At 39.8% G+C, this 144,179-nt stretch overlaps 3 protein-coding genes across 6 annotated transcripts; 2 read left to right on the top strand and 1 right to left on the bottom strand.

Moving 5' to 3' along the window:
- The first annotated feature begins 43,085 nt into the window (after positions 1–43,085).
- LOC307132665 (uncharacterized protein) lies at positions 43,086–51,689 on the top strand. Of its 4 annotated transcripts, XM_079827128.1 has the most exons (25): positions 43,086–43,166; positions 43,509–43,671; positions 43,833–43,976; positions 44,055–44,180; positions 44,264–44,302; positions 44,389–45,312; positions 45,430–45,569; positions 45,641–45,842; positions 45,951–46,067; positions 46,150–46,352; positions 46,430–46,577; positions 46,869–47,573; positions 47,838–47,944; positions 48,093–48,212; positions 48,305–48,352; positions 48,462–48,545; positions 48,750–48,815; positions 49,761–49,812; positions 49,902–49,952; positions 50,236–50,280; positions 50,363–50,427; positions 50,506–50,599; positions 50,827–50,980; positions 51,141–51,248; positions 51,394–51,689. In XM_079827128.1, exons 2-18 carry the CDS (start codon positions 43,665–43,667, stop codon positions 49,803–49,805), a joined length of 3,225 nt encoding a protein of 1,074 aa, XP_079683254.1. In that variant the 5' UTR covers positions 43,086–43,166; positions 43,509–43,664; the 3' UTR covers positions 49,806–49,812; positions 49,902–49,952; positions 50,236–50,280; positions 50,363–50,427; positions 50,506–50,599; positions 50,827–50,980; positions 51,141–51,248; positions 51,394–51,689. The 4 variants fall into 4 exon arrangements, with proteins under 4 accessions (XP_079683254.1, XP_079683255.1, XP_079683256.1 ...); XM_079827129.1 differs by lacking the exon at positions 43,086–43,166 and having other exon boundaries at positions 43,588–43,671; positions 50,827–50,984; positions 51,394–51,670; XM_079827131.1 differs by lacking the exons at positions 43,086–43,166; positions 43,509–43,671 and having other exon boundaries at positions 43,807–43,976; positions 51,394–51,671.
- A 7,393-nt stretch (positions 51,690–59,082) lies between these two features.
- Positions 59,083–128,298, bottom strand: LOC307132841 (outer dynein arm-docking complex subunit 2-like; the record flags this gene model as incomplete). Its single annotated transcript, XM_079827418.1, has 15 exons — positions 59,083–59,415; positions 67,996–68,217; positions 68,505–68,693; positions 72,993–73,107; positions 76,089–76,331; positions 97,291–97,445; positions 97,603–97,713; positions 99,004–99,237; positions 100,152–100,361; positions 102,880–103,026; positions 110,197–110,341; positions 124,709–124,827; positions 125,648–125,752; positions 128,017–128,021; positions 128,286–128,298. 15 exons carry the CDS (start codon positions 128,296–128,298, stop codon positions 59,083–59,085), a joined length of 2,346 nt encoding a protein of 781 aa, XP_079683544.1.
- A 548-nt stretch (positions 128,299–128,846) lies between these two features.
- Positions 128,847–138,498, top strand: LOC307132840 (uncharacterized protein; the record flags this gene model as incomplete). Its single annotated transcript, XM_079827417.1, has 4 exons — positions 128,847–128,951; positions 131,096–131,360; positions 137,542–137,727; positions 138,185–138,498. The coding sequence occupies 4 exons, from the start codon at positions 128,847–128,849 to the stop codon at positions 138,496–138,498; spliced, it is 870 nt and encodes a 289-aa protein (XP_079683543.1).
- Positions 138,499–144,179: the final 5,681 nt, after the last annotated feature.

The following is a 144,179-nucleotide window of genomic DNA, read 5'->3' as shown; positions in this document are numbered from 1 at the left end:
AATGAATGACCTTATTTCTTCAAAAACAAGCTTTGTGGACTTTTACTACACCATTGTGGTTGCTCACATCCATAAACGTATTAATCTTACAGACAAAGGCTGTGTGAGCTTGGGTGCCGAAGAGAAGGGGAACAAAAAGCACTTCATTTGTGTCCAGCCTTAATTAAGAAGGGGACTGCAGTCTATAACAGTCTTGTAAAAGCAATGAAAGTCAGATGTGCTAAATATACAAAAAGGCCAATACTCAAATCTCTGTGAATGTGTGAATTACATGGCAGTTTTGTGCTTTGCATATGTTTAAGACAATGATGCTTGTTTGTTAACCATATGTCACCTCTAGGGCTGAGTGTTGATACAGATTTCCTTATGTGATTCCCAATCACAAGCTCTCAATTTATTTTCCAATTCGATCGATTTGATTCAATTCTGGTTTAATTTAATTCAGATTCCCCTGGGTGCATTTCATTTATATGTCCATTTTGCTTATATATGAAAGAAATTCTCTCTCTATTAATTATACCAGGAAGTGTTTCAGACTGGTTCAAACCAGTGATAAGAGTATTTCTTTTTCAGGAAAGAGACTATACATACTGTATGTTTTTGATTCACAAAAAAGTTGGTTCATAACACTCATTTGTTAGCCAATTGGACTACATTGGTTGTATTTGTTTTTGTTGTATGCAGCCTGAGAGAGAAGCTCAATATAAAGATGTTTTTTGCTAATATTTCACAGTACACAGTCTTTTTATTGCATGACACTCAATACAGTGCAGTCAAGTGCACAGAGTGAAAGTTAAAAAAGACATTCAGTATACTCATCTGTGCTTATGCTCTCCTGCCTGTTTCTGTTTAGCAAGTCCAAATGGCCGTTGTCAGAAGTGCTTTCAGCTTATACAAACTGACCGCATTGAAACAATAAAAGGCCTCCACCCCGGCCACAGCTATGAGTCTCACAGCAGGTAGAGTAAACACAGATCTTCAGGCTCTGTAATTACGGCACCAGGGCTAAGGGCTCTCGCCCTGCATGTGTGGAGCGTGGAGCCCGTTCAAACTGCACAACCCTGGGCCTGTTGGATCCGCTGCAGAAGCGGTGAACATGGAATCTTTTACAGAGAACAAGAACAATGCCTTGTCATTCTAAACCAAGCCAACGGCAACAGTGAGAGGGATTACAGGGCCAGTGTTGGACACTGTGAGGATTGTCATCTGTTGGATTGCTTTAGGACAACTGTTTTGGATCCAGGTTCATTAGGTAATACAAAAATCAGTGAAAACAGTCTGATATGGGCACAGGGGAAATCTGTTATAGTTATACAGTACAGAGCGTTATTACTTGACTTGCAAAGGACATATTTTAGAGTGTTGTAAAGTTAAAATCAATCAATCTAAGGTAAGACTTACGCCATGTTCTCAGGGTCAGTGGCACAGGCTCCCACGGCCCTTGTGACGTTGACCAGAAGAGCCTGGTTTGTACCAGTGAGTAGGTTGACCAAAGGCTTGATACCACCACTCTTGCGGATGATGGCAAGATTCTCAGATATTTGGGCACATTCTCCCAAAGCCCCCACTACGTTAACGAGTACCTCTTCAGGTTGATCTGTGAGCAGACGTACCAGAATCTCCAGTGCCTTATACTCCTGAAACCTGGGGGGAAAAAAAAAAGATTACTCAAATGCAAGCAATAGTATCCAGCTGCAGCCCCGCAGCACACCAGTTTCAGAACACCATCCACAGAACCGGAAGTGAGGGGCGGGGCTTAAACAGTCATAGTTGCGCTATCCATACATGTAATTTTCTTTTGATAAATATAAGCTGTTTTCACATGGATTTTGATCGGATCGATGTCTACAATATTTAACAACAATACTTTTAAATAAAGTCACTTTTCTGTTCATATATTATACATGTTATGATGTTTAATGATCAACATTTTAAAACATAGCCTATTGATCATGCTTTATACTTCATGAAAACAGGCTAAAACTATACACAGTTTTTATTTAAAAAATATTAATAAATGTATAACATGTTGTAAAGTGTTTCTCATTTGACTATAGATATATTAGTATTATTTTGTAGTAACCATTTAATACTAGGCCTAAAAGTGAAACGTGTTTCTCTGAAAGAAAACAAATAGGACATATATAAAATATTTCTAAAATAATATTTAAAACGAATTTAAACGGCACATAATAAAAAATAAAAACATGCAAAAAAACTTAAAACACAAAAACTTGTGACTCTAAAGCCCATATCATGGCATTTCTGCAGAAATACTTGAAAAGATGAAAGTGTTTTCATCCCTGAAAACTAAATGTATACGTTTAATTAATGAATAATTATTTAATATTAAGACAAATAATATCTTTTGACAAATGCAAAAAAGTTTTAATGATAAAACGTGAAAGACGTGAAAAGATGAAAGTCTTTTCATCCCTGAAAACAAAATTAATATGTTTTATTAATTAATAATTATTTAATATTAAGACAAATAATATCTTTTGACAAATGCAAAAAAAGCTTTAATGATAAAACGTGAAAGACGTGAACAGATTCCATATTCGTTCACCACCACATGTATCATGACAGAAATATCACACACAACTCAATACAATCTCCTTCATGCTTCTGTTCACATCTCACTGGCTTAAATGCATGTTTCTCTTGCATGAAAAGTAACTTTAAAATCCATATGAAAACGACGTGTATGGGTAGCGCCGCTCACTTCCGGTTCTGTGGATGGTGTTCTGAAACTGGTGTTCTGAAACTGGTGTGCTGCGGGGCTGCAGCTGGATATGTCTCAATGCAAGCCCGGGAAAATGGTGCATATATAATTTCCAGAGTGCTTCCGATCAAAAACAAATATCAATTAGTTATCTGCTAGAAGAATAGCATTTTCTGTTGGTTCCACAAAATAAGCATTTCTGGTGCACACTTGCATGTAAACTAAAATTTTAAAATTGCAGCTGTTGAATACAGTTTTGTAATGAATAGTGAGTTTTACCCCTTTGTGTTTAAATGATTGAGTTTAAAATGTAGCATCTGATAATGGGATAATGGTAAATCCAAGTTGTGTCAATATTGCTCTCAAGGACCTTTCTTCATTGGACATGAAATGGTTTGTTTATAATTAGATGAAGCATTTTTTCCATCATGCAATGGATTGTAAAAACATGAAGACTCAGAACCCTAAATAGCAACAGGAAGTATTCGTAAGGGTTGTGGATATCTGGGAGGAGAATAAATCCGGTGATGTTATATTGCCGCAACATTTCCCACGCTGCTCGCAATATGCATTTATGCTCAATGACCACATTTTCTGGTTTGGAGCGAGACAACAAGAGCTTTTGGTGCGATTCTGGCCTTGTTTGCCAAGTAGTGGTAAACTACAGTAAACATTTAAAAGGCATATAATGTGGTCACAGGGAGCCTCAACTAATCTCTGACGTACGGTTAAGCTATATGGCTTTTTTTATTCACAGTTATGGTTTCTGGCACTGCATGAAAAGTGGGATTTTCGTCAGTATGTGGCACTGTAGATTGCCGTGGAACTTCAGGTTTACGACTGTGCACGGCAATTTGCAGGCAACACCGAAAACTGCCGTAAATTGTCGGAAATTGACTCGGCAGTTGTCCCCCCATGACCCCCCCTCCCCTTAATTCTAGGGGAGGCTTTATCATGTAAATGAACATGCTGTGAGCTACACAAATGCAAATCAGAGTAGCAGCAGGGGGAGTTTTATCTAGGTTCTGAATTTTTTTTAACTAAAACAAGTTTAAAGTTTAAGTTAAAATGTTAACTTAAATTTAAGTTAAATGTACTCGTTTTAGTTCACATTACTAAATTTTTAGGGCAACCAGTTTGCTCCAAATTAAGTAGATTCAACTTGTCCGGGCTCACAGTGTAGATTAATTACTCTGTATGTCATTAGCAATAACCAATGTTATGTAAAAAAAAAAAAAAAAATACAGGACAGCAGTTCATGTCTTCAACCTTTAGAGAGGTTATGTGATGCAACAAGACAATGAACCAAAGCACACAAATAAATCAAGTAAAGCATACAGTTTACATACCAAAATTAATTTTTCCACCCTGCACTGTGAATGATTTTTTAAATGGCTATTAATCATAAATGTGAAAAGTACAAGTTTGTGTGTTTATAGTTAAGTCAGATTGTGTTTTTCTGTAATTGTCATTTAAATTGAGCTCACACCACATTTTATGAATTATCAATGCAGATTTTCAAGAGGTGGTTTCCTGGTTTAAATTATGCCAAGAGTAGGCCTAATCTAGTAAATCGCGAGTTAAAAAATTGTTGCCTGGAACAAAGATTAAGCACAGATTACTAACACCTGGACTATGAGTCCTGAACTAAAATAAACTGGATTCATTTACAGATTTATCTAATTGCTTACACACAATTTCTGAATACACGGCTCCATTTCTTGTAACTCTACACACAAAACACACAAAACATCAGACATCGCTTGCAAAAGCAACACTTTGTGCAAAACTATTTTAACTCTTCCAAAAATGTTGTTTTTGCATATATCTAACTACACACAAATATGCACAACTGAGGAATTTACAGTTGAACTGAAATCAGCTGAACTGAATCAACACTGAAGTCACTTGAGCTGAATATTGACACTATATTGGCTTGTTAGAGCCGGTTTACAGCAGAATTTGTTTTGAACTTGTTACTGAAGCTGCTATGAAACAATATATTTAGTTGTATGCATATTCTTTCTTTCTCAAACCTGAGTTTTGATTTCTAAGTGATCAATTTATGTATAAGTGTTTTCACACATGATCACTGGCTGTATGGGTCCTCAGTAAATTAATGTGGCATTTAAATGGCAAAAGTTAATCTTGTCTCTATAACTTATGGCTTCCTAAAGACACGTTTATGGGTAAATAAAATATTAATAATATAAATAAAATGTATATCAAAACATATTTTAAATATAATGAAGTCATTTTATTATAGCACTCATCAGATGTTCTTGGAAACAAAACAAAGACAGAACAGTATAAACAAACTATACAACAAACTAAACACCAAATTACAAAAACATTATTATGTGAAAGTGAATAAAGTTGTGTGTGTTTGTGTGTGTGTTTTCAGTTATAAATATGTGCTGTGTAAATTAGCCTATATACTTTTAGAAATTATATATAGCCTAACTTTAAAAAACAAACAATAACCCATACAGATAAATTATAATAATTGTATAATATTAAGCATTTACTTAATATACATTGTAACATTAGGCTACTTTACTCTAGCACAGTAGTCAGTTAAGCAATTAATTAATATCTTATATTAATATGTATGTAGCCTAGGCTACATCTAAAGGTAAGTCTGCTTTAAAAAAATATATATATTACACTTCAACATGTACAGAATGTGCGCGTTAAGAAACACGTTCAAATGTGTCTTCTTAACATGTTAAAACTGTGCGTCGACTGTGCGTGTATGCCTGTTACACGACCAGAATGTGCGTGTCTACACATTGTGGCACCATGAGAGGTTCAGGATCTTTTGCTTGCGTAGTTGCCCAGAAAAACACCACTTCAACAGTCTCTTCAGTATGCAGGTGTGTATTTTTTAATCATTAAACAAAAATAGTATCAACTTAAATATCTTCAGCTCACAACAAACAACTTAGTCTTTCCTTGGCACACGATCACCTCCTCTCACAGCCACACACCTCCAGTTATATCCTGTTCCTGGGCTGATTAGCTGCAGCTGCTCTCTCAGGCAGCCTGGGTTTTGTAATCCTTAACAGGCAGCCATCTTGCCTCCTAGTGTCCACGTGGGGTAACCTGGGAAGGGTAGTTCTTACAAGATGCCCTCTTGCTCCAGCCATCTTAGAGCAATGTATCTGCCTTCTAAAACACGCCCTCTTATGATGCCACATACCCCCCTCCTTTGCTCTGAGGCACTTGGTTGGCAGGCCGCTGTGAAGAGGACATCCTTGCGAGAGAGGGCATCAGCATTTCCATGGTATCGTCCTGGCCTGTGGACAACAGAGAAGTTGAATGCTTGCAGACTTAAAAACCATCTAGTTATTCTGCCATTGCTCTCCTTATTCCGGGCCATCCATTGCAGTGGTGCATGGTCTGTTATTAATACAAATCTCCTCCCCAGTAAGTAGTACTTGAGTGTCTCTAGGGCCCATTTAACAGCCAGACACTCCTTCTCAATTGTGGCATAATTTTTCTCGTGCTTTGCCAATTTCCTACTGATGTAAAGTACAGGATGTTCCTCACCTTCATGTGTTTGAGAAAGGACTGCTCCTAGACCCACCTCAGAGGCATCAGTCTGCACTATGAATTCTTTTGTGAAGTCTGGGGATTTCAAGATCGGTCTGGAACACAACATCATCTTTAACTTGGAGAAGGCCTCCTCTGCCTCTTTGCTCCATTTTACCATTCTGGAGTGTCTGTTAGAGGTTAGTTCTGTAATGGGTGCAACCAGACTGGAAAAGTTTGGCACAAACCTCCTATAGTAATTGGCCAGGCCCAGGAAAGATTTTACTTGTTTCTTGGTTTGTGGTCTAGGCCAGTTTTTAATTGCCCCAACTTTGGCTTCTTGAGGTTGTACCGAACCCCTGCCTATTGTGTAGCCCAGATACTCAGTTTCGCAGTAGGCAATTTTACATTTTTTGGGGTTTGCAGTCAAGCCCGCCTCTCTGAGGGAATCCAGTACCTTCTGTACCAATTCAAGATGGCTTTCCCAGTCTGAGCTGTGGATAACCACATCATCTAAATAAGCAGCCGCATACCGTTGATGGGGTTGAAGAAGACGGTTCATGAGCCTTTGAAAAGTGGCCGGTGCCCCGTGCAGGCCAAAGGGTAAATGAGTAAAATGGTATAGCCCCTCTGGTGTTGCAAAAGCAGTCTTCTCCTTGGAATCTGGAGATAAGAGAACTTGCCAGTAGCCTTTTGTTAGGTCTAATGTTGTAATGAAGCGGGCTTTACCTAGCCTGTCAATCAATTCATCAATGTGGGGCATAGGGTATGCATCAAACTTTGATATCTCATTTAATTTCCTAAAGTCGTTGCAGAACCTTACTGTACCGTCTGGCTTGGGGACCATCACAATAGGGCTTGACCATGCACTCTGAGACTCCTCTATGACCCCTAACTCTAACATTTTCTTCACCTCTTCCTTGATGGCTTCTCGTCTGGCCTCTGGGATTCTGTAAGGACGCTGCTGTACAGTTTTCCCCGGGACAGTATGGATCTCATGCTGGATTATTCTAGTATGGCCTGGAACTGGGGAAAACACATTTTTGTTACGATCCACTAGCTCCATCACCTCCTGTCTTTGTTGTGGGTTCAGATCTGGGCTCACCCTGACTTCTTCTCGTGCTGGGTCACTGGGTTTCCTTGGGGAAAGAGAGCACATCATCACGTCTCTAGGGTGCCAGCGTTTCAAGAGGTTGACATGATATATTTGGTCAGGCTTTCTCTTGCCTGGTTGCCTAACCCTGTAATTTACCTCCCCTACCCTTTCCATGACCTCAAAGGGTCCCTTCCAAGTGGCTAGAAATTTGCACTCTACTGTGGGCACCAGCACTAACACTCGGTCTCCAGGCTGAAATTCTCTTGGCTGAGCTGGGCGGTTATATATAGCTTGCTGCTCCCGTTGTGCTTTCTCCATGTGTTCTCTAACAATAGGGTAAATGGCTGCCATTCTGTCTCTCATTTCCCCTACTTGCTCGACAAAAGACCTATGAGGGCAAGGCTGTTCCTCCCACGCTTCCTTTGCTATATCCAGCAGACCTCTTGGCTTGTATGGGTACAAAAGTTCAAAAGGGGAGAACCCTGTGGAGGCTTGCGGCACTTCTCTAATTGAGAACAAAAGATAGGGTAAGAGTTGATCCCAGTTTCTGCCATCCTTGTCAATGGTCTTACGAAGCATTTGCTTGAGGGTCTTATTAAAACGTTCTACAAGGCCATCTGTCTGTGGGTGGTACACTGATGTTCTTATCTGCTTTATCTTTAAGAGGGTGCAGAGCTCTTTCATTACTCGAGACATGAATGGGGTCCCCTGGTCTGTAAGAATTTCTTTTGGGATACCCACTCTACTACTTATCAGGAATAGTTCCTTGGCAATTTGTTTTGTTGTGGCTTTCCTTAATGGCACCGCTTCAGGGTAGCGGGTGGCATAGTCTACCACCACCAAAATATATTGGTGACCCCTGCCGCTCTTTGGGAGTGGCCCCACAATGTCCATCCCAATCCTCTCAAAGAGGGTTTTCGATGATGGGTAGAGGAATCAAGGGATTACGAAAATTAGGCTTTGGAGCTGAATGCTGACACTCCGGACAACTACGGCAGTAATTCTCTACTTCCTTATGCACACCAGGCCAAAAGAACCGTTTTAACACTCTTTCTTTGTTTTTTTCCACCCCTAAATGTGCCCCAAGCAGATGAGTGTGGGCTAATTGTAGTACTGTGGCCCTATGGGTTTGAGGCACAAGCAACTGCTCTATCGTCTCCTCTCCTTCTTTCTTTATTTGGTAGAGCAACCCTTTCTTGATTGCAAAATATGGGTAGGCTATTGGGAGACCACTATTAGCTACCCCATCCACTACTCTCACATTTTTTAACCCTTTAAGACCTAAGGGTATTTTTACAATTAATTTTCCGCCTGGTGTTATTTACTAAAAAAGCTTGTAAAACATCAACCCTGTTGTGCACAGACAATTGACACACCTCTTTTTTTTAAGACAAGTTGCACTGTCAGTATATTTGTGTTGCATTGATGTCACCTGAATGTAAAATAAGTTATGGGACCATAAAGACAAATGAAAACATAAAACGGAAATTGAATCACTCAAATATTTATTGAAAACACACACAAATAAATAAAAGCTAAGCATATTTCCTCTGGAAAACAGTTTGTTCAAGTCTTTAGAGTCCTGGAACTCAGGAATAAACATGATAACTTATACAGAACCAAAACTATTTACATTTTTCCAAAAAAAGTCCAGGCGCTTTTGGCCTCTTTGGATTTTGGATATTTACTGGTGCCAAGCCTCAAAACAGTTCCTATCAGGAACTTCTCCTCAAACTTTCTCCTCAAACTTTTTCCTCAAACTTTCTCCACAAAACTACTAAAAACTGCAGCGCGTCTCTCTCTCTCTATCCTCAACACTAGCCGTGCGTCTCTCTCTCTTCACAATAAAAGAGCTGTGGTTCATGCGTAATGACGCACACCAACGTGGATGACGGATCAGCCTGTCATTGGTCAAACCCTCATCCAAAATGGCAGCTAGCATCGCTCTAGCGGCAAAAATGACGGAAAATTTATAAATTATGGACATCAAGTGGATATATCTTGGATGTAAGCGTTTTGATTTATTGCTGAACAACTCCAAAAAGATGCACATGTTCCAGGCTGGATAGAAAACCTTCTGTAAAGGCTACAAAGACACCAATGAGATAAAAGTTTCATGAAATAATATAGATATTTATCGGAGGTGCCGTGTGACGTCGTGGGCGATGCCGTCGGGCTCTGAGGGTTAAAGCATTAATGAACGTTGGGTCATTTAGTTGGGCTGTTCCATACTGGCCTGTTAACATCTGACGCCCTGGCACTTCTGGACCGCTCTCACTTCCTTGGGTTGACCCCGGCTCCTCAGACTGTATCTGTACCCTCCTCTGGGTGATGGGCTGTTGTGGTGGCTCATCTGCTTGTTCTGAAGCAGACTCTGTCTCTTCCGGGTTGTCTCCCCCATCCGTCCATGTTTGCACTGGAAGGCAATGGTGTATTAGACTTTGAACATTTTGATTTACATGATTTATTATCTTTTGTCTACTTTTACCCCGGAGCCGCTGTGGTTCTCTTGTTCTCCTTGTTTGTACATCTTGCCACAACATGTGAAACACAGGGCAATCTCGACCAATCAGTACCTGTACCGGCAGGGAATCCACCACCCCAGCTCGAATTTCATACTTCCCTTTAGTTGTGACTAGTGTTACTGCAGATGTGGGGTATGTGCAGGTATCTCCATGTACACACGAAACTGGAACTGGGTTTTCTGGTGAGACTTGCTTTGGGTTGACCAATGATTTGTGTACCAGGGTAATCATGCTTCCAGAGTCTAATAATGCCTCTACATCTTGGCTATTGACTGAAACAGGGCACGTCATGGCTTGGAACGCAGAGGTCCCCAATAAGGCAGCAAAGAGGTTATTTTTCAAGCCACTTGAACTCTCTGCTGTTGGCATAGGCTCATCTGCCTGATTACACTGCCACGAAATGTGTCCTACTTCCCCACACTTGTAACACGTTCTCAGTTTATACGATGTGCTTTCAACTGGGGATTCTTGCTGGCTGGGCCTTCTCCCCTGTGGACTAGCCCACCTAGGGGTAGGGGCTCTAGGGGACAACTTTTGTTGGGGCTGTGCACTGATTGGGAACCGTGTGTTCAGCATGTCTGCACTGGCTTGGAATCTTTCGACAGCTTCTATCATTTCTTGGGGTGAACTTTGGTTATTCTGACAGACAAATCGTTTGGCTTCAAGGGGTAGGGCTCTCACAAACCTGTCCAACACCAAGGAATCAATAACCTCTGATGCGGAGCGCCTATCGGGCTCTAACCACTTCTTAGCAAGGCGCATTAACTCATGCATCTGTGTACGCGGTGGCTGTTCCTTCTTGAAGCACCATGTATGGAACCTTTGTGCCCTCCCAAACTCTGTAAGGCCACTACGACTTAATATTTCTTTCTTTAAGGAGTCATAACTGTTGGCCAGTGTAGGGTCTAGATCTAGGAATGCCTTCTGTGACTCCCCAGATAAAAATGGTGCCAATATTTTGGCCCATTGATCTTTTGGCCATTTTTCTCTAACAGCAGTGCTTTCAAAGGCATGCAGGTAAGCTTCAACATCATCATTCTCTCCTATTTTAGGAATAAAGTCACTAGCCCGTATCCTGCCTAACATCTTGGACTCGTTTCAGTTCCAATTCTTGAACTTTAAGGTTATTAGCCCTCTTTTGTTCCTCCAGTAAACCCGCTTGGATTTGGTGCTGGATTTTATTACTTTCTATCATTGTCTTCAGTAAGTCTTCCATTTTACCATCAATTGACTATGTACTTAGCTTAGAAAACAGGCCGGTGAGGTCCTCCACTTCACTCTGGAACATCAGCAGTCATCCACAGGTGCCCGCATTCTCCACCATATGTGGCACCATGAGAGGTTCAGGATCTTTTGCTTGCGTAGTTGCCCAGAAAAACACCACTTCAACAGTCTCTTCAGTATGCAGGTGTGTATTTTTTAATCATTAAACAAAAATAGTATCAACTTAAATATCTTCAGCTCACAACAAACAACTTAGTCTTTCCTTGGCACACGATCACCTCCTCTCACAGCCACACACCTCCAGTTATATCCTGTTCCTGGGCTGATTAGCTGCAGCTGCTCTCTCAGGCAGCCTGGGTTTTGTAGTCCTTAACAGGCAGCCATCTTGCCTCCTAGTGTCCACGTGGGGTAACCTGGGAAGGGTAGTTCTTACAAGATGCCCTCTTGCTCCAGCCATCTTAGAGCAATGTATCTGCCTTCTAAAACACGCCCTCTTATGATGCCACAACATACAGAAGAAACACGTAAAAAATTGCTGCGTTGACGCGGAAAACAGGGCGTGTTGAAACCATAGACCGTAAAAAACAGTCATAAGTCACGCGTTTCGTATAAAGAGATTTGGCCCCGGGCGCGTTCCATAGTAGAACCCTAGTCCAATGACGTGCGAGGTCGAGGTCATGGCCATGACGCGTAGAAGACGAGCTTTAAACTTTTTTTTTTTTTTACATTTCCTATGTTTTTTGCTGCTTTCCTTTTTCGCGATCAACTATGACAGGACGCCGTCTTCAACTCCTGGACGCGACCAACTTTTTCGACTAATTTTCAGGAGGCTGTCTTCGTCTTCACAACTCTGAGGCAAACTGCAGGCGCTATGAACCAGAGCATGGGTAATGTAACGTTACGTTTCAAAGAATATGCTTTTATTCAGCTGTATAAGGAAATGGGTGCGTTAATAGATCCGAGCTTAAAACTGCACATTTTGTTTACATAGACTATCCTCGCCTCATAACGAAACCGTGAGCTCTTATCTGCTTGGAGCGATTTCCGCGAGTCCAGATTTAACCGCTGATCACGACGAAATTGTGTGTAAGTAACTTCTAATGTGTTTCTCTAATGTGTTTCTCATTCCTTGTTTAATTTTACCGTGACTGTTTTAATTAATACCAGTCTCATGTAATTGTTTTCCAGCTGCCTGTAAGACGTATTATGAATCGACACGCCGGAGCTTCAGATACAAACAACCTGAACTTACATAGCAGGCGGAAACTGCGAAGTTTAGCTCGGAGTCGATCAAGAAGGAAAAGGGTAAGATTTATTATATTAGATCCGTTTTTTGTCAATGTGAGTATTTTTCAGGTTGCTTATTGTCTTTATGGATTGTATTACAGTTGCTGGAAGCGAGAGTGTGCTGTATGAGGTGGACATTTGGAAGTCCGCGACCATTGAACTCATGTTTGACGAGGAAGACGGCTTTGTTGACGGGGTGTCTGGATGGATTGTGCGGCCACCGCCCTCTAGCAGCCTGGAGCACGCCGAACTTTACATTACATTACGAGACATTACTGCTGCACTGTACATAGTTGTGTGTTTAACAATAAAGCTCTTTCTTTGAATAAACCGCTGTGTTTTATAAATGAAGCCCTTTCTTTGAATGAACAGCTGTATGCTTATAAATGAAGCTCTTTCTTTGAATAAACGGCACAGTCCGTATAATTTTCCCATATATTCCTTGATGGTATGAATACTTCATAGCACAATAACATTAATATAAAACAAATTATTACAACATAAATTATATATTTATTATTATTATTGGGGTTTACATTTATAATGAGCCAGGGGGACCAATAATGATTGGTTTGCAGTGATCTGCCAACCAATCGACGTATGACGTAGCTCTCCACCTACGTCATGGTTCGTTTACGACAATTTGTGGCCAGACGAACGCGACGTTCGCTGCCTCTAAATTGTCGAAAACTGCCGAAAATTAGGGAGATTTTCGGGAGTACACAGGCGTTTACGGGGTCGAAAATCCCACTTTTCATGCAGTGTGGCTAAGCAACCCTGATGGCCATTGGAAAGAGTGTCCAAGATCACTCGGCTCAGGTCAAAGTCAACCAACATTTTCCTGTGAGTGAAATTTAAAGAATAGCTTCCAAAATTAGCTCAGCTTTATAATAAATAAATAAATAAATTCATAAATAAGGCCAGGGCTTAAACATAGCATGTAAAACAGAGATGCCATCAGAGAAATGTTATCAGTATGCTACATTAAAGTTGTGGAGTAATTACATGTTACCTCTGATAAATGGACTGTGGGTGTTGTCTATTTTTGTAAAGCCAACACCAACCTGCCAAATTACCATGCCAAGAGAAACAACATGAAACAGCACCGGTCAGTCGCTACCACAAAATAAAGGTTCAAGAGTGAGCATGCACTGTTTTAGAGCTCCTAAAGGCATCTCAAATGCTCCCATTGACTATTTGATTAACAGTATAAAACTTTGCGAAGCACATTGTTATTGTTGCAAGAAAAAAAAATTCACAGACAAAGGATATTTCATGTGGGTGGCTGAGGAAAGACTGGACAGAAGAATTTTTAGAATTGTAAGTGAACAGTAAAACCCAAAACAACTGACCCTTTGCTAAGCCCCGCCTTAAAAAACATTCCTATATTAGCAACTGTTGCCATCTCCCATTTTCTCAGACAAGCATTTATTATTTACTAATGTACATTTATGGAGATAAACTGTTTAGATATATTTTAATGGCAATTTTTATCAGTTCTTAACCCTCTCAAATGAGGCTTTTCTCTTTTCAGTTTACTTTGAGTGTTTGTCACCCTTTTTTTCCAGTGTCTACAGTTTTTAAATAACATTACTGCATGATTTAAAAAAAAAAAGAAAAACATCAGATAAAAATGCTTTGCAATGTCACTTAACTCTAGCCCATGTAAGAATAATTTCCTTTGTTTTTTTGTTTTTTTTCACATTATGAGCGCATTTTACATAAAATTGCATGGTTCATTGAAATCTCCAGTTCATGCCTATGAGATGTGTCTGAGTTAGCATCAGCAACCAAGGGGGGTAGAGCTATGCGAAGGGTCCATCATCTAAAAATGAAGCTACTGAAGAACACCTCGATGTGGGAAGATACGGGAAATTAGTGGTGATGCACCAAACTGAATTTTTTAATAAAACATCAAAACTATTTGAACTTGCTATGCTATTCAGGGTGTCATATCCTCAGGTGATAAATTCAGCAATTTGTTTCAGCCAAACAAATTGTATTCTTTGCTCTCTACTAGTATCGTTTTTAGTAACAGTTAAGTTTGTGCACACTTGTGACATGTTTATCTATGTTGTGTGTATGACTGACATTCTGACATGGTCAATGCACGCCATGGGATAGCACCGATTAAATGTCAGTGTTTTGGTCAATGATTTCGGCCCTCTTTTTTTGCCATTTTGATGAATATTCATCACTAGAAATTACTGCATAATTAAGCCTTTAGTGAATTCTTAGCTGAAAGATAATAGATTACAGTGATCTTTCAATAAAATCTCTATGAATAAAAACTCAGAACAGTGAATATCAGCATTTTGGTATAATTATATTAAGGTTATGATTATAATCATAATAATATTTTTCTTGTTATACTGTAATATAACCATTTAAATTGTATGCATCATTAATCAGCTAAATGGTTAACATATGCCTTTCCCAGCATGTTTGTGGAGGTCTCACATTCTCTTTAGGCACAGCCACCTTCTAAAAGCCCCTTCAACCTAGCCCTGAAGCCCTCTTTCTGCTGGACTCGCATGGCCAGCCCTCTCATCAGCCACACAAAGACATGCTGTCTGCTGCTGGCAGCACCGGGACTCTCAGCTTGTGTGCTCTCAATGGAGAAAAATAAGGCACTTCAAAATTATGACCACTGTAAAATACATTCTAAAATGATTTTTGCATTAAAACGCCAGGCTGGGATTGTTTCTGAAATGGCACACTGCGCTTACACCAAGACCAGATGGATCGAGAAACCTTTCTCTGGTAAATGCTCACTGACATAGTGCTCCTCTACTTCGACAGATTTAATTTGTATAAATGGTTGGTTGTTTTATTCCAAATGCTGTTTGACCTTGATGCTTTATATGTTGTACAAAAAAAAAAACATTGTAATAAAACCAGATCTTTCTTCAAGTCCAAGTATTCATTAAATATTCTGCCAGAAACACAACGGTTTTCTATACAGCTGTCAGCTGACATCTAAAACGTTCAAACAGCCACCTGTGCAAGTGAACACAGCACAATACAGACTATAATACATAGGCGTAATTCACAGGTGGGACAAGTCCCTACCACTTTACGCCAAATTTGATTTCCTCACTACAGGAAGGTTTACAAAGCAAAGAAAAAGCACCTACAATCCATTGTTCTTTATAACTGAATTCAAACACGTAAAACACATATATTTGTGTCAACCTGACAGACCTGATACACTATATTGCCAAAAGTTTTGGGATGCCTGCCTTTACATGCATATGAACTTTAATGACATCCCATTCTTAATCTGAAGGGTGTAATATGGAGTTGGCCCACCCTTTGCAGCTATAACAGCTTCAACTCTTCTGGGAAGGCTTTCCACAAGATTTAGGAGTGTGTTTATGGAAATTTTTGACCATTCTTCTAGAAGTGCATTTGTGAGGTCAGGCACTGATGTTGGACGAGAAGGCCTGGCTCGCAGTCTCTGCTCTAATTCATTCCAAAGGTGTTCTATTGGGTTGAGGTCAGGACTCAAGTTCCAGTCAAGTTCCTCCACACCAAACTCGCTCATCCATGTCTTTATGGACCTTGCTTTGTGCACTGGTGTGCAGTCATGTTTGAACAGGAAGAGGCCATCCCCAAACTGTTCCCACAAAGTTGGGAGCATGAAATTGTCCAAAATGTCTTGGTACGCTGAAGCATTAAGAGTTCCTTTCCTTTGGATCTAAGGGGCCAAGCCCAACCCCTGAAAAACAACCCCACAACATATTCCTCCCTCCACCAAACATTACACTTGGTACAATGCAGTCAGGTAAGTACCATTCTCCTGGCAAACCCAGACTCGTCCATCGGATTGCCAGACAGAGAAGCGTGATTGGTCACTCAAGAGAATACATCTGCTCCAGTGGTGGTGTGTTTCACACCACTGCATCCAAAACTTTGCATTGCACTTGGTGATGTAAGGCTTGGATGCAGCTGCCAGGATGAGACCAGGTTGACAACACTGAGCCAAGGCACAGACAAGCAAGACATTCTCAGAATTCCCTGCTAAAAGTTCAATAGTGAAGAATAAACATGCGGAAAGACTATTCGGTCTGTGAGCTCCACCAGATTCCTGAACTGAACTGACATGCGCAAAAAAAACCTGGGAAAACAACAGCTTTGATAGCGTCTCTCCTCCGGTAGTCTTTATTTGTTAAAACCGCTTCCAAGTTCTTCACATAATTTAAGCAGTCTGAATGTATCAGTTATCATGTTCAGCTGGATTTGCTGTTTTTAAAATAGGTCCTGAAACACCTCGAAGAGGCGAACGGATGCAAGCACGAGGCCGCAGCAACATGCCAGCACGTTCAGACAAGCTGCTTTTGTGAGCAGTCAGAGGATGCCCGCGACAGGGTCAGCCACCGTTTGCCAGAACTCATAGAGTGTTATTCAGTCGTGGCCAGACAGGGGCTCCTAGGGCCTGGAGCGGAGCCTCAGATAAGCACTGCTCTCTGTCTACCCCTGCCCCTCTCTGCTCTCCCAGCTGGTTTCTGAACAGACTATAATAGCTCACTTGTTAAATACTCCCAAACCTCAGTAACATGATAACTTGCCTCATGTTTGAAAAATGAATGAGAGCCTCTAAGACTTTCTTCTGTCTTATATGCCGCAAGAACGGGAGGATCCTGACCTCCAGGAAGGTTGAGGAAAAACATGTTTTCCCAGGCTTCTCTTTCAGCAAAAGCACACACGGGCGTAATTTCCTATGGGGACATGTCCCCCCCACTTTTCAAAATCCCTTTCGTGTCCCCCCCCACTTTCAAATTAGTTTGTTAATATTTTTTTTAACCGCGCGCCGTCATCGTCACGGAGGAGCAGGACCGAGCAGAACAGACATCCTGCCTGTCTGTGTCGATGCGCGCGTCCGCGTACAGGCAGGGATGTCTCGTGCACACTAAATAGTGTAAGCGCACTGAAAGTTCTACTGTAAGAAAAGGAAAGGGATTCAAAAGTGTAATGGGTATCCAGTTTTAAGTATGGAGGGAGAAGTAGCTGTGGAGGATGGAGATAAAGTGGAAATGTTTTTAAAGGCATTTATAAAAGTAAATAGTTCAGAGAATTTGACTGAACAGAGTAGGGAAATGAGGGAGAGTGTGATGAAGGAATATCCTGATATAAAGAAGAAAAAAGAGGCTGAAGATAATTTGTTAGATGTACCATTTTCTATGAGTGAGTTAAAGAATGCAGTAAGAAGAATGAAACAATCTACTCCAGGAGTGGATGGGATTAGTTACTGTATGATGAAGCATTTTAGTGAAACATCAATGGAAGTGATTTTAACATTTTATAATAGAATATGGATAGAAGGTATAATTCCTCAAAGTTGGAAGGAAGCATTAATTATACCTATTAAAAAGCCTGGGAAAGATCCAAGTGATCCTATAAATTATCGTCCAATAGCTTTAACTTCTCATTTATGTAAGGTAATGGAGAGAATGATAGCTGATAGATTGAATTATCATTTGGAAAAAATGAAATGGTTTTTTTCTTATCAAAGTGGGTTTAGGTGTGGTAGAGGGACTATGGATCCAATAGTATCTTTAGAAGACGAAATAAGAAAGGCATTTATAAATAAGGAGAGTGTCTTTGCTGTTTTCTTTGATATAGAAAAGGCTTATGATATGTTGTGGAAAGAGGGGTTATTAATAAAGTTACAGAAAATGAGGATAAAAGGAAAAATGTATAATTGGATAAAAGAGTTTTTAATTGGAAGAAGTATTCGAGTAAAGGTGGGTGGAGCTATATCTTTAAGTGGAGCAATTGATAATGGTACACCTCAGGGCAGTGTAATAAGTCCACTTTTATTTATTATTGTGATTAATGATGTTTTCTCAAGGATTGATAGAAGTATGGGGAAATCATTGTTTGCTGATGATGGGGCTATCTGGTTTAGAGGAAAGAATATAGATTATAACATAAAGAAATTGCAAAGTGTGCTAAATGAAGTTGAAAAGTGGTCAGGGGAAAATGGTTTTAAGTTTTCAGTGGAAAAAACTAAAATAATACTTTTTACTAAAATGAGGAGGAATGTGGATGTTAAGTTAAAATTATACAAAAAAGAATTAGAGCGTGTAAGTATAGTAAGATTTCTAGGAGTTTGGTTTGATAGTAGATTAACTTGGAGAGAGCATGTTGAAAAAATGGTGGGAAGATGTAAGCGTGTAGTGAATGTAATGAGATGTATTTCAGGTCAGGAATGGGGAGCAGATAGATTGGCTTTAAAAACTAAATATATATCTATGATAAGATCTATAATTGATTATGGTTGTATTGTATATGGTTCTGCAAATAAATCTCATTTAATTAAATTAGAGAGAATTCAGTCTCAAGCATTAAGAATTTGCTGCGGAGCATATCCAACTTCTCCAGTTTCGGCTCTTCAGGTAGAGATGGGTGAAATGCCTTTGCATATAAGAAGACAGCAATTAATGGCATCTTATTGGGCAAATTTAAAAGGTCAGAGTGAGGAACACCCAACAAGGAAAGTAATGAGTCCTAGTTGGGAATATGATAAGAGAGAGTGTAATAGTTTTGGATGGAGTGTAAGGAAATTGGTTAGAGATATGAGTTTGGAGGAGGTTGGATATGCTCCAATAATTCCTTTATCTCGAGTACCATTATGGATCATGCCCCAACCAGAAGTAGATTTAAGTTTATTAGAAAAAAGGCAAAAGGAAGGTTCATATGAAACAGAAGTAGGCTATATAATGTAAGGGAGTATATTGGGTCAAGATATGGAGAATATATGCACATTTTTACAGATGCTTCAAAAGATTCAAAAACTGGTCATGTGGGTTCTGCATTCATTATTCCAAAGGTTAAAGTGTATAAGAATAAAAGGATATCAGATTGTTTATCGGTGTATACTGGAGAGATGTTTGCAATAATTATGGCAATAAGGTGGATTAGGGAAGTTAAAATATCCAAGGCAGTAATATGTTCAGATTGTAGTTCAGCTCTAATAAGTTTGAAGGAGATGAAGTCAGAAACAAGACAGGATATGGTAATAGAGATAGTTCAAGAATTATATTCAATTAAACAAGCTAATTTAGAGGTTTTTGTGGGTTCCAGCTCACATTGGGTTGAGAGGTAATGAGGAGGCGGATGCATTAGCAAAAAAGGCAATAGAACGAGAAATAGTAGATATACAGATTTTATTTAGTAGGTCAGAAATTAGATCAATTATTAAAAAGAATATTCTGAAATTATGGCAGCAGTATTGGGACAATGAACTAAAAGGTAGACATATGCATCAAATACAGTCAACAGTGGGTAAGGGAAGAATATCAGGTAGGAGTAGGAATGAAGAGAATATGATTACAAGACTAAGATTGGGGCATACAAGATTGAATAGTACATTGCACCTAATAAGTAAGCATCCAACAGGTTTATGTGAGTTATGTGAAGTTCTGTCAGGTCCATTAAGTCAAGAACACACATGACAAAAATAATTTAGACATTTTTATTGAATTGCAATCAGTTGATGAATTCTGAATTAAATTTGTTTTTGGCGGTATGGCTCTGTTCAGGGAGTCCTCTGACCTTTCATGAGCACCATGAAATAGCAGAGAGTCAGAGGACAGCAGCAGCATCAGGGAACGCTTACCAGTTTAGGACTGGGAGAGCTTAACTATTCCCCCTATGAACAGAGTAGCAACGATGACATAAACAAATGCCACGTTATACACAACAGGAGGAGGTGGGGAGGTGGCGGGTTGCAAAGCAGCGAGCAGCTAGTAGTAAGAGCGAACTTGATCTGCTTTAAATAGGCGCCCTGCTTTTAGCGTAGCCATTAGTAACGAGGGGAGTTGAAACAGCTGATGCAAATCAGCTGATGAGACAGTGTTGTTACCAATAGCGTTAGCAGCGTCTTGACTACTTGGCCTGCCAGAACTGACGCTGACGCTCAATTTCTGTCAGGTCCATTAAGTCAAGAACACACATGACAAAAATAATTTAGACATTTTTATTGAATTGCAATCAGTTGATGAATTCTGAATTAAATTTGTTTTTGGCGGTATGGCTCTGTTCAGGGAGTCCTCTGACCTTTCATGAGCACCATGAAATAGCAGAGAGTCAGAGGACAGCAGCAGCATCAGGGAACGCTTACCAGTTTAGGACTGGGAGAGCTTAACTATTCCCCCCAAACAAACCATACCTGGCAATCCTCTTGAGAATGACACAAGAGGATGGTGCAGAAAAATGCTTATGAATTTTATGAATGAATTACTAATTGGTGCAATATGGTTCTGTTCGAATGAGTCTCCTGACCATTCATGAGACCATGAATTAGCAGTGAGTCAGGGGACAGCAGCAGCATTAGATGAGTCTCCTGACCTTTCATGAGCACCATGAAATAGCAGAGAGTCAGGGGACAGAAGCAGCATTAGATGAGTCTCCTGACCTTTCATGAGCACCATGAAATAGCAGAGAGTCAGGGGACAGAAGCAGCATTAGTGGACGCTCAGGTGAATTAGGACTAGGGGAGCTTAACTATTCCCCCCAAACAAACCACACCTGGCAATCCTCTTGAGAATAAAACAAGAGGATGGAATTAGACAATTAAAATTCTTAGACGTCTTATGACTAAATTACGAATTAGTGCAATATGGTTTTGTTCAGATGAGTCTCCTGACCTTTCATGAGCACCATGAAATAGCATTGAGTCAGGGGACAGCAGCAGCGTTAGTGGACGCTCATATGAATTAGGACTAGGGGAGCTGAACTACCCCCCCCCCCCCAAACCATACCAGGCAATCCCCCCTGGCTCTTTCAGCTAATTGAAGAGACAGCAAAGGATAAAAAGCAATTTAATCTAGCACGAGGATGTAGCTACAGTTATTGATACGAGTAAATAAATAGTAAATAGGTGATATGGCTCTATTCTAAATTCCCCTTCATTATCATGGGGAGCTCCACGAAATCCAAAACAGGGAACAGCAGCAGCTTCTAGGGGCAATCATCCTATTTTATAGACTGGAGAGTAGCATAAATCCCCCCAATAGACCATAACCAGGCAATCCTCCCAGGATCTTCGCCATCGTAGCACTTCTGCTACAATGGCGAATAACTCGGATGTGTGTCTAATGTTACCTTTGAGTGCAGGCGAGGACACGTTCGAGCTGCATTCGGTGCAGTTGGAGTTGCAGTCGTTGGAGAGGCAGATTCGCGGCCTTCTAGACAGACAAGCTGTGCTGAGAGAGCGGCGAACGGCGCTTGAAACATCACGCGCCGATGCGCACAAGTCAGTGGATACTAACATTTTGACTCCGACCTCGTCTACTCCGCGTGTTTCTCTGCACAGGACCCAAGCACCCAGGACGCGATCATCATCCCTGGTTTCGTTCACTCCGGCACCGACACAGCGCCATGGACCCTGGGTGTTTCCACAGCGGAAGACGCGAGCCAGGACCAGAGCGAGGACCTCTCCGCCCCTCCCGGTCTTCGAGATCTCCACCCGGAACCGCTTCTCCCCTCTTCGTGAGACGGAACGCGACGCTGTGGTCATCGGTACTTCGATCGTCCGGCATGTCCACGCTATCTCAGGTAAAGGCAAGGTTATCACTCACTGCTTTCCTGGTGCTCGAGTTCTCGATGTCGCTGCGCAGGTTCCCGAGATCCTGAACGGTGACGAGCGCATCGGAGCTGTCGTGCTGCACGCGGGAACGAACGACACCAGGCTGCGGCAGACGGAGGTTCTGAAGAGGGACTACAGGAGCCTGATCGAGACGGTGCGCAGAACATCGCCTGAAGCATCGATCATCGTGTCTGGACCGCTTCCCACGTACCGACTAGGACATGAAAAGTTCAGTAGATTATTTGCTCTAAATGAATGGTTAATGTCATGGTGTAATGAACAGAAGCTGCTCTTTGTAAATAATTGGAATCTGTTTTGGGAGCGACCTAGGCTCTTCCGTCCTGATGGCCTTCACCCCAGCAGAATCGGAGCGGCTCTTCTGTCGGACAACATCTCGAGAGCGCTGCACACCATCATATGACTAGTAAGTCAAAGTCCAAATCACAGTATTTGCTGTCCTAACTTAATTGACATAAGTACCAATGTAGAACATTATATAGAAACTGTGTCTATTCCTCGTTTAGTGAGGTCAAACATTAAATCTACTGTAGGATCTAGGAAAAATCTAATTGTGATTAAACCAGAAAATCGCAATATTAGTGAACAAAAACAATTTCTAAAACTAGGTCTTCTAAACATTAGATCGCTCACACCTAAGGCGGTTATTGTAAATGAAATGGTCACAGATAATAGTTTCGATGTACTTTGCCTTACTGAAACCTGGCTTAAGCCAAATGATTATTTCGGTCTTAATGAGTCTACTCCGCCAGGATACTGTTATAAGCATGAGCCCCGTCTGATTGGTCGTGGCGGCGGTGTTGCAACAATCTATAGAGATATTCTAAATGTTACCCAGAAAACAGGTCACAGGTTTAATTCATTTGAAGTACTAGTGCTAAATGTTACGCTATTAGATGTAAAAAAAAAATCTGTATTATCTCTAGCCCTGGCTACTGTATATAGACCTCCAGGGCCCTATGCTGATTTCCTAAAAGAGTTTGCAGACTTTCTCTCAGATCTATTGGTCAACGTCGATAAAGCATTAATTGTTGGAGATTTTAACATACACGTAGATAACACAAATGACGCGTTAGGGGCAGCGTTTACAGATCTATTAAATTCCTTTGGGGTCAAGCAAAACGTCACTGGTCCCACTCATCGTCTTAATCACACACTAGACTTAATTATATCACATGGAACCAACCCAACCGATATAGATATTATACCACAAAGTGATGATGTCACTGACCATTACATGGTAACTTGCATACTGCGTACTGCTGAAATCTGTCATGTTGCGCCACGTTATCGACCAGGCAGAACAATCCTTCCAACCACTATAGATAGATTCTCAAATAGCTTACCGGATCTGTCTCAGCTGCTAAGTGAACCCAAACAAACAGATGAACTAGAGGAAATGACTAGCAGTATGAGCACCATTTTCTCAAGTACATTAGAAATTGTAGCACCAATTAGATTAAAAAAGGTTAAAGAGAAAACTAAAGCACCATGGTTCAACAGTGCTACACATGTTATCAAGAGAGAAACTCGTAACTTAGAGCGTAAATGGAAACAAACTAATTTAGAGGTCTTTAGAATCGCATGGAAAGAAAGTATGTCACGTTATAAAAAGGCCCTAAAAGCAGCCAGAGCTGAGCATCTCCGCAAACTAATAGAAAATAACCAAAATAATCCAAGGTTTTTATTTAACCTGATAAGCTTCATGAGCGCGTGCACGGGTTGAAGCGCTATTTTTAGCACGAGTGTAATGTTTGTTAATAGATTTAACGTAAAAAAACATCATTAATCTTGACAAACTATATATCATTCTAAAGGTCTAAACCTCAAGCATCGAGGACAGACCACTGTTTTTCAATGAAAAGCTTATAACGGCTGTATTTTTGCATGAATGTAAGCAATACACATCAAAACAATTGATAAGAAAAAAAGAGCACATACCGTAGTTTCCTAATTACGAGCCACACACGCATCCAGTGCTAAAAGTTTCCAGAATGAATGGAAAGGTGAGGGTCCACTGAATAACATCCCATAGAGCATTTTAATCCAACGAAACAATAACGGTGTAATATTGATGGTTAATCCTTTGTTTACATCGCATTTCCGCGGAGCGGAGTATCATACTAGACTGTTATGCAATAAAATAATGCACCAAAAACCGTCTCCCGGTAGCATAAAGTGGCATGGGTTTAAAGCTTAGAATGTTACGAACATTCTACAACTAACCCCACTCAAAAACATGCAAAGATAGCCGCGATATAGTCAAAAATATCCAACTATTGCACTCGTTTTATCTGATGTCATGACGTGCTCATCCAATGATAATGTCTGTTTATCTGGAGCCAATAAAAGCATTGAATCGTCATGACTGACAGAAAATGTAGCCAATGAACACACGATTCCAACGAGACCTCTCATGTGTGTATTTGTCACATGGGCGTGAATATTTATTCATTTGAATGTGGCGCGCTCTCCCACGAGAGGCTGAGACAAGTCTGTGTGACTGTGACACACACACACACCCCCCCCCCCCTCCCCGGCATCTGACAGCTAAAGCTAACGGGCTAGTAAACAGGCGGTCTCTTTGTAGTAACTGTTTGCTAATCTTACTAACTGGACGGAATTTATTATCCAATGGATCGTCAAAAGAAGTTTGTATTGTGCTGAAGATGCTTTATTTGAGCTCACTCGAAGCAGCGATGTGGAAAACCAATGAGGAGAGTCAAGACAGCGATGACGGTGCTTGTTGACAGAGAAGTTGATCCAATAACACACCGGTGAGTTGCTATGTGTAGTTGTTTATGTATATTGAGAATGTGTGTGAGAATGTATTTATTTTATTGTTTCTGTGTGCTAGAAAAAATGCAATATACCAGTATGCATTATACATATGCTGATATTTTGCATTTTTCCTAGCACACATGGGGAAAAAGTATAAATAATTTTTCCCCATGTGTGTGTAAATAAAACATATATATATATAACACATGTAATTGTTTTTATATATATATATATATATATATATATATATATATATATATATATATATATATATATATATATATATATATATATATATATATTGAGACTGTATTTATTTTATGTTTTTCCTGTGTGCTAGAAAAATTACAATATACCAGTATAGATTATATATATACTGATATTTAGCATTTTTTCTAGCACACACAGAAAAAAAAAATATATATATATATAATATATAAAATGCATTTTTTCCCCTATGCTACAAAAAACGAATTTACGAAAAAAGAAAAGTTCTGGACGGCCGACCATCTGTGTGATTGTTGAATGCTCACTGTATCACCGGCCATTATATTGATTGTAGGACTGTGTGAGAATGTATGGGCCGCCGTCAATATGAATGCTCACTGTATAGCCGGTCGTTAGATTGATGCTTGGGCTGTGTGAGAATGTATAGGTGACCATCAATATGAATGCTCACTGTATAGCCGGTCGTTAGATTGATGCTTGGGCTGTGTGAGAATGTATAGGTGGCCGTCAATATGAATGCTGTCTAACCGACTGCCCATCAGTTTCATTGTTCATGGGATGGCCTGTAATTAGAGTGAATGATGACAGTGTGATTGTTGATTGAATGGGCAAACTATACAGAAATAGGACATGCAGTGCTAATTCTCATTCCTTTCCTTGCCATTCTACAGGCATCAGGTTGAGTCTTCAGATGAGCTATGGCATCCAAGCACCAGCCAACCAGCAGAAAAGAGAAGAACGCTTTCAGATTCTTCAAGATCTGCACTTGCTGTTGTAGACCTGAATCCGCCAGTAAAAGGCCAGTAAATGTTTTTTTTTTTACATTTGCAAATTGTGTGTGTTTTTATAGCTATATATTTATATTATATTGTTATTTATATTACTAGTTATATTTATAGTTATTATACTTATATTACTTTTTGTATTTTCAGTTGCAAAGAAGTTTAGCTCTTTTTTATTAATATTTCATTTTTATTATATTTTTATAAGTTCTGTTGTACAAATAAATCACTAATACAAAGTCTTATGGTTCTGCCTATTATTTTATAGTTGAAAAAGCATTCAAGCATCATATATGATGGCTAAAACAGCTTGCAGTACACTTCATAACATTAGGTTATCAAGTCTCCTGTAGGTTTCTTGGCACCTGGACATATTCTTAGAAAAAAGCATGCAGGAACCCCATTTTTCATGATATCTTCGTCAAATTTTAAATATAAACTGATGAGACTTTTGCCTTTCAATTCATTAACTAACTGGATTCCTCCAGGCTTATTTTCATATATTTTTACATCAAATAATAAAGTGTTCATTGTAGCACAAATCATCTTCAAGACACTTCAACTTCTATAACTGTTTGTCTTTCTAAGTTTTTTTCTACTTTAATGTTTGGGTAATAAACTGTAAAGTGTCTTCTTTTTAAAGATGTCTAAATTGTGCATGTAGTGCAAATTGTTTAGCAACTGCAATTGTTTTAGTTGGGAGATGTCATTTCTGGGGATGTGCCTCAAGCAGGCGGAGGGAGAAATGGAACAGACATAGTCTTGGAAAAAAGCTTGCAGGAACCACATTTTTCATTATATCTTCCTCAAACTTGAAATATAAACTGATAAGTCGTGTGGCTTTCAATCCATAACTGAACTGGATTCCTCCAGGTCTATTTTCATATATTTTTACATGAAATAATACAACATTCTGTGTAGTGCAAATAATTTTTGAGGCATTTCAACTATTATAATTTTTTATCTGTTTGAGAATTATCAACTCTGATTGCTTTTTAGTAGAGTCCCAAGTGTCTTCTTTCCAAAGATACCTTAATTGTGCCTGTAGCACACTGTTCTCAGGAGCTATAATTGTTTTAATTCAGGTAGGTCGTTTTCAGCTGTGAGCCCCAAAGTGGGGTTGCAGTTTAACAGGTTAACACTGTGGCTACACTAACAAATAAACAAACTTCGCCTGAGCAAAATATTCCGTCACAGTTTAGTAGTAATGATTTTATGAACTTCTTCGCTGACAAAATAGAAAGCATCAGAAACAAAATTGTAAATGTACAATCTTTAATGATGTCTTATGATTCAACCGCAATTATCGCCCCTCAAGAACTACTACACCGCTTTACAACTATAGGACAGGAAGAGCTAAATAAACTTATCATTGCATCTAAACCAACAACATGTTTATTAGATCCAATACCCACTAAACTACTGAAAGAGTTGTTACCTGTAGTGGAAGAGCCTCTTCTCAATATTATTAACTCGTCTCTATCTTTAGGTCATGTTCCAAGAATATTCAAGTTGGCAGTCATAAAACCTCTCATTAAGAAGCCACAATTAGATCATAATAACCTAGCAAATTACAGACCAATATCAAATCTTCCATTCATGTCTAAAATACTAGAAAAAGTTGTGTCCGCTCAATTGTGCTCTTTCTTGCAAGAAAATGATATCTATGAAAAATTTCAATCAGGATTCAGGCCGCATCACAGCACAGAAACCGCACTCGTTAAAATCACAAATGATTTACTTCTAGCTTCTGACCAAGGCTGTATCTCAATACTAGTTCTACTCGATCTTAGTGCTGCGTTCGATACTATAGATCATAAAATACTATTAGATCGACTTCAAAATTACACTGGTGTTCAGGGACAGGCATTAAACTGGTTTAGATCGTATTTATCAGACCGCTACCATTTTGTCTGTCTAAATGGGGAAAAAATCAAAGATAACATCAGTAGACTATGGGGTGCCGCAAGGATCCGTGCTAGGCCCTCTGCTATTCTCAATATATATGCTGCCACTTGGTAATATTATAAGAAAACATGGAATTAATTTCCACTGTTATGCTGATGACACTCAATTATATATTTCATCACGACCAGATGAAAACGCTAAATTATCTAAACTGACAGCGTGTGTTGATGATATTAAACACTGGATGACATGTAATTTTTTGCTATTAAATTCAGATAAAACGGAGGTATTACTTATTGGTCCAAAAAACTGCCCACAAAACCTCTCACAATACAACTTTAACTTGGAAGGATGTCCTGTCGCTTTATCCACTACAGTAAGAGACCTGGGTGTTATATTAGACCGCAACTTGTCTTTCGAAAGTCATATTTCATATGTTACAAGAACGGCATTTTTCCACCTTAGAAACATTGCCAAGCTACGTAACATGCTATCTATTTCTGATGCAGAAAAGTTAGTTCATGCATTCATGACCTCGAGACTAGATTACTGTAATGCTTTATTAGCTGGTTGTCCTGCATCATCAATAAACAAGCTACAGTTAGTCCAAAACGCAGCTGCTAGAGTTCTTACTAGGTCAAGAAAATATGATCATATAACACCTATTTTATCATCTCTACACTGGTTACCTATTAAGTTCCGTATCAATTACAAAGTATTGCTCCTGACCTATAAAGCCCTAAATGGTTTAGCTCCAGTGTATTTAACTGATCTTTTATCGCCCTACAATCCATCGCGCTCTTTAAGATCACTAAACTCGAGGCTTCTGGTCATTCCTAGGATATCTAAGTCCACTAAAGGAGGGAGGGCATTTTCACATTTAGCTCCTAAACTCTGGAATAGTCTTCCGGATATTGTTCGAGGTTCAGACTCGCTGTCCCAGTTTAAAACTAGATTAAAGACGCATCTCTTTAGCCAAGCATTCACATTATAAATAAGTTTTATACTACAGTTAAATCGCACCAACAGCATTAATATTCTGAACAGCAGCTATGCTAATTATTTCCCATCTGCTTTTCTGTTATCTCGGGACACTAGTCCCGAGGTAACTAGTTCGTCAGCTCCAGTTTGTATCCAGCCTCTCATGGAGACTTCAGATGCCCCGACACCTGTGATGAGACGACTCGACGCCTGTGAAGAGACGACTCAACGCCAGCGTTGTTATGGCCTAAAATAATACATGATTGATTAACTTATCCTAACATTTTTCTTTAACATTCTCTTTCTAACATTTTTCAATGTACATTTATGAAATGCACTTTCTGTGAAGCTGCTTTGAAACAATGTGTATTGTGAAAAGCGCTATAAAAAAAAATTTGAATTGAATTGAATCTTCCTTCTAAATCAAAGAGCCACGGAGGATCCAAAAGAGTGTTTCGAGAGAAGGCAATCAAACTGAATTTAATTGTAAACATCCAATCGATCTACGTGAAGCTAGCATGATGAATGTAACCAGCTAATTGATAGAAGTAATTTATATACGTCGACAGCTACTGAAGCTATAATATTAAATTTCCCATGCAACGATCAGAGAGCAGCACTCATAGCTTTTCTAATGGATGGCTCGAGCATCGGGCCAGATAAAACATTCATAAGCAGATGAAGACAATCGCATGAATGGCCTTCAAATGTAGAGACAAGAGTGGAGGAAGCTGCAGTTGTAGCAGCCATAATGCACAGAGAATGAGCTGTATAACGCCCTGAGGGAAGCTTGCGGTATGCATAGCGGCGGAGACAGGAGGCAAGCCAGGCTCTGGACACGAGCTTTCCGCACTCCAAGGCAAATAATGGATCCTGCTGACCAGCTTGTGGATGACTCCTCAGGTAGGCTAACATAGATGACATAAAAGCAGAGTCAGATTCAGAGATAAAACGCCATTCATCCCCTTTCCTATCAGTTTAGTGTGCTTAGAATTATGCTGGAAGTGCTAGGAACAAATTGATACATAAGAAATGTGAGGTCATGTGACCGCAAGTAAAACGTATCTTAGCAATATATCAGGATAAGGCCCAAAACACCTCTAACAGCTTTAATAATATCAAATTCCCATAGTGCCTATAGCTTTAAGAAAACGCATATTTCCAAATTTCCAATAGCGACTTTAGCTTGAAGAAAGATTTCCTGAAAGAATCTTTAAACAATTCTGAAAAGTAACTTCTAACTCTAAAGTTCGTTATAACTTAAGAACAAGTGTGTTTCTAATAGCACCTACAGCTTTTAAAATAAGCATGTTTCCAAACTCTACTATAACTTACGATATCACTTTAAGACAAGCACGTTTCCAACATCTATAGCTTAAGAAAAAGTAGTTTTCCAGTAGCTATATCGCTTTAAGCCAAGCATGCATCAGACACTATAGCTTAAACAACAAGCGATTTCCAATATTTATTATAGCTTTAAACAAGCATGTTCCCGATATCAACTATTAATTAAACGACAAGCACTTCCAATATTAATTATAGCTTTAAAAACGAGCACTTCCAATATTAGTTATAGCTTTAATATTGATTATAGTTTTAAGAACACGCGATTTTCAATATTACTATAGCTTTAAGAACAAGCCTTTCACTTTTAATTAGAACTTAAGAACTAGCACTTCCAATAGTAGCTATAGCTTTAAGAACCAGCGCTTCCAATATTAATTATAGCTTTAATAACAAGCACTTTCGATATTAGCTATAGCTTTAAGAACAAGCATTTCCAATATTAGCTTTAGTTTTAAGAACAAGCATTTCCGATATGAATTATAGTTTTAAGAACGAGCATTTCCGATATTAGCTATAGCTTCAAGAACCAGTGCGTCCAATATTAATTATAGCTTTAATAACAAGCACTTTCGATATTAGCTATAGCTTTAAGAACAAGCATTTCCAATATTAGCTTTAGTTTTAAGAACAAGCATTTCCGATATTAATTATAGTTTTAGAACGAGCATTTCCGATATTAGCTATAGCTTTAAGAACAAGCATTTCAATATTAGCTAAAGCTTTAAGAACAAGCATTTCAATATTAGCTAAAGCTTTGAGAACAAGCATTTCAATATTAGCTAAAGCTTTGATAACAAGCATTTCAATATTAGCTAAAGCTTTGAGAACAAGCATTTCAATATTAGTTAAAGCTTTGAGAACAAGCATTTCAATATTAGCTAAAGCTTTGAGAACAAACATTTCAATATTAGCTAAAGCTTGAGAACAAGCATTTCAATATTAGTTAAAGCTTTGATAACAAGCATTTCAATATTAGCTAAAGCTTTGAGAACAAGCATTTCAATATTAGCTAAAGCTTTGATAACAAGCATTTCAATATTAGCTAAAGCTTTAAGAACAAGCATTTCAATATTAGCTAAAGCTTTGAGAACAAGCATTTCAATATTAGCTATAGCTTTAAGAACAAGCATTTCAATATAAAGCTAAAGCTTTAAGAACAAGCATTTCAATATTAGCTAAAGCTTTAAGAACAAGCATTTCAATATTAGCTAAAGCTTTAAGAACAAGCATTTCAATATTAGCTAAAGCTTTAAGAACAAGCATTTCAATTTTAGCTACAGCTTTGAGAACACGCATTTCAATATTAGCTAAAGCTTTGATAACAAGCATTTCAATATTAGCTAAAGCTTTGAGAACAAACATTTCAATATTAGCTAAAGCTTTGAGAACAAGCATTTCAATATTAGCTAAAGCTTTGAGAACAAACATTTCAATATTAGCTAAAGCTTTGAGAACAAGCATTTCAATATTAGCTAAAGCTTGAGAACAAGCATTTCAATATTAGCTAAAGCTTTGATAACAAGCATTTCAATATTAGCTAAAGCTTTGAGAACAAACATTTCAATATTAGCTAAAGCTTTGATAACAAGCATTTCAATATTAGCTAAAGCTTTAAGAACAAGCATTTCAATATTAGCTAAAGCTTTGAGAACAAGCATTTCAATATTAGCTAAAGCTTTGAGAACAAGCATTTCAATATAAGCTAAAGCTTTGAGAACAAACATTTCAATATTAGCTATAGCTTTAAGAACAAGCATTTCAATATAAAGCTAAAGCTTTAAGAACAAGCATTTCAATATTAGCTAAAGCTTTAAGAACAAGCATTTCAATATTAGCTAAAGCTTTAAGAACAAGCATTTCAATATTAGCTAAAGCTTTGAGAACAAGCATTTCAATATTAGCTAAAGCTTTGATAACAAGCATTTCAATATTAGCTAAAGCTTTGATAACAAGCATTTCAATATTAGCTAAAGCTTTGAGAACAAGCATTTCAATATTAGCTAAAGCTTTGAGAACAAGCATTTCAATATTAGCTAAAGCTTTGAGAACAAGCATTTCAATATTAGCTAAAGCTTTAAGAACAAGCATTTCAGTATTAGCTATAGCTTTAAGAACAAGCATTTCCAATATTAGCTTTTTAATACAACACTTCCAATATTAATTATAGCTTTAATAACGAGCACTTCAGATCTCATCTATAGCTTAAGACAATATCCAATAGCAACTTTAGCTTAAAACAAGTTACACATTTACAAATACCACTATAGAGATAAAAACAATATCCATAAGCCTAGCATTTACTGAAAACGACTAGCTTAAGCAATGCAGATACCATTGTCAATTACGTTGCCAATTACCTGATAATTTTTAACAGGGTTTTAAAACAAAGTTAGCTTCATGAAGACACAGAGATGAATGAGAGTGAAAATTGCCAGCTGAGACATATGCTTGATATACTTACCTTGTGGAGTGCAGATTTCTCTGAAATTGTTCTTGAGTCAGTCACATTAAGTTTTAAGTATAACTTCAGAGAGTCCATGAAAATAATGCAGCGATGCAAACTCCAAATTAGACAGTTTATGAACCATGCGACAAAAATTGCAAGTTCAAGTTTACAACCTGAATGAATGTGAGGTGAACCGTGTGGGGGTGAATTGCTCGCTATATTTCGCACTGCACAAATCCTTGTGATATGATTCTGTTTTGCCTGCCGAATTCAACATTTAATTAGCTACTGACAAATCTTGTATTAAAGCAAAACATGCATTTAGGCAGTGAGTGATTTTAACTAATAATACCTCGCTGACGGCCACCTCTCAGGATCACGTCCGTGATGATTGGCCGCCGCCCATCGCTGCTAAACACACTGCAAATGGAACACGTATCCCAGAGCCGAGACACAGAACCCAGTGAAACGTTTGCCAAATTATATAATTACAGGCTCATCAAGCGGGGTTGCTTTCGTTGAGAAAATAGCTTGTAATGTTAGAACTTGAACCGGCACACTCGGATAAGCTGGAGAAAAAGAAAAAAAAAATAATTCTTCCGAGACAGCATTTAGTCTAGAAATAAGCTGACGAAAGCTGCTCCCATAGTTATAGTACATGTCCTGATATAATTCTGCTGAAAATGCAGCTGCTGGCGTTTGTATGTAATATTGAATACATTATTTGCAAAAATAATGCTCACATTGCATGATTGAATCATTAGCCAACACATACTTATCTCACTCAATAGAACACAGAGTGAAGGCAATGCACTTTAAAAGAGCCTTGTGTATGTTCGATGATTTGTTAAAGCAGACCGCACAAAATGCATAGTGATAAGCAAAGGAAAACCAATAAATTCTTATCCTGGTTGCAGAGCAGCGAGCAGCTAGTAGTAAGAGCGAACTTGATCTGCTTTAAATAGGCGCCCTGCTTTTAGCGTAGCCATTAGTAACGAGGGGAGTTGAAACAATTGATGCAAATCAGCTGATGAGACAGTGTTGTTACCAATAGCGTTAGCAGCGTCTTGACTACTTGGCCTGCCAGAACTGACGCTGACGCTCAATTTAGTGAAACAGTTGAACATGTAATAATGCACTGTAGGAGATATATGGTTGAAAGGAAAGAGTTGAAGGAGGAATTAAATAATATAGGAGTTAAGTTGAATATTCAAAATGTATCAAAATCAGATAGGATTATAATAAATTTATTGGTAGATTATTTGGGAAGTACTGGGTTAAATAAGCGTATTGGAGGTCCTAAAATGGCGGTGTGAGAGGTCGTGTTCTCAGCAGGCTCTGAATCAAAACTTCAAATTAGCCAATTTTTTAATCCAGTTTGTTTGTAATAGCCGTAATTTTATCTACTAACAATGATGTCGGACCATGTTTACAACCTGAGTGCTCTTCATGAAGCGTGTGACGAAGACATGATTGTGGAGATTGAAGTAGACCAGGCTAAGGCTAACGATAACGATGACAAGGTCATGTCTAAAGATAACAAGGTTAACTGGGACCACACACCGATAAAAAATAAAAAGAAAACTAAAAGAAGCAAGACACAAGACGACCTTGCTAAAGATGACATTCATAACGATCATGCCAAAGAAGACACGGCAAACGCGATTCTCCAGGCGGTACACGAGCTAACTCAAAAAATGGATGACCAAACTCAGTGTTTCATACGCTTTGAGAAGCTGATTGCGGTCAATTCTTTAGCCATCGACAAGAATAAGAAGGACATATCAGATCTGCAATCCCAAGTAGTGCATCTTAAAAAAGAGAATGCATTGCTGAAGAGCGCGTGTGAAGAACACGCTCGTTATAAGAGAAGGTGGAATTTAAGGTTGATCGGCTTGCCTGAAAAAGAGGATGAGAATGTTCGGGAGACGGTCATCGGGATTTTGACACGGATTATCCCGATATCGGTGGAGAAACTACGTGACACCGTGGATACCGTGCACAGGCTGGGCAAGAGAGAGAGTGCCGCCACCTCAAACAACGTCTCCAGAGTTGTCATCATTCAGTTTGGAATGCGCACAGTGCGGGATGAAGTTTGGAGAAAATCCAAGGATGCTAGAGTCTGTAAAGATCTACACATCAGCTTCAAGGAAGACTTCTCTAAGGAGGACAGACTAGCCCGTGCTAAACTGTGGCCCGTGGTTCAAGAAGCCCGTCGGAGGGGGAAGCGGGCGTACCTGAAGGAAGGCTATGCGCTAATCGACAACAAGAGAGTGGACCCAGAATGACTTTTTTGTTTACATTAATGGCATTGTTGTAAGGTATGTTTTTACCTGTTATAAGGCCTGTACAATTTACCGCGGCTTTTTTGTGGCTAGTAAGATCTCATTCCTGCGCTTACTCTTTGTTAATTTTCTATTGGTCTGTGCTTCTAGATTTTATTTTATTTTTTTATGCTATCCTTGTTATCGTTAAATGTAAGGGGACTGAAAAATAACGTCAAACGTAAGGCAATTTTTCTTTATTGTAAGGAGCAGAAGGTTAACTGTTTTTTTTTTTACAAGAAACTCATTCTGAATGTGAGGACACACGTTTTTGGAAACTTCAGTGGGGGGACTCTGCCTATTTCAGCCATGGTACATCTCATTCAGCTGGAGTTATGATTTTGTTTTTTAGGTTCCAAGGTATAATTATTGACCATAAAAGTGATACGAATGGGCACTGGTTAATGGTGACTGTGGAGATTGATGGTGTTAAATTCATTTTGTTTTGTGTGTATGGTTATAACTGTAAAGCCCTTAACAAAGTATTTTATGATGACCTATGTGTTAAGATTAAACAATGGAAGATGTCGTATTTAACGGATGAAGTGATTATTGGGGGTGATTTTAATTTGGTCCCCAATAACTCAGTTGACCGTCTTCCCTCTAGAGGACTCCATCACACCTTTGATGATGTCTTCAATAATCTGGTTTCAAATGTAAATTTGATTGATTGTTGGAGATGTAAGAATCCTGGGGCTAGAAAATACACTTGGTTCAACGCTTCTAATAATGGTCAGTGCTCCAGGTTGGACTATTGGCTTATTCCATTTAATTGGATTGACAATATATCTAAATGTGATATCTCGTCAGCTCCCCTGACTGATCATTGTGCAGTGACTTTAATCCTTTTTCTTTCTTTCTTTCTTTCTTTCTTTCTTTCTTTCTTTCTTTCTTTCTTTCTTTCTTTCTTTCTTTCTTTCTTTCTTTTATTTTATTTCGAACAACAACCAAAAAATAATAAAAATAAAGTAAAACATACAACATTTGTGTTACCAAATAGACGCAATATCAAAAATAAAATTACATGTGTTCGAAAAGGAGCGGGATGAAGCAAAAGCTTGTTATTTTCCCACCCCTTATATAACCATACAAAATTTCATCAAAATTGAAATCTCACCACATACATCATATACTTATTGCACAACAACCATTTCACAAATACGTTAAATAATAAAAAAAATAAGAAAAAATATCTTTTAACCCACCCTCATTATTCTTGTTCCACCTCATAACCTTTTATTAACTTGATTTTATACAGCTTTTTAAACTGTTTAAAGTTTGTACAGTATTTTAACACCTGTTCCAACTTATTCCACAAACTCACCCCACATATAGTGATGCACATACTTTTCAGAGTAGTTCTTATATTGAGCTTTTTAAAGTTTAATTCATCTCTCAAATTATACCCACCCTGCCTCTCCATAAACATTTTTTGTATATTCTCCGGAAGTAAATTATTTCTTGCTTTAAACATGACTTGTGCCGTCTTAAATTTAACCAAATCCAAAAACTTTAATATATATGATTTCAAGAATAATGAATTTGTGTGTTCAAGATATCCGACATTATTTATAATTCTGATTGCTCTCTTTTAATGTGCATAACGACTGTAGGTTGGTTTTGTAGGTATTTCCCCAGATTTCCACACAATAACTTAAGTAAGGCACTATGAGTGTATTATACAGCATATAGAGTGATTTATTGTTCAAAATATATCTTGTTTTATTTAGTATTGCTATAGTCTTTACCAGTTTTGCTTCAATGTGTTTTATATGTGGTTTCCAGCTAATATTGTGGTCTAAAATAACACCAAGAAATTTATTTTCGTAGACTCTTTCTATACTAATATTATTAATTTTCAATTCTATTTCAGGTTTAATATAATTTCCAAATAACATAATCTTTGTTTTAGCTATATTTAGTGATAATTTATTTGCATCAAACCAGCGTTTTAATTTAATCATTTCATTTGCTAATGCATTCAGAAGCTGCTGTAAGTTTTCCCCTGAACAAAAGATATTTGTATCATCAGCAAACAAGATAAATTTTAATAAATTAGATACTCTACAAATATCATTAATATACAATATGAAGAGTTTTGGGCCAAGGACCGATCCCTGTGGTACTCCACAAGTCATATCCATACACACAGATTTTTGATCACCAATTTCCACAAATTGTTTCCTGCTTCTCAAATAGCTCCTTACCCAGTTCAATCCAATTCCTCTGATTCCATACCTCTCCAATTTATGTATTAAAATATCATGATTTATGGTGTCAAATGCTTTCTTTAAATCTATAAATATTCCTAACACATATTTTTTAGTATCTATACAATTAGTAATTTCCTCAATTAATTCCATTAAAGCTAAAGATGTTGATCTGTTTGTCCGGAATCCATATGGACTCTCCTCAAGCAAATTGTGTATTTCCATAAAATTATCTAATCTTTCTGTAAACAGTTTTTCCAGGATTTTGGAGAACTGTGGAAGTATAGAAACGGGCCTGTAATTTGTGAAAAGGTGTTTATCTCCTGTTTTATATAATGGTATTACTTTTGCTACTTTCATTTTTTCTGGAAATGTACCAAGTTGAAAAGACAAATTAGCAATATGAGTTAATGGTTCTGAAATTTCTTCAATCACTTTTTTTACTATACTCATATCAATATTATTCCAGTCCACAGAATATTTATTTTTGCAATTTCTTACTAGGTCTACTATCTCGTTCCTTTCCACTGCTCTTAGAAAAATAGAGCTTGGGTTTCTATCCAAAAGATCCTCCACCACTCCTGCTGATGTTTCTGAATCATTTATTATTTTTGCTAAATTTGGTCCCACATTTACAAAAAATTTATTGAAACCATTAACCACATCTTCTTTGTTTTTTAGTATCTTATTATTATCTACAAAATAATCCGGATAAATTATATTTGTATTTTTTGTTTCATTTCTAATTATACCGTTTAGAATGTTCCATAAACCTTTCATATTATTTTTATTAATCTCTAATATTTTATTGTAATATTCTTTTTTACACCCCCTCATAATACTAATTAATTTATTCTTATACTTTTTATATTTATTTTCAGCTTCTTGGGAGCGATATTTAATAAAGTGTCTATATAGTGTGTTTTTCTTCTTACAGGCATTTAATAAACCTTTTGTGATCCATGGACTATTTGTTTGACTACTCTGCTTGTTTCTATATTGTTTTATAGGACAGTTTTTATCATACAATGATGTAAAAATATTTAGAAAATCATTATACGCTTTATCAATGTCATTCTCCTCATATACTATATTCCAATTTTGTTCCATTAATTCACTCTTGAACGCATTTATGTTTTCTACCGTTCTTGCTCTTTTGTATGATGTGATATAACTAATATCATTAGGTTTTCTATACTTACAGTGATACACAATAAAAACAGGTAAATGATCACTAATGTCATTATATAATAGTCCACTCTCTATATTGTCATCCATAATATTTGTAAATATATTATCAATTAATGTGGCACTATGACATGTGATTCTACTGGGTCTACTGATTGTTGGATACAAACCCATGCTATACATTATATTAATGAAATCTTCTGTCAATTTGTGCTTTTTTGGATTTAATAAATCTATATTAAAGTCTCCACATATGAACATAGTCTTTTTCGATATTTTTGTGAATAGTTTTTCCATCCAATCATTAAATAATGCAATGTTTGATCCAGGGGTTCTGTATATACAACTCACAACAATGTTTTTTGACTTTTCCATACATATTTCTATTGTAATGCATTCCAACAAGTCATCGACAATTGCAGTCATACCCTCCACCACCTTATACTTAAGACTATTATGCACATATACTGCCACACCTCCTCCACTTCTATTCACTCTATTTCTATAATTCAATTCATAATCCTCAATCTCAAAGTCCACCCCTTTTTCATCACTAAGCCAGGTCTCTGAAATCGCTATGATGTTGAATAGATTCTTTAATTGTCTTAAATAATCTTTAATGCTTTGAAAATTGGCATATAGACTTCTACTATTAAAATGGATTATTGAAATATCTTTCCCTAGTTGGAATGTTATATTGAATTGCTCATCTGTGTAATATCTACAACTGTTGTTAATATTAATAAGTAAGTTATTATCCGGATCAATGTTACTTTCTATATCTTGCATTTTATATTCAGTATATACAAAATTTTCTAATCCCGATGTACCTAACTTTTTATTTTCAACAGATGACATAGTTGACTTTTTATGATCTTTTCATTCTTAGGTATTTTGCATTACCTGGTCTCATTTTCCTTACTGATATTTCTTCAGATCCTCCAGATCCCTAATAACTTGCACTTTGGCTTGCTCTGGTGTTCCATTCGTCTTGATGAAGATTTTACAATTGGAAGTCCATGTAGATTGTATTTTTTTCTGTCTTCTAAGGAATCGGGCCTTACTGGCAATGTCTGCGTTTTTCTTTGTCAAATGTTCGTTCAGATACACATCCGTGCCCTTCAGCCTTCTTCCTTGTTTCAACAGTTCCATCTTATGTTTCCTGTTAGTGAACCGAATTATTATGGCTGGTGTGTCCATCTTATTTCTCCGTGGGAGAGTATGACAAGCTTCAATGTTGTCCCTGTCCAACTCAATCCTCGATGAGTGTAGGAACGCCGTCACCTGCTGTTCAACCGATGCAGCGTCTTGATCACTCGCCTCTCCTTCATTCCGTGTCGCCACCGCTCTAGCGTAAGAGCGAGGTTTGATCCAACCCAGTGAGTATAATGTCATTCATCCTGTTATATTGTTCCAAATCGGCCACTCGGTTTTCCAGTGCCATTATCTGCTTTTCTTTTTCAATGTTTTGAAGCCTGAGAGCTTTAACTTCCTCCACCAAGCTCATGATGGTTTTCTGCTGTTGTCTTACAACAGAAACCTCCTCCGTCAACATGTCGAGAGATCGCTTTATATCGTCAACCTCCTCGGCCTGCGCAGTATACTTTTTAGGCGGCATGATATCGTTTTCTCCACAGCAACAATCAAACAATTCAATAGTTCTCCTGGTTGATTAGAGCACACACTCAGCACGCAGTCTCAACCCTCTTGACTTCCTCCATTCTTCATGATCTTTTGAGAAAATTTTACAATTGAACTAGATACTTTATTCCTAGATAAAGCTCGTGGTGCGTTTATTCGGTCAAGGGCTCGATGGTTAGAGGAGGGAGAAAAAAATTCTTCCTACTTTTTTAATCTTGAGAAACAAAGGCAAACAAAAAAGAAAATTTCAGAATTAAGCATCAATGGAATGGTTACTGATGATTTTAGTTTAATCAATAAGGAAGTTAGAGATTTTTATAATAACTTGTATTGTTCCAAATACTCTGAGGTAAGCTGCAAATCCTTTTTTCATGTAATTCAAGGTTGGATTGATTTAATAAAGGATGACTTTAAAAAAACTATGGAAGATGATTTAATAAATGAGGAGTTGGATAAAGCTATTAATCAAATGGCCAAGGGCAAATCACCTGGGCTAGATGGTTTAACGGCCAATTTCTATGTTTTCTTTTGGAAGGATATCCGTCAGCTTTTATTTGAAGCCCTTAGTGAGTGTATTTTAAATCAAAATCTCTCTCCTACAATGAAACGTGGTCTCATTACATTGATCCCAAAGACCGATAAAGATCTGCTTTCTATTGATAATTGGAGACCGATAACCCTTTTAGGTACGGATTACAAATTACTAGCTCTGGTATATGCCAATCGCCTTGACAGTGGCTTGCCTACGGTTATTGATGAATGTCAATCTGCATTTATAAAGGGAAGGAATATATATTTTCATACAAGACTGATTCTTGATATGTTGGATTACAGTCATGTAATAGAGGAAGAGAGTCTAATATTATTCCTTGATTTTTATAAGGCTTTCGATTCGTTAGAGCATGGTTTTATTATTGAAACTATAAAAAGTTTGGGTTTTGGTGATAAATTTTGCAATATAATCAAAATGTTATATTCAGACATATCTAGTTCGGTATCTTTGGGATCTGAAATTACGCCTAGCTTTAAAATGTCTAGAGGAATTCGTCAAGGATGTCCCATATCTCCAAAATTATTTATTCTTACTACTCAGATGCTCACTTTGGCTATTGTTAATAATTTTAATTTGCAAGGCATTAAGATTTTTGGAAAGGAATTTAAGATCAGCCAATTTGCAGACGATACTGCAATCTTTTTAAAAGATAAAGGTATGATTGACATTGCTCTAAAATTAATCAAAACTTTTTCGGATGCCTCGGGTTTGTCTCTCAATATTAAAAAATGTGTTCTGTTGCCTATTCACTCGTGTCTTGAGAACTCTATTGCCTCAATAAATGTTCAGAATGAGGTTAAATATTTGGGTTTAACAATATCTAGGGATGTTCGCAAGATTGAGGAGGTTAACTTTGAGAAACGTATCGCTGACATGAAAAAATCGCTAAGTCACTGGCTGCTCAGAGATATAACAGTGTTTGGAAGAGTTATTTTATCTAAAGCTGAAGGGGTGTCGAGGTTAATATATCCATGTCACTCCTTGTTTATTTCGAACTGTAATATTAAGAAGGCCAACTCGGTTTTATTTCAATTTTTATGGAGGAATAAAACACACTATTTAAAAAGAGCTCAGTTAGTTAAAGATTATAAAAATGGTGGTTTAAAAGCCTTGGATTTTGAATCCTTGATAGGATCATTTAGAATTAACTGGTTAAGAACTTTTTTTGCTTGCACCAACTCTCTGTGGTTTCACATACCCAAGGCTATTTTTGGAAAGCTGGGTGGTTTAGATTTTTTGTTAAGATGTGATTTTGATATTAATAAGATTCCACTTGCGTTGTCTAAATTTCATAGTCAAATACTATTGTTTTGGAAAATGATATTCACACACAACTTTACTCCACATAGTTCGGTTCTGTGGAATAATAGAGTTATACTTGTAAACAGAAAATCAGTATTTAAAGCTGATTGGTTTGACAAAGGAATTGTCTTCATGACTGACTTGATGGATCGTAATGGTGTTTTACTGTCTCATAACGGTGTGGTGGAACGTTATAATTTAATCTGTACTCATAGAGAGTATCAAAGAATTTGTAAAGCTATTCCTTTAGCCTTGATCCTAATACAGAATACCTTGACTTACTCTAATGTCACTCCTGTATTGCCGAATTTATTAATTGGTCGTTTTAAGTTACTTGATAAAACATTTAATAATAAGGTTGCTACAGATGCTTTTAAATCTAAATTGTTCCATGATTATAATAAAAACTGTGTGTCTGTAGACCTTTCTGAACTGTTGGGAAAGGCATTTTCTAAATATGTTAAATGGCCAATTCCTCCTAAGGTCAAAGAAACACATTTTAAAATTTGTCACAAAATTTATCCAGTTTCCAATTTTCTTCATAAGCGATTTAAATTTGACAAGGCGGGGTGTGCGTTTTGTGATTTTTCTGATGAATCTCTAGAACATTTATTCTTTACCTGTTCCATTTCAAGCCGGTTCTGGAGTGATGTCAGAGACTGGCTAACTTTGAAAATGTCAAACATTCCTGTATTCAGCATCTACCATATTTTGTTTTATGTTGATGGTTTAAATAATTCAACATTAGACATTGTGAATATTGTTTTCCTACTTGCTAAATACCATATTCATTGTTGTAAGTGGAGAAATACTCATCCATCCTTTGAACATTTTATGTGTGAATTCAAATTATTTTACTCCTCATTGGGGTTACTGAAAAACTGTCGTGCTCTGAAAGTATCATCGGACATGTCAAAGTTTCTTGTGATTTAAATGTATCTTTTATTTATTTTTAATTGAATTGCTTTATTTTATTTTTTATTATTATTATTTATCTTTCTTAAATTTTATTGCAGATCCCCTGACTATTATTGTATTTGAGTTTACATTTGGTACTGTTACCTCTACGAGCTCTTGTATTCTATGTTAAAGGTTCAATAAAAAATAAAAAAAAAATAAAAAAAAATAAGCGTATTTAAAATAGGTGTTTTTTTGTGTGTTTTTTTTTCCTTTTCCTGTCATGGGGGCTGAGAGTGGACGGAGGAGCTGAACACGCAGCGCCGGATGAAATTCGAGAGGGGGTTCAGCGAAAAATCGGCAGCTGGCAGCAGGAAGTAGCTGCCACTGGCAGCAGGAAGTAGCTGCCGTTGACAGCCGGAAGTCCTGCCATAATAGGAGGGACCTGCTATTTCGTGGCAGCCAATCAGCATCGTCCAACGTAGTAACAACCAATCACATTTAACTGAATTCAAGAGACAGCAGCAATGTTGGCGCCGGAAAATATCCTGTAATGGTGTCGGTATTTGGCTCGGTAAGTTCGTAATTCGTATATTAATGATCAGATTAATAAATTGTTGTTGCTCTGTAAATTGGATTTTAACTTTTATGTTAGAGACAGTGTATCTGACTACTTGAATTGGTTAATTTAATCATTTGTAGAAACGCAGCTTGTGCCTCCTGGTTTGCCAAGGGGCGATCATTAACTTCAAATTACGTTACCATTACCATTAAATATTAGCGTTTGTTAACACGTTAACTTAATCTATTGATTAGAATAAAGCTCATGCTGATTTATTGGAATTATTGACAATGATGAAACACGTACAACACTAACCATGTCGTTTTTTTTGTGTGTGTGTATCTAATTTGTTAGGGGATTGTCTGATATCCAACCATTTATTGAATTTTTTTTTATTATTGCTATTGCATTTTTTTTTTTTTTTTTTTTTTGGACACAAAAAGTTCTTTTAAGAACTACCTTCTCACTCTGTGTACAGTTCTACACTTCTTGTGTAACTGCCTATCAATTATGGCAGGTAAGAAGCTGATTCATTTTCCAAAATTTTACTAACTGAAGTAAATTTTAGCAGAGCATGGTAAAAATGTAATGAGACTTCTAAAATGTTCTACCTTTTATATATACTATGAATTTGTGTTGCTATTTTATGTTATTTTCTTGTATACACTGCATGTGTAGGAATACCCCTTGCTTTTGGGAAAGATGACGTCTTTTCTGGGACAGGCAGCTGTCCCTACTGTACAACTGGGGTGATGTCAAGTCCTGAGCATTTTCAGGCAAAGCATTTAAAGCATGCCATATATTTTGAGGACAATGGCATCCGTAAGCATTGTACAAAGCACGCGTGTTTTACATGTTTGGTGTAAGTTAAAATGTGTTAACTTTCTTTTCTCTTTCTAGAAAAATATTGTGTTCCTTGCTTTTGTTTGAATGCGCAACAACAAAAGAGGTGCCATTGGCATTGCCCGAAGTGTCAGCACATCTTGTGTCGTGCCCCTGACTTTAAAAAGCACCTACATAATCATGGTATGTTCAATGTTATTAGTTAAATTTTAAAGTCTTTCATTCATATTATGATTAACTCGCCTCATTTTTTGTCCTTTTTGTAGATCTATCAGTTACATACAAAATTACCAACAAGCCAGACAGTATGTACCTTTGATACTGGTATTTAAGGATGTTTAATATTTATTGATCTTTGGCTACATTAACATGTTTATATATTGTCCCTCAGAAGGGCCATCTTCAGAAAAACCACAGGCCGGGCAGCAGATCAGGGAACAGCCACCTGTCTTTTGTATTGATGAACGAAATGGGATTTTTGTCACCCCAAAAGATGCCCATGGACCTAGAGTCCCTGTTCACGTAAAGAAACAAATCGTCTTGGGGTCTATTGCCTGTGAGTCCCCTCAGTGTCAAGATTTTATGAGGATTGGAGTTGAAAGTGGCAATCCAGGCATTGAATGCGATCACCTTCGAAGGACAAATAGAGCAGTGTGCTATTCTGCACCAGCAGCACTTAGGGAGGACTCTTTGCAGTCAATGGTTGACAGTGGCCTGCTGTCGAAAACCCGACAAGATGAATGTGTGCAGCTAAGAAACCAAAGTATTGCTGGTGGTGTGGATTGTGTTTTTCCCATTTTTTGGCAGGAGCAAACCTCTGTCAGGTTTGTTTATTTTTCAGTGTTTACAGGGGTAAGAGACAGCTGGTGTCAGTTCGAAAGGACCAGAGTGTCTTTTGATAGCCTTCTGGGCAAGTGGCACTGCCAGTGCCGCAATAAAATGAGAAGCTGCGTCCACAGATACCTGTGCATGTGGTGGCTGTTTCAAGAGAAACCCCATCTCCTTTCTTGTCAAACTGACACAAATGCTGACGACAGTGATGTGGATGAAAGGGTCAGAGATGTTGAAGGCACAGAAGTGGCAACACTGGCTTCTACTGACATACAGGAGTTGACAGATTATTTGTGGAGGCAAAAGAGGGTGCCAGAAAACCTGCCACAGGATTTGTCAACAAAAGAACGCCAAATCCCAGACTTCTTTGAACCTCTAGAGTCCAACTGTCCTTACTGCCCTGGTCCCACTCCACCAGCTTTGGGGGAGAGGGTACTATTTACACGGCATGGAACAGTGTATGGAATATCTTCAGTGACTCGAGGTTAATTTCAGAAATGTATAGATTTTTTTTATTTATTATTTATTTTTTTTATTTTTTTTATGCATTTCCACATTATGTTTAACATTTAATATATTATACAATTTCTGTTTTCTCCAGATGTGCCAGTATATGTGAAGAACTGCCTTGTTTGTAGACGTCCAGTGAGGTTTCAAGAATATCAGTCTGGTTTTCACAATTATGAAAACAGGACCTTTTTGACCATTCCCCTCTGTTCTCTTCTAACATCTGGACTGGCAGTGAGTGACTTAACATGACATGAATTTCATAAATAATTCTACATGTCAGTAATGTCTCTGTGTTTTTATAGAATCATATTGCCCTTGGACGTTTTTTGAAAACAATGGAGGATCATGCCAACATCACTTTTCAACACAATTTGATAAGAAAAGCATTTTATCATTTCTCTGCTCTGAGGGAGTACTCCTATAACTATTCATGTGTCAGATGTGGCCACAGCCCTCCGGTTTTGGTTGCAGATGGAAACTGGAAAATTGCATTTGATTTACCAGGTAAAACAGAGTGAAGGGAGTATTGTGTTAATTGTGAGTGCAAATAATGACATCATATAATCTTGATATATATTTGCTTCTTTGCTCATTGTCTTGGTTGTGTATTAGCACATCTGTTTAGACGGCCAAATTTGGACAACATCAGCCAAGAGGATACTCAAGTTAATGTGAGGACAAGATGGGAGACACTTGAGAAGGAAATGACTGCTTCTGGGTTCTGTGATGGTGAGTGCTATTTTGGGGGTGGAGTGGTTGTACCCATAGCTTAAATCCTGAAATGAAAGTTCTTTTCCTTTTTGAATTTTAGGCAACAAGTGTGCCAATCCTTATTCACTTCCCTTGACATACACTGCCTTTACTCCTTGGCTGGGTAACTGCTCTAGGGTAAGCGATTTTGTTCCAAAGACAGAAGTGTACAAAGGTCTGTCTCAGAAAGATCGTGCTTTCACCTCTAGCTGTGGCTTGGAGATAGATGAAGAAGCCATTTTGCAAGTGCTGGAGTCCAAAACTGTATGTAATGTACTTTATTCTGCTAATGATGTTTTCTTTTCTTTTTTTTATTTATTAACCATGACTTTTATATTTAGCCAAAGAAAGAAGCCTTGGTCAAAGCCTGCAATGCCCTTGGAGTATCACACATGGGTAGTACCACTGACTTAATAAACAGACTTGAGGAGCTGCTACTTTACAAGGACTTGTACCCCAAAATGTTTGTTAAGCTTCAGAAGGCTGGTGGTAAGACTATTATTATTATTATTATTATTATTATTATTATTATTATTATTATATGTTAAAGGGTTAAGTTCACCCATTTAGGAAATTATTGTCATTAATCACCCTCATGTCATGCCAAACCCATAACATCTTTGGAACACAAATTAAGATCTTTGAATACTTTTTGTGCGTTTTTTTTTTTATCTATTTAAAAAATTTTTTTTTTGTCATCATGCATAGAATGTTTTGAGGATGTTTACTTCTTAAATTAACACATTTTTACCAATTTTCTTTTTGTTTTGCCAAATGGAGGTGGTGTTTTGCACATGTCCTGCCCACACTCTGTGGTGTACTACCAGTCAGCACTGTGGTGGCAAGAGTCGGCACGTGATCATGGAGATGCTCTGTTGAGCTTTAAACACCCTCCCACAGTGTATGTGTCAGACATTGCTGGACGTGTTGCAAGACACGTTAATAATCGCACCAACCAACGTTTTTTCCAGCCATATGATGGACGACTTTGTGAAAACACTGCTGCACACATCCAGGCAGCAACGGAAAAACGACTTGAAGTCCGGTTCCCATGGGTGACAAGTGTTGGCTTTTCATCTAGAAAAGTCTCTGAAAATGAGGCCACCACCTGTTCTTCTGACACTTTGTCCTCACTGCATCCTGTGACAGGAACCAATGCAAGATTCTCTTTGTATGATCGGTTCCATCAAAAAAATCAAAAGAGACAAGAGGAGGTTTTGAGAAGTTTGAAATTGGCACCACAGTTAGCTGCTCTTGTTAACTCCTCCGTAGCTGAACAGCTAAACCGGGAGTTGTCTTCCAGCAGATATTCTTTGTGTCAAATGAGGGATGCACATTATATGTTCTCCCTACGATTGTACTTTCATCTTCACAACAAAAGAGTTAATGAAAAATACACAAAAACTTTGGAGAAACAGGCAGAGCATTCCATCCACATTGGCCTACATGGGAAATTGACATTCAGAAGTGAAGGTAGTTGTTTAAGTGAGTACTAATTTTCAATATTGCCTGTAATGCCCTTTAGATTGTTTAAATTAGCCATATACATGGTTTTTTGTTTGCGCTACAAGGTAGTTTCACAGAACTTCAAGAAGGTAAAGTTTACTTGAATCACTGACGTAAATGTAAATATCAAGGTTTAGGTTTTTATACAAATCATTATTTTGTTGCCAATATCCCAAATGTGCCATGTTTAATACAAAACACAAATTTAATCAACATTACTTCATCATATTCTGTTTTTTGTAGTTTCACAAAGTTTACCAGAGCCTGACACAGATTGCTGGGGACGGACAAACATACGTGCCAGGAAGGAAACCCCAGATTTCCAGTTGCAAAACCAACCAAGCCCCCTGGTATGTTTTCACATAAGAAACAATGTTCAAATGTATTATATCCTGTCTTGATCAAAGCAGGCAAAAGGCATACTGGTTTTTATTTTTATTAATACAAATTCTAGATTTTATCAAATTTGACATTTCAGTGTCTGTTTTATTCTCTTAGTTTGAACATGTTTTGGATGGGACCCAATCACCAGATGAGATCATAGGTGCAGTGGGTAAAACAGTGTTGAAAAGATCTGACTTGATGTCTTTAGGATTGAACCAGGAAGTGGAGGCAACAGTTAGTGGATATGTTATATAACTTTATTTTAATATATTTGAAGTAACTTGTGATCAAATTTTGACCTAAAATTCTGGATCCTCATGCAATAGGTGATGAACTGTTGCCTTTCTCAGCTATCCCACATTGCTGGAGAGAAGGTATTATGGGTGTCATTGACAAACCTGGTTAATATAAACTAATAACGAAATTGCATGATATTTGTGTTTTTAAAATTAATTGTATGTATTTATTTTTTTTTATTAACAGGGCAAGGATGTTCATGTTCTTGACTCATGTGTGGTGGCCACTTGGCAACCACCTCTGAATTGTGATCCATTTCTGTCCCTGCCGGTAAGTGGTTTTAGAAATGTTTGGTTTCATTTGATATCCTGCTTTAAAGGGGCAGGTCACCCAAAAATACAGATTTGAAACAACTTGAGGGCGACTAAATTTTGGGTGAACTTTCAACTTTAAGTTATCGTCATCACTAATTCTCAGATGAATAGCCACATTCAACAATATGTTCTATGTTTGTTCCTCTGTTCACTCCAACAGACTGATGCATCCTCAAAAGACTGCATCCTATTTCCGATGTGCAAATCAGGTCACTGGACCTTATGTGTAAGTTGTTGATTTCTTCAAATAACATTCGTTTAATTTTGGAAATGTCTTAATCATTGCTTTCATCCACGCTTTTGCCTGACAGCCATATTTGATATTGTTAATGTTAACTTCTATGGTAATCATAATTTGGCATATTCATTTGTTTTCCATCTTTATCTTTAATAAAGATTGTATACATAAATTCAAATAAGAAATGACAAACCAACACACAGGCAGGCTATATTGTAGGAAGTTTGCTTTGTATTCTGCAGGTATTGCTCCCGAAACTTAAAAGGATACACATCCTTGACTCCAATGACCCTAGAGGTTATGGAGATGCTGACTGTGTATCCATGTTCAGGTTTACATACTGTATAATTCCATTCCATGGAGTTCCGTGACACAAACTGTTCTGTTCCAGTTTTACGCGTTTTGTTCATTTATTTTGTATATCTATACAAATATTATGGAACTGTTCATTTTTTCCATATAACTTTCACCCCCAGTTTCACAGACAAGGCTCAAACTAGTCCCAGACTAAAATGCATGTTTAACTGAAAACAACTTACACTTGCATATCGTGAAATGTCAGTGCCATTGTTTCTTTTAAGATTCGCAACAGTAATGTTTTTTCTAAGGCATATTTATAAAAGCTACATAAATGTCCTAATTGCACTAAGGCCTAATCCTGGCATAATCTTAACCCTATCTGTGAAACCGGGCTTCAAAGTTTTACATATTAGTCCAGTGGTTCAGTTCAACACTTTGTTCTCTGGCTTTAGATAGGCATAGACAGTGGCATTTAAAATAAATAGTGGCATAAAAAATAAACCTGCTCCCTAGTTCAGGTATGCTACTGTCTATACCTGCTGCAACATGGCTAAGTGGTTCAACACGAAGTTCCTCTCTCTCTCGTGTATAAAATAACTTTTTTTTCTTTTCTTTTTTCCCCTTCTTTTTAAGCTCAATTGCAATAAAGATGGATCCGGGATCTTGGAAGCTTGTTAAAAATAAGGTATTGATTTCATGTTACAACAATTTTGATTTCTTTGCTATCTTTAGTGTATAAATAAAATGTTAGTTTTTCCCCATTTCTTTTTCCAGGGTGTTCCAGCACAGTTGGGATCTGTGGACTGCGGTGTATTCATGCTAATGGCAAGTTATTACGGTGGTTTTGTTTCCCCATAACATTTATTTTACAGATAACCGTAAAATAATCCCCAATGAATTTTGTTTTTCATGTGTCCAGTTGTATGTAGTCCTTAAAGTTCTTTCTTTAAAAAAATATAAAATAAATAACTCTCCCTTTGCTTTGAACTTTGATCATCGTAACGTATTCATATTGCAGATATTGTTTATGCTCTAACAGCAACATTACTCTAAATAAAGTTAGAAAAGTAAAATCGTAATCATAATTTAAAAATGTTATGTTTTACAGTATGCACTGTACAAGGTGTTTAACTGGGAGTTTGACTTCACCCAGGTAAGCACAATCCCTTTCTATTTCTAGGAAAGGTATTACTTACTTTTAAAACATACTTTTCCAAATATATCTTGCTTTTCAGCATGAGATGGCCCATATCAGGCGGTGGTGGGTGAATCTGCTCTTATCAAAAATGACACATGGAAGGTATAGATAAGAGCCAAAATGGTTTTTATTTACATAAGTAATGTTTGGTAATTTAAATGCATGTTTTTGTTTTTTCAGAAAGAGGAAGTGCACATCAGCCTTGCCGGAAGTAATCAGTGAAGAGACAAAACGACAGGAGGCAGGACAAGTAAAGAACATCGACCTCTTGAGGGTAGTAGTATTAAATTCAATATGACCAAAGCAAAGTTCGAAAAGATTTCAAGCCTTTATTATCTCACAAACTACTTAGAAGCTTTATGGCAAATACTTGGTTAAATTAAATGTTTTCAGGTTTTACCTGCACCCATATGCACATTCTGTTTTAAGGGAGGTTAGGTCATGATGTTTGGAAATGGCAGTAGTAATTTTTTTGTTTTGTTTGTTTGTAATACCCAATAGTTGCCGGACTCTGTCCTGTCTGAAATTCTTCTTCACGTGGTCCTTGAGGAGGGTGATTCTGGATTGTTAAATCTGTCTTTAGTTTGTTCCAAATTCAGAAGTCTGGTGGATACAGACTCATTTAGGAGGAGGGCACACTTCTGCTGGCTGGACAGTATGTGTGTATTTATATAATTTATTTATTTTTCTCTTTTGCACATTTGATTTAAATGTGGTTAAAATAGAAACTGAGAAATGTAATGGTTTAGCAACATGTCTTCAATAATTCTTTTTAATCATGCTCATTTTTATGCTCCTCAAATTTAAATATTCAGGTGTAACAAATTGGAGAGAGAAGTTGGTGACATGCCAAGAATACTACCAGATGTACACACTGCAGCCCTGCAGACACTGCAATGAAGTATACAAGAACTGTTTACCAGGTGTATAAATTATGAATGTGATCACTGCTAGCTGCTTAATGACAATGCAATAAGAATCGTCTTTCATGTGGCTGCATCCATGTGTCCTGTTCATAAGGTCATTTGGATATTAATGTCACAATTTTTTTTTTAATAAATCCTCTAGGTTATGTTGGAAGAGGAAAACGAGGTGAAATGCAAGGCTTTTTCTCGGAAAACACCCATCCAGGGTTTTGCAGTGATTGGTGCCAGCTACTGGAGAGTGAAGTTGTTCCATCAACCAGTTGTAGTCTAAAAGCCTAGTTAATCTAAGCTTTCTTTTTTTTTCTTAACTTAACCTTTCTTTCTAATTCTTTTTTCTAACTTATCTATCTTTCTAAAAGTTACAGCTGTTTGACGAATGTATTGAAACCTGAATGATTTTAAATAAAGGTCATTGAGACAATGTTCTTTTTTCCTTTTAGACAGGACTTTAATGAATGTTTGTGCATTTAATAAATATATGTGTATGTATACATTTCATTATTTAACAAACACGTACACATTCATAAATTATATTTATACACGGACATACATAATTTAAACTGTAGCTTATTTTTTTGTTTTCTGTATTATGTCTATGATTCTCGTTAATTGATTTATACTTGATAAACCTTTTTAAATCAAATACAAAATTACAAATTTGGGTATTTTATTTAAATAAATACTAAAATGGTATATAAATTGATCATTTATTACTAAAATGGTATATAAATTGATCATTTATTTGCCTTGCTAAAAGCGGCATACTCCGACTTCCGAAATACAAAATTACAAATTTGGGTATTTTATTTAAATAAATACTAAAATGGTATATAAATTGATCATTTATTACTAAAATGGTATATAAATTGATCATTTATTTGCCTTGCTAAAAGCGGCATACTCCGACTTCCGGTTATTAGCGGCAGCTGACGTCAGCTGCCAGTGGCAGCTACTTCCTGCTGCCAGCTGCCGATTTTTCGCTGAACCCCTACTGTGAAATTCGATGATGTCTCTATGCGGGTAAATAAGGGGAATTTATGCTGGGTATAGAGATATAGGAAGTGTCAATGGTCCATTTCTGCTATAGGTGGCGGTAATGCACGTATTTGTTTGCGATCCGCCGTAAAATGAGAAGAAGAAGAAGAAGAAAGTTCTACTGAGCAGCTGGTATCGCAGTCAGTCATGAAACGCCAGCAACAGATGACTTTAATGTCTTCATGGATGAGAAAAGAGAAAGGAGATGTGAGTTGGTTGATTCAGTAAATTAACTCAGGTCAGGGTAATCAAAATGTCTGTGTACTTATTTTTGTACAGTCTATGGTCTACACCTGTTGATGAGCTAACGTTAACATACACTGTTGCTAGGTAACTTCAGACCGTTAACGTTAGCTAGCTAACCTAAACATTTAATGTTGCCTAGAGCATTCTGTGTCCACTTTAAACAGCAGCGTTTTCTGTCAGCAATGTATGACAAGCAGACTCTGGCTGCTGTTATAAGCTACTCAACTCATTATACTCAGATGCAGAAATAAAATAAGTCTTAATAATAAATGTTTTTCTAAACTTGAGCTATTGTTGTTCACTTACAATATTTGTTCATTTAAAATGGAAGTTAATTTGTAAAAATTGATTTACTTGTTCAAAGAAAAGGCCTAATGTCGAGCTAGCCTGAGTTAGCCTATATTTTATATAGTGTTATGGTTATGTGGTGAGCCTGAGTATAGTTTTACACATCAGCCCAGTCTAGTCTGTAAAGTTATTGATACGCAGTCAGGTTTTTTTTTTTTTTTTACACATTAATCTGAAAATGAATGTGGCACACCCTGTTTTTAAAATGTACATCCAGAGACTCTTTTCTGGCTATGTGGACTCATTATGATCATAACTCAGTTGTTTTCATATCAGAGCACAGATGAGGTGGAGCTGCTTCAGAACAGAGAGGGTGAGACAGGGAAAAGCAGTAGCAGCACAACAGTACAGGTACGTTAGGTTATGTGCTGTATGAAAGGCCAGGTGATTTTGATTTGTTGGTGATAAAAGGGAAGAAGTGTACATGATAAATAGTGAATACAGTTTGAATATTATCAAATTAAATGTTCTTCTTGTAGGAGCCAAATTGCGTGTTGTTATTTGTTTAGAATATTTTTTTAACATGGTCACACCATCACATGGGTGTGGTTTCATATTATTTACCTGCTCACTTGTGTGGTGGGAGAGAAACAGAATCAGGCCCTGATATTTTTCTGTTGACTGTTATAATATAGTTTCAGTTGTGAAGAACTTTAGTTTATTTTTTTATGCCATGCTTTCATATCAGAGAACAGATGAGGTGAAGCAGCTTAAAGACAGGGACAGGGAGAAGTAGCTCAGAGTTGGGTAAGAGTCAGAGTCAGGTGCTGTGTAAAGGGTCAGGTAATTAATTTTAATTACGTCATGTCAGAAACAGGCTAGCACATTTTCATATTTCATAGGTGAGACAGGGAACAGGCGCAAGCGAAGAAGTGCAGGTAGGCAGGCAAGATGCTGAACCCAACCATGCTAACCAGGAAGCATGTGTTTGGTTCTTACATGTGAGGAGACAGGACAGTATAGAAGGTTGCCCATACGGAAATGTAATATATGTACATATATGAAATATACATATATTAAATATATCCACATAGAAAGTGAAAACATATATGTACATATATATCTGCCCATATATAAAACCTATTAGAAAATGGAACAATTTCATATATTGACATATAAAACTAGCCCATATATTTTATGTATGTATAATACAGTGTTTTATATATATATATATATGTCACATATATAATTATCAATATACATGACATATTTCTTTGTATATATGTTCAATATACAAACTACACATGTATGCATAGCATATTGCTTGCATACATGTTACATATATGTCCCTAATATATGTTTTTATATAGTCTTATTATATATTTTACATTTAAAATGAAATGTATAAAATATATTTTTGATAAATGTTTATGGAATATATAAATGACATTATATATATATAAACAGTGTGCACATATATTTTAAATATATGTTATGTTCTTATATGTTATGTTCTTATATTATGTATATCAATTGCTAAATATTTTGAATTAATGGTGTAAACTAAACAAATGTAAAAAAAACATGCTTTCATTAATTTCGTACATATTTTTTAAATATAGGTTATGGATGTGTACTTACACACTTGCAATGCAATACATATGACATGCCTAAGCCTTAAATGTTAAACGGTGCAGTTAGCAAAAAATAAGTAATACAGTAAAACATTTAAACTTTATTAAAACAGTTGTAACACTCTCATTTTGTAACATATATAAATGAGGGAGATCCGTTTATCCCAGAGCAGAGAAGAATATATTTAAAGGTTTAAAGAGTAAATATCCCAAACAGCAACAATATCACCAAACATACATTCAAAGAAATGGAAATTCACAATTCACATCTTGTTAGAGCATTTCAGCCCAACCACAACATGTAGAGTTCACTCAGAAATAAAGTCCATTTCTCACAACTCCCACCTAGTCAGGTAAGAAGTACCCCATCTTACCCCATCCTGACAGTTCAATGGAAGTCCACAAAAGTTCAACATACAGTGTCCCAAACTATAACCAAACAACAGTCCAAATAATCAAAGGTGTGGAAGAAAACCATATAGTCCAGATGAAGCATCCTTGCTTGACGAATGAGGCCAAAAGAAAACCCTACTGAGCTGTAGAACCAAAGAGGTTCCTCAATACAGGGTCCCATGCATCACAAAGTTGAGCAAACACTCAAAGCCATGCCAATACCTCCCCAAAACAGTCTTACTTGTCCCTCTTAAAAGGATAACCTGCCCTTCAGAAACCTCCCTAGATCCCTCTTGAGGTGGGGAGGAGCATTACATCACATGACATGAAACAGCTTCTCAAAACTGTTACACAGTTTTAATATAAAAAGAAAAATTAAGCTGCGCAAAATTAGAAAACTACTGAACACACAACTTTATTATATATAAATACAATATTACAACAAAACAAGTAACAAATAAAACAGCACAGAACATGAAAATCCACCAACAGGTATATGATACAGCCTGTAATTTTTTTTAAGTTAGAGTCTTTTTGGATGTCCTCAGCTCAGTGATCTTTTGATTTATAGCTACCCCTAGTTGGCCCCTGGTGGTTCCAGGAAATTTCTGGATCACCGATCACGGTTGTTCAGCTTAGGCTTGCGCCCTTGTCCTTTACACACTGAAATTCCTCCAGATTCCTTGAATCTTTTAATTATGTTATGCACTGTTGAATGTGAAATATCCAAATCTCTTCCTATCTTTCTTTGAGGAACATTGTTTTTAAACATTTCAATAATTTTCTCACGTATTTGTTGGCAAACTGGCAATCCTCGGCCCATCTTTGCTCCTAAAGGATAGGCCTTTATCACGGAGGAATTGAATACCGGAAGTGCGCGTCGAAGCAGTGTGCTGATTCTTCCGGTTATGCATGTTTTCAATGTGCTGTGAACACCTAGCTGAACAAACGACAATTAAAATAAGCATCTGGAGGATGATTTAAAAATCCGGACATTTTACGAGACAGGAGAAGAGATAAACTGATCATTACTGTGTACAGGATTTTCCAAACTCTGTTGAACTTGTAGTTTTTTAATCCGACATAAGCCGAGGGTCGTAAACATACGTGATTATTTCACCACACGGTGTCAGTGCACGTCTAAATAGTGTCCGCGATTAAGTGTGTGTGAGACCTGACCAATAAGATCTGAATCAACATTGATTTGTATTAATATTTAAGTCATTGTTCTGTCACTTTTCAGTGACAATCATTTCACTGTAGCCTACAGTATATGTAATTCACACATTTATGCCAACATTCAGTCACGCTGTTAACGTATTACTGTTTAAGATTAATTAAATGCATTGTTTACTTTCTTTAAGGCAGTTACCGCGCATTCATTCATCTATTTATTACATGAAAATGAACCATGGTTATTATTACAAATAAAATAAAACATGGTTATTTTAGTTTATCATGGTATTTGTAGTAAAACTAATACAAATGGTAGTCAATCCACGAAAAAAAACATGGTTACTACATTCTTACTATAATAAAACCATGGTTAACTTTCGTAAGGGTGTTTATCAGTCAAATTAATTAAAAAATGTAACAACAGGTATGAAATATGATTAGTAAGAGAAGCACTGTTAATGAGAAGACAATCACTGGACTGCGGGAGGTTAGAAATGTATTTATTATTCAAAATGCACATTTGGATGGGAACATTTCAGCAGGCTGACGATATGAGACGTAAACATCCGCAGTTTGGAAATGCATAGGCCTACAACACACAAACATACAACTTCATCCCACCATATCAGTCTCACCCATGCTCTCCTCTATTCTTTTAGTGTCAGGAAATGTTCAAATCTGAGGTAAGGATGTCATTATTTAGTATTAGAGCACCGGATCGCTGCAGCTACACCCGCGTTTTGATTGCGTCGCGATGGGACCGGAAGTAGCAGTGCACTGCTTCACTTACCGGAAACAGGAAGTGTGATAAAGGCCTATTAGACCTTTCTTGGATGCTGCTTTTGTACCAAATCATAATTACAATCACCTGTTGACATCACCTGTTTAAAATCACATTATTATTTAACCATTTTACCTCATTACTAGCCCTAAATTGCTCCTGTCACAACTTTTTTTTTAAATGTGTTGCAGGTCTGAATGACATGAAGTTGACCAGACAAAACATGAAATATTTTGTGTTCATATTGTCTGCAATGAAATACAAGTCAAAGTAAATTTAGAAATCACTTCTTTTTTTTTCATTTGCGTTTTCCATTCTGTCCCAACTTTTTCTGATTTGGGGTTGTATATATGTATATAAAAACTTTTTTAATGAAATGTGTATTGTGTAGACTTGTTAAAAGTTAAAGCTGTTCAAATAAGGAAAAGAAGGAATGAATTAATAAGGAAACCATAGGCATATAAAATGTATGTATGTTGTTTAAATAAATGGGCATATATAAATTAAACATATCGGTGAGATATATGGTCATAACATACAATATTATATAAACAATAGTCATATATATCGTATTAATATATGTCAATATACTAATTTAATATGGAAAATGTATATATGTTATAAACTTATATCAACATATATCTAGAGATATGTATATATGTTATAGCAATATATTGTCTTATATTTAGCATATATGACAGCGTCATTTGCGATATAGGGACATATATGTCATATATTACATTTCCGTATGGGTGAATAGTTAGTATATGGAGAAATGGGATTGAATTGATAGATGGAGGACAATGAAAAAATATCTTTATATTAAATTTACATGTTTGTTTTTATGTTTGTGAGATTGTTTCAATTTTGCATCTTGTGTAACAAATAATCTTGTGTACCTGCGGTTTGGTGGATGTGTCTCTGACAAATGTCAGATTTAACAGTTAGTTTGAAATAATAGTTTGTTGAACAGTGGAAATTGTTTCACATTATTTAAATTATATTCACACACAAAACGTGAACATTTTTAGTGAAAGTTTTTGACTTTATAAAATTATTCTTGGCTATTCAACAATAAATAAAGTTAGACATTTTTCTTATACATAGTAGCCCATTATTCTTTTTGGCAGAATATATCATTATAAACAACTTAATTATTTCCTGTATTTTGTATCACCATAGTCCCTAACTGTATGTAAATGGAGGAAATGAGATTCAAGTCGAAAACATTTTTCCCCATTTTGTGTCCCCCCCCACTTCTCAAACCAAAGTTACACCCTTGCAAGCACATGTACATAAGTTCTCACACATGTACGCATGCTTGCACACACATGCTATGTCACGCATGTAGTTGTTGCGGTGTTAAGTGCAGCAGTGGTATGTTGGGGACACAGTTTTAGACCCAGAGACCTCAAAACGGACAAGATGTTCCTCAAGCCAAAGTCATAATGAACCTGTTTAGAAAGCTGTTCCTCACACAGTTTGTACAGGGTATAAAATTTGCGGCTGAGGACTTGATTTTCACGAAAACCTGCGCTGGCAAGTTTCACTCTCATGATGATGGCTCGGTCAGGCACCATCATGGCCACTGTGCGGAACTGAATTTTCAAGTTCTCTGGCAGCTCCTGCCGACCAGCATAACCTGGGTTCATAGTAAGGAAGATGCCAAACTCTTTATCCATATCCACCACATCTCCATCTGTGAATATGAATTGCGTTTTTTTGTTCTTCTTGCACTGCAGGACGATGTAGATCTGTTGAGCAGCTACTGAGAGCACAGGCAGCTCAATGCGGTTGAACTCATCAAAACAGCCCCATGCGCCAGACTGGGCTAATCCTTTATAGATGCGGCCCAGTCCACGGAAGTACATTTGGTCGGAGCAATTGAACACAACCACATATTTTCCCAGGCAGCGGCCCATGTCTTTGGTGGTTTCGGTTTTTCCTGGGCCAGCAGGGGCCCCTCCCATACTCATCCCTAAAGCCTGGGCCAATGTGATATAACATCTGTCAATGAGAGGTGTAATCACCAGACGATCAGTGCAGCCCAGATACTCATTACAGTAATCAAACTCCACGTCTGTGATTTGGATTATGCATCTGTCTGTGTCCTCTATGAAGTAGAAGCGGGACTGTTTCTGCCATTCAAAGTCTAAAGGTGACCGGATGTTCATTTGTACCAGGTCATCGAAAATGTCCTTCTGGTGAACATGTATGGTGATGAGTGTCTCATATTTGGTTCTGTCCATCTTGGTCAGATCATGAGTAGTCATATCAATCAGTTCGTTCCATCAAAAAGATCCAGGAATTTCTGGTTAGTAGTCTGCATTATCTTCTTGTCAGACTTGCTATTCTGGAGAGCCTTCTCAGCATCTCTGGTCCAGAGGAACTGTATGCCGAGCAGTCCAACCTGAGCAGGGAACATCGACTGGAACTCCACCAGTTTAAAGCCCTGGTCACTAATAATCATGTGGGCTTGTCGTATAATGTTGTGAATGGTCTTCTTGACTCCATGCAGTAGCATACCCAGCCAGGCTTCAACATTACCCTGGGCATTAATTGGTTCACTCAGATCCACTGTTTCCCCTTCCTGTGACTGAAAACTAAGTATCTGGTCATAGTTTCTCGTGAAACACGACTCTGTTCACATTATCAAATAGGTTCAACAGGTGAGCCTGTATGGTGTGTGAGTCAGATGCCTGGCCCAGTATCTCCAGCAAGACAGGGTCAGAAACGAAAAAGAACCGTGGGAAGACGAGACGTTTCTTTTCCAGGTTAGACATGCCGGAATGGCGTAGTTTAATCAGGATGCTCGTCACAACATCCCATCCAGGAGGGTGAGATTGGCCTCGGACGTCGTAAAGGGCGCCTGCCTGTCGGATAGCTCCAACAAACCTGCACAGAACTTGTAAAGACGAACACACATACAAGCACTAGGGCATCACACTCTAGTTAATGTCAGGGGATTATGACCGCTTATCAAGAGAACACTCAATACCCAAACAGCGACTCAGCCATAACTATCCTTCGCGAGAGTGAGCCATGCATGGCTGGAGGACCCAGAGCATCTGGGGAGACTAGATTTAATACTACAAAATCATCCTCAAACTGCCGTTTCCTTAGGAGAAAAGCCCCCCCATTCACCCGCCTCTCCTTGTTCTTGTCCTCTACCCTCACTCTTTACTACATATTGCAGGGGTTTTCAAACTTTATGATGCCAAGGACCCCCAAATATGATGAACCTTTATGAGGGACCCCCTTCCTAAAATCCATCTTTTTTTATGTACGAAAAAACATTTAAACTGTTAGATAAATAGTAAGTGTGACATTATAAATACAACATATTGTTTCCAGAAGTACAGTACAGAAGTACTTGCTTTTAAAAGTACTTAAGTATCAAAAGTAAAAGTAAACACATTATTTTATTATTGTTGCATTGTTGTATGAATGCACTGTTCCATCATGGTGGTTTAAGCCAGTCATGCTCCATCTGACATACTAGCATATCTTGAACTCATTTAAATACTTGCTTAAAAGTTACAAAGCTCTTATCAAAGTCAAAATCATACTGGAAAAGAAAGGTTTCTACATTGTGTTTATTTGACAGGATTATGTAAAAACATATTTCTGAAAGGACTTCAGTGAACATTATTAGCCCAACTACGCTTTTGCATGCTAACTAACATCATTGTCGAACGTTACCTATGCGTTAGCGCTCTATCCATGGCAACTTGGCGGGTAAATCTATAAAAATCATTTGACCAATCATACTTCATACCAGTGTTAATTTGGACAGCAAATTTGGATTTAGTTTTAGTCTTTTGACTATAAGATTTTAGTTTTCAATAGACTAAAATTCAGTACTTGTGGTCTGTCGTCTGAGAGGCAGCTTTCTGTGTGCACTTTCATGTCGTCACACTTTTTCAGACTTATCCACGTCTGCTCTTCTGAATTTTAACTTTTAAGTATGGCCATGGTTGCGTGCACTGCGTCTGGGAACTGCCGCCTTCTATTTTGCCATCAAAATGATTGGTGTTCAAAAAATAAACATTGAACTTAATGTGATCCTACAAGAGTGATTACTGATAGGCTGTCTGCAAAAAAAACAAAAAACAATCACGTTTTAAAGAAGAAAACAAATCATCCACTGACTTTCAAAGCGGCTACGACTTTCTACTTTGAGGGCCTTGATAGAAATGTAGTGGAGTAAAAAGTATGATATTTGTCTTTCAAATGTAGTGAAGTAAAAGTAATAAGTTTCCAGAAAAAATACTACTCAAGGAAAGTACAGATACTCAAAAAGTGTACTTAAAGGGGCTATATGCGTTTTTCTGAAATTTAAACTCGCGACTGACACCTGTGGCCAAAAAACAGAACTGCTCTCATTTTCTGCTCGCTCTCGCAGCGGTGGTGACGTCACATCCGCAGACAGCGCGGGAAAAGACGACCCGCCAGAAAATAGGAAAAATAGGATACAGGCTTATAGGTGCACCCACTGTGAGCGGACAAGGTGTCAGTATGCTCATCAGGAGATGTTGGAGTCATAAATGGTAAAATAAAAAGGCTATTGTTACGTTTATTTTGGGGAAAAAGTTGCATATAGCCCCTTTAAGTACAGTACTCAAGTAAATGTACTTAGTTACTGTCCACCTCTGTACAATTCTGGAATGTATATGTAGCGATCGCCTCCATTCTTGCGCGAAGAAAAAAAGCGACACAGTAAACAACAATGGACGACATACAACAGATCTTGTTCTTGCTTCTTGGCATGTGGCTGTTTGTCACAAGAAGATGACACGCTTTCTTTGAGCCAAGGCTGCAGGGGAAAACAGCCAAAAAAAGCATGCGCAAGTGACGATTCTCTGTCAACCAATCAACATTCACCCCAACAGAAGGGTGCCAGAAAAGTGGTACAGTGCGGTTCGGAATTAGAGTACCATTCACAACTTCTGACAATGGAAACGGCAAAAATTGCGTACCGTACTGAACTGTACTGCTCGGTGGAAACGAGCCATTATACATTAGTAAAGATAGCATTTCTTCTAAGCAAAATGGACAACTGAAATATAGTAAAATGAATTGAAATCTAATAAAAATGTGACAAAATTAAACTGATTTGGGACATCTGTATCAATACCAAGCCCTACTTTATATAAGAGTACATTTACTGATGTAAATAAGCAACAGAAGATACATCTTTTCTTTCCTTTCCTTTCTTCAATTGACTCTTTTGGTTTGGATTTCCCCTCAGTCTATTCACTTACCCTTTGTATCATTCTTTTCCAGACTGCCCTTTCTTCTTTTTTTTTTATTCTTATGACTAGCTAATGAAACAAGAAAAGGGCTTTTCACATTGCTCCTAACCTCAGGTTCTCGTTGTTCTAAACCTTGCTTTTTATACCCAGGTAAAGGAATGCTTCACACTTGTAATTTAGAAGTGGGGTTAGCACTGCTTTTTACCCTGGGTTATGAAACCCAGCTACAGAGCAGGTGCTAACCCCACATTGTGTGCCAAACTTGTAGAGAGTGAAACAATACAGTATTAGAATTTTACGGCTAGATGCTTAACAACAGACAGCCTATGGCATTCCTCATATTCACATGTCTTGCACAGTCAATCAAAACCGCATGCTGTAGGGAAAAAATATCAAATGGTGACAGAAAACGTGACTATTGGAGTGAAGAAGAGATCGTTTAATTTTAACATTCAGTATAAACTTGATAGACAATGCAAATAAGAACATTAACCCTAGGTTTTAGGAGTGTAAGCGTGAAATAGTAGCTTATAAATACCCACGCTTTGGAATGACCCAGGGTTAACTATTTCAAGTGTGAAAAGCCCTAGTCTTTTGAGCCTGTTCATGTCATCTAAACACATCTCTTAAAACTTTTTCTACTCTCACACCTGAGGTACCCTGCATTCCACACCTCAGACGAAACAGAGGGTCAAGTCATGCTGTTTCAAGACATAAAACACTGCAAACTTCAGACACATGCTACAGTAGCCAGATCAGAGCGCTCAGCGCGAGAGAGAGGGAGAGAGAGAGAGAGTAAAGGGAGACTGAATAGCCTGAGTGTGTATAAGGACGTCATCTGCTTGCCATATCCACAACAGCTTTAACCTGCTACACACAGACCATGACTAAAAGGAAACGTATGGAATATTTTTACAGGTTGAGGTTGAATCATGTTCTTTTTTTTTTACATCTCTCCTTCATATTTTGCACATTTATGCTCATTTGCATGCACACTGACAAACAAAACATACAAGCTCAGGACAGTAGAAACATTAGAGGACTTTCACACATGGCAAGCACAAGTTCGCAGTCCACAAAAAATACAATCTAAGCCTCACAAAACATACCAGGATCTGGCAACTCGCACCAGTTGGAATCCTCTCTGATGAAAATGGCTGATAATTACCGTTCGTATTTGTAATTTGTCTCGCAAAGGTATTTTTGCCTATGAAAGGGGTTCTTTAATAGAAAAATCTAGCTAAAGCTGTCTACGAGGATTTATGGTTTCAACAAACAATCTGCAAAGCTGTGGCGGTGTGCTAGAGGGAAAGAGAGACCGGATGAAAAGAGTTTTCTGAGCATCAGCCACAACGAGGCACATCCGAATGAAAGCTGCGAGATACTGAGCGTACATGTCAAATCAAACGGAGCATTTAATTGACACATGCTACAGGGAGCTCATACACACAACATGTTGAACGGTGTCTTTCAGAGATCAGCAACCCTAGCCATATTACAGTAGTTCCCAAGTGGGCTGAACTTTCATACGTCTTTTTTTTTGAGGTGTAACACACTTGTAAAATCACAAAAGACTTTTGTTTCAGAACCAATTTAAAATGTTCTTTCATATTTTATGAAATATTCAAATGGAATATTAAAAGGTTTTTTTTTTTTTTTAAATAATTTGTGTAAAAATTGTAAAGGCAGAATTTGGAGAGGCTGGAGGGTGCTGAGACCATCGCTAATGTATTTTCCAGTGTGCAGTATTTTCTTCTCAATGCTTAATTTCCTCTGCTAAAGCTTAGGGGACTGAGTTCTACACCATTAAGAACGTCAAGCAGCAAAGTTACAGACAGAACATAAGTCTGAGAGGGCACAGCATGCAAAGTGAGAAAGGGAGAGAGAGCGAAGGAAATCATTACAGCTCTAAGCTGTTGGGTGTACAGAGCTTCTGACTCTGAAATACGATTGCAATAATAGCAAGAGGCAGTCTTGAGTTTTACACCCCTTCATAAATTAGACTGCAGTGCAGACATCGTTCCCCGATAAACTCTCTCTCGAAACCATTTACAATGGTAGGAAATATTGTTTTAACACGTCTTCTGTCACATTAGCCTATATATCATCTTTTAAATGTACGGTTGTGCTCAGGTGGAAGCAGAAAATATGTCAGTCAGAACAAGTGAGGGCACAATTGAACGCTGGTTGGTTTAACACATGCATTCACGCAGACGCAAACACACTGTCCTGTCCAGTTTTTGTCATTGCTTGAACCGGGCAAAAAAACATTCGCCTTAACGACTTTTGCAAATTGGACATTACTCTTTTGGAACACCCAAAGTTCAGTCCAGCCTCCAATTATGGGCTGAGCTGAACCACATTCACGGCACCAGCACATCAGACTACAGCACACCATTAAAGGAACATGGGAAAAAATATTTGGCTGCAACACGACAACCACTCTCATAATTTATATCCAGTTGTTATTGGGGGTGTGGGGGAGGCTTTTTAACTGTATGTACAAGCTCTCAAACTGTTTTCTCATGTGAAAATCTCATTGGGAAAGCAAAATGTGGTTAAATTTGAATATTGACAAAACATGTTTTTTTTTTCTTCTCCCAAACTGAATTACAGTGTACATGGCAAAAATAAAATGTCATACATCTTTTATTGAAGAATACGTAGTTCACTAGTGTTAACTGCAAGTCTATTTGTCAGATAGAGAGTATCTTGGTTCTAGGTTTTGCCCAGTCTGAGTAAATGTAGGTTATTGGTTTAGGCTATAAAAGACCTCTTAGACTTGCACTGTCAGAAAAAAGTGCAAAAATGCAGCAGCTTGTCACTGGGGCAATACCCTTAAAGAGACAACTTAGTACCTTATCTACCCCCAAACTATGCATAGTTGTACCTTAGGGTAGTAATATGTACCCTTAAGGTACTACTATAAATCTCGTACTGCACCAGTGACAAGCATTTTTACACATTTTTCTGAGTGTGGAATAGCTTGTTTAGGGGTTATGCTAATCACTAGGTTACATTATAGAGTTCTATCATCCCTCAAGTTTTTTTTAAGTATACTTAACTAATATTTTTGTTTTGTGGCAGGATGCATTATCCTGCTAAAAGAGGCCACAGCCATGACATGAATGGGTGTACGTGGTCCTCAACAATGCTTAGGTAGGTGGTACGTGTCAAAGTCACATCCACATGGATGGCAGGACTCAATGTTTCCAAGCAGAACATTTTCCAAAGCATCACACTGCCTCCACTGGCTTGCCTTCTTCCCATAGTGCATCCTGGTGCCATGTGTTCTTCAGGTTAGCAACACACATGCACCCGGCCACTGTTGGTGCTTTCGGCGGTGGACAGAGGTCAGCATGGGCGGGCACCCTGACTGGTCTGCGGCTATGAAGCCCCATATACAACAAACAAAAGAAAGACACCTTTCTATCAGAACCAGCATTAACTTCTTGAGCAATTTGAGCTACAGTAGCTCATCTGTTTGTTCGGAACACACCGGCCAGCCTTCGCTGGCTAATCAGTGTTATCCACTGATCGGGGTGTATATCAAAAGAAAAAACAGAACCTAAAAAAAGAAAACAATTGCTTCATGCATTCTTTTTATATCAACACTTGAATATATGGGTAATATGGGTAAGTTTCATAAAAAATGCAACATATTAAACAAAAAGCTAAGAAAATCAAGTTTTTGTCAAAGACTACATCCGGATCGGATTCCATTTTGTATCGCGGCGCTGTTGTGGTATAGTTAGGCTGGAGTGTTGTTGCCGTGATGCCGAGGAAACGCTGTTATATTCATCCGGATTGCAGGTCTGGGGTACTTGCTTTGTTCAGCCTTCATAGGGACAGGGGTGCGTTGCAGAGCGTTTAACATACAGCATGTTATATGCACGTGTGTATGAGACAGAAGGGAACAGGCGTGTGCGGGGCTCCCGCAGCACATCTCACGGAGGGAAACTTCCACCATCTTCGCGAGTTCAATACCGGATTTGCACAACGTCAGCTGCGTGAGACAAACGCGGCCAGTGTGTGAATGCACCGCGCGTGGGGCTCCCTCCCGCAGCACATTTCACGGAGGAAAACTTCCACAATGTTCGCGAGTTCAATACAGGATATGCACAATGGCTTTTCCTGTAATAGGTTGTACATTGTAGCAAGGAAGTAAACAAATGACAACGCTGTTCTGCAAACCAGTCTGTTAAATGCTCATTCATACTTAACGTTATCCGACGAACACCTATCGCTACAAACACTAACGTTAAAATCTCAACAGCGAACTTGGCATTAGTGTAAATGATTCTTTGATTAGAGCTTGTATGTATTATTTATCTACAGGCATGCTAAACATGGTTCTGTGTGTGATTTGGCTAACTTACTAGTAAAGCCAGTGTTTAGTGTTTTGGGTTAATAGTTCTTGCGACAGATATTTGGCTATAATCGTTCTAAAAATACAAAAGTAACAGTGCCATTCAGTAGCGATCACTATAGATCCGCAGTCTTTACTCTTGAGGACTGAACAGGTTCTGCTCGATCATCTTCACTAAAATGTTCTGGGTCTGATTCGGGCTCAGATTGGTATGGTTTTATTGACGCCATCGTTTCTAATACTGACCAAAGCACAGTCTACCGGTAAAGGTAAGGGGCGTGACGTTTCCGACAAACGTGCACTGCGGTTAGCGAATCACAACACACTGGGCCAGCTAACCAATCTGAGCCCATTGCGTATTTTTGAGGGACTGGCTTCATACAACCCGGAAAGCATCAGACCGTTTTACAAGGAGGGACAGAGCAGTGTAGAATAAAGGTCAAATATATGAAAAATAATGACTTTTTTTTAAACGAAGCATGAACACATGTTACAGTGCACCCCACAAACACAATCAAGCCTTCAAAACAATGTGTTTTACCACCCCTTTAATTGTTGTGCACTTTGATCTTTAAAACTTTGCAGACCTTTACATTCACAAACAGCTATATTACACAATACATGAAAGGTAATATCTGAAAAAGCATAATAGGGCCACTTTAACTAATGATAACAACGATTAATGCCTTAACAAATGTTTTGCTCATTGTTAGTTAATGCATTAATTGTAAAGTGTTACTGATGCATTAGGTTTAGCTGTTGTAGTCTAGACCTGTCACTCTAACAGCCACATCTTGAAATGCTTGATTTTTGGCATTAGCGGAGAGCATTTTTCCCTAAATAACCCTGTAAGTATTACAATAAAACCTACATCACACCTAACACATAAATCCGTTTAGTTACTTGTAATTTGAGCAATTATTACGGAAAGTTTTAAAGACCATGTAAGGCATTGTTGTCTAACATAGTGTGTATCGTTTGATTTGAGTGCCATATTGAGTTGATTCCAGAAACTGCCACTCAGAAAGTATCCCAGCAGTGTTCTGTCACTCCAGACCAGCCTGCCCTGGCCAAAGTCATGCCACAGTCACATTCTGCTCCTTCTTCCCAGCAGCTTGCTGAGCAACCGTTCCCCACGCAACAGCCTTTCAATGCTCAGCAGCCCTGGCATGCTAGGGCACAGGGGATAACTGGGGGGTGGCGGAGCGAAGCTCAGTATACACACTGCTGTTTGCTCTACTGAATTCCCATGACGGTTAGAAAACACTCTTATTTCCGCCACCCTTCCCCCCCACAACCCATCACCCCAGTCCCACTTTGAAAAATAAGAAAACATGCCTTGTTCTCCAGCCCTCATTGCTTGAAAATAGTTCAAAATACATCCTTTCAAAGCTTATTAGTGATGTTTTCACATGTCACAAGCTGCGGTGTGCCAACTCTGCTTGCACTATGGAGAGAGCTCTCAACTGAGAGGTTTTAGCAGCTAGCAATGCAATAAAGTTGATGCATAAGCAGGTTATTGGTATACAAACATATAAAACTAACATTAAGTATGATCATTCTGTACCTTGACCACTCCATTTTCGTGCATGGTGATGCAGTTGTTAGGGTCTTTAGAAAGCTCAAACAGAGCCCGGGCTGTCGCTTGGTGCACTGATGGATCATTTGAGCGAAGGTAGCCTACCAGTGGAGCTACAGCTCCAGCCTGCCCAAACGACACACAATTACTTCCCCACATACAGCAGCAGGCGATGGCTTCCGCTAGGTACCGCCGTAACTTATCATCCCCCTGTCCATCCACACAAAGAGAGAGCGAGAGGGACAGAGAAAACATAATTAAATAAAGCGAAAATAAGTGACAGTTATTCATTTTCAATATGGTTACAATTGTACAAATTTATTTTCAGTAATTTTTCACAAGGTATCTATACAAGTTCTCTAGTGGCTTTTGTTAAAATAACCACATAATAAGACACCTATTGTGAAATGACTATGCATGAACTTCATAGGGGTCTTATTGGACAATTCCAGAGAATTGAATTTGCCAGTGTGAAACATGGCTGGAGCAGCACTCACAGTGTTGGTGAGATTGGCCAACATGGGAACCACACCATAGTCTGTAATAACGGCCAGGTTCTCCACATCTTTGGCAATTTTGGCAATGGCTGCGCACACGCTCGCCAGCATATCTTTATTTTGTGATTTTAGCAAGTTAACAATGAGCTGCAAACCACCCACAAAGGAACGCACCATTTCCCCAGCATCCTGAAACACAGATAAAACAAGAAACTGTCATTTCATTTTGATTTCACACAAAAAAATGGCTGATTGAGAAGGCTATTGTTGTGCTGTATCATGTGAAATAATTCACTGAACTATTGAGAATAGCTACATCTCTCTTATTATATTTGGAGACACTCCAGCATGCTTTGGGATGTGACACATAACTAAAAGATTTAGCAAGTCTGTACTCATTCTGTCACAAAGGAAACCTGTACAGGTCAAACTCAATCAGTCAACACTACCTAGAGAATATACTCACCTCAGAATGGAAATATGGCTGACAAAGGGTGCATTTGTTATTTTTATAGAGGGCACATTTTCTCCCAAAGGCCTAAGGTCACATGGAGGCTCATGCCAAAGTCATGACAGGCAGCAGAGGCCAACCACAGTAGAAGAGTGGCATTAAAAATACACATGCCGCACAGAAATGGCAACTTTAGCTACTCTTTTAGTCCCAGTTCAGTCATTTAAATGGTGCCAGAGGGTATGTATCATGCCAGCATGGCACCAGGCTGTTTAGAACGATTATAAAATAGTACAGTGATATCTTTATTGATGGTACAGAGGCATATCATTATGGTTTTGAAATCAGATGGAGCCAAGCATTCAGTAAGCAAGCCATTCTTGTATTGTGGAATGATTATGGAGTATGGAGATTATGCTGCTTCTGTTCATTCATGTACAACAAGAAACAACCATAACTTGAGTTCACCTCTGGGTGAATTGAATCCTCCTAACCTAGAGAACAAAGTCTAAAGTCCCTGACCCTATTGTAAGTGCAGTCCTCTGAGGTTGTCTTGAGACCAATAAAGTCTGTCCCTCTATAACCCTGTATTCCACAACACAGCTTAACCCTGATAAACCCTTGTACACAGCACAGTAAAAAGCAGCCTTCCACCCTGCAGACCCAGAAAGAGAAGCTGAGACCCAGCACAGGTCAAGCGTGCAGAGTGCAGTGAAGACGGCAGCATCAGAGAGGAGCCTCTAAAGTCATGCCAAAGGATGAGCTCTGTGTTTAGTGTGTCTGAGCAAAGATCAGGGAGGAGAGGGGAGGAATCTGCAGCGTGTCTCACACAGGAAATGGCAGTACAGGAATACTGATGAACACTGAGAAATAGAGAGAGAGAAAAGCGGGAGCAGAAGAGGAAGTATGGCAGAGCCACCAGCTGCGGAGGGTCACTGAGGAACCCTTTCAACCCAGGGCCCACAAAAACATCCCCAACGAAGTTCCACATCAGCAAACACAGCACGAAGTCAGACATGCAGAGAGGGAGGAAGAGTGAGGGAAAAAGAGAGAGAACGGATGAAACACAAACAGTGTACAAAAACCAATGTAAGCCAAGCTGAAAAAGGGAGAGGAAAAGGCCTGAGGGAGAAAAAGGGAAGAACAAGATGCTGAGAGTGTGAATATGAGAGATAAAATAGAGGGAACTGCACTCAATAAAAATTATAGCATTAAAGGGAGTGAGTGAGAGGTATAACATTTTAAAATGTATGCATTTGGCAGATGTTTTTATCCAAAGCAACATAAAAGAAGTAGTGTAGCACAAAGCCAATTGTGTTGTCGTCTCGCATCACCTGTGACACGTAAAATACTACAGTCAATGGCCAATTCTCACGTATGTTCTGCACCTGCTTGAGAGGACATAACTCTCCATACCAGCAGGTGGCAGTAGTCTGTTTTCGTCATTCAAAGAGAGAAACTGGAAGAGCTAAGACTGCAGAATTGAAAACGGTAAACATAGCATCATTTGTTAAATTTTCACTGACAAAATGCAGTCATATCAATAGGAATCCACAGGATCTGGAATTTTGGGCTCAATGGGCTCAAGGATTTGCCGTGTTGACCAACAGAAAGATGATTGGTTTGAAAGTGATTTCTTTGTGAGCTGTGCTTTAATACCCCACTACACTATTGCCAATAAACAATAAATAAATGTTTTTCACAAAAATTGCAAATGTGACCACACTTTGATTATTTGGGCTAGTTAAGCACAGTCCTCATGAAAGCAGACAGCACTGCATGCTACATGCTGAACATCCTCTACCAGTAAAGGAACAAAGCGCAATCATACAGTAGCTCATAATCACAAGAGGATTCATAGTAAGTACCAGCTGTGAGCGCTGGTAGGGATTTTGAAGCCCCCAGATGTGGTTCCTCAAGCATGATTCTCATTAGGGATGGTTCGATACCACAATTTAGTCTTCGGTACGGTACCACAATCTAATACCGAAGTACCGATATTAAATCGATACCATACAGGGTCTGAATTTTGATGCGGGTATTGCGCATAATTTTACTCACTCTCGCAAGTTTTGGGTTTATGAAGCGGGAAATTACCGCAAATATTTATTATTAAATTAATCAACAAAGATTATCACATCAATCAGTCATTTGGAAACTTTTTTGTAAGTAATTTCAGCATTACTGCGCGTCTCCATTCTCTCAAAATGAGCAAATTGCTTCTGGTTTCAAAAGACGTCGCACCTGCACTATAAAAGCATCTGCGCGCTCCGATTCAACACTTTCACTTCCGTTGCGGGACAGCTGACGGAAATCACTGCCCACGTCTCTTTAAACCTCGCCAATTTGAACATGCGAACGATTTTATAGCATTTCGTAATACATATGGGATGAGAGTTTAGAGAGAGTTTTCTTTGTGCTCATACCAACAACAAACACACACACACACACACACACACACACACACACACACAAGCCTAAAGAGCTCGCGCATTCCAAATTAAGTTGTTTTTCCTCAGTCAAATACACACAAAATTATGTCAAAAATGTCCATCTTTAGTGAGTAGTTACATAAACACAGTTGGGTATGTCTTTCGCGGATGTAAATAGTGTAATAGTATGCGTGCAAATATTATGAGGTCTAAACGTCACTGGTTGAAACGAACGCTGGAGATTTCTTTATATTTAAACGATACGATCTTGTGTATGTGCGTTAATCAGTGTTAAAAGAAAAATGTCTAAATTAGATCGTTAGAATGATGCACTCACCTGTCGATCTCTTAATGTCTTACAAGTCAGGAATTAAGTGACGATGCTTGGCAAGGTTTGATGGTTCTTCAGCAGTTTTATAAGCAAAGTAATTCCAAATTTCACGTCTACTCCTCTCTTTATTAATGAGTTTTGTGCGTGTTGAGTGAGATTCAACTGCTGTATTCATCTTGTTCTGTTGCCACATTTGCCGGTTTTGCGTCAGTTTGGGTAGCGCGCTGCCACCTAGCGGTGAACTTCGGAACAGCAGCATATACCGAAATGAGCAAAACTATGATATCGTACCGTTTGAAATAAAAATATACCGGTATTTTTCCAGTACCGGTATACCGCGCATCCCTAATTCTCATAAATCTGGCCCTGCAGCTGCTAACTCAATCCACATGGGGCTTTATCTAAATAACTTCTGCTGTGAGGCTGATCAGGTTCCCGGCGTGGATGGGTACATCATTTCATATAGTCCTTGCCACCAACCCTTACTCTCCTCTCTCTAAATGTGCATGCCAAGGGCTGCTGAACCATTGCAATACATGAAATGAACCTGCATTGTTTGTAGCCACAGGGGGCTACATAGAGAAAGAAAAAATAAGAAATTCTTCCAGAGAGAAGCAGAAAACTGTTTGCTTTGACGAGAAAAAAAAATCTTTTATTTGTAACTGTGCTGATAATCTACAGGAACAATGATGCATTTGTGTTAATGCGTTACACAAGAGGCTCAGGAAAGCAGACTTGCTCTGTGCCAGCTATGAGATTTAATCTATATATAGATGAGACCGACTGCTTTGTTAGCATCTCTTGTTCTTCGTATTCTTTAAGTATTGATGCAACAATGGCATTAAACGTTGCACTGCTGTCTATCGATGTTGTCGCTAAGTGCTTCCAATGAGTTTTAGAGAGTGGTCTGCACAAAAAATGTATTAGAAAAAGAAGCAACTTGGGCATCGCTTATCAGGAATTTCTCGGTCATCAAATCTTTTTACCTTGTGTATGCCATAGAGATGTTTTTGTCTTTCTGTCTTCTGGTTTCCAAACTTTTCTGCCCGTACAGGTACTGATTCTCCCATTACCTCCGCTGGTATAGCACAATACTAAGTGTGTTCTGTTGTTTAATTTTCACACTTGGCATCACCAAACAACACTACACTATTAGATTATCAAAACAGCAGCAGATAATAACATGAGGATTCTCTCCTACAGTAAGGTAAGTGAAACACTGCAGATGGAGATGAACGGGGGGCTGTTATGAAACTGGGCATAAATAAATGTACCTTTGTATTTTCAATGCAGGGGCAGATGGCCCAGGCAGCACTGGCCTGAACTTCTGGATTGGAGTTCTTCAGCAAAGACCAAAGAAGAAGTAGACCATCAAGACGATCGATGATCCTGAAAGAGAAGAATAACAACTTGTCACATCTGGACACTGCGAGAGATGTCACACCAAGCATACAACAAACTGATTTCTCACCTGTAATTACATCATTTACAACGCAGTGTACAGTGTAAGCTCATACATTTATTCGCCAACATGTTTATATGGCTGTTTTTCCCAGGGTTTAGTTTGGCTCTTGCAGCAGACTATCCCTCCTGGTGTGACGATGAAAACATTATGATGATGAAACAGTAGCAGATCAGAAAGCTGCTCAGCATGGCTTTCCCATCACATCCCATCTGCACAGTTCCTCACGCTGGTACCCCCTGCTCACCTTCCCAACTTTCCAACAACTCCATTCAAACATGTTCACATCAGCCTGGCCGAAAGCTGACCCGTACAATGCTTTTAGGAGGTCAGTGCGGATATTTATAGAGAACCGTGGACGAACACACACACTCGCACAGAGCACGACGTTTAACTCTGTTGCTGTCGGCGACTCGGAGGAGGAAAAAACCCAGAGAAAGTCCGTTTTCCAAGTCAAACATTCTCAGAGACAAGTCTTTCTATATTTCACTGCTTCTGAGTGAGGTTTACTTAAGAACAGGCTGTATTTCATGCTGCGGATATGATTCTACTAAAGGATCTAGTCAGGCTCTGGGAAGCACGGGAAAATGACTCTTCAGTGCGGTCCGTTTGTCAGGTATAAATAACATGTAACCTGTTTCCCATGTGTGCATCCAGCGACAAGGCCGACATTCAATGCTGTCATAATTGCTAAACCACGCCGCAAAGGGAGGCGCCAGTAAACAGAGGTTGGGCCAAGCACTGGTCAGATCCATCTCAACACCAAGTGTACCCCCCGACCCCATCCTAATAAATCAGTTTGAGAGGCATGATAACAGGGAGAGCCCCACGCTATCCTAAGAGGCCACTAAATCCTTCAGGAGCAGGACATAATCCTGCACTTGAACAGGTAAGATGCAGTAGGATGTACTTAGAAATCAGTCCCTAGGCTGGTAACGCAGTGGAAGTACATAGTTTGGGATCTGTTCACCAAATCCATGTGTCTGACAACAATGGAAAATTCAGTTGGAATTATGGATGACATATTTCAATAAATAATTTTGAAAAAGTAATTAGCGTGTTTTCAAACTGACAAACATGTGGAGGGCAGACCATGTATTCTTTGTACTGGTCTTACTTTCAGAAACAGGCCTGAATAGCAATTAGCATAGGTTGTATTGGATAACTGTTTTTTTTTTTTTACTTTCAGAAACAGGCCTGAATAGCAATTAGCATAGGTTGTATTGGATAACTGTTTTTGTTTTTGTTTTTTTGTAGAACAGTTATCCAATACAACCTATGCTAATTGCTTTGCAGACTACTTCTGTTTAATTCTCAAAATAAAACATCAACATGGAACACAAAGGAATTAAAGAACATTCAAAAAAGGCTCTCTGTTTAAAACTACAAGGAAATGGGAACAAAAAGACAAATCCTAAATATAGATTCCATGAGAAAACATGTTCTTCATGAGCTGTTACATAGATCTTCAGCACTAAAGTTCTTGGTCACTTAAATAGTTAAATTAAATGAATGACCTTATTTCTTCAAAAACAAGCTTTGTGGACTTTTACTACACCATTGTGGTTGCTCACATCCATAAACGTATTAATCTTACAGACAAAGGCTGTGTGAGCTTGGGTGCCGAAGAGAAGGGGAACAAAAAGCACTTCATTTGTGTCCAGCCTTAATTAAGAAGGGGACTGCAGTCTATAACAGTCTTGTAAAAGCAATGAAAGTCAGATGTGCTAAATATACAAAAAGGCCAATACTCAAATCTCTGTGAATGTGTGAATTACATGGCAGTTTTGTGCTTTGCATATGTTTAAGACAATGATGCTTGTTTGTTAACCATATGTCACCTCTAGGGCTGAGTGTTGATACAGATTTCCTTATGTGATTCCCAATCACAAGCTCTCAATTTATTTTCCAATTCGATCGATTTGATTCAATTCTGGTTTAATTTAATTCAGATTCCTCTGGGTGCATTTCATTTATATGTCCATTTTGCTTATATATGAAAGAAATTCTCTCTCTACTAATTATACCAGGAAGTGTTTCAGACTGGTTCAAACCAGTGATAAGAGTATTTCTTTTTCAGGAAAGAGACTATACATACTGTATGTTTTTGATTCACAAAAAAGTTGGTTCATAACACTCATTTGTTAGCCAATTGGACTACATTGGTTGTATTTGTTTTTGTTGTATGCAGCCTGAGAGAGAAGCTCAATATAAAGATGTTTTTTGCTAATATTTCACAGTACACAGTCTTTTTATTGCATGACACTCAATACAGTGCAGTCAAGTGCACAGAGTGAAAGTTAAAAAAGACATTCAGTATACTCATCTGTGCTTATGCTCTCCTGCCTGTTTCTGTTTAGCAAGTCCAAATGGCCGTTGTCAGAAGTGCTTTCAGCTTATACAAACTGACCGCATTGAAACAATAAAAGGCCTCCACCCCGGCCACAGCTATGAGTCTCACAGCAGGTAGAGTAAACACAGATCTTCAGGCTCTGTAATTACGGCACCAGGGCTAAGGGCTCTCGCCCTGCATGTGTGGAGCGTGGAGCCCGTTCAAACTGCACAACCCTGGGCCTGTTGGATCCGCTGCAGAAGCGGTGAACATGGAATCTTTTACAGAGAACAAGAACAATGCCTTGTCATTCTAAACCAAGCCAACGGCAACAGTGAGAGGGATTACAGGGCCAGTGTTGGACACTGTGAGGATTGTCATCTGTTGGATTGTTTTAGGACAACTGTTTTGGATCCAGGTTCATTAGGTAATACAAAAATCAGTGAAAACAGTCTGATATGGGCACAGGGGAAATCTGTTATAGTTATACAGTACAGAGCGTTATTACTTGACTTGCAAAGGACATATTTTAGAGTGTTGTAAAGTTAAAATCAATCAATCTAAGGTAAGACTTACGCCATGTTCTCAGGGTCAGTGGCACAGGCTCCCACGGCCCTTGTGACGTTGACCAGAAGAGCCTGGTTTGTACCAGTGAGTAGGTTGACCAAAGGCTTGATACCACCACTCTTGCGGATGATGGCAAGATTCTCAGATATTTGGGCACATTCTCCCAAAGCCCCCACTACGTTAACGAGTACCTCTTCAGGTTGATCTGTGAGCAGACGTACCAGAATCTCCAGTGCCTTATACTCCTGAAACCTGGGAAAAAAAAAAAAGATTACTCAAATGCAAGCCCGGGAAAATGGTGCATACATAATTTCCAGAGTGCTTCCGATCAAAAACAAATATCAATTAGTTATCTGCTAGAAGAATAGCATTTTCTGTTGGTTCCACAAAATAAGCATTTCTGGTGCACACTTGCATGTAAACTAAAATTTTAAAATTGCAGCTGTTGAATACAGTTTTGTAATGAATAGTGAGTTTTACCCCTTTGTGTTTAAATGATTGAATTTAAAATGTAGCATCTGATAATGGGATAATGGTAAATCCAAGTTGTGTCAATATTGCTCTCAAGGACCTTTCTTCATTGGACATGAAATGGTTTGTTTATAATTAGATGAAGCATTTTTCCATCATGCAATGGATTGTAAAAACATGAAGACTCAGAACCCTAAATAGCAACAGGAAGTATTCGTAAGGGTTGTGGATATCTGGGAGGAGAATAAATCCGGTGATGTTATATTGCCGCAACATTTCCCACGCTGCTCGCAATATGCATTTATGCTCAATGACCACATTTTCTGGTTTGGAGCGAGACAACAAGAGCTTTTGATGCGATTCTGGCCTTGTTTGCCAAGTAGTGGTAAACTACAGTAAACATTTAAAAGGCATATAATGTGGTCACAGGGAGCCTCAACTAATCTCTGACGTACGGTTAAGCTATATGGCTTTTTTTATTCACAGTTACGGTTTCTGGCACTGCATGAAAAGTGGGATTTTCGTCAGTATGTGGCACTGTAGATTGCCGTGGAACTTCAGGTTTACGACTGTGCACGGCAATTTGCAGGCAACACCGAAAACTGCCGTAAATTGTCGGAAATTGACTCGGCAGTTGTCCCCCCATGACCCCCCCTCCCCTTAATTCTAGGGGAGGCTTTATCATGTAAATGAACATGCTGTGAGCTACACAAATGCAAATCCGAGTAGCAGCAGGGGGAGTTTTATCTAGGTTCTGAATTTTTTTAACTAAAACAAGTTTAAAGTTTAAGTTAAAATGTTAACTTAAATTTAAGTTAAATGTACTCGTTTTAGTTCACATTACTAAATTTTTAGGGCAACCAGTTTGCTCCAAATTTTTAAGTAGATTCAACTTGTCCGGGCTCACAGTGTAGATTAATTACTCTGTATGTCATTAGCAATAACCAATGTTATGTAAAAAAAAAAAAAATACAGGACAGCAGTTCATGTCTTCAACCTTTAGAGAGGTTATGTGATGCAACAAGACAATGAACCAAAGCACACAAATAAATCAAGTAAAGCATACAGTTTACATACCAACATTAATTTTTCCACCCTGCACTGTGAATGATTTTTTAAATGGCTATAAATCATAAATGTGAAAAGTACAAGTTTGTGTGTTAATAGTTAAGTCAGATTGTGTTTTTCTGTAATTGTCATTTAAATTGAGCTCACACCACATTTTATGAATTATCAATGCAGATTTTCAAGAGGTGGTTTCCTGGTTTAAATTATGCCAAGAGTAGGCCTAATCTAGTAAATCGCGAGTTAAAAAATTGTTGCCTGGAACAAAGATTAAGCACAGATTACTAACACCTGGACTATGAGTCCTGAACTAAAATAAACTGGATTCATTTACAGATTTATCTAATTGCTTACACACAATTTCTGAATATACGGCTCCATTTCTTGTAACTCTACACACAAAACACACAAAACATCAGACATCGCTTGCAAAAGCAACACTTTGTGCAAAACTATTTTAACTCTTCCAAAAATGTTGTTTTTGCATATATCTAACTACACACAAATATGCACAACTGAGGAATTTACAGTTGAACTGAAATCAGCTGAACTGAATCAACACTGAAGTCACTTGAGCTGAATATTGACACTATATTGGCTTGTTAGAGCCGGTTTACAGCAGAATTTGTTTTGAACTTGTTACTGAAGCTGCTATGAAACAATATATTTTGTTGTATGCATATTCTTTCTTTCTCAAACCTGAGTTTTGATTTCTAAGTGATCAATTTATGTATAAGTGTTTTCACACATGATCATTGGCTGTATGGGTCCTCAGTAAATTAATGTGGCATTTAAATGGCAAAAGTTATTCTTGTCTCTATAACTTATGGCTTCCTAAAGACACGTTTATGGGTAAATAAAATATTAATAATATAAATAAAATGAATATCAAAACATATTTTAAATATAATGAAGTCATTTTATTATAGCACTCATCAGATGTTCCTGGAAACAAAACAAAGACAGAACAGTATAAACAAACTAAACACCAAATTACAAAAACATTATTATGTGAAAGTGAATAAAGTTGTGTGTGTTTGTGTGTGTGTTTTCAGTTATAAATATGTGCTGTGTAAATTAGCCTATATACTTTTAGAAATTATATATAGCCTAACTTTAAAAAACAAACAATAACCCATACAGATAAATTATAATAATTGTATAATATTAAGCATTTACTTAATATACATTGTAACATTAGGCTACTTTACTCTAGCACAGTAGTCAGTTAAGCAATTAATTAATATCTTATATTAACATGTATGTAGCCTAGGCTACATCTAAAGGTAAGTCTGCTTTAAAAAATATATATATATTACACTTCAACATGTACAGAATGTGCGCGTTAAGAAACACGTTCAAATGTGTCTTCTTAACATGTTAAAACTGTGCGTCGACTGTGCGTGTATGCCTGTTACACGACCAGAATGTGCGTGTCTACACATTGTGGCACCATGAGAGGTTCAGGATCTTTTGCTTGCGTAGTTGCCCAGAAAAACACCACTTCAACAGTCTCTTCAGTATGCAGGTGTGTATTTTTTAATCATTAAACAAAAATAGTATCAACTTAAATATCTTCAGCTCACAACAAACAACTTAGTCTTTCCTTGGCACACGATCACCTCCTCTCACAGCCACACACCTCCAGTTATATCCTGTTCCTGGGCTGATTAGCTGCAGCTGCTCTCTCAGGCAGCCTGGGTTTTGTAGTCCTTAACAGGCAGCCATCTTGCCTCCTAGTGTCCACGTGGGGTAACCTGGGAAGGGTAGTTCTTACAAGATGCCCTCTTGCTCCAGCCATCTTAGAGCAATGTATCTGCCTTCTAAAACACGCCCTCTTATGATGCCACAACATACAGAAGAAACACGTAAAAAATTGCTGCGTTGACGCGGAAAACAGGGCGTGTTGAAACCATAGACCGTAAAAAACAGTCATAAGTCACGCGTTTCGTATAAAGAGATTTGGCCCCGGGCGCGTTCCATAGTAGAACCCTAGTCCAATGACGTGCGAGGTCGAGGTCATGGCCATGACGCGTAGAAGACGAGCTTTAAACTTTTTTTTTTTTTTTTACATTTCCTATGTTTTTTGCTGCTTTCCTTTTTCGCGATCAACTATGACAGGACGCCGTCTTCAACTCCTGGACGCGACCAACTTTTTCGACAAATTTTCAGGAGGCTGTCTTCGTCTTCACAACTCTGAGGCAAACTGCAGGCGCTATGAACCAGAGCATGGGTAATGTAACGTTACGTTTCAAAGAATATGCTTTTATTCAGCTGTATAAGGAAATGGGTGCGTTAATAGATCCGAGCTTAAAACTGCACATTTTGTTTACATAGACTATCCTCGCCTCATAACGAAACCGTGAGCTCTTATCTGCTTGGAGCGATTTCCGCGAGTCCAGATTTAACCGCTGATCACGACGAAATTGTGTGTAAGTAACTTCTAATGTGTTTCTCATTCCTTGTTTAATTTTACCGTGACTGTTTTAATTAATACCAGTCTCATGTAATTGTTTTCCAGCTGCCTGTAAGACGTATTATGAATCGACACGCCGGAGCTTCAGATACAAACAACCTGAACTTACATAGCAGGCGGAAACTGCGAAGTTTAGCTCGGAGTCGATCAAGAAGGAAAAGGGTAAGATTTATTATATTAGATCCGTTTTTTGTCAATGTGAGTATTTTTCAGGTTGCTTATTGTCTTTATGGATTGTATTACAGTTGCTGGAAGCAAGAGTGTGCTGTATGAGGTGGACATTTGGAAGTCCGCGACCATTGAACTCATGTTTGACGAGGAAGACGGCTTTGTAGACGGGGTGTCTGGATGGATTGTGCGGCCACCGCCCTCTCGCAGCCTGGAGCACGCCGAACTTTACATTACATTACGAGACATTACTGCTGCACTGTACATAGTTGTGTGTTTAACAATAAAGCTCTTTCTTTGAATAAACAGCTGTGTTTTATAAATGAAGCCCTTTCTTTGAATGAACAGCTGTATGCTTATAAATGAAGCTCTTTCTTTGAATAAACGGCACAGTCCGTATAATTTTCCCATATATTCCTTGATGGTATGAATACTTCATAGCACAATAACATTAATATAAAACAAATTATTACAACATAAATTATATATTTATTATTATTATTGGGGTTTACATTTATAATGAGCCAGGGGGACCAATAATGATTGGTTTGCAGTGATCTGCCAACCAATCGACGTATGACGTAGCTCTCCACCTACGTCATGGTTCGTTTACGACAATTTGTGGCCAGACGAACGCGACGTTCGCTGCCTCTAAATTGTCGAAAACTGCCGAAAATTAGGGAGATTTTCGGGAGTACACAGGCGTTTACTGGGTCGAAAATCCCACTTTTCATGCAGTGTGGCTAAGCAACCCTGATGGCCATTGGAAAGAGTGTCCAAGATCACTCGGCTCAGGTCAAAGTCAACCAACATTTTCCTGTGAGTGAAATTTAAAGAATAGCTTCCAAAATTAGCTCAGCTTTATAATAAATAAATAAATAAATAAATAAATAAATTCATAAATAAGGCCAGGGCTTAAACATAGCATGTAAAACAGAGATGCCATCAGAGAAATGTTATCAGTATGCTACATTAAAGTTGTGGAGTAATTACATGTTACCTCTGATAAATGGACTGTGGGTGTTGTCTATTTTTGTAAAGCCAACACCAACCTGCCAAATTACCATGCCAAGAGAAACAACATGAAACAGCACCGGTCAGTCGCTACCACAAAATAAAGGTTCAAGAGTGAGCATGCACTGTTTTAGAGCTCCTAAAGGCATCTCAAATGCTCCCATTGACTATTTGATTAACAGTATAAAACTTTGCGAAGCACATTGTTATTGTTGCAAGAAAAAAAAATTCACAGACAAAGGATATTTCATGTGGGTGGCTGAGGAAAGACTGGACAGAAGAATTTTTAGAATTGTAAGTGAACAGTAAAACCCAAAACAACTGATCCTTTGCTAAGCCCCGCCTTAAAAAACATTCCTATATTAGCAACTGTTGCCATCTCCCATTTTCTCAGACAAGCATTTATTATTTACTAATGTACATTTATGGAGATAAACTGTTTAGATATATTTTAATGGCAATTTTTATCAGTTCTTAACCCTCTCAAATGAGGCTTTTCTCTTTTCAGTTTACTTTGAGTGTTTGTCACCCTTTTTTTCCAGTGTCTACAGTTTTTAAATCACATTACTGCATGATTTAAAAAAAAAAAGAAAAACATCAGATAAAAATGCTTTGCAATGTCACTTAACTCTAGCCCATGTAAGAATAATTTCCTTTGTCTTTTTTTTTTTCACATTATGAGGGCATTTTACATAAAATTGCATGGTTCATTGAAATCTCCAGTTCATGCCTATGAGATGTGTCTGAGTTAGCATCAGCAACCAAGGGGGGTAGAGCTATGCGAAGGGTCCATCATCTAAAAATGAAGCTACTGAAGAACACCTCGATGTGGGAAGATAAGGGAAATTAGTGGTGATGCACCAAACTGAATTTTTTAATGAAACATCAAAACTATTTGAACTTGCTATGCTATTCAGGGTGTCATGTCCTCAGGTGATAAATTCAGCAATTTGTTTCAGCCAAACAAATTGTATTCATTGCTCTCTACTAGTATCGTTTTTAGTAACAGTTACGTTTGTGCACACTTGTGACATGTTTATCTATGTTGTGTGTATGACTGACATTCTGACATGGTCAATGCACGCCATGGGATAGCACCGATTAAATGTCAGTGTTTTGGTCAATGATTTCGGCCCTCTTTTTTTGCCATTTTGATGAATATTCATCACTAGAAATTACTGCATAATTAAGCCTTTAGTGAATTCTTAGCTGAAAGATAATAGATTACAGTGATCTTTCAATAAAATCTCTATGAATAAAAACTCAGAACAGTGAATATCAGCATTTTGGTATAATTATATTAAGGTTATGATTATAATCATAATAATATTTTTCTTGTTATACTGTAATATAACCATTTAAATTGTATGCATCATTAATCAGCTAAATGGTTAACATATGCCTTTCCCAGCATGTTTGTGGAGGTCTCACATTCTCTTTAGGCACAGCCACCTTCTAAAAGCCCCTTCAACCTAGCCCTGAAGCCCTCTTTCTGCTGGACTCGCATGGCCAGCCCTCTCATCAGCCACACAAAGACATGCTGTCTGCTGCTGGCAGCACCGGGACTCTCAGCTTGTGTGCTCTCAATGGAGAAAAATAAGGCACTTCAAAATTATGACCACTGTAAAATACATTCTAAAATGATTTTTGCATTAAAACGCCAGGCTGGGATTGTTTCTGAAATGGCACACTGCGCTTACACCAAGACCAGATGGATCAAGAAACCTTTCTCTGGTAAATGCTCACTGACATAGTGCTCCTCTACTTCGACAGATTTAATTTGTATAAATGGTTGGTTGTTTTATTCCAAATGCTGTTTGACCTTGATGCTTTATATGTTGTACAAAAAAAAAACATTGTAATAAAACCAGATCTTTCTTCAAGTCCAAGTATTCATTAAATATTCTGCCAGAAACACAACGGTTTTCTATACAGCTGTCAGCTGACATCTAAAACGTTCAAACAGCCACCTGTGCAAGTGAACACAGCACAATACAGACTATAATACATAGGCGTAATTCACAGGTGGGACAAGTCCCTACCACTTTACGCCAAATTTGATTTCCTCACTACAGGAAGGTTTACAAAGCAAAGAAAAAGCACCTACAATCCATTGTTCTTTATAACTGAATTCAAACACGTAAAACACATATATTTGTGTCAACCTGACAGACCTGATACACTATATTGCCAAAAGTTTTGGGATGCCTGCCTTTACATGCATATGAACTTTAATGACATCCCATTCTTAATCTGAAGGGTGTAATATGGAGTTGGCCCACCCTTTGAAGCTATAACAGCTTCAACTCTTCTGGGAAGGCTTTCCACAAGATTTAGGAGTGTGTTTATGGAAATTTTTGACCATTCTTCTAGAAGTGCATTTGTGAGGTCAGGCACTGATGTTGGACGAGAAGGCCTGGCTCGCAGTCTCTGCTCTAATTCATTCCAAAGGTGTTCTATCGGGTTGAGGTCAGGACTCAAGTTCCAGTCAAGTTCCTCCACACCAAACTCGCTCATCCATGTCTTTATGGACCTTGCTTTGTGCACTGGTGTGCAGTCATGTTTGAACAGGAAGAGGCCATCCCCAAACTGTTCCCACAAAGTTGGGAGCATGAAATTGTCCAAAATGTCTTGGTACGCTGACGCATTAAGAGTTCCTTTCCTTTGGATCTAAGGGGCCAAGCCCAACCCCTGAAAAACAACCCCACAACATATTCCTCCCTCCACCAAACATTACACTTGGTACAATGCAGTCAGGTAAGTACCATTCTCCTGGCAAACCCAGACTTGTCCATCGGATTGCCAGACAGAGAAGCGTGATTGGTCACTCCAGAGAATACATCTGCTCCAGTGGTGGTGTGTTTCACACCACTGCATCCAACACTTTGCATTGCACTTGGTGATGTAAGGCTTGGATGCAGCTGCTCTGCCATTCCATAAAGCTCTGTTCTTGAGCTAATCTGAAGGCAACACAAAGTTTGGAGGTCTGTAGCTGTTGACTCTGCAGAAAGTTGGCGACTTCTGTGCACTGTACGCGTCAGCATGCACTGACGCCGCTCTGTGATTTTACGTGGCCTACCACTTCGTGGCTGAGTTGCTGTTATTCCCAATTGCTTCCACTGTAACAGGTTACCGTGGAATATTTAGTAGTGAGGAAATTCTTCACAAATGGACTTATTACACAGGTGTCAACCTATCACGGTACCACGCTTGAATTCAATGAGCTCCTGAGAGCAACCCATTCTTTCACAAATGTTTGTAGAAGTAGTCTGCATGCCTAGGTGCTTGATTTTATACACCTGTGGCCATGGAAGTGATTGGAACATCTGCATTCAATGATTTGGAGGGGTTTCCCCAAATACTTTTGGGCAATATAGTGTATTTATACCTTCTCACACACATATTGGGATTTATAAACAATAAACAGTGCAAGTAAGTGCTCAAGGTCCCCACCACTTTTTAGGACAAAATAATACCAATGCTATAATATGAAAATAACTGCCGAAAAGGAATTATGTAACTATTTAGTTTGGCACATCCATCACAAAATACTTTTTTGTTATACTCTGGATAAAGTTGATATGATATCCATGTCCTGCACTTATGCAAACGTTGTATATCCTGCACTTGCTGCTATTGCACTTCTGGTTAGACCTAAACTGCATTTCGTCGCCTTGTACTTGTACTTGTGTAATGACAATAAAGTTGAATCTAATCTAATCTAATCTAATAACTAAGAGCATTTTCACACCTATAAATTGTTTGTTTTGTTCTGAAACAGGGAATTAATTTGTTACAATGTTGCATTTTCTTCTTGGTTAAGTTTGCTTTCACAAGGCAAACTTTCAAAGCTTACCAAAATGCGTTCACGCAAGTCACATGCGAGTACAACTGTCCTCTTATTGGTCAGAGTTTCCTCTGTGTCATCCATCAAGATGATTGAAAAGTTTGCTCCATGAGCTTATTGTGGCTTTAATTGTAACTGTCAAGACACACGTAAACTTTATACGAAATACGAATGTAGCCGTCATTCTAACTGTTCAATTATATACTACATTCATACTAATACTGCAGCAAAATCAAACGCGTTCTCTCTGGATCTGTGTCAAGACACTATATGTTATAATGCAGCTAGAGCAGGAATCAAGGCTTCATCGGGACAGAGGAAGTATAATTACACAACATTTTAAAATGAAGAGGTGTTCTTTTGGATTTCAACTGTAATACCTAATGTGCTCACTCACAGAATCAGACACTACTGCTATTTATATAGCACATTTCCCATTATGAATTATAATACCGTTTGGTTCGTTGGTCCGTTAAGTCGGATTGCTTTTTCACTCGGGCTGAGACCACCTCGTTCAGGCAGTTTCAGATCGATTGTTTTGGTGCGGATCCGAGCGCAATTGTTGTGTTCACATACACCTAAACGAACTGAACCATGGAAGAAAACGCACCAGGTTCCGAAACAAACTCTCAGGTGTGAAAGCATCCTAAAATAATGATACAAAGGAATGGATTCTACATAAAATATAATGAAAAAGTTATGGGGAAAAAAAAGAGTAAGAAAAATAAGAGAGGAAACATTTTAATTTGTGGGAAAAAGACTTAAAGAATTATAAGTATTAAGACACAAGAACAATAACTACAATGATACTATAATGATAAATATTATGTCAGATGGGTTCTGGGGTGCGTTTCCCGAAAGCATCGTTGGCCAACTATGGTCGCAAGTTCCGTCGTTATCAGCATAGTTCAACGATTTGGTGTTTCCCGAAACCATCGTTCCAACGAACGTTCGCAAACTGCATCGCAAACTTGTGTGGTTGGAACGACAGCTCTTGACCTGTGGTTAGAAGTATAGTTCCTTGTTAGTTTGTCGTGTCGACGTCATTGATTTCGCAGCAGCTGGGATGTGTTCTATTCAGAGCTATCGACCCTATAGCCTATTTCTTTCGAAGGTTTCACCATCTACTTTAAGTAATTTGGATGACTTAAAGTCGAGGTGCCTAGGTTTAACACAATTTGCTTTCTTCATTACAAATTATTTGAAACGATATAATAGCGTGACGATCGCAATTATTCTCCCTTCGAAGTGCCCTCCGAAAGGATTATTTATGCTGGTTGGGACGCAGTCTTGGTTTCGTTTGTGCGAAGAAACGGTGAGTGTGCAAGTGAGTAGCTTTGTTAAATTCCCAAAGACAAATTGTTATATAACAAAAAGGCGTTTACCCTTAAATATTAAATTGTATCTGTAATGTAGCATTACACATATACGCAACACATGCAGTGCTTAGCGCTAAGGAAACGTAGGCAGATTCAGATTTATTTTATTCTGACATTTAAACATTTAACAAATGATGACATAAATCAACATAAAGTCTGAAAAGGAATAGGTAGAAGCAAAAGCTTATTGCGCCAATTAGCCAATAGGCTATAGGCTAATTTACATACGTTAACATAGGCTATTTAAAATATTACACACTCAAACCACAATATTGTTTGTCAATGAATGAAGAATTGTTTTATAAATAAGCAGTTTTGTGTAGTAGAATATAATATTCTCATGGTGTTATAAGAAACAAATACATATTTATTGTTTGCAAAAGTGTTTAAGTGAAGTCTGCTGGGGGAAAACATAGGCAAATAAACAACATTATTTATTAACACAAGTTATGTCACATTAAATTAAACAAATAATAGAAAACCCAGTATCCAAACTGTAAAATACTGTATTAGCCTACCATCCAAACATATTCTGAATTAAAAGTTCTCTGACTTCTGCTCCTGCAGGATGCATTCTGCCTTGATGTGGGTTCAAAGGATCATCATCATCAGAAACAGCATCTTCCTCACCATCGGCTCCAACGGCATCAACTTCCTCCTCAGGAAGCTGGACATGTTCCCTGACTGCAATGTTGTGGAGAATTGCAGTAACCACAATAACAGAACAGCTTTTGGTGGGGTTTAGCTTCAGGCCACCACTGGACTTGCTGATGCAGCGAAAACGTTGTTTCCACAGTCCTATAGCCCTCTCCACTATAGAGCGTGTCCTTCCATGGGCCTGATTAAACCTTTCCTCTGCAATGGTGGCTGGATGCTGCACAGGTGTCAATAGGTAGGGGCGAAGAGGATATCCACTGTCTCCCAGGAGCCAGCTATCACCAAAGCCACCTTCTTCAGCCATCTGGCAAATTGCCGAATTGGCCCATGCAAAAGAGTCATGTGTGCTTCCAGGCCATTTTGCCACAATGTCAGTGAACATTCCCTGGTGATCACACACTACTTGAACATTAATGGCTGGATAGCCCTTCCTGCAAATGTACAAGGGCTCATATACCTTAGGGCTTAATACTGGGATTAGGGTGCCATCAATGATGCCAATCACTCTGGGGATGTTGTCAAGATCATAGAATTGTTGATTGGCCAGCTGTATTTCCTCTGGAGTTTTGGGGAAAACCAGGATGCTCTTCATCAGCTGTAAAAGCAAAGGTGTTACTGTTGTCACAGTTTTGCTGACTGAAGACTTGCTGAGCCCCAGGCCATCACCCACCACCTCCATAAAACTTCCAACAGCAAAATAACGCAGTGTAGCTAACAACTGCACCTCTGGACTTAAGGCGTAGTTCCTTCTTGTTGCCCTCTGAAGGTGTGGTTTTACTATCTGAAATAATTCAAGGATCTTGGTCCTTGGAAGACGGAATTTTCTTAAAATTGCATCATCAGATAGTGAGTCAAGAGGGGTAAAATTTGTCCTTATGTGGGCATTTATATAAACTGATTGACTTCTCAGTCGCCTTCTGTGCTCCAGCTGTAAGAATCTTTGTAAAGCTGCCATTGTTGAGAACTTGAAAGACACATACACACAGTTTTATTAGGAAAGCCATTAGTACACCTGCTTTTGAGTTAATAGAAACACCATGGCTAATAATCATTCTAAATTAATTAAATTACTACAATTAATTATTACCATCTTTGATTTGTTATAGTAATAAGGTACAACATTAATATATTGTTGATTTGCTTTAAAATAGACTGTTGTCATTCTGTTATTTCAGAATTTTCATTCTTCTCTTAAGAATAGTCTTAGTACTTAAGAGTGTTTTGTGTTATGTTTGGCTTATATTGTCATTGATGATATTAATGTTGTGAATGAACAACATTTTCATTTACTTTATGGTCTATGTGATGGTGGCTCACCACTAAAATATAATCAAAGTTCCATTTCATATGTTTTATTATCAGGCTTGGTCACGTTATTCAGTTATTTAATAAATGATGACATGGCATGGTAAACATGCTTCAGCTTCACTCAGTAATGCCTGCATTTTTATATGGCATTAATATAGTACTTTGAGTCAAGTTACAATAGTATGCTCTTTTCCTCATATTAAACTGAATGCCCAGTGTATTAGAAAAGCACTTGAAATACATATTACAAAAGAGTATATTTGGCCATAACATTTTTTATGTATTTGTATTTCAGTTCAACTGCTGAAGGGTTTTAACTTCATCACTCAAAAACAAATTGAATGCCATGCACCACACAGCTTCACCAGAGCCCCATTTGCCAGAAGTGAGGCATGATGGCCAACAATGTAGCAAAAAAAAAAAGAGGGTTACATCTGTGGATCTGAAAAAAAAGAAAAAAGATTACATGGCTGTCAGCCACACATGATTTGACTTTCCATACTGAGTAAATAACACAATTTTCACTTACTGTCGTGGTTAAAGAGGGCTTGCTGGCTTGTTGTTGCAGGAGTTCCAATTTAGCCCTCCTATAGGCCATAACCTCCTGATGATGTTGGCCTTTCTGCTCCTTCAGGGCCCTCAGTTCTCTCCTGAATCCCTGGAGTTCAGATAATTTCTTCTTCTCCGACTGAAGCAGCTTCTCACTGCAGCCACAACGTCCCCTGTTTCTCCTTTGGCGGAAGATTAATGGCTGGTTTTCTGGAATGCCAGAACGACGTTGCTCAGCACATGAGGAGGCCTCAGACTGAGGGGAGTCAGAAGAAGGAAGCAATAGCCCAAGACCAGGACTCATTGCTGATGTTCCAGGGGCAGGTTGGAGGGGTTCTGATGTTCCAGGACCAGGGTGGAGGGGGCCTGATGTTCCAGGGGAAGGCTGGAGGGGTTCTGATGTTCCAGGGCTCAACTTTGAATTCAAAGGCCTGGTTGACGCACATGCATCTATGCCTCCAGGGATCCCTTCCAAGGCCTCAGGCCCCAGAATGGCCAAAACTCTCTCTTCCTCTGCAGTCAGAGGAGGAATGGAGTTGATACCCCCACCAGTCTTTTTTGCTTCCCTTCTACGTGCTGCAGCCCTCCGTTTTGACACACTTGCAAAGTCCGTCCACTTTTTTCTAACTTCTTCTGGGCTTCGCTCATAACCATAGCCAGCAGCATTTATTTTTTGGGTGATTTCTGCCCAGGATTTTTTTTTATCAGCATTTGTTACACAATTTTTCAGCTTTGAAAATAGCTGTTTTTTTTATTCTCCACCTCTTCCAAAAGAACTGTAACTTCATTTTTTGAAAATTGTGGTTTTCGCGTCATTTTCATATAGGTCATATGAACACATAGCTGTATGGCAAGGGGACTTAAATAGGTAGGCTAATGATCTTAAGCAAAATATGCAACAGGTGTACACAATAGTATAACAATCACAGTGATCATTGATCAACAGTAAAACCCATCATTTATTTTCATTTTAATTGTGCTGATCTATCAATATTCAATAAGAAATTAATAAATATGAAATTGTGAAATGAATAGTTATAGTTCCCATTCAGTCGGTCACGTTCGACGTACGTGGGACGTACCGACGAATTGGGATCACTTCTGGGAGCCCCTATCAGCTTCGAGCTATCTAGAACCGGCCAATGAACAATTGGCGTGCGAGATTTGCATCTCGCGCTCCGCCCCGCGCCGCGGGTATAAACAGGAAGCGAGAGCGAATGCACGCTGTCATTCACTTCGGAGCCACACAGGCGTATGAAGGACTCACTCTCTTCAATCAAGACGAGTATTTTTCGCTGCTATCAGCAAGACTGTCTACAGAGACACCGGAAAGCCAGAGGAGGACGCGTGTTGGAGAAACGGCACCTTTCAGTGGGATCGCGCTGAACTCATCGAGCTGCCTCTGAGTGCAGAAAAACTGCTGTTATCACGGCCACGCCCACTGTCTCACGTGTCTGCTGGTAGCTTACAGATGGGATTGCTGGTCCTTGAAAGGGGACCTAGCATTTCATTTGGGGCTCTAGCAGAGGACAGATGTCAATCGCTGCATCGGAGAGAGGGCTGTTATGTGTTGAAAATGAAGATGATGCTGAGATTCCCACCGTAATAGTGGGCGCTCGTGCTGAATCAGATTCATACTTGACAGCCATGCTTTCCCGGATGGCTGAGGCATAGTGCAACGCGTAAATCGCCTTGCCTGCCCCTTGCCTTTTTTCGGATGTGCATTGGAAGGCTTTGGCATTGTGGAACTATTGGTGCCAAAATATGGAACACCAATAGGGCCATAATCTGTATAAAGTTTTCCTCTCTCTCACTACCCTCATCGGTGGGGTGGCAGTGCCACTGGCAGGCCACCTCCGCCCTGCTTAGTGCACGAGGGTAGTTCTGAGCTGAGGTTGAGCTGCGCACAGCGCTGGCCCTTGGCTAGACGATGTCCACCCTGGTCCAGAAGCACAATTGACCCGGATTTGGTCTGGAACTGTTCTTCCCCGGAGGAGGGCCGGGTGAAAAACCATTAGTAATTCTGTTCCGCCACTGATGTTAAAAACAGCCAGTGGTACCCAAAAAAAAAAAAAAAAAAAGAGCAGTTCCAATACCTCTGGGTCTCGGGAGTTCAGGAATGGCAGCGTGTGACGCTACAGAGCCTCGCCGCTTTCATTCCCCTCCCCACAAGAGGGCGAGAATGGCAGTGTGTGACGCTACAAAGCCTCGCCACTCTCATTCCCCTTTTCTCAGCGGTGCGTGGACAACAGTGCGCGACGCTATGCCTCGCCACTCTTGTTCCCCGCTGAGGAAGGAGGTGAGGCAGACCGTGTGCAACGGCACAAAGCCTTGCCACGCTCAGCCCCTCCTTCATTTGGGAGCGCGCTTGGCGGTGGTCGACGCTCCCATGCCTCGCCACCCTCAGACGCCTCTCCCTTCGCCAGCAGGGGGCGCCGGCTGTGGGAACGCACTCAAGCGGCCTCCCCACACTCGCACGCCCCCTCCGCGGACGCAGGTAAGTGTTGCACAGCACACTCAGATCCCACTTCGGGCCGCTCCATGCCGTCCGAGTCGGATCCCTGCATTCCGCGTCGCTGCCCCGCTGCGGGTACGTCTGTGGTTAATCCCCTTGCTCGGTGTCTGGAAGCCTGGCTAGAGCTTCCCAGCCCGTCTCGGGGCCGTACCATCAGACTCGGCTATGCGATTCAGTTCGCCAGGCGTCCCCCTAAGTTTGGGGGCGTTCACTTCCCAGTAGCGAAGGAGAACGCCCCCGTGCTCCGGGCGGAGATCGCAGTCCTACTGGCGAAGGACGCGATGGAGCCGGTCCCTCCAGCCGATATGAGGTCCGGGTTCTACAGCCCGTACTTCATTGTACCCAAGAAAGGCGGCGGGTTATGGCCGGTCTTGGACCTGCGGTTCTTGAACCGGTCCCTTCACAGGCTGCCGTTCAGAATGCTAACGCAGAAGCACATCTTCAGGTGCGTCCGTCCCCAAGATTGGTTTGCAGCGATCGACCTGAAGGACGCGTACTTTCATTCTCGTTTCCCCTCGACCGGCACTTTCTGCGCTTCGCGTTCGAGGGACGGGCATGTCAGTACCGCGTCTTGCCCTTCGGCCTGTCCCTGTCGCCCCGCGTCTTTGCGAAGGTTGCGGAGGCGGCCATTGCTCCCATGAGAGAGCATGGCGTTTGCATCCTCAACTACCTCGGCGACTGGCTCATTCTTGCCCAGTCGCGAGAACAGTTGTGCGAACACAGGGACAAGGTGCTCAGTCACCTCAGCCAGTTGGGACTTGGGGTCAACTGGGAGAAGAGCAAACTCTGTCCCACACAGAGGATCTCTTTTCTCGGTATGGAGATAGACTCGGTCGCCATGACAGCGCGCCTCACCGAGGAGCGCGTCCAGTCAGTGTTGAACTGCTTGAATTCGTTCAAAGGCAGGACAGCAGTACCACTGAAACATTTTCAGAGGCTCCTGGGGCATATGGCATCCGCAGCCGCAGTAACGCCGCTCGGGTTGCTTCATATGAGACCGCTTCAACGCTGGCTACACGATCGAGTCCCGAGGTGGGCGTGGCACAGCGGTTCCCTCCGTGTCCAAGTGACTCCGAGATGCCGCCAAACCTTCGGCCCGTGGTCGGACCCTTTGTTTCTCCGGACGGGAGTTCCCCTAGAGCAAGTGTCCAGGCACTCCGTTGTCTCCACGGATGCCTCATCCACGGGTTGGGGTGCCACGTACAACGGGCTTGCAGCTTCAGGTCTGTGGACGGGGCCTCAGCTGCAATGGCATATCAATTGCCTCGAGTTGTTAGCAGTTCGTCTTGCACTCAGCCGCTTCAAAGTGCCGCTCAGAGGCAAGCACGTTCTGGTCCGGACGGACAACACTGCGGCCGTAGCGTACATCAACAAACAGGGTGGTCTACGCTCCCGTCGCATGTCGCAACTCGCATCTCCTCTTATGGAGTCAGAAGCATCTGAGGTCGCTTCGTGCTGTTCACATTCCGGGCCTGCTCAATTGTGCGGCCGACGAGCTGTCACGTCAGCAGGAACTTCCGGGAGAATGGCGACTCCATCCCCAGGCGGTCCAGCTAATCTGGAGTCGTTTCGGGGCCGCACAGGTAGACCTGTTTGCCTCCCCAGAGACGACCCACTGTCAGTGGTTTTATTCCTTGACCGAGGGGACCCTCGGGTCGGATGCCCTGGCCCACAGCTGGCCCCGGGAAGAACGCAAGTATGCGTTTCCCCCAGTGAGCCTTCTTGCGCAGACACTGTGCAAAGTCAGGGAGGACGAGGAGCAGGTCCTGTTGGTTGCTCCGTATTGACCCAACCGGACCTGGTTCCCGGAACTAGTGCTCCTTGCGACAGCACCTCCCTGGCCCATTCCTCTGAGACAGGACCTCCTGACTCAGAGACGGGGCACCCTATGGCACCCGCGTCCAGACCTCTGGAAACTCCATGTCTGGTCCGTGGACGGGACGCGGAGGTTCTAAGTGACCTACCACAAGCGGTAGTTGACACCATCACTTCCGCTAGAGCCCCCTCTACGAGGCGCCTCTATGCGTTGAAGTGGAACCTGTTCGTCGATTGGTGCTCTTCCCGCCGAGAAGACCCCCGAAGATGTTCGATCGCTTCTGTGCTTACCTTTCTACAGGATGGGTTGGAGCGAAGGCTGTCTCCCTCCACCCTCAAGGTCTATGTCGCCGCTATCGCCGCTAATCATGAGTTCGTAGATGGAAAATCTCTAGGTAAGCACGATCTGATCGTCAGGTTCCTTAGGGGAGCGAGGAGATTAAATCCTCCTCGTCCTCCCTCTATACCCTCTTGGGACTTAGCTCTGGTGCTTACTGCACTACAGAGAGAACCCTTTGAGCCTCTGCAGTCAGCCGAGTTGAAAATCCTGTCGTTAAAGACTATACTCCTGATTGCGTTGGCCTCCATCAAGAGGGTAGGGGACCTGCAGGCATTTTCGGTCGACGAATCGTGCCTGGTATTCGGGCCCGGTAACTCTCATGTGATCATGAGACCCCGGCCTGGATACGTGCCCAAGGTTCCCACTACTCCCTTCCGGGACCAAGTGGTGAGCCTGCAAGCGCTGCCTTCGGAGGAGGCAGACCCAGCCCTAGCTTTTCTTTGTCCCGTCCGTGCTCTCCGGACTTACGTGGACAGAACGCAAAGCTTCAGGACCTCAGAGCAGCTCTTTGTCTGTTACGGAGGACAGCAGAAGGGAAAGGCTGTCTCCAAGCAGAGGATGGCCCACTGGATAGTGGACGCCATCGTCTTGGCTTATCAGTCCCAAGACGTGCCCTGCCCGCTCGGGTTAAGAGCCCACTCCACTAGGGGTGTTGCCTCTTCCTGGGCGCTGGCTCGTGGCGCCTCGCTGACAGATATTTGTAGAGCTGCGGGCTGGGCGACACCTAACACGTTCGCTAGATTCTATAGCCTCCGTGTAGAGCCGGTCTCTTCCTGTGTGCTCACTTCCCATAGTCAGTAACACCAAAGTACCCGTTCTAGTGTCGGCTTGCTGCGCCATTCCCTCCCCTATGGTAGACGGATGCGTGCGCTTATTCTGCTCCAGTCGAGTTCCCCGGAACGGCGAACCCTGTTGAGTCCTCTGCAACCCGCGGCAGTCGGACGTGGCGGAGCGTTCGACGGCAGGTCTAACACTCGTATGCATTGGTGGAACTTGTGTTAGGCTGGGTTCCGTATGTAGTGACCCCCACGGCGGTCCCATATGTGTATTCTTCCACGGTACGGCTCCCTACGGCGAGCCCGTGTCTTTCCCTCGGCAGAGTTCCTCTGCCGTCCCAGGTACGTGTTGTTCCCCCTCCACGAATTGGCCGGGGCCACCCCTGGGACTTCCGTATGTTGTGCTGCCCACGGCCAGCCCATACGTGTATTCTCCACATGTTAACTCCCTCTGGGCATGATGTGGCTTCCGCAGCTGCCTTCACAGGCACGCTTTCCCAGCGTTATCCAATACAGTCAGCTGAGTGGGTCTTGCGGAACAGCAGCTTTGACTCTCCCTGCGTGAACCTACCCGCCCGCATCAGATCGGGGTCTGTGGGGCTCATCGCTGGGCGCTGGAAGTGGTAGTAACTATGGCGTTTTCCATAGGGGATCCCAATTCGTCGGTACGTCCGACGTACGTCGAACGTGACCGACTGAATGGGAACGTCTCGGTTACGTATGGTAACCCTCGTTCCCTGAAGGAGGGAACGGAGACGTACGTCCCGTCGCCACAGTTGCTGTACCATCACTGCAGGTCGAGCCACTACGTGTGGCTCCTCAGTGAAAAACAGCGTGCATTCGCTCTCGCTTCCTGTTTATACCCGCGGCGCGGGGCGGAGCGTGAGATGCAAATCTCGCACGCCAATTGTTCATTGGCCGGTTCTAGATAGCTCGAAGCTGATAGGGGCTCCCAGAAGTGATCCCAATTCGTCGGTACGTCCGACGTACGTCTCCGTCCTTCAGGGAACGAGGGTTACCATACGTAACCGAGACGATTTTTGGGATCAGAGAAGACAACATTGTGTTTATATATGTTTATATTTTATTGTTCAAAGAAGGAATGTTGAGTTGTTAACGTAATTACTCCACATCGTCACTAAGAAAGCGCAGTCGAAAAGAGAAAAGAACCAAATTTACAGTAGGTGGCGATATGTGCTCATAGCACCAGTCCGCCATTAGATCGAAGAAGAAGAAGAAGAACGTCATAACGACAGCTCCAACCAATGTGGTTCAAACCATGGTTTTGCGACACAGGTACCATGGTTTCGGGAAACAGTAGTGACTAGCTAGTTTATTTCTTTAAAGATGCATCGTACTATGGTAGTTAAACCAGCGAGTTGCATCGTTGTACGGGAAACGCACCCCTGGTTGGCTGTGAAGAGTTTTTATTGTTCATCACCTGGATGGGCACTCTGAAAGTGATTCCAACAATATTGTTCCTTTCTGTTGTTATTTTTTATAGCTGTGGCATAAACTCCACTATTCTCTAGAACGATTTTTTAAATCTTTATGGTTATAGTTATTGTTTTTGGTGTGTGAAGGGGCCTTTATACAAAAGTAGTGTTCACAAACTTTGTTTACTGGCTTGTTTAATCTCTTTTAAGCATGTGTTTCAATGAGGCTTCTTCAGAGGTATTACCGTGGCCCCAATCTTAACAACTAAATGTTTTCTCAGAGCATTACTTTTCTTAGAAGACACTTATTTGGCTAATGGGACATTAAGCGAATTGAATGTGGCATGGGGCACCTGCCTCTAGTTTCAGCAACCTAAGCTTGATGTAAACGCAGGATGAGCTTTTGTCAGTTTTGACTTATGAGGTGGAGAGAGAGTGGCCTTTCTGCTACTGGGCCATTTCAGACACAAGCCTCCCTCTGAATTCCTCTTTCAATACTATTCTATTTGCGACTGGTGTAGGGCCAGACAGTAGATCCTTCTGCAGATCCTAGTCTATAACAATCCCATAAAATAAAAAAAGCTCTTATCATAAACTAAAAATGTAAATTCATCAACTCCTTGGCCTCGAACTTGTGAAAATAACACCTGATAATTTATAGACAGGTAATGGTGGAGTTAAATAATGCATTTTTGAGTCCCCAAACGCATACTGCAAAGCAAAGTAATATGTGTAAATCACTTTTATATGAGAGTGCTTGTGTGACAGAAGGGGCAAGCCAGATGAAGATTCCAAGGTTTTTCGTATTTATGGGGGAAAATGACTGGCTTAAAAGACATCAGCCGCCAGAAAAATGACACCAGGAAAGCCTCCAGGACGGTTATCATCTTCGCTGAGCTAAGTGACGTTGGAATAAAGGCCAGCGTGCTTTACATGACAAACGATTTAAGAGACTTTCAGCTTACACTCCTGATTATTACAGCACGACTGTTTCAGAGACGCATTCCACATCTTCCACAGCCCACTTGCCGCACTAATGGAGCACTTTACTTCATCTTTTGTTAGTGGTATGGGTGAAAGAACAATACGCATTCCTTCAGCAAAAAGTCATCATAAAAGATCAGAGCTCATTGACAGAGTTTATAAAAACTTTTGCTCTCTCTTCAAATAATCACTTCTGTAGCCGCACTCAGCGCAGACAAGATAAAGATAAAAGTCATAAACCTCGTAAAACGAATGAAAAATGCTGAAACAAAAAATGTATTTGTGTCTGCGTAAAATATTTCTTCCATTCATAATGTGTAATTATGGTTGTTCTGAGAGGAAAACTGTCATAATTTCTCTGAAAAATTAAAGAAATGTTTTTGCAGAAGCTCTGTAGTTGCACGCACATACTTAGCTACATTTTCCATGCTGATGGAACATTTCCAGATGGCTCCAGTTGTGGCGGCTAGTAACTGCTTGTTTTCAGCTTGGTTGAGCAACATGACCAGTGGCTTCAGTCCGCCGTACTGCCGCACCAGATCACGGGTTTGTTTATCTTCTGCACACTAAAATGGGAATGAAGCCACACACACATAGAAAGATTTAAGCAGTATTGAGATTAAGCAGTCAATGCCAGGACTAAATTAGTATGCCATTTAACCTCAACCTCACCCGTTTTATACATTGCCAAAGAAAAGTGTAGTTGAGTGTGTATGGCCGTACCTTAAAGATAGCGCTGGCACAGTGCATTTGGAGCTCCTGGTTGTCACAGCTGAGGTTCTTCACCAGATCCTCAATCATGCCCTCAGTCTGTATAGCAATTCTATAGCTTTTCTGCCAACACAAACATGCACAATGACTTTCTATGCTGAACACCTACTGTAAAAACCACTCTGCCTTGCCAAACAACACTGCGTGCAGCAACATAGCGCTTATTTCATCCTAGGGTTTCTTGCTTCTGGCATCATACAGTCATTCACATCTTCAAACCGGTGCTTTAATAGAAACAATCTGCCAGTCAAAAGTAAAGTTTCATGAACAGCATGATATTTTCAGCCATACTTTGCATTACGTGTCCTTATATAGAGTGGCTTTACATGTAGCATTTTTAGCTTACATTATGTTTCACAATACTTTTGTATATGTAAATATACTTACTGTATTTAGTAGTATTTACAGTGCCATGGCATATAAATAATTATTATAAAAATACATTTGAAATTAAAATTACACTACCATTCAAAGGTTTAGGGTTGTTGTTTATTTGATAAAAAATACACTAAAACAATAATATTGTGTACAATTATTACAATTTAAAATGACTGTTTTCTATTTTAATATATTTTAAAATGTAATTTTTTTCTGTGATGGCGAAGCTGAATTTTCAGTCTTCAGTGTCACATGAGCCTTCGGAAATCAATCTAATATTCTCATTTCTTCTTCTTCTTCTTATTTCTTATTATCAATGTTGAAAACAGTTGTGCTGCTTAATACTTTTTTCAGGATTCTTTGATGAATAGAAAGTTCAAAATAACCACGTTTATTTGACATACATTTTTTGTAACATTATAAATGTTTTTTTAATATTTTGTATTCCCAAAAACTTTTCTTAAGATTGTTCATAAGACATAATTTAAGAAGTATTAATTAAATAATAACATTTACTGTAAAAAGGAAAACCTCCAACCTGTCTTAAATCCCCAAAAGTTTAATGAAATTATTGGGTTGTTTCAAATATTAAACATTACAACATAACACTAACAACATATAATACATTAGCGAGGCAGCACACACAGATACAGGACATATTCACTCTAAAGAGAGCACAAGAACGATAGTGCGCAAATGAATGGGAAAGACTGCTGCAACTTGAGACAGGCTCTTTTAAAATAACTATTTCAACTTGACATGGCGCATTAAAACATGACGCTGAGTGATATATATGGCAATCTGCAGGCAGTGCAAAAAGACAGGCTTTGATGTATTTTTCATTTTTTTAACTTCTTTTTTGATAAGACTTTCATGAATCCGATCCCTGGTTATGGTGCAGCACACAAACTAGTACTGTTTGTTTGTAATAGGGTTTTCAAAACAAATTGGCTAATTTTAATCGTTTGAGCAAACCTCAGATGCGCACTCCTGCAATGTCCCCACCACAGGGATGAGCATGTTCTCCTGCGGTGATTTCAGCAGCCGAGCGAGCAGAGGGATTCCCCCGGCCCGGAGGATGGCTTCCTTATTCCAGGTGCTCTTGCTGCAGCTCCAGAGAGCCAGAGCCCCACAGCGCGCCACCTCTACGTCCCTCTCCTGCTCCTTACTCAGAGACACGCCATCAGGCACGCAGTCCAACAACTCCACCTGCCAGAAACAACTTCAGTTTGTTGCCTCATTTCCTGTGCTTGAACTTTGAAACAATGCAATAGATTTGTCACTCTGCCTCACATGATAACATTACATTTCTATTCCTTATGATGCTTTATATTGTTTTAATTTTACTCCGCATTAAGGTAGAAGAGTCGTGGCATGTGAAAGCGAGTATGAATGTGTTATTAGTGGGTCATGGTGTACTTTATGACATCTTCTGTGCAGGATGTGGAATACAATATCATGCCCTGAAGCTGCCAACATTCATCTAAACATTCATCATCAGCCAAAGATTGGCTGTTACTTAAGAGGGCTTGAAAATTCAGACTATGTCACACCAAAATCTACAAATGACCACATCCTTCAAAGAGTAAATTTCATGTTTCCCTGCTGTCAAGTCAGAAAGGCCAGTCTAACACAGCATTACACGCGCGTGCTGTTCAGAGGTGGTCTGGGACTTTAAATGTAACTAATCTATGATAGCTACATTGAGAACGTCCGAGTCTGGCCCCGAGTAAATATACAGAGCAGAGTAACACGCAAGCCCTAATCATACCGAGCGTCACTCTGTCAATAAACACACATGCCAGGATGAGGGGGAGAACGACATTCAATCTGTTTTTACCTGCAATGTGCTCCCTTTGATGCTGGTATTGAAAATGATTGGGAGAAACAGACTGAGAGAGAGAGAGAGAGAGAGAGAGAGAGAGAGAGAGAGAGAGAGAGAGAGAGAGAGAGAGAGAGAGAGAGAGAGAGAGAGAGAGTGGAGAAAGAGAGGCTGGTATACGTATGTTCTATTGCTTGTCCCTCAACATTCTCCATCCTTTTGTCTCTTTTTCTTTTGCAAGTTTTCAACCAAGGGCAACCTGTTTTGACAAACACACAAGCGCAGGCTTTATGTTTCTCACCAGTCTCTTGATGCCACCACACTGTCGGACTGTCCTGCGGGCCCGTCTGAACTTGGCCACGTTGGCGATGGTCTCTGCAGCAAGGCACTTCAGCTCTTTGTCAGGAGAGTCCAGAATAGACACCAAGCTCTGCAAACCGCCCAAATCAGCAATGGTCCGCCGAATCTGGGAGTTACAACTGATCTCCTTCAAGATCTTCAGAGAACCAATCTAACAGCAAGGGAGAGTAAAGTATCCATACCTAGTCTCAGTATTTTGTATTATCATGTGTGCATATTAGGAAGTGGAAGGGAACAGCAACTATTCATTGTGATACTAATATTAATGCTAAATTATAAAAGTAAAAGAAAAAATATATGTAAATACACCATCGTTCAACACTTTGAGGTTAGAATGTTAAAAATATATACACTTTTATTCAGCAAGGATGCATTAAATTGATTATAAGTGACAGTAAAGACATTTATAACACTACAAAATATTTCTATTTCAAATAAATGCTGTTCTTTTGAACTTTCTATTCATCAAAGGCAGAACAACTAAGAAATGTTACAAGATCAACAAATCAACCGGATCCACACATTATTATGTTTTCTAAAGAATCATGTGACACTGAAGACTGGAGTAATGGGAACTGAAAATGCTATCACAGGAATAAATTACATTCTGTGATGCTCCAGAAGGAAACACGATACATTTAGAACCAGAGGGTTTAAACTTTTTGAATTTTGAAGATCAGGATAAATTGTACTTTTTTTTTGTACCATCTTTAACCTGTTCAAAAGTTTGCATCCCCCGGCTCTTAATGCATTGTGTTTCCTTCTGGAGCATCAGTGAATGTTTAAACCTTTTGTAATAATGGGCCCTATCTTGGACCCAGCGCAATTGACTTTGTACACCGACGCATGTGTCATTCCTATTTTGCACCCGCGCAAAGCGCGCTTTTCCCTCCACAGAAGCACGTCGCTAAACTAGTGAATGAACTTGCGCTACCTGGGCGGTTCAGCGCAAAAAAGGAGGCGTGTTCCGGCGCAAACAATCCCTGGTGCTATTTTGCTGTTCCATTAAACAATTGCGCCACTGACCAGAAAAAACCTAGTCTAAAGTCAGTGGCGCGTTGCGCGTTGTTCATTATGCTATTTTAAGGGCGCATGCTTGACCATAATGTATAGCGTGCACAACGCGCATACACTTTGCTCATGTAATCTACACAGATGCAACAGTTATTTTTGCAAATCATAAATTGTTACACTAAAAAATATTAACACATGAGATGACGGAAATCATTGTGGTGTGCCACGAAGATGTGAAAAAATAGGCATAAATCTAGCTTACAAATGATTCAGGCTAATTGTAGTCTAATAATTAAGGAGACCTGTTTGCCCAATAGTGGCAACTTCTGGCAAGACATATATGTATATAAGGACATCTAACAAATTGGTTTGTCCGTCAAGGACCAGGAAAAAAAATCGGTGAGGGTGGACGCAGCGATGTCCTCTGCTGGCGTCAGGTCCTGAGTAGAGGCAGATCCACCTCCCGTTACACGGCGTGCCCGATTGATGCTGGCAAGCTTGGACTTTCCCCGTCTTCTGATGTCATTGTAGCGCTTGCGGCACTGGTGCGACGTCTTGGGGATGCCAGCTGATGAAACAATTGTGGCTATTTCCTCCCACGCCTGTTTAACCGACGCTATTTTGGGTGGGTTTCTCCCATCCCCATACAACACAACTTCTCTGTCTTTCACTGCTCTTACAAGCACATCAGTCTCCTCGGCTGTGAACCGCTCCTGGCATGCGCCTGGTAAATACGCCATAATAATAGCAATCCATGATGGAACTTGCGCACCTGCTTTTACAGGGAATGTTGGATGACGCTCTGATTGGTTTATTCACGTTACGCCCAAACCACACCAATGAATTATGAAGCTACTTCAGACCAACCCATTTTAGATTTGCGCCGGGCGCAAGAGCCATTTATCCCGCCGGGAAAATAGCAACAGCGCCGAGACCCGCCCACAAAGTTACTTGCGCTTCGCGCTTTGACACTTGCGTTTCAGATCGTTAAAATAGGGCCCAATGAGTCCCTTGCATACGAGTCCCTCAGTTGTCTTCAGTGTGAAATAATGGATCTCAAAATCATACAGTCACTGCTGGAAAGGGTTCAAATATGCAAAAAATGCTGGAAAAATAAAAGAGTTTGCGGGACCTGGAGGATTTGAAGTTTAACTGCTCAGGACAAAAAAGGGACTCATGAACAACCATCACAAAACAAAAAAACAGCCATGGATCATCCAGGTAACGACACACAGTATTAAGAATCTAGTGTATGTAAACTTTTGAACAGGGTCATTTTTATGAATTCAACTTTTATTTTGTCTTGTGGACTACCTCTGCAAACTATGCAAACCTCTTTTATGTAAATATCTTATTCAGGACATTTGTCTGATCTCTCTTATTTTGGTAAAATAATTAACATTTTACAGATTCTGCATTTTAAATTGTAATAATATTTCACAATATTACTGTATTTTACTATATTTTTGATCAAATAAATGAATGTAGCTTTGGTGAGCATAAGAGACTGCTTTTAAAATAATTTTAAAAAATCGTACCATTTTTGAACGGTAGTGTACTTAAGTAAAATAAATTAAATAAATGATAAATAAATAAACATTTCTCAGAGTCAAATGAGGATTCTGACCTAATTAACTGAGTCTGGATACACTTACTTTACATCTGATCTCCTCCGTCTCAAGCAGGTTGAGTAGAACCTCCAGCCCTCCCAAATCTCTGATAGCCAGCTGACACATCTCCTGGGCCAGGTTAAAGTCTCTCAAAGAGCACAATACAATCACTGTGGCTGTCTGATCAGCCTCCTGTTCACACACACAAACACAGGTGCAGCAATCACATTAGGTGCTCAATCATAACCCACAGACAGATGGACAGATGATCAGAAAGAGTTCTTTTATACATTTCATTCATCTAAAACATGTACAACAGAACTCTGTGACTGACATTAGACAGAAGATGCCCGTGTTATTTGTCTGCATGTATCAGTATGAAGGCTGTTGTGCACGCTTTTACATCATATAAGTCTTGTATTTTTTGCATCAATAGCTTCATTTCTCCATGAACCCCTTTTTTCGACCCATTTCACCCACACCCCAAAATCATCACCTCTGTCTTATTTTGTTGAGCACATGTTGTGTATAAGTGTCTGGTATTGTGACTATAAACAGGGATGGGGAGAGATCTTTTGATAAAGACTACTGCTGTGCTGCGGCCTGAAACCATAGACAATGACCTAAGTTAGCAATTAAAAGAAAACAAGCTCTGAAATGTTGGAGATGATAACGGATTGGCCTTAAAAAAAGTTCTGTTTTGACAGTTGCTATATACACACAGTGTTTTAGGCTGGTCGTTCCTCAGAAGTTGCCTACGCAGTGAGTACAACAAACTAAACATGTGGCATTTGTTGGGACAGGCTCCTTAACAGATACATCTTGCGGAGACGACTGTGGTTTTGATATCATTCACGGCATGTCCTTTATCGCTGGAATGAAATAACAGAAGGGCGAGTGACAGATAAATAAAGCAGGAGGATCCAGCAAAAATACTACACTATTAATCATCTGTAATCAAGAAATTATGGCTTTTTTAGTGATTGCTGTTTGTTTGGGTCAAAACCACAGATCTAAGATCAGCTTTCCCCTAGAGAAAACACCAGAAACTCTACTTCCACGTGTGTTTTTAACGTGATGCCTCGTTTTTCTCCTCCTTTTTTTGGAGCAGCTCTTATGAATGCAAACAAAGAGAGGCTTTTCTCTCCATGGCTGGCCTTGTGCTCAATGCAGTAGATCCCAAAGAGGCATGTAAGCTGCTGTAATGCTGCTCGTGCAACAGACCTCTGAAATGTGACACTCAAGTCCAATCTCCTGGAAATTGAACAAACACTTCAGTTTCTTTTTTATAAAATGAGCAACAGATAAGATGCAGTAGTTAGGTCAGCCTAGCACACTTGTTTACTAGACACTAGGTGCGTCACAATTTGCATTTCTATTCTATGCCGTTTTGAAGTATAAAGCCCTATTCGGACGGGATTCGTTTAACATATCAGTAAAGATAACGGCGACTTTTACCTTCTGTAAAGGTCCGAAAAATTACCTTTAATACTAATCTCGTGTGAATAGACCCGCTGTAAATATGTACGTAAATATTCCATAATTTCCTGTATAAAAAAAAGTTTTCCGCGGTTTTTCAAGTGTGAAAAGCATTCAGTTGCATTCTAGGCGGTGGGACAAGTCTGTGGCAAACCACAAGTGTTTTCTGTTAACCATTCAGATAAAAAAAAAGGTTGAAAGCACTTGTCAGAGGCACGAAAACTCTTTTAGCTTTGGGTAAGTGCCTATTACCAACAGAATACAGCTGAGCTGAGGCTGGTCAGTACCTGGATGGGAGACCTCCTGGGAAAACTAGGTAGCTGCTGGTAGAGGTGTTACTGAGGCCAGCAGGGGGCGCTCACCCTGTGGTCTGTGTGGGTCCCAACACCCCAGTATAGTGATGGGGACACTATACTGTAACAAGCACCCACCTTCGGATGAGACGTTAAACCGAGGTCCTGACTCTCTTTGGTCATTAAATAGTCCCAGGATATACTTGCAAATTTGCCCATAGGCCTCTGTCCATCATGGCCTCCTAATAATCCCCATATAGCGATTGGCTTCATCACTCGGCCTCCTCTCCACCAATCAGCTGGTGTGTGGTGGTAATAATTTGTTACATTTATATAGCGCTTTTGGGTACTCAAAGCGCTTTACATGGAAGGGGGGGAATCTGGTGCAATATGGCTGCTGTCGCATCATCCAGGTGGATGCTGCACATTGGTGGTGGTTGAGGAGATTCCCCCCCTTCCATGTAAAGCGCTTTGAGTACCCAAAAGCGCTATATAAATGTAACAAATTATTATTTAATTAATTTAATTAATAAATCTTTCGACCGGACTTAACTGTTATATATAGTTTATATAGAGATTATATGTATTTGTGCACAGGATATCAGGAAGCAACTTAATACGCACAAGACGACAGGGAGGTGACAACGGTGCATAAATCGAGTTACCCCTCCTACTTCTCCTAGTATTATGGAGATTTCTTATCCCATGCAAATTGGCCATTAATATTACAGACATCCTGTGCTAAATTTACATTACTCCATCTACCCTTCTAAAACAAATCCTGTCCGAAAAGGGCTTAAGTAGCACGAATAGTCCCTTGTGAAAAAGCATCACTTTAAAAAGTGATTTGTTCTGCTGAACACAAAAGAATATATTTTGAAGAATGTTTGTAAAAAAGCAGATAGAGCAACCATTAACTACCACAGTATTTTTTTCCCTACTATGGTAGTCAATGGTTGCTCTATCTGCTTGGTTACAAACATTCTTCTAAATATCTTCTTTTGTGTTCAGCAGAACAAAGAAACTCATACAGGTTTGGAACAACTTGAGGGTGAGTAAATGATGACAGAATTTTCATTTTTGGTGAACTATCCCTTTAAGTAGGACTTCTTTATATGTAATTTATATTCATAATAATTACTTCTAGTGTCTTTACAATTTGGTTCAAATGTACTGCTGAATGTACGGACAAGAATAAGTGGCTAATAATAAGACTAATAATGAGAAATGAAGGTAGACTTGAAAGAAAGAAAGAAGTGGGCAGATATGAAAAATCTAAGAGACAAAGAGAGTGATAAGAAGTGAGAAAAATAGTCATAGAGAGGCGGAGACAGAAAGAGAGAAGAAGAAAGAGGTGAGAGTGAAAAGGCACATGTGTTGTCCATATTAAGCGGCTGGACTAAATGTGAACTAAAACTAGCAGAGAATCCACTGCACTCTCTGTCTTGCCGCTCTCTCCGTCTTCAAAGCATTCAATGGGTTAGCACTGAACCTTGTAAAAACACAAAGCTATATTTAGTACTGATACCAGGGAACAGGGGCGCTGCTAAGGGGGGGAAAGTTGGGACGATTCTAAGGGCCCACGCACTTTTGCGGCCCCCAGAGATTGGTTTTATTAGTAGTAACAGTACTAGTAGTAATGTAATAGAAATTATAAATGTATAATCTACCAAACAGTTACAAATATAACAAAATTATGGCTTATTTCTGCATTTCCGGCAAAATCCAGCAAAACGCTCCACTTATGAACCGCTCACGGGTAAAACGACATTTGCTCAAATCCCACTCCGACATGAAATTTTTCGGTACTGTAGGCTACTATAATGTTGTAGCCATTAAGAAAAGGTATTTCGTTTTATATTTATGTTTAAATATTATAATGTTATTTTTTTATGTCTATCTATGTTGTCAATCTGTCAATCTATGTTGATTATGAAAAGTGAACAGCATGAGTGAGAAAGGACACATCGTAAGATGCGCAATGCCAGGAGACACGGAGTGGGTCAGACATGATTTTGACCGCTTCATCAAGTTTTGTTTAGTAGAAATCCTTTCTTTAAAGTTAATTTCATTTTGTATACATTTTATCTTAATTTTAATCAATGTTTCATCAGCCAATTGGGGCATTCTGGGTTGAGCGAGCGGAGCTTAATTGGTCAGTATTATTAAATAGCAGACAAAGATTTTTGTGCGGTAGAGGGCCCAAAATAATTTTCTTTCATAGGGCCCAAAATTGCTAGCGGCGCCCCTGCCAGGGAAAAAGAAATCCAATGTTCATATGCTTTCATTTTCTAGCAGCTTTGGTCTCAACATGCTGTAGACATTCTTTAAAAATCAGAAAACATCTGAGGGTCTTTTATTATGTCTCTGTCTCCATTCTAACGGGACTCACTCTCGGTCTGTGATGTGAAGAGAGATGTTCGGGACAGATGCACACCCACAGATAAAAGCTGTGAACATGGATGACTGACAGGTTTATTATTTGATATCACTATACACCTTACTGACATTAATGTAAAAGTATGTGCCATCTTACGTCTCATATGCAAACTTACCAAGTGTTTCTATACTTACTATATAGCAAATCGTTGCTCCGAGACTGTTGGTATTATCACAAGATGTAAACTATATTACTGCACAGCTCTATATATAAAGTTGGATACAGATACACTGTTGGTCAAAGAGTATTATTATTATTTTAATATTTTTGAAACAGAATGATTTCAGAAGGATCATGTGACACTGAAGACTGGAGTAATGGCTGCTGAAAATTTTGCCTTGCCGTCATAGGAACAAGTTACATTTTAAAATACTGTATATTAAAATAGAAAAGAGTTCATTTAGATTGTAATATGTAATATGATTCGCAATATTATTACAGTTTTTACTGTATTTTTGATCAAATAAATGCAACCTGGGTGAGAATAAGAGACTTCTTTCAACATACAACTTTACCCACATACATTAAGTATATTCACATAAAGTGATTTATACTGTACACTGTGTTCCAAAGTATTATGCAAATGACATATCAGTCATATTTTAGTTTCTCAAAGAAAGTGTTTGTTTTATTTCTCATATCTTTTAACTGGTATCAATCTCAGACAGATTTGTTAAATAGTTTGCCAGGTCTTCTTAGGTAAATGGAAAATACAAGCGAAAGGGAGCTCATTTCGTTACTCGCACACTGTGTGGAAAGTTTTGTGTGAGCAAGCATCTGAAGCGAGTGCCCTGAAAGTCAAGTTTCAGGCAGCATGCAAATACTAATCTGAGCTCTTTCACGTTTTCTTGCACTTGAGCGGACAAATGTACAGAAAATTATGTAAAAAAAAAAAAAGCAAGTATCCTAGTAAACATAGTCGTTTATGTTTTAAGTGAACGTAAACAGTTGAGAAAGTAAACGCATGTATCAGTATCAGTATATTAGAACCTTGCATTAGCTCTTAAAGTGACAGCAGCCTAATATTCCTGCTGTGTTTTTAATGTTAATCAAACAAAAAAGGACAAAGAAAATCACTCACTGCTCTTGACTGATTAACTTTTGTAAGAGATTAATTAATAAGGATGATAAATTTATACAGTGAAGACTATGCATTTGCTTTATTACATTTCTGTATCTGAAAACTACTTTCAGACCTACCTGAAAAGCAGTTTATTTCATTTTTTATCTTTGTTATATTGCATTTATTTTTGCTTCTCCTTGTAATTTGATTATATGTTTTATTTTACTGACTGTTTACTTGTCTTATTAATGTTTTCGATTTATATTAGTATATAAAAGTGATAAGTTGACAACTTAAAAAAGTGAGGAAAAAATGTAGCCTTAAAATTATTTAGTAAACATCAGGCAAAATTGAAAAAAATAAGTTGTGTGAACCTGACAATTCCACATAATTTTTTTAATTACGCATGAAGTTCATTACTTAATAATTTTACGGGTTTCCTCCCCTTTTTTTGTTAAGTCAACTTGATGAGCACCTCCCGTTGGGAAAATCACATTCATTATCCTGTGTTTTACTGGGTTAAAAATATCTACCTGCGGCTGAACTTTTCTTGGATGTTTTTCTTAACATGATTTATTTCTCAATACACTTAAGATCTTTTTAAAAATGTGTACACTGTGTCCTCTGGTGTTTAACATAAGTGCCCTTTTAATCTACAGTAGGCCTATGGCTTCTATGATAATATTTACCATAGGCTATTGTAAAAGTAGATGATATGTCTTTTGATTGCTTTATTTTATTCTCACGTTAATGTGAGAGATCCATTTGCCATATTGTAAATAATCCAGCACCAGTAACCGGCTGACACTCCAACACAGTAGGCGGCGGTATTGCACCTAGACGCTGGTAGTCACCGGTCATAAAATGGAAAAAGCGATGACAACACAATGGCTGGGTCCGAAATTACATACTCTCGTCTCGAGTAGGTACTTATTTTGAATAAGTAATTACTTCACAACCGCTAAAAAAGTATGTTCTATATAGTATGAGTGTGTGTAGTATGAATGTAATCTGGACATACTACATGCGCCATGTTGCCCTTATCATGTGACCTATCACCGTCAGTTGCGTTGCGTCACCTTCATTCCTAAATCCTCGCCCATGGCCTCATGGGATAGTAAAGTGTCCATCATATGCATACTTCAGAATATCGCCGGAAGAATAAGGTCATCCGGATACATTTTGCCGACTCTTTTATGAGTACTGTAAATTCGGACATACCCCTTTTGTCACACTGTTTTTCACCTACAATATAGTAGAAAAGTATGAGATTTCGGATTGCAGCCAGAGGTCTTTTCTCAATCATCTTCTCGTACTATCATCAACCGCCAAAGTTCAATTCCAATACTCAAGAATGCAAGTACAGAGGACGCATGAAAGTACCCGGATGTGTTCTTGATATCGAGGATGCTACGAATGCAGACTTCAGAGAATCGAACCATTAGAAATCCCACTATAATTAGCATTCACTATTCCCAATCCCAACATTAGTCCACAAATATAGTTCACTTGAGGGCATGAATGAAAATGAGTGCTTAGGAAAACTTGATCATATAATTTGGTCATTGAACTATAATTTGATCGTCCCTTTACTATCCCATGAAGCACCGGGAAAGTTGTGAATGGCAGTGAAGTGATGCAACTGGTGCTGGTAGGTCATGTGACCATGACAACATGGCAGATTATATACAGAAACACATTCATGCTATATAGAATATACTTTTTAAGGGTCACAAAGTTCATTTCTAACCAAAAATGTTTTTGGACAGAGTAGAGGTGTTGGACAGTTATGGTTACAAACTCTTTCTCCGTCTATGAGTGTGATTCAAACTATGAATCACACTCATAGTTTCAGTGTGATTCATTTTTTTGTGAAAACACAAATTAAAGATGAATTTGACTGATATCTTTATTTTTTTTAAATATTATTATAATGTTATACATTAAAATTTCCCTAGATATCGCAGTAGTATTTTTTATAGTGAATTTTGCCCATGATAATCATGTAGTGAAGATCTGAGATCATGACAGCCCTAGTATTGATGCATGTTGGTGTGTGCATTTATAAAAGCAAATGTGTTTTTTAGCTTTAAGTATTTTACTAGTTTCTGGATCTGCCAGTATTCGGAGGGCAGGTCGGTGGCGGCCTCGGCCCGTCTTTCGGGCTGTTCCTCATCTTCCTCATCGTCTGATGAACTCTCGCCGAAGTCATCAGCTCCTCTCGGGGTTTTACTGTGCACACACACACACACACACACACACATATGCACCTATTAGACATATTAATATTCAAGCTGGCCAACAATTTTATGTCTCTCAGACACACACTGTGAGAAGTACTCTCCCACAGAATTTTCTCAGGATAGAAACGAGAACCATCCATACATAACAGGACATTATAGAAAAAGCGCCTTCTCTAATAAATAGAGCTTAATACATCACATCGGAGGAGAGTCGGAGCAGGTGCAAGCCAAACCACACAGCCCATTCTCTCAAAGCTCTGGTAAAATCTCTCTGAATCCAAAGTGGAATGAATTATTGCTCTCTGAAAGGCCTCATGCTCAAACCCTTGGACAAAACGGCCATCAAACTCAGGGGTGTATTTGAAGTGTCATCTTAAGCCATGGCATCAAATTAAACGGCAGGGGATGGAGAGAACAGAGACAGAGCAACAGAGAGAGAGGAAGACTGGAGTGGTCATCAGTGCATTTCTGAACTCTTTCATCGCAAGCTTATACACGCACGCACAAACGCAGATGGCTGTTAAAGCGGATCAGGCTACTGAAATGAATGTATCGTGAAACGAGTCATGAAACTCGGTACACAAGGAGAAGAGGCCAGAGGGACTCAGATATGTTTTCAAGGGGATAACTGTATTGCCGGACAGCGGCATACTCGTCTCTTTCGGTGCTAGTCATTTAATTGAAATGTGGAATGTGTTTTGCAATGCGAACAATTGCACGTTTTATATACACTGTCTGCATTACTGATGTGTTTGTCTACCATGACCACATCCAAATGATCTTCAGAACGCTACACTGTTTTTTTGTGTGCATCACTGATTTAAAACGAAAGGAAAAAGAGAAACTGCGGCTACACCCGGAGCTCCTTACAGGCAGGACTGTGTACTCTGGCAGTGGATGTTATGGGGACAGCTGGAGTTTTCGCTCACCATCGCCAAACAGACAGAGAGGAGTCAGAAGAAGGAACAGGGTTATCAGTGGCTCAGGCACAGGCCGGTTATTACAGACCGCTACTCCCAGTAGCACCAGAGGACCGTTCCTGTGTGCACACCAACCTGAACGGCTGTTTCATCCATGTCTTATTAAAGGCTATAAAATGAATACTTATCCACAGCTGAAATAATTTGCCCTGAAAGTAAGTCTTTATTTCCAATTCAATGATTGGATACGTTTTTTATGTTTGGCCAGGAGAATAAAGAGTCTTTCTGGCCTTCTCCTCTGCCTCATTGGAAAAGCAAAAACAACAACAATCAGACACTTATTAACACATTTATACACTTTCAAACCTAACATAATTCTTATATTTTTATGGAATATTGCAGTGTTTATTAATTATTAATGATCCAATCAATCCATAGCCTGACGTCGTCATACTAAATTCTAGTCAGAATATGAGTCTGATACTGCTCCGTTGGGCTGTGATTATGGGGCGTGTTTCAACCGAACCAGGAAAGACCTCAATTGGATAGACCTACAACCAATCAGAGCGACGGAGCGACGCATAACGTTAGTTGTCAAATGTCAACAGAACTCAACTGCACTGTGTTGCCATGTCCGCGGGTTGAAGCTAACCCCAATTATGTGATATACAGACCCAGGAATGCGATTTTTAGCTGCCAGCCCTGCCAAAATAACACATATTTTACCCCCCAAATGCCTTTTTTTCCCGGAGAACCCCCCTGGAAAGCTATTGGGCTTGTTTTTGGCTAGTTTTGAGTAGCAATTGGGCGGGTTTTGTTGTAAAAACTTGGCAACCCTGTCTGCACGCATGCTGGAATAAGTTACGTTAGAAGAAAAAGATGAGTGTAAACGATCTTTGCCGGTGTTGTAAAAAAAGAATTTAAGGAGACACAGAGTACTTACCAACACTATCATAATTTCTGAGAGAAATAGTAAAGGTGAAGGCATATACAACAAGTTCTCCGTTTAGGATTAGAACAAATTCAACCCAAGCGCTCTTTGGTGACGTGGATGATTACATTACTGTTGATCATCTGTCCATCATCGTCTAAAGCCCGCCCTGACAATTTCATTGTCCGAACAGTTTCTGTTCGGGCATAATTACTTCTCTACGGAGAAAGTCCAGACCGAACTGCCTAAGTAAAAATGTTGTGGGCGGGGCTAAGTTCGGCTGGCATCCAGGCTAATCAATCCAATCAATACTAGATGAACAAAATCAAGTCCCACCCTACATTCTTTACTCGTTTGAGAAGTTGATATATGTGACATTAGGGGAAAAAAGAATCACAAACTGCTTAATGTCGACCTTTTTGAGGCATGGAATTGCAAGTCCCAAAAAGTTCAGGTAACTTTTCTAATTTTAAATCCACATTACGAGATTGCATAATGTCTTGTATGTGTATGTCTAGTCTGATATTTTATTTTTGCCACACAACTATCACAATAGGACTGTGGATGTTCCAGAAACATTGTCTTTAAAAATTAACTAGCATCTTTGTTGCATTTCGCCTGGCCCTTAATTATTTTTCTATCCACATTTTTCCGGGGGGCGCTACTGTAAAAAAGAATGTGGGTACAACTTCCAGTGAGGCGGCGGAAGTAGTATACCAATGGTATTTTGTGTGCTACTTAGTGAAGAGGCTAAGTGTTTTTCGGATCATTGGCAAGGTTTCAAAATTATAATAAAAAAAAATGTATCAGATGGTGCCACAAGGGTTAAGTGAAGGTTACTGTGAAGCAACATTTGCAACATGAATGACACACACTCAACATTTCAGTTTTTCAGCATTTCAGTCACTACTATAAACAATAAAATTTTCGAGCCCATAATTGTCCTTACTTTACTGACCTTCCACAAAAGCTGCTGCATGACTACAACAGCATCCTGGCCCTGCAATACATGAACAACCCGCTGTCTGTACTTCACCTGTCACTGATGCTAGCACCCATGCCTTGTGATGGGATACGTGTAGGCTCAGGCTCGGCTCAATGTCCGCTTTTAGATCGTTTCCGACAAATACAGAGCTTTTCAAATTGATCATCGCCTTACCATCACAGGCTACTGAATCTAGAAAAAAGATAAAACTGTCACCGTACGTGATACAAGGCCACTTCTTCACGTCATCCTCCCAACCAACTACCGCGGAGGGTAAAGGTACTGTTGTTTCACCCTTTTGAAAGTTTGTTGAGGTTGTGTTCCCACATCATTAGCAAATTTGGATAGCTTGAATGACTGTCAACTGCTGAATGGTAATAAGCTATGTTTCCATCCACCTATTTTTATGCTCATTTTGGGATATCGCATCAAAAAATGCTGATTGGAAACGCCAAGATGTGCATTAATTATATAAATGCACATAAAAAAACTTGCATAATGTCCCGCTAGTTTACTTCGAACTGGAAGACGCTCCCACTTTTGACGCGAGGCTTCATGGGGTGTAGGAAACTTGTGGATATATGTCTAATATGTTTAAGTCTTCTGTAGCTCTCTAGTGGGTGTCAAGTACTGTGACAGCAAATGCAAATTTGGTAGTAATGCAAAAGGCAGAACACTGAAGTAAATGTTCACATCTGGGAAATTGTATTTCTCCAAAACAAAAGATTATTGCTTTGGAAATCTTAGATGACTGTTCAGAGGAGGCTTATCAGTAACAAGTGTTGAAACAGCCAAAAAGGCTGATTTGTCTGCTAGATCAGTGGTTCCCAAACTTTTTTCCAGGAGACCCATATTTTAACATTCAAAATCCTTAACGCCTCCCTTTAGAAACATGATTCGTCAAAATCATCACAGGTATGTTATCAGTTAATAATTCTAGATACCTTATTATCCTAGTTGTTTAGATTTTTAGAATGTACTAGGGGTGGCACGGTTCACAAAACCCACGGTTCGGTTCGTATCACGGTTTTAGGGTCACGGTTTTCGGTTCTGTACGGTTCTTGTTGTTGTTGTTTTTTAATCGTTAACACTCCAGAAATTTACTTCAGCATATGGTATATATGGCTTAATCATCCACAATTTAGGATACAGTTTTAAAAATTGTTATATCAAGTTGTTTCCTAACTGGCTGTCTACCTAGTCTGACACATTGGCGTAACATTTTTCATGTTAATCATTTCAATTTTGATCAGAACCATACACTGTGGCTTTTCAGCTGACCTGATGAACACATTTCACCATGAAGTGTCCCATGTGTTTCACAATCACCATATGACATCCAGCGCTGTGAAAAAATAACATAAAATACACGAAAACACAACACTGCCAGAAGTTTCTGCCCAAACTTAAAAGGCATGTTTAAATTATTAGAACTAGAAGCATATCTTAAATGTTACATTTATCATGTGAACTTATATACAACATATGCATGTGTGTATGAGACATCAAAGCACGAGACAGACAGGGGTCGGAGGAGAACACCGGAAAATGTGACAGAATGGACTATATTTGCCTGTATTTGCAATCCACGAGCCGAGGTTCAGCTGCGCGACTCGCGAGAGTGTGTGTATGCGCAACGGGCACGCGCGGCGCGGCTCCCGCTCTCCTCCTGCACTGCTAGTGCATCCTCCAACTCTGGGCAGCCTTCCTTATCTCTCCCACTTTCATTTCTACATGTGAAGTGACCTGCAACACTCCACTTTTACTTTACTGTATGTCCACACACACCTCTTATTTCGCGCGAAAAGCACACCCACTGTCTGAGGTAACATAGGGGCACGAGGATACATTGCGCATGCGCGAACCGTGCGACGCACACACTCCGAACCGAGACAAGCGAACCGAACGGTTCGGTTTTTTTCCATGTACCGTGCCACCCCTAGAATGTACATTAGCTTATTTTGCATTAGCTTGTTAAAATTTACAAAAAGTGCATAAAAATTTGGTCTGAGTTTCACAAACAAAAACCGAAGACAGGCTGAATGAAAATGTAAATCCACCCTCTGTCAGTAGGTGGCGCTTATGGAACAGCAGAAATAGAGCTGATTCCCTGGTAATCTCAGTAAACAAAGCAGAGCTGCACTTATAAACACTACCGCTGCGTCCGAAATCGAATACTTCCCAACTATATAGTATGCGTAAAACAGTATGCCAACAGAGTAGTATGTCCGAATTCATGGTATTCGAAAAACAGTTGGCAAAAAGTACCCGGATGACCTACTACTTCCGGCAAGAATCTATAGTGCGCATACAAGGGACAATTTACTATCCCATGAGGCCACTGGAGAGGATTTATGAATGGAGGTGAAGGGACACAACTGACGCTGGTAGGTCACATGATAACGACAACATGGTGGATGTAGTATGTTGTGCGGATTACATTCATACTACACACATTCATATACTATATAGAACATACTTTTTAAAGGTCGCAAAGTAAGTTCAAATTCAAATGTAGTACCTAATCATATGCGATTTCGGACGCAGTCCCTGTGTTACACAGAGGGAAGATGAAAATGCCATCAAAACTTTTCTCAAGCCAGCAAGTTCCCTTCAGAGATACATTCACAGAATACATTCATACTTTAATTCATATAATTTCCCTGAGCACTCGGTTGTATATGTTGTAAAACCTCCCAGTTCTTTCCGCCATTTTTTCAAATAAAACGCTGCATGGTGTGTGTGCGTAAGACTGTGTTTTACTTTGCTTAATACTGGACAGTATTTACAGTGAGTTTTTCAAATTCTGGCAATCAAATACGGTTTTAATGATGATTAAAATATTAAACTAATACTAACCGTCAGGAATTGCATCGTGTTTTATCATCAAACTGGTAACTGTTTTATCCCTAAACCCCTAGAGTGAGCTTGGCGACCCCTCGTAAATCTTTAGCAACCCCCTGGTTGGGACACACTGCTAGATCAATCCAAGGAGAAGAATACAGCATATGTCTGTGTGATCAACTCTGGATTTATCAGCTGACTGTCACTATGGATAGCTATCCCTATCACAGCTTAACTTCATGAATGAGCACACAGGAGAAGAGCAACAATATAAGACATATAACCATCTCTTGAAGTCTGGCTTTTTTGTTTCTTCTCAGAAGACATCCATTGGGGTTTGGAATTATCACTTACTCATATGGGGACGTCAGGCCAAGGTTCTTCCATTTCAAAGATGGTTCTAATTTCTTCTTCCTACCGCCCGGCTTGTTCCGCGCAAGCTGTTGTCTCGCCTTCTTAGGCACATTCTTTTCCTCATGGTCGTAAGACTTCAGGGTTTTTGGCCTGTTTCCTCTGCATCAACCGTTCTCTTACGAGAGGTTCTCTCGTATTGCGTAAGTTCCTTACGCTACGGGAAAGTATTCTTTCTTCGAGATTTCTGAAAAACCCAAAATTATCCTTAATTTTGTAACATTGTCAACGCAGTGCGGCAACCTGGCAGACCATAGCAGGCTAACCAGCGTGCTATTGGCTGCTCTGCTGGCAACTGCAGCAGCCTATCGGTGAGCCCGCGTGACGTGGCGACCAATGAGGGCGCTTCGCGCCCACCTGGCTTCATTTGCCTACAGGTGGGGCGTGGCCACGTGTATATAAGCAGGGCTCACGGGCTGCATATTCGATTTTCTTTTCTTCAGCGAAGCCCTTCGCATCGCTGGATCTGGAACCCGCCGCCGTGATCGTGCTGACGAGCAAGCAGAGGACAGCGCCTGAAGAAGCCGGCAGCATCGTGCCACCTTCAGCCATCCGTGCCTGCTCTGCTATCCGGCAGCCCATATCCTTTACGCTCAAGTGTTGTCGCCGTTGCGCCACACTTTCACAAAAAGAGCCGAGCGTTTGATTCAAAATGTCTCGTTCCACCTGCGGCTCGTGTCACGCGCAGCTCAGTTCCGGGGACCGCCACGTGATCTGCGCTCTCTGCCTGGGCCGTGATCACGCCGCCGCCGCACTTCTCGCCGGCGGATGCCCGGAGTGCGAGGATCTGGCGATGTCGACCCTGCGGGCTCGACTCGCTCAGTTCGATGATGATATCCCTCCAGTCCCTGCTAAGCCGCGCAGAAAGAAGCGCCGCTCGCAGCGGACTCCGGAGTTTGCCGAGGGAAGCTCGCCGGAACACTTCCCGCACGCTTCACTCTCGCCTTCCCCGCCCCCACCCCAGGTCTCTCCTGTTGCCGCCTCCGGGGATGAGGCGGATGCGGCCGCGGAACGCGCCGACAGCTGCTCCATCATGGCATCCGACAGCGAGGGCTGGTCTTCCGCGACCTCTTCAGTCCGGGGCTCTGGACGTTCTCGAGCGGGTGAGGACGCCGAACTGTTGCGCCTCCTCACCCGGGCTGTCGAGCAGCTAGGCCTCGAATGGGCCCCGCCCAAGGTGGCAGCGCCGAACCGACTTGACGGATGCTTCCTAAACAGTCGCCGCCGTGCGCCCACCTCCAGGACTGCACCTTTTCTGCCAGAGCTTCACGAGGAGCTCGCGAAGTCCTGGAACGCGCCATTTTCCGCGAGGGTCTCGTCTCAGGCTTCTTCGGCGCTCTCACAAGTTGACGGCACGGCTGAGAAAGGCTACATTGCTATCCCTCCGGTGGAAGAGTCGGTCGCAGCGCACCTTTGCACGCCTTCTGGTTGGCGCTCAAAGGCTGCCCTCCCGTCTAAGGCCTGCAGAGTGACGTCATCGCTGATCGGCCGCGCTTTCGCTGCCTCCGGTCAAGCTGCATCCGCTCTGCACTCTATGGCCGTGCTGCAAATCCTCCAAGCCAATCTCCTCCGCGACCTGGACGAGAAGAGCTGTGACGCTGAGTTGATCACGGATTTGCGGAGCGCGACGGATCTCTCCCTCCGCTCTACCAAGACCGCAGCACAGGCCCTCGGACGCTCTATGGCCTCCCTCACGGTAGCTGAGCGCCACCTCTGGCTCACGCTCGCGGACATGCGAAAAACAGAGCGCGCGGCCTTCCTTAACGCCCCGCTCTCCCCGTCTGGGCTCTTCGGACCAGCGGTCAAGGGGATCGTTGATCGTTTCTCTGAAGTGCAGAAAACGACGCAGGCCATGAACCTCTTCCTGCCTCGACGCCCCGGCGCCAGCAATAGCTCCGTTGCTCGCCGTCCTCGCGACCAGCCAGCACCGAGCTCGGCGCAGCGCCCAGCGCGGCCAGCTTCGTCTCAGCGAAGACCGAGCGGCCGCCCCAGATCGCGCTCTTCCAGTCGTGGTAAGCCGCCCCCCCCTCGGGGGCCCCCGGCCTAGGATCACGCTGAAGTCCGAGCCTCCAAAGCCCTCCTAGCCAGAGGCAAGAAACGACGGTTAAGTCCCGCCGCGGCCGGACCACCGTCAAAACTCGTTTTCCTGTCAGCCCCCACCACTGTGGCTGCTGCAGATGGATTTCACGCAGCCAACGAGCCGGCAAAAATGCCCTCTCGCCTGTCAATAACCGCCGTTTTTACGGCGAACCAGAGAAATCACAAAAGTTGCATTATTTCTGGTTGCACGGCTCACGCCGTATGTGTTTCAAATGCAGTAAATGTGCCCACTTTTCTGTGTTCACCCCTGCACACAAGCACTATAAACCCCGTGTCCCCCACTCACATAAAGCGGCCACCGGCCAGCTCGAGTGCTAGAGTTAGGTCACATGTCCGCTTGTTTGCGTCCACGCCTAGCCACCACACGCGCTGTCACACAGCCACTCTTAACCGGTCATGTTCCACGCGTAAGAGTTGTGCCCGCTCAACGCGCTCACACATTTTCGCGAACATTACGCCTCAGGCGCTACGCGCCGCGCCACACACCATTTGGTCTCCGCCCAAGGTGGCCGGAGCGATGAGTGTAGGGCCACACACAAGCTTTTCCCCGCTCAAAGCGGCAGAGATACAGTGTGTAAGGCGGCCAGCCATCGCGAGCGATCGGCTGGCCCACAGCACAGAGAGCGCGAGCACCGCGCCCGCCCCTCCTATACAGGCCGTCAAACCCGCGGAGCGCGGCGTTTCGAGCCCGGAGGCCGTTCTATCCCGTGTGGCACACGCGAGAGCGTGGGAAGCCATTCCAGGTGTATCAGAATGGGTGCTGAGAACAGTGAAGCGCGGCTACACTCTGCAGTTCGCTCGCCGCCCTCCGCGCTTCTGTGCGCGTACAGAGACGAGAGTGAGCGAGGAAGTAGCAAATCTACTTCGAGCAGAGATAGCCACGCTGCTGTGCAAAGGGGCTATAGAACCGGTTCCCCATTCTATGAGCGAGTCAGGCTTTTACAGCCGGTATTTTCTCGTGCCAAAAAGGGATGGGTCGCTCAGACCGATTCTGGATCTGAGGCGTCTGAACAAAGCTCTTATGAGGAGATCGTTCAAGATGCTCACGACCAAGCAGATCCTCGCGCATATTCGCCCGAGAGACTGGCTAATTTCCCTAGATTTGAAAGATGCATATTTTCAATCAAGATAACGCCGCGTCACAGGCCATTCTTATGATTCGCCTTCGACGGCCAGGCTTATCAATACACCGTCCTTCCGTTCGGCCTGTCACTGGCACCCCGTACATTTACGAAGTGCATGGACGCGGCCCTCGCTCCCCTGAGAAATCGAGGGATGCGAATATTGAACTACCTGGACGATTGGCTCATCCTGGCGCAATCAGAGGCCGAGCTCCTCGCCCACAGGGCAATGCTGCTCAGCCATCTGGACAGCCTGGGGCTCACGGTCAATTGGACCAAGAGCTCATTAGTGCCCACGCAATCAACCTCATTTCTGGGTTTGAATCTGGACACTGTGGCAATGTCAGCCCGCCTGTCACCCCAGCGCGCGCGCCAAGTTCGGCGCATGGCTGCGTACTTCCGGCCGGGCAAAATCGCACCTCTCAAGCTTTTTCAGAGGATGCTGGGACGTATGGCCTCAGCTGCAGCTGTGCTCCAGCTGGGCTTAATGCGTATGCGCCCGCTGCAACGCTGGTTAAACGCCCGAGTGCCTCACAGAGCCTGGGCGTCCGGAGGCTTCAGGATCAGAGTGACTCAGGGCTGCGTTTCAGCCCTAGAGCCCTGGTTAGTAGCCGACTGGTACCAGCGGGGAGTGACAATGGGAGCCATCTCACACCGCAAAGTCATCTCGACGGACGCCTCCACCTCCGGTTGGGGCGCCGTTTTCGAGGGCAGACCGGCCTCAGGCCTCTGGTCGAGCGGAGAAAAACTCCTACACATAAACTGTTTGGAGATGATGGCGGTAGAGAACGTGCTCAAGCAGTTTCTCCCGTTTATACGAGGACACCACGTGTTGGTCCGGTCGGACAATACCACGGTGGTGTCCTACGTGAACCGGCAGGGCGGTGTCAGGTCCAGGTGTCTGGGCAATCTGACAGAACGCCTGCTCGTGTGGGCACACAGCTCGCTGCGCTCGCTGAGAGCTGCGCACGTACCGGGCCACCTCAATGTCCGTGTCAACCTCCCAGGAGAATGGTCCCTGCACCCCCAGACAGTCCAGCTGGTATGGCGCCTATTCGGCAGAGCGGAGCTCAACCTCTTTGCAACAAAAGAGAACGCCCGCTGCCCGACGTTTCTGTCAAAGAGCGAGGATGCGCTGTCCCAACCGTGGCCCAGCCTCCCGCTGTATGCTTTCCCGCCGATTTCCCTATTGACTCAGGTCATAGCGAAAATCAGGGAGACGCGCCGCCCGGTGCTCCTTATAGCGCCGCGCTGGGAGAACCAGATTTGGTACCCAGAGCTGGTGAAGCTGTCGCACTCACCCCCCTGGCCAGTTCCGCTGAGAGCAGACCTCCTCTCTCAAGCAGGAGGGTCAGTTTGGCATCCCCATCCAGAGCGATGGTCTCTGCATGTATGGGTGACCAACGGATACCCGTTGACCTGCCCGAAGGGGTTATGAACACGATCTCACACTCTAGAGCCCCCTCGACGAGGCGGTTATATAGTTCTAAGTGGTCGGTGTTCACTGGGTGGTGTGTTTCCAAGGGATTGGACCCACAGCAATGTGGGGTCCAGCGGGTGCTCTCCTTCCTCCAAGAGCTTTTGGAACTGGGCAGGTCCCCTTCCACGCTCAAAGTGTATGTGGCGGCTATAGCAGCGTTCGCTCAGACGACGCTAGGTAGTGCGCTAGGAAGGAACGAGCTCATCATCCGTTTCCTCAGAGGAGCCAGACGGATGAATCCCCCGCGGCCCCCATCGGTTCCTATATGGGATCTGGCCTTGGTCCTAGAGGCCCTGAAGGCTCATCCCTTTGAACCGCTCGAGACTGTGGAACTAAGGTTCCTTTCGCTAAAAACCGCGTTCCTGATAGCTCTGGCTTCAGTGAAACGCGTGGGGGATCTACACGCGCTCTCAGTAAGCCCGACGTGTATGGAGTTCGGTCCTAATGACTCTAAGGTCATTCTCAGGCCGAGGCATGGTCTTCAGGGCGCAGATTATCTCCCTCTCGGCTCTGCCAGCATCCGACGAGGGAGACGGTGGCAATATCCTCTGCCCTGTCAGGGCATTGAGGGTTTATGTCGCACGTTCCGCCGCCTTCAGGCGTTCTGAGCAGCTATTTGTTTTGTTTGGAGGGCGCACTAAAGGTCTCGCCTCCTCGAAACAGACCCTGTCCAGGTGGATAGTGGATGCGATTGCAGCTGCATACGCTTCCAAACACCTGCAGTGCCCGCTAGGTGTCAGAGCACACTCCACCAGAGGCATGGCCTCTTCGTGGGCTTGGGCCAGAGGGATTTCCATCCACGATATCTGTATGGCGGCAGGCTGGGCCTCCCCGTCTACGTTCGTGAGATTTTACAATCTGGAAGTTCCTGCCTTACAGGCGAAAGTGTTATCAGTTCAATAGGGCCGTTGGTTCTGCCCAGTGATTCTGCGCAGACATAGCTCACATACTGGTAGTAAGTTCGGTACTAGGCTCATGTGAATTTGAAGGAGACCGGCGGTGCCGTTCCCTCATTTACGAGACGAGCTGTTGTGAGTTTGAAGGTGACCGGCGGTGCCGTTACTTCACTCATATAACAAGATATTGTGAATTTGAAGGCGACCGGCGTTGCCGTTCCCTCATTCATGAGACAAGGTGTGGTGAATTTGAAGGAGACCGGCAGGTGCCGTTCCCTCATTCATGGGACAGGGTGTTGTAACCACCTGTTGTAACCACCCGTCAGTTCAAATGAAGTGTCCGTATATGTGGTGGCCCGTTTCCTTTACCGGCCACCCTGCCCGAGCAGTGTTTTTTTCCCCGGTCCTCTGGGATACATGTGCTGTATGCGAGGCGCGCACGGCGTTGACAATATGTTCCCGTAGCGTAAGGAACTTACGCAATACGAGAGAACCTCTCGTAAGAGAACGATACTCGGTTACTTAACGTAACCTCGGTTCTCTCTAGAAGAGGGAACGAGTATTGCGTTCCTTGCCGTGCGCCCCGCGGGCTTTTACGCTTCAGAACTACGAAAACCGAATATGCAGCCCGTGAGCCCTGCTTATATACACGTGGCCACGCCCCACCTGTAGGCAAATGAAGCCAGGTGGGCGCGAAGCGCCCTCATTGGTCGCCACGTCACGCGGGCTCACCGATAGGCTGCTGCAGTTGCCAGCAGAGCAGCCAATAGCACGCTGGTTAGCCTGCTATGGTCTGCCAGGCTGCCGCACTGCGTTGACAATGTTACAAAATTAAGGATAATTTTGGGTTTTTCAGAAATCTCGAAGAAAGAATACTTTCCCGTAGCGTAAGGAACTTACGCAATACTCGTTCCCTCTTCTAGAGAGAACCGAGGTTACGTTAAGTAACCGAGTATCGTTTCCACATGTAGGATCTTTTTAGTGGATGGCACATCTTGAATGGCAACGTACTGTAGAAGAGAATGAATAAAAATGGGTAACACTTTACTTGAAGGGGTGTGCATAAGACTGTCATGACACCTTCATAATCATGACATGACACATGTCATGATTATGAATGAGTTTTTATGCATGTTTATGACAACTGTCATTAAGTGTCATTCGCTCAGTTATGTCATTTTAAATGCAAAGATGACATTATTTGAGATGTCTTTATTATGACAACTTGACATAAACCAATACATCATAACCTGTCAGTGTCTTTGTCATGACAACTTGACATTACCAAGACAACATAACCTGTCATAAGTCTGTCATAAACATGACATAGCAGATTAATCATCAAACTTAAGAAGTTTTGGCTTTATGGGTTAACATTACATTTAACTGTCATGTGGTTGGTTTTGACATGACATTATAATGTCATACATTTTTTTATGACCACTTTTTCAGTGGTACAAGTTGAATTTGTCACTAACATGTCATTAAGTGTCAATACTCTATCAAATTATGTTATGACAGTGTCATTAATATTTTTCTTGACCTAAACTACAGTGGTGCAAGTTGAATTTGTCACTAACATGTCATTAAGTGTCAATACTCTATCAAATTATGTTATGACAGTGTCATTAATATTTTTCTTGACTTAAACTACAGTGGTACTAGTTGAATTTGTCACTAACATGTCATTAAGTGTCAATACTCTATTTAATTATGTTATGACAGTGTCATTAATATTTTTCTTGACCTAAACTACAGTGGTGCAAGTTGAATTTGTCACTAACATGTCATTAAGTGTCAATACTCTATCAAATTATGTTATGACAGTGTCATTAATATTTTTCTTGACCTAAACTACAGTGGTGCAAGTTGAATTTGTCACTAACATGTCATTAAGTGTCAATACTCTATCAAATTATGTTATGACAGTGTCATTAATATTTTTCTTGACCTAAACTACAGTGGTGCAAGTTGAATTTGTCACTAACATGTCATTAAGTGTCAATACTCTATCAAATTATGTTATGACAGTGTCATTAATATTTTTCAGTTCATGTTTTTTTTTTAAGTTTCCTCCAACAGAAGGTCAGATAATAGACCATTTCAAATGTCTTAAAAAAGATGAATAGGTGTTAGAGAAATACATTAATCATCCAATTATAATAATAATAATAATTAAAATTGATAAAATATATTTTATTGCATTTGGAGAGCAATTCACCCAAAATTAAATGAAAACCGTACAATGATGGATTAAGCCATGCAGCGTTTTGTCCATATCACTGCAAAAACAGTTAATTACAGCATCCCACACATTTATATTTTCTTGAAATGCTTTTTTACATCATGTATAAGTCTACCTAAGACACCATCATAATGGCGTACACCTAACCAGTGGTGCCACTCAATCATTTTGAGGTGAGTTTTCAATGACTCAGGAGTACGATTTCCTCTATGACGCCATATTTCCAATTTGTAATTCTGCCATGCACGCTCAATATGTTGAGTATGAGCACCAGTCCCTGGATCAACAAAGTGTCTTTTATGGCAGACAGAATACTGACGATATCCATACTGGGAGAGCTGTTTCTTGTATGCACGCCATTCATCCGTAAGGATTGATGTTTTGGGTCTGACATGTTGCTGAATTTTTCTTATAAGTGTTTGCCTTGAGCGGTCCTTGACGAGTCTCAGAATGGGTCTTCTGGAAATATCATCAACCTCCAACATCCCGAAGACCCACTGGCGTTCACGACGCCAAGTGTTGCCACATCGGCCACGATGGTACTAAAAAAATAAATAAAACAAGATCAATTCGTTAATAAGGGTTGTGCTGTAATTTTTTTTCAATAGACTGATCCTTCTTATCTGGCTTGATAGCAAATAATTGCCCAACAGGTGCAAATGCATTTTTTATTACTTACATTTTTCCATTTTCATAATTTAATTTCCTTAATACAAAATATTGTTTCACTTTCATATTTTTCTGTACAAAAGCTGTCATATAGTACACTTTTAAAATATGTTTTTATTGTATTGCTTTTTAATAGAACATAGATTAGCGGAATACCAGCCTACCCTGATTTTAATATATTTTGTTTACAGGCTTATTGTCTGATTATAAATGAAGGTTATATTTATTTCTTAATATATTAATATATACATTTTTTCCCCATTCATTCCATGTTAAAACACTGCCATTAAATTTCTACATTTATACTAGTCTGTCAAGCTCGTGAAATTAAGATCATACTGTTTGTGATGTTGTGGCTCATTTAGTGTACAATACCATCTTTACAATACACATTTTGCATTGCAATCTCAACACAGAAGACTGATGAGTTTTGTCTTATAAGGACATTCACAGCAGGTCTTATCACTTGTCTGTTTGTAAAACACTTAATTTTCAAGTTATTTTCCTCCAACCTTTTTCTCTTTTGTATTTCTCTTACAAAATATATAACTATATATCTTACTATATATCTATAAATCTATATATTTCTTCTATATCTCTCTTTCCATAATCTCAGACTGGCACTGCACTAACATGACAAAACTGATAATACAGTAAAGTTATAGGAGAGCTGCATATAAATAAACAGCCTACCTTTCGTTTGTGGGCAAACTTGCTCTCGTCGATAACAACAAATCGATGTCGACCACCAATTCTCATTCCTCTGATCTTCAGTCTCTTGAGGGCAGCAATGCACACCTTTAAATATAGAAATAACACATCACAAGTTGACTTGTAACAATGTCTTAGTATGGAACATTATAAAGTTACGTGCCCTAAATAAGTATGCAGCAATGCTGAATCCAGTTGTCTACAGTGGGTTTTGACTTATCAGACATTGAAATCTATTTTTTTTTACTTATTGATTATAGACAACTAATAAGTAATGCAACAACCTTTCTGAGTACTTTTGCCATTCTTGTCAGTGTCTTTGAGCTTCCTGCTATACCATCACTGATCATGGCAAGTTGCTTCAACTGCAAACCTTGTGCAAACCTGTAGGGAAGGACAAAATATTAAAGTCGTATTTTAGTATTTTTACATTTAATATTGTAGTGTTTACTATATATGATTTATCTGTGCACTTCATTATTTAAAAAAATAAATAATTTGCCCTTATAATCTTTAATCAAATAACCTTTAACCTTCCCTCCCCCTCGAAACGACTTCTCTTCTCTTTCTGTCATGTGCTATGGCGCGAGGGCGGGTCGTTTCTGCGCCGCAGAGTAATCCTTCACAACTGAGTGCAAACTGGCATTCAAATCTGCATCCATTTTGTTAACAACTTCCAACGATCCAATCAATTCCCAAAGGACGAAATGAAGCCCCGCCCTACATTTTTTCTAATTTCTGAAGCCGTTTCACTCTGACATACGTCACAATAAAGAGAAAAGGATGATCTCAACTTCCGTTTCACGTCGACTTTAAAACATTGAAATTTTGCTGTTGTTGCATTGAAGGCCTGGCCTGCATAATTTCCTGTCACTGAACTGCATAAAAGCAAACAACCCTTAGTAAAACAAAACTAGACTCTAGCCGCCTCTTTATTTTGATTCCAATAGTATAATATGACCTTACTGTAAAAACTGTTCTACCACTGTTTGGCACATCAACAACAGGATATTTTCTGGTAAATTCTGAAAGTGGAGTCTGTGTATTGCAATATTACACTATAACACTGTTGCCAATTATTTGCTGTTATCTATTATACAGTATCTTACTGTAAAAATTTAATCTCGAGTGAAACTCATTTCATTCGCAGAAACCAACTGCCTAAATTGACCAACTGCCATTTAAATGTAAAAAAAAAATGTATAAAGCAAAATAACTGAGAAAAATAAGAATTAGTCCTTAGGTGCCATGTTCATAATTTATTGCAAAAAAATCTAGTATGAATTCAATCAGTTATTACCTCACCACCTGCGTGACATCATTGACCAACATGGTTAAATGACAGATTTGAGACAATCTGGTTTCGGGAAACAGTCGTGACTAGCTAGTTGATTTCTTTAACGATGCAACATACTATGGTAGTTAAGCAGCGAGTTACGCCGTTGTATGGGAAACGCACCCCTGGTTTGTAGTTCTTGTGTGTCTGCTCGTCTCTTCTTTTTTCTGTTCTTGTTTCTCTGTCCTTCAGTGATTCTGCTTGTCAGGTGTTCATCAGTGTCTGAATTTAAGGGATAGCTCACCGAAAAATGAAAATTCTGTCATCATTTACTCACCCTCAAGTTGTTCCAAACCTGTATGAGTTTCTTTGTTCTGCTGAACACAAAAGAAGATATTTTGAAGAATGCTGGTAGCCAAGCAGATAGAGCAACCATTGACTACCATAGTAGGGAAAACAATACTATGGTAGTCAGTAAATTATGACAGAATTTTCATTTTTGGGTGAATTACCCCTTTAACTCACTTCTTATCATTAACTCTGTCAAATGGACTATATTAGTGAACTAGTGTAGGGAATAGTGAATGATGGTATAGGGTATGATTTGGATCACAGCCTCTGTTGACTTTGAGCGCTGCTAACTCACAGTATATTCCTGTAGGCTATTTTCTCGAAAACGACAAATATTACCCAGAATACATTGTTTCTGTCAGAATTTGGCCATTTTTTTACAGCAAGGTTTAACAGTGTATGTTTTACATGGTTTATAATGAAATGCGTATTGCGCATTTGTAATTGCTTCTCTGTAGTTTTATGATATGATCTTATTATGCAGTATTCATTTTTTTTTTGTGTTTTTGTGTCATTCTCTCCAGGGAATACAGATGAAAAATATTCTTGTTGGCTGATTCTGACACATTTACAGTGTTTATTATTGTTGTGCACTTTACATGTCAATTAAACAAATAATTATTATACCTGTACATAAACTCAAGCCATTTCACCAATGGAGTGTGAGAATTGGTGAATATTGAGCCATTGCGCACAGAAAGTGGGGAACTTTTGTGACGCTTACAGACCCTGCAGAAAAAAAGGCAAAATGCTGAAAAGTATAACACATGAAAAAAATCAAATATCATAACTTACTATACAGAGCAACCTGGATAAAACATATTGTTATGACTGTCCAAAACGTAGATATAGGCTAAGTTACGTATGTGTGTGTGTGTGTGTGTGTGTGTGTGTGTGTGTAGGCCCATGTATGTCCTATAGTGTATTTGTCTCATTTCAAATAAGATCGCAATTAGCAATTAATTTAATTAAATTGTTAATGTATTTACTTACCATCGTAACCCATCGTTGCGATCGCATTTTTGCAGGCTCATGCTTCGATTGCATTTTGGACACTGCATCCTACGTTTCAGGATACCCCGTTTCTGCATCCATCGGACTATTCTTCTTTTTTTCGTTTTATCAAAACTTCTAATATTTTTTAGGAGTTCTTGCAATAACCGGGTCATCTTTAACTGCTTTCTAAGCCAACAACCCAATCAGTCTCTGTCCTGTACCACATTCAAATATCGTGCCACTTTACATATTGGCGCCTACTGGATGTGCGTGACGTGCGCAACGTTACCTGACTGTCCCGCGCATATAATTGTCGTAAAACAGACCACACGGACAACATACAGGGCCATCAAAGAATCGAAGAACCCACAAAATTCGATATTTGAGGTAAGCTAAACATGTAACATTTGTATTTTATTTAGGAACATTGGCATCATCAGTTGTACAGAACTGTTAGTTTACAAATGTAGCTGACATGACATGGTGTTTATGTTCTTTGCTTTGCGCAACTTTATTTAGATGGAAACTCGTTTCAGTAAAAGAGCACATGGTGGGGGAATGGAGGCCGAGGAAGGTAAAGAAGACGTGGATGATGCGATTGCGAATGAGAGCCTACAACAAGATGTGGATGAGGTCCCTTTTGGGCCAAAGAGAAAGAAGACAGTCAAATATTCCCCGAGGAAATTATGTAAGTAATTTTTGTGTTAATACTTAAACAACTAGTGCTTGCAATTAAAACCTGCCATTAGCTTATTAAATCTGTTTTAGCCACTTTGTCAGCACATTGCCAACATCTGTATTTGCCTGATCGTGGCACATCATATTTCCTATTTTTATTATTCTGTAGATATTGTATGTTTTTGTATATTGTAGCTTAATAAAGTAAAGTGTTGTCCCAATATTAAAATAGCACTAATCAGTGCAAATAGAAGTAATTCTACACAGTTCTCCACACCTAAGTAAAAATGTTTAATTTTATTTATTGCCAAAATTGTGTCTGATAATAATACATATTATTGATATGTTTTATTATTATTACATCATAGATTAGTATATTATTTTATTGTATAAATATATTTCTGTCTTCTATTGCAAGTGCTTGGCTTTTATTTTGCAACATGCATTTAAAGGTCCCGTTCTTCGTGATCCCACTGTTCAAACTTTAGTTAGTGTGTAATGTTGCTGTTAGAGCATAAATAATACATGTAAAATTATAAAGCTCAAAGTTCAATGCCAAGCGAGATATTTTATTTAACAGAAGTTCCCTTTCAAAGCCTAGAGCGAACGGCTGGCTTGGACTACATCCTGGTACTTCCTTCATTAATGACGTCAGTAGAGCAGTAGAACAGATTAACCTCCGCCCACAAGAATATGCGAAAAAGGGGGCGTGGTCTTGTTGCTCTCCCACGTGGAGAAGCGGACGATCGCGTGGAGAAAAGGAAAGTGTTGCGTTTGAGTGCGTTTGTCGCCATGTCATCGAGACGCTGTTATTTTCATCCCGGAGTCAAATCACCTTTGTTTGGCTTTCCCAGGGACGCTGTAGAGATCATTAAGCGCGTATATATCTCCCGTTAAGAGGCGTGACCTTTCCACGTGCGCTAAGCTGCTGTCGAATCACAACACAGGAACCGGGCCACGTTCGCTAAACGGGGACTTCATAGAATAAAGGAACTCATCAGCCGTTTTTAGGACAGTGAATACAGCGGTATACAGATAAGTACATTGTGTTAAAAATACTGTTTTTTTTTACACGCGAAACATGAACACGTTATATTGCACACTGTAAACACAATCAAAGCTTCAAAAAGACACAAAGAACGGGACCTTTAAATTGATGCACTCCGTTTTGCACACCAGGACATACTTTTAAAGGAAAAGCCCACCTAAAAATGAAAATTTGCTGATAAATGACTCACTCTAGTGCTGGGCGGTATGACCAAAAATTTATATCATGGTATTTTTCAAAATTATATCGGTTTATATATTGGGTATATGACGGTATTTTTTCCCCCTATGCATGACCGGGTGTTAACCACATTTTCTCCTGATTAAGAGAGGAAATACTGTAGTAGATTGACTAGAATGCCCTGTTTTACTGTCATGACGAGTGAATATTGTAGAAAAACTCCACACTAGAATTAATACAGGTTTACAAAGCCCCACAAAATGATGCTGTTGGGAGACAACAACCAATAAAACACAGACCTGCAACACACTCATTACAGACACATGCATATTTAAATACCATGGAGATAGAAAAAAAGAGTTGAGGGCACCCTAAGCATTTTAAAAATCTAACCCTATATAACAACACACTGACAAAATGACGGAGGGTACAGCCATTAGTAGTGTTGTCCGAAACCAACGTTATTCGGACTTACGATAGGCTGTAATGTGATCTCAGCTGTGCTCTCACTACAGTGCCACAGTGAAACGGGACCCCTTAAACAGTAACGCGCTGCAGCGCATTTTGAATGTTGGTTAAGCGACACATACCGTTATTGCGGTATCATCAAAATTCATATCATAACAAAAATAAATACCGGTATTCGGTATGGACCGGTATACCGCCCAGCATTAACTCACCCTAGGCCACACCTAAGGTGTCGGTGACTTGCTTTCTTCAGCGGAACACAATTGGAAAAATTTTGTTATTGTTGAAGAGTAAAGAAGTGGAAGTCAATAAGGAAAGACTGTTCAAAAAGCAGATACATGCAACACCATAATAATCCTTGCAACTTTAGCTGATACTTTGAGGTCTTATGAAGTGGAAGTTTGATTAACTGAATGATTGACAACATTGCTAGGCTCTGAGTAAGGGACATTATTGGGATGGGAGAATATATAAGAAAAACATTTGTTTATTTAAAAAATGTGTAATTTTACCAACAGGAATGTTGGAGTTGGCCAAACTTAAAGAACAGACCAAGATGGATCGACAGAAGATTGAACACCTTGAGGACCGCATTAAATACCTGGAAGAAGCCAACAGTGAGCTAAAAAACGACAAGGAATTCCTGCTTTCACAAATTAAGGGAGCCCCCAGGGCACTTGCATCTACTGGAAAGTCAGGTACATTAGCAAGACGATTACCGTTATTTATGCAGTTTTAAATGTTTGTGAAATTCATGTAGGACAGAAAAACTGTGATAGAGCCACTATCAACTTTTCCTTCTTATCTGATGCATTCATCACAGCACACAGAGCAAAAGTGGAGCAAAGTTTAATTTTAAGTGCAAACTCACTGAAGGGTCGTATTGTGGAGCCACTGGAAACCACTGATTTAATGGTGCAGAGATAGATTTGAAAGTTGTCAATCGCTGTAGGGGCTTTAAATAGAATAAAGTTACTCCTGTTCACTCTAAAATCCATTATAAAAGGATTTTATAAATGGCTAAATGGAGTTTTTGTTCCTTGCCACTGTCACTTTTGGCTTGCTCACCGGGGGATTAATTAGACAATAGCTAAACTATATTAAATTAAAGGTTTTCATACATTAAATATATTATGTAATTACTCTTTAGTATCCCTCTAATTAGATTAATTTGAGGGGGCAATATAGCTATGGTATTGCCTGGTTAAAACCAGACCATATTCTCAGTAGTAACTGAGTAACATAGACAAATCATTTCCCAACGGGCGTCGCTCAAATGCCTCTGGGCGCAATTGGATAGACCTAAAACCAATCAGAGCGATGAAGGAGATGACATATGCAGAGCGACGGAGAAACATCTGAGACTCTGGCCGTTTCTCAATATGCGTTCTTGTCTGTACTTGTGTTCTCCTTACCTAAACCACATATTAATGTTTAATATATTATTTTTTAAATGTAAACGAAAGAGGCAGGGTGTTTTATACTTTGTTTTATTATAAATATATATGATAATCAATGTAGGCCTAGCTACGCGTTGCCTGAACCACATTTGTGTGGCTATTATGTTTTATAACTCAAACTTCTGACTTGTGTCTGTTACTTGCCAAGTTTGACTCTGGAGAACGAACTCCCGAGGACGGGAGGACACTTCCGCCTACTCTGCTAATGGACAAGCAGCGTTCTTGACAGTATCACTCAGTATATATTTGTATATTTTAGGCTACAATAAAACTAAATATATGATAAAACACCACTCTTCCTCTTTTCATTTTCATTTAAAAAAAAAAAAACATTAAACATATTATAGCCACACAAATGTAGTGCAGGCAATGCATATTATCTTCAATGCATGTATATAACAAAACAAAATATAAAAAACCCAGCCTCTTTTCGTTTACATAAAAAAAAAAACATTAATATGTGTGCATATATAGGCTATGATTATCACTGTAATAAAATGAAATATGACATAAAACACAACCCAGTCTCTTTTTGTTAAATGTCAGTTTATGTGTGATCAATAGCAATTATAAAATTATAAGTAAAAGGTATAAGAAGCTATACAATAAATAAAGCAATTCAGTCAAACAAAGTCAGCGCTAGGAGACTACAACGTTTAATAGCTTAAAAATATAAAGTTATGAAACTTCACTTTGGCCTCAGACAAAACGATCTGTCAGGGAACAAATTATAGATTAATGAGAGCAAAGATCAGCCGTTAGATCTACACAAGACGAATCATATCTCATGTTTAACCACCACAGAGACATCAGAGCCAGCGGCAGACGGCAGAAGGACTGGCCGAGGAAAGGCTGCTCTCGCTGGGGTTAATGAGCGATTGAGCGCCGCTGATCCACTGTAGCTCACTGGAGCCGAAAACGCCAGATCAAATTTTCAAAAAGGCGCTCTCTTTATAAATAAACCACAGATTTGAGCTTTAAACAACTACTTTCTCGCCTGAAAAGGACTTAAAACTATATTTTGTGAAACATTAACACTACCAGAGGGCTCTCGCTAAGACCCATTAACGAAAAGGAAAAGTTTAAATCGCTTAAAACAGACGTGATAGCTGATTCGAACGAGTGATGTTCCACGGCGGCATCTATCTTTGTAATATCCAAAATCTGCTTCAACGTCGCTGCGCTGTCGTCATCGTGTAAAGCCCGCCCCAACGTTTCTGATTGGTGCCTCGATTTCTAGGGATTAGAAATGGGCTTGAATGGGCTCTTTGCCAGACTACTTGCAGAGAAAATCTAAATATCTGGGTTATCTCTAGCTAGGGTCTTCAACCATGATAAAGGAATTTTGAATCACAGTAATGATAAGCCGCGTTTCCACCGCAGGAACTTTACCCCGGAACCAGGAACTTTGGGGGGGAACTCGGTGTGTTTCGACCGCAGGAACCAGGGTCTAAATGAAGTTCCGGGTAAATATTTCCCCCTCCAAACGGCCCTGCTTGCGAGGTGGGACTTTTCAAAAGTTCCCGAACTTTCGGGGGTGGGACTTGGGCGCTGAACATGCTGATTGGTTGAGCTCTCGCAGCTATTTTTTTTCCACCGCCATATTTACAAGTCTTTTGCGAAGTGGGTTCCGTGGGTTTTGCGTTCAGTAAATATTTTTTTTGCAACAATGGAGTTCAACAAAAAATTCGACCGATGGACCGACGACGAGGTTCCGGCTTTATTGAGCATATATGCGGAGGAGGACATCCAGCGGGAACTGGAAACGGCGACCCGCAATGAAAAGGTATAACTGAAGATATCGACTCGGTTCCAGTCACACTGGAAAACAGTGCAGAGAGAAGTTGAAGAAATTAGACAAGATTACAAGAAATTAAAGGATCATAACAACCGGAGCGGTTCCGACCGGCGTATCAACAAGTGGTATGACCGCCTGGACGCGTTGCTGCCGGGACACAGACCGTCCTTTTCTGGCGCAGCGGTAACGAAAGACTCGGCTAGTGCGTTGTTGGAAACCATCCAGGAATCCGAGTGGGTTGAAGGTAAGTTAAATATATCATCTTGGTATCATCTATTAAACTCGTTGCAGTGTTTAAACACGTTGCAGTAACTTTTTTCAACGTGCTTTTCCAGGTGTAACGAGTGGCCCTGATGAATCGCAGGCAACGGAGACCAGCGTGTTTTCCCCCGCGGTCACCAGTACGTTATAAAGCTGACAAAAATGTGTATATATTTAAAAACTGATGTGTAATCCTTAATGGTTTTGTTGTTTTTAATTGTAAACTTAAATTGCCCATGATAAAAATTGCACACTGGGCATTGTTCAAGCTGGGCAAACAATTGTTCATTATTTGTAGTGAAAACACTTTAAATAATTAATTGATGGTTTCTATTGTTTCATGGTTGCCTTGTGTATTAATTTCCATGTGTTTCTGTGCAATTTTTCTACTTAGAGAAAAGGAAAAGGGACTGTGACTTTCTTGATGCACTGAGGGACATGGAGGACGCTAACCGGGCCGTCCTGCAGCATGGACAAGAACTGACCAATATATTCAGCTGTTACTGGAGAGCCAGGCCGAGGAGAGATGAGGAGGCAAGAGCTGGCATTCCACCAGGCAGAAGCGGAAGAAAGCAGACGGCAGCAGAGGGACTTTCAGACCGGGTTTCTGTCTGTTCTTGGACAGTTTGTCCAGTCGTTCAAGAAGTAGCCACAACGACCAGCCGCTTGAATGAAGCATTTGCTCTACCACATTTGTACTTTATATATTGTACGTGTTGGCACAGCTCTTGGACAGGTTACTGAAAAATACACTTTTTTTATATTGTTGTTTTCACATTTTATATTTTCATTTTATTGTTCTAGTAATTTATTTGTCTTTGCACACTTTTATTTTATTTTGTAAGAACTAATCTGTCTAAAATAAAGTCAAATGTGTAAAATGTCACTGTGTCTTTAATTTCCACATTCTAACTATATAACCACATTCTAATTGTATTCATATAGTGTAGGAAGCAAATAAAAGGGCTGCTGCTCGCAAGTCTTTCTGAATATGCACATAAACATATCTAGAAAACCCAAATATTATATTTTTAAATGTATAACTATGTGAATGTAGTATAATAACTTATAACCACAACTTAAGTGAAGCCATAAGTGTGGTCCTGCTTCATTTCAAATTTGAGGAAGAAGTCTCTAATATTATGCAGTTAATGAAGCATATTGTGATACTAGTCATGTGATTTTTTTTTTTTTTTTTGTGAATGTTAAGAGATGTTATTGTGATAAAAAATAAAATACTTGCAGTCTAGTACCTAATCTTTCAACCGCTTAATTCAGTCTATTGTTTTCATTCAATTAACTTTTCACACATCTGTCATGAATGACTGAAACCTCATTATCCTTTTATAGAAAATGTTTTGTTTTGGAATTGAGCTATTACAACACATTCAGATTTTGGATTGCCCATCATCCCATTTTGCATTAAAATGGTCAAACCAGGTGAAAGTGCACGTTTAAATAAGCAGTGTTGGTAATGTGTGTACATAATCAGCAAAAGCAGCGCTGCTTGCATCTTCTCCACTTGTTATTGTTGCAGACAGTATCGCGCAAAAGTGATTACTGTCCGTCGGTGACTGGGAGGAGCAGTCGCGCGCATTCCCACGTCACCGGACTAATTTGCCTAATCTCCCCGGTACTTTAGACCGCGGTGGAAACGCAGATTGTAGCAGGTCTGGGGGAGAAAAAGTTCCTGGGAAAAAAGTTCCTGGTACAAATAGTTCCGGGTAATTTCGGTGGAAACGCGGCTATACACATACTGCGACGGTAATGCTATGTGAAATAATATTTGTCTCTCTCACTAGAAGTTAAAAATAGTAGCTAGAACCAAATTATATTGCTCAACATCACCACATAATAACTGCTTATGAAATATAACTGTTTAACTCGCATAAAATGATTACATCACCAAGACACTATTGACCGTTCTTACATCTATGCCTTTAAAGGTCCTGTTCTTCGTGATCCCATTTTTCAAACTTTAGTTAGTGTGTAATGTTGCTGTTAGAGCATTTATAATACCTGTAAAATTATAAAGCTCAAAGTTCAATGCCAAGCGAGATATTTTATTTAACAGAAGTTCCCTTTCAAAGCCTACAGCGAACGGCTGGTTAGGACTACATCCTGGTATTTCCTGCTTTAATTACGTCAGTAGAGCAGTATGTCGACTAACGCGCGAAAAAGGGGGCGTGGTCTTGTTGCTCCCGCGTGGAGAATAGGAAGTGTTGCGTTCGGTTGCGTTCGTATAGTTTGTTTGTTGCCATGTCGCCGAGACGCTGTTATTTTCATCCCGGAGTCAAGTCACCTTTGTTTGGCTTTCCCAGGGACGCTGTACTTAGAGATCATTGAGCGCATGCATCCCCGTTATGGTGAGAGGCGCGACCTTTCCGGTAACGTGCGCTCTGCGTGCCCTAAGCTGCTGTCCAATCACAACACGGGAACCGCTGGCCCAATCAGAACTCGTTACGTGTTTCTGAAGGAGGGACTTCATAGAACAGGGAAATCTTTCAAGTCGTTTTGAGGACAGTGAAAACAGCAGTATACAGATAAGTAAATTGTGTGAAAAATACTGTTTTTTTACACGCGAAACATGAACACATGTTATATTGCACACTGTAAACAAAATCAAAGCTTCAAAAAAACACGAAAAACGGGACCTTTAAGATCTGTTTAAACTCGCATTCATCAAAATAGACCTTATTAGAATATTAAAACATTTTAATCTCTTAGTTATGTTGAAATGCAACACTGCTGGTATTCGTCACATAGCACAAGCTGGCAGAGGTCACACGGCCACCTCCAATGAGACAACACAAAACCAAATGCATTTCTCTTTCTCGATTACTGTATTAATAACTCCCTCAACATCGACCATGTCCTGTTCTGTTTCCATGCACATGCAAGTTCTCGCCGTTGCTCCTCGATGTCAGTAACTTCATGTAGTCATGTTTATTAAATGCAGTAAATAAATTATTAATCACATTATTACAGAAGAATCAAAACCGTCCGTCATATATTAACATACATTGTAATGTAAATGTAAAGCATTAATAATATATTATAGACATTTTCATAGATACTTTGTGACTTGTGACAAGCACTTCCAATAGCTCTCTGTTCTGGTTTCAAAAACAAGACTTTACAGAAAGTTATTTTAATCATCAACTACAAGAGAGCATTATAGAATTTATCTGTAATAAAACAAAGCCTGTTATTTGTGTTCTTCTGTGAAACAGTTCTCTGTTTTCAGATAGTACCCAAAATTGGGCCTACATTGAGAATGGTAGCTTTTTAGGTTTTGGGGCTTTGTTTATTTATACATCTTTCTGCTTGTCCAACTGCCCCATTACCCTTTTCTCACAGGCTTCAGAAAGACAGATCACATTCCTTCTTCATCTTCATCTTCAATGTCTCCATCCCCCTCCTCTTCATCATCAGACTCCAGCTCCTCATCATCCTCAGAAGAGGAGCAGCAGAAGAAGAAGAAGAAGAAGGCGAAGGAGAAGAAAAAGTCAAAAAAATACACTGACTCACACAGCCGTTCAAGAAGTAAGACATTGATTCTCTTCATAATGAGATGATTTTTTACATTACAGTTGCACATTACTTAACTGTCTTTAATTTTTCATATTTGCATGAAAAGCAGCTTCTAACATGGCATAGTTCACCCAAAAATGAAAATTATCCCATGATTTACTCACCCTCAGGTTATCCTAGGTGTATATGACTTTCTTCTGTCAGACGAATACAACCAGAGTTGTATTAAAAGTAGTCCTGGCTCTTCCAAGCTTTATAATGGCAGTAAATGGCTGTTTCTGTTTTGTAGTCCATAACAACTACAAAACAGATGCACTTGTATGATGATTTCTCAAGCCAACTTAATAATAATAAGTTTATTAGGATTTCAGTAAGTTGGCTTTCTCAAGCCAACTTAATAATCTCAATTAATAGTTTTGAAAGCCCTAGTTCATTTATTTGTTTGTGTTGTTTTTTTGTTTTTTTTCAGTGACCACAACAGATGGAATCATCCGCCGCTACAAGAATGCCCTCAAGAGATTCAAAAAGTTTGGATCCATGAAAAAGGCCTTCACCAAGATTAATGTTGACCGCAACACAATTGCAAGAACAGCTATAATTGCTGAGCTAGCAATCACATATCCAGATGCATTTAAGGAGCTGCTCCCCACAGATGATGTAAATGAGAAGATCTCTGAGTTTGCAGAGCGCTGCAGGAGGGCTATAACAAAAGAGATGGCTGAAACTATCACAGCAAAGAAAAAGAGTGGACAACTCCTCCCAATAATGTATAAGTACACCTAATAAACAAGTTATCCTATTGTTTTGCCTCTAAAACAATGTACATGTTGAGATATTGTTGTAATCCTGTTTGAGGAAGCACAGGAAATAATTTTTGTTAGTTTTTTCCCCATTCTATGTCAGAAAAAGTCAGAACTATCTGAGAGGAAGAACAAGTTCTGTTAGTTTTCAGTTTTTTATGTATTCCGCACATACATAAAGTTAAGTAAAATCTTTTGATGTGTCTGTTGCATTTTGTTAAGATATTTAAAATAATTTGACAGTAATAATGTAAAATAATTTGAGTAATACCACTTAACATTTAATGACAATTTCAACTTGTACCACTGCAGAAAAATATGTATTGACACTTAATGACATGTTAATGACAAATTCAACTTGTACCACTGTAGTTTAGGTCAAGAAAAATATTAATGACACTGTCATAACATAATTTGATAGAGTATTGACACTTAATGACATGTTAGTGACAAATTCAACTTGCACCACTGTAGTTTAGGTCAAGAAAAATATTAATGACACTGTCATAACATAATTTGATAGAGTATTGACACTTAATGACATGTTAGTGACAAATTCAACTTGCACCACTGTAGTTTAGGTCAAGAAAAATATTAATGACACTGTCATAACATAATTTGATAGAGTATTGACACTTAATGACATGTTAGTGACAAATTCAACTTGTACCACTGAAAAAGTGGTTATAAAAAAATGTATGACATTATAATGTCATGTCAAAACCAACCACATGACAGTTAAATGTAATGTTAACCCATAAAGCCAAAACTTCTTAAGTTTGATGATTAATCTGCTATGTCATGTTTATGACAGACTTATGACAGGTTATGTTGTCTTGGTAATGTCAAGTTGTCATGACAAAGACACTGACAGGTTATGATGTATTGGTTTATGTCAAGTTGTCATAATAAAGACATCTCAAATAATGTCATCTTTGCATTTAAAATGACATAACTGAGCGAATGACACTTAATGACAGTTGTCATAAACATGCATAAAAACTCATTCATATTCATGACATGTGTCATGTCATGATTATGAAGGTGTCATGACAGTCTTATGCACACCCCTTCAAGTAAAGTGTTACCTAAAAATGAAACAAGATTTTAAGGAAAAGGTATAGACAAAAATATAGATTTGGTGAGTTAAAAGAGTTATTTATCTTAAGTTCTTCATGAATGCACTATTAGCTTAGCAAAACATATTTTCCATTCTACATCTGACATATTGTCTCTTTATTGGGGAGGCACATCACACAGTCATCTCCAAGCTAGTGCAGCCTTCTTATTCTAAGAAAGAGTCGTATAAAAAGTAAATCCCACTTATGAATTTGTATCCCTGAACATTTATATAATACAGCCTTTCTCCACAGTCCACTGCCAGAAAAACAATCCTGCCTTTGAGTTATGAGAATAAATGAAAAAATAGAAACATATTTCCAAAGTTTCTTATGTTAATTGCCTATACAAAATGAGAAGTTTATTGTTTCTGTACATTCTTGAACTGCAGGCTGGCAGTTTGGCACACACTGAGTGAACTCTTTGTGGCAAAGTAACGCAACAATGGTTTTCTGAAATGGTGAAGGACTCTCTCTCCCACTTCTTTATTACTTCTGTGAGAAGCTCAACAGGAGACATATGAATGGTTAAGAGGCAGGAAAAATCCACAGGCACCTGCTATGCCCCACCATCAGCCCTTCATTGGTTCCATCTTTTAGAGAGATGTACAGAGCAGGAGTGAGAAACAGAAATAGTGGGAGAAAAGGAGAAGAGTATGAGAGAGGAAGAGTTCAGAAAGAGTACACAAGGGAAAAAGTTTTTAATATGGCACAAGGGACTCGCTGTGGATCCAGCTGGGCTAAGCACACGTTGTGCCTTTCATGGGCTTGTTTAGCCAAAAGAAGGCCAAAGTTATATCCATTTCCTCACGCCACTCCACCCATCTTTAATATTATAATTGAAGTAATAAACCCTGTCCAAGAACACGTAGGGAGAGTTAACGCTCCAGTATGGCATCCCAAACAGAAGGCTGAATATCAAGTCAGAGAAAACATCAAAAAGTGCCCAGCAAACCTCAAACTACTGCAACATCCAAATATGAAGAAAGATGACAAAAGAGGTCTAGTGTGCTGACTACTATTGATGGGACTCACAATTGATTTCTAGAAACTCAAGAAACATTTGATAAATGTAATGCGTCTGTGCTGAATAAAATTATTAATGAAAAAAATAAAATACTTACTGATCACAAACTTTTGAAGGACAGTGTATTTATATATTTATATCAATATTCTTCACTATCAAATTATTCAAGGTATATTTCTAGCTGACATTTCTCTTGCTTTTTTCCTCTCATCTTAGACACTTTTTGCCTTGCAGTACATACTGAGATTACTTTTTTGAAACAACCTTTACACTAAGAGTGCATCTATGAACTGCCTCATTATCTGAGGAAGGTTCCTAGATTTTGGAACAGAGTGACAGTCTTCCTGTCCCAGTCTGACAATGCAACAGAGTATGATATATTTTCCCTGATGAGTGTCACCTTCTGCTCAGCCTTGGCTGTGCATGTTTGATTAAAAGTGTCTGATCTAATTAAAGTATGAAAATGCATTGGTTCCTCATGCAGCTGATATGTTAGGAGATTAGGCCTGTTGAATTTGGCTAAGAGCTGGTGTGCACTGAGGATTTCTGGGCTGAATAATCACGGTCCGGTGGTTGACTGATGGCTGGAGGACCAGAGCGTGTCTGAGACTTATTACAGCAAACTCAGGCCGCAATCCAGAACTTATTCTCTGCTGAACTTTTCACGCTACACGACTCCCATAGTGCAGCTAAAAGCATTATCTGCTCTCAAATCAACATGCACCCTAACGTAACGGATTTGTTTCATAAAAATATCATCTGAACAAGTAACATGTCTGCCACTTTTGTTCTAACCAACTGAGAAAAAAAAGCATAAATAAATGTAACAATAAATCGCTCTACTAACGGTGATTAAATATAACGATCGATTAGCTGCTATAATTTATAACACATATAGCTCATAACACATCAAACTATGCAAATTATTAGTATTGTTATACCTCGTTCTCAAATTGTTAAAGGGTTAGTTCACCCAAAAATGAAAATTATGTCATTAATTACCCATAAAAGGCACTTAAAACGTTGTTACAAAGTCCATCTCACCACAGTGACTCTACAATAATTTTACGATGCGACGACAATAGTTTTTGTGCGCAAAAAAAAATCTAAATAACACCTTTATCCAACTTGTTATTGTCTTCCGTGTGTGCCTCCACGACGCATGCGCGAGAATATGACGTAGATCCGGCGTTCGGACACATGACCCAGAAGCGATTTGTTTACAACCAGAGGAAGACGCGCGTGTCTAAGCTGTTGGATTCTACATTGATCTTGCTTTAGGTCTCGGCGTAGTTCTCAAAATGGGGCTTACGTGTGCATTTCATGGATTCCCGAACGCCGGCTCTGCGTCATATTCTCGCGCATGCGTCGTGGAGGCATACACGGAAGACAAGAACAAGTTGGATAAAGGTGTTATTTAGATTTTTTTTGCGCACAAAAACTATTGTCGTCGCATCGTAAAATTATTGTAGAGTCACTGTGGTGAGATGGACTTTGTAACTACGTTTTAAGTGCCTTTTATGGGTCTTGGGAGTGTAAATGTACTGAATGCCAATGGAGGCCTATCTGAAGCCTTTCTCAGCCATCAGCTTTCAACTAAAATATCTTCATTTGTGTTCCAAATATGAACGGAGGTCTTACGGGTGTCGAACGACATGAGGGTGAGTAATTAATGACAGAATTTTCATTTTTGGGTGAAAATGTTCACAACATCAGCATTGCGTGACTACGTGTATTAAGTGTGTATTAGCGTTACCTGTAAATTTGCATTTCTGTACAGCCTAATCTTTTGCTTTTGACTATGGGTGAATCTCCAGTTGTCACTGATGATTGTCGTTTGGACCTTTCTGGATTACAATCCGCCATCAAAATGATACATTTAATTATTCCAGCTGCTGTGAGAAACATGCGATCTGCTCCTCACATGCGATACTACTACTAGTTGGACTCCTCCTTTATGTATACAGACGTAACATAATGACGCAAAGACATGCTTGAATTTCCCACGGAAACCCACCAGTACCTCTCAAATTATTACACATTTTTACAAGCTTGCCGTTGTGAATTGGGCTAAGGTAAGGGGATAGTTTTGAACTGTGGCTGGTTATGTACTTACTCAAAATTTGAATTTGGATCATTTTTAACCCAAAAAAAGTTACGGACAGCAGCTTTAAACAAACTACAAATAAAAACAAAGTTCACAACCTAGCCTCTTACCCGTTTTCACAATTTTTGAGCATAGCCTGTAAAATTATTGCAATTCATGAATGCTTTAGACAACAGTCCTAGTCATGGTTTATTTTAGACACTTTTTTTTGTTTTTTGTTACTTGACAGTTTTTGGTCAAGTAAAAGCAAGTAGCCATATAACTGAAATAATAATAAAAAACATTACAGAAGTTTAAATTTATTTTTTTTATTTTTGCTTTACTTGCAGTTTAAACAGGCAAAAATGTACCAGTAGGGGTGTAACGATAACTTCATGTCACAATTCGATACATATCACGATGCTGAACTCACAAAGCAATAATATTATTGCGATACTCCAAGACATATCGTAAAAGGTTAACAAAAAATGTACTGTTGATGCTAATTTTGGCTTGGACTTGGTGCTGGTAACCCAATGCACAGGACAATGGACAATGGAATAAAAATATTCATGATTCTGAAGCTGAAGCTGAAAATACAGAATTATTTTAGACGAATATGCTTTCACTCTGACTAGATATATTAAAATATTTACATATTTAAAGAATTATTAAAATAAGATATATTTGCATTCATGCATTATTAATGTGTTATGGTGATGGATTTTGATCACGTCATGATACATGCAGTGTTTAAATTAGTCCAACATAACATGTTGTCAACTATTACGCCCCCCCCCCCCCCGTTGATGTCAACTTTGTTGTTGTAAACATATTTAAGTTAGTGCTGTGAATCGATTAAAAAAATTAACTAATTAATAAAAAAAATTCTGTAATTAATCATGATTAATCGCAAATAAAAAACATTGCTTTAGAGATTTGTATATTTTGTTATATGTATAATGTGTCAAATGTTGAATTAATGCACCGTTGTCACCTCTCAACAGCAAAAGTTTGCAATAAAACAGTTTTGGAAAGTTCATACAGTGCAGGCTCCCACAGGGGCAGATGGACACTGTTTCCCTGTAGCCCAGCCAGTGAAGATGACTGATTGTTCTTCAGGACTGAGCTGCTGCAGACATAACCCCAAGATAAATCACCCTCGCCAAACACCCCTGCCGATACTCCACATGCTTCAAACCGACCTGCGCATCCTTACACCCCCCCCCCCTTTATTTGCATAGAAGCTTCCAATTTTACTCGGCATGCGGGGACACATTTTTCAAAAGAAGCCACATCCATCATTCAAAATTTGCAGGCCGCACTCCTTTTTCCACAAACAGTTGATTGTCATGGCACAGCAAATCTGCCCGTTCTCCTCAGGGAAAGAGGAAGAATTGATGAATCTCTTTTTAAACTCAAATCTGACATAT

The sequence above is a fragment of the Gobio gobio genome (assembly GCF_949357685.1).
Source record: "Gobio gobio genome assembly, chromosome: 10".
Classification (NCBI taxonomy): domain Eukaryota; kingdom Metazoa; phylum Chordata; class Actinopteri; order Cypriniformes; family Gobionidae; genus Gobio; species Gobio gobio.
The sequence above is the reverse complement of the archived record's forward strand: the minus strand, read 5'-3'. Positions and strand labels throughout refer to the sequence as shown.

Excerpts from the sequence above, each read along its gene's own strand:
- LOC307132665 (XM_079827128.1), top strand. Across the intron at positions 43,977-44,054 it reads TTTTGAGGACAATGGCATCC|AAAAATATTGTGTTCCTTGC; the intron begins GTAAGCATTGTA and ends TTCTCTTTCTAG. Across the intron at positions 47,574-47,837 it reads AAGTGAAGGTAGTTGTTTAA|TTTCACAAAGTTTACCAGAG; the intron begins GTGAGTACTAAT and ends TGTTTTTTGTAG.